The sequence below is a fragment of the Oncorhynchus gorbuscha genome, linkage group LG20 (assembly GCF_021184085.1).
Source record: "Oncorhynchus gorbuscha isolate QuinsamMale2020 ecotype Even-year linkage group LG20, OgorEven_v1.0, whole genome shotgun sequence".
In the NCBI taxonomy this organism is placed as follows: Eukaryota; Metazoa; Chordata; class Actinopteri; order Salmoniformes; family Salmonidae; genus Oncorhynchus; species Oncorhynchus gorbuscha.
In genome coordinates, this window is record NC_060192.1 from 21,318,300 (window position 1) to 21,462,478 (window position 144,179).

General features: G+C 42.9%; 2 protein-coding genes, 1 long non-coding RNA gene and 1 pseudogene across 5 annotated transcripts; 1 reads left to right on the forward strand and 3 right to left on the reverse strand.

The window, feature by feature from the left end:
- Window positions 1-1,184: 1,184 nt before the first annotated feature.
- Window positions 1,185-25,255, reverse strand: LOC124007001 (annotated as a pseudogene). Its single transcript, XR_006833856.1, has 15 exons — window positions 24,881-25,255; window positions 24,090-24,499; window positions 12,867-13,064; window positions 12,355-12,421; window positions 11,248-11,412; window positions 10,620-10,681; window positions 9,747-9,827; window positions 9,574-9,642; window positions 9,337-9,457; window positions 9,016-9,172; window positions 8,514-8,655; window positions 8,141-8,311; window positions 6,706-6,885; window positions 6,303-6,477; window positions 1,185-5,908 (listed from the first exon to the last, which is right to left on the reverse strand). The product of XR_006833856.1 is annotated as a dihydropyrimidinase-related protein 2-like (transcript).
- A 7,401-nt stretch (window positions 25,256-32,656) lies between these two features.
- On the reverse strand, window positions 32,657-45,888 carry LOC124007023 (BCL2/adenovirus E1B 19 kDa protein-interacting protein 3-like). 2 transcript variants are annotated; one of them, XR_006833858.1, is made up of 7 exons: window positions 45,646-45,888; window positions 37,760-38,006; window positions 36,371-36,458; window positions 35,732-35,835; window positions 35,355-35,504; window positions 34,027-34,630; window positions 32,657-33,892 (listed from the first exon to the last, which is right to left on the reverse strand). XR_006833858.1 is itself a non-coding variant. In XM_046317268.1 (6 exons), the coding sequence occupies exons 1-6, from the start codon at window positions 45,713-45,715 to the stop codon at window positions 34,582-34,584; spliced, it is 708 nt and encodes a 235-aa protein (XP_046173224.1). In that variant the 5' UTR covers window positions 45,716-45,888; the 3' UTR covers window positions 32,657-34,581. The 2 variants fall into 2 exon arrangements, 1 of the variants encoding a protein (XP_046173224.1); XM_046317268.1 differs by having other exon boundaries at window positions 32,657-34,630.
- A 390-nt stretch (window positions 45,889-46,278) lies between these two features.
- Window positions 46,279-66,289, reverse strand: LOC124006810 (serine/threonine-protein phosphatase 2A 55 kDa regulatory subunit B alpha isoform-like). Its single transcript, XM_046316975.1, has 10 exons — window positions 66,036-66,289; window positions 53,190-53,267; window positions 50,886-50,983; window positions 50,550-50,715; window positions 50,325-50,437; window positions 50,023-50,200; window positions 49,645-49,809; window positions 49,267-49,436; window positions 48,058-48,149; window positions 46,279-47,961 (listed from the first exon to the last, which is right to left on the reverse strand). Exons 1-10 carry the CDS (start codon window positions 66,040-66,042, stop codon window positions 47,682-47,684), a joined length of 1,347 nt encoding a protein of 448 aa, XP_046172931.1. The 5' UTR covers window positions 66,043-66,289; the 3' UTR covers window positions 46,279-47,681.
- Window positions 66,290-86,061: 19,772 nt separating this feature from the next.
- On the forward strand, window positions 86,062-87,248 carry LOC124006759. Its single transcript, XR_006833833.1, has 3 exons — window positions 86,062-86,296; window positions 86,397-86,479; window positions 86,772-87,248. It is a non-coding gene; the product is annotated as an uncharacterized LOC124006759 (long non-coding RNA).
- Window positions 87,249-144,179: the final 56,931 nt, after the last annotated feature.

The window sequence follows — 144,179 nt, forward strand, 5'->3', positions numbered from 1 at the left end:
TTGTCCTTGAGAGCCCGCTTCCTATCCCCTTGATGAACTGTAAAACTTGAATCCAATTTTAAACCTACCCACGCTGCGAAACGTATGCCTATTCCAAACCTTAAATTAAGACCAGAAAGCACATTTTTGTTCATGAATTTTCACAATACAGAGCCAATTTGGACTTTGTGGCTGTGGTAACTAGTGGAAACAAGACAGGTCGGTTGAGGGACGAGCCTCGCGTACTAGGAATGATGCCATTTGAAGTGAGACAATGCGCATTAGTTAATACTCACACAGTCCCGTGGTTTGGAAACCCTATGGAAAGGGTAAACTCCTAAATTATCCAGCAAAAATGCTAAATGAAATGATACGCTAAGACACAAAACAACACGATAGATATAGGCCTACAGTTTTCAACTGTGTCTATCTCTACTTAGCATCTATCACAGACAGTTTAGCTATTAATTGCTGACTGGCGCAAAGGTACCATTAAAACCTTTAATGCTAATCTCTGCTGGTGCAATACAGACCACCACAGGTGTCACAATAAACACATCAAAAAGGGTTTCTGTAAACATAAACATCATTTCAACACATTTCCTTTCCTTCAAAAATGGCTCCAACGTAATACTTTACCCTAGGTACACTTATTCTTGCCCCTCTATCTCTTTATTTCACTGCTGTCCAGAGATGTATGTTGCTGTCTCCGTTTACTCCTGTAAACAGACTAGGGGACATACTGCCATCTTGTGTCATGAGAGTGTACTTGCGCTCACAGGACTGAGCTGCCCGTTGTTCCTGTGAAGATTTCAAGAGTTGTACAGTAGCCTACAGTACATGAGCGGAATAAGTAGAGGCACCATTGAAGAGTATTGACAATTCAGTAATTGTTCTGTATGTAATTTAGAGTGGAATTGTTTGACTGATTTGTATGTCTAGCCTTAATATTCATATGTATCTATATTTCCTACTCAAAAAATTTTGATATTCTCAGTAACCTTAACACAGAGCACTAGGGCTAAACTTAAACACTGCCAAATCAAATGTTCCTATGAAACATGATCAGTGGCCATGTGATGTGACCATTAAACAAACTGATATTATCACAGGTGAGGAGAGGATGGAGGGAACCCATTCTACCTCCTAAGGTCAAAAGACAACATTCACTATCACACACACAAAATGCCAGAGTCTGAGCTTAGTTTTGTTTTATCCTTTAATTCTTTGAAATCATTGTTTTTACATCACCATCCATGGGATTTGACACTTTCCATAGAGAGCAAGCATCCTCAAAACCCCACAGCCATCAAGACAAACACCATCACACAGTTACTTTCACAATGGGAAGGGGTTAGGTGGAGGGGGGAGGACAGGGGTGCGGGTGGGATTTTAACAGCATTAGCAACCTCAAACCTAAAGCTCTTCTCTCAATCTGCGTTTCGCTTACATCACATATTAGCGTAGCATAGAAAAATATCCAAGCTGACAGAGCAAGAAGGAGGATTGTGTGTGTCTATGTGTATGCTTTCATGTGTGTGTGTGTGTGTGTGTGTATATGGAGGTGACACGATGGCGAGGCCGGCGTTGGCAGCTGGTTTATAATATCTGAGTCAATGCTTTAGGCATTGTGCTCCACCACAGCTGCAGACAGCGCTGGGTGCATGGTACCCACTGGGCACAAACATCTATTCCACGTTGGTTCAGGATCATTTTATTGAAATTACATAGAAACAATGTGGATTCAACCAGTGTGGGCCTAGAGGGTAGATATATGTGGCCTTGTAGAGGAGTTCTGGGTAATTGCTATCATGTGAAGCTTGTGGCGCCCTCTCAATGACACAATTCAGGGCCCACGAATCATGGGTCAGAAGAAGCATGTTGATCCCACCCAACTAGCCATAAGCTTATATACAAATGGTGACACACTGAAACTGGGTGAAGTCTGCAGCAACGGTTCATTTTAGAAAAGAAGGGTAGAGAAGAAAACAAGTGTGAGAGTGTGTGTATGTGTGTGTGTGTGAGAGAGAGAGGAGGGAGTTCTATAGTCTGCATGGCTTCCATACAGCTAGTCTGCCACGGGCACTATGTTATTCTAATAGCACCGGGTCTGGACGGGTTGCTATGGGTAACTTACGATCTGACAAGCGTTGCCATGACAAACAAAAAGTGAGGCCTGGAGGGCCTCATGGTCAAGGCAATGTGGCAACAATGGAAGAGCCAGAGAGAGAGGAAGAGCGGGGTGGAAACAAGCGAAGACATACTTTTAGTCTCAGGAGGACTCATGTACGTCTGGCTGCCAAAATGTATTTGTGCTTCGGCAGCCCCCTCTCCCCCCCCTCCCCCAAATCAGAGTGAAAAAAAAGTCCAGTCTATGGGAATAGAGGGATTAATAATTTTAACCCTGCGTCAACCTCTGTTTGAGAGATATGCATTCCAACACTAAGCAAGCAACTAGGAGACTCATGCTGAAAAGATGCCAATACACCGGATAGGGTTTTTCATTGGATCGAGAACAACCACTGGAGAATCAACGATTTTAAATATTGTTAGTGATCATAGTAAAAATAATAATGACAACAATAATCATGATAATAATAATCAAAATCATAATCATGATGACCATAATATCTCAATGAGAATGACAGAAGAAGAGAGGAGGTAAATGTAGACTAAAGAGATGGTTTGCTCAGCCATGTACTCTACACATGTGAGGACGAAGACTTGTCCAAGCCCTCATCTCACATGGGAGATTTGACAGTTTTGTTGGAGTATAAGCACAGGAGTGGCCTGAACGCTGCCACCTGAGTGATTGAACACGAACAAGCAGACAGCTCAACACCACCTTCCCTCTCATCCCTGTCTCATCTCATTCCCTGTAGACACTGAAGTGTCAACATTTCATTTCCCTGCTATGGATTCCATAAACACAGATACTGTTACTACCCTGAAAGAGACTACCTTTTAAGAGCTTCCTACGAGACCTTAACACGGCCATGAAAACCAAAGTTCCAATGTGCTGGAAGGACATACAGCCACCACTTGTTCCGTGAGTGCATGCGTGCAAGTGTGTGTCTGTGTGTGCATAACAGTGTGTGTGTCTGTGTGTGCATAACAGTGTGTGTGTCTGTGTGTGCATAACAGTGTGAGTGAGTGTTTTGCTCTGTATTAAGTCATGAAGAGGAAAAGGCGAAGACTGCAGAATGGCAACTTTTAGGCCAAGATCTCACCGACATGCGAGTGAAGGAAGAAAAACAGCTGGAGGACTGCTTTGCCTTAATGAAAACCAGACCGTGCAAAACGAGTGAGAGTGAAGGACCATTACTGTCACTCCAGGTCTGGGCCCAAAGGAGTGGTGCACTGAGACCTGTGTGTGTGTCTGTGTCTGTGTGTGTGTGTCTGTGTGTGTGTGTGTGTGTGTGTGTGTGTGTGTGTGTGTGTGTGTGTGTGTGTGTGTGTGTGTGTGTGTGTGTGTGTGTGTGTGTGTGTGTGTGTGTGTGTGTGTGTGTGTGTGTGTGTGTGTGTGTGTGTGTGTGTGTGTGTGTGTGTGTGTGTGTGTGTGTGTGTGCCCAGACCCTCACAACATAACACTGCATACTAGTTAGAAATACAATACTCCATGTCTACTTTCAAGCTCAAATGAATAGTGTTCAGCCTTAGGCCACTAAGTACAGAATGACACTAAATAGCAGAAACAAGTACGGTTAAAAACCCTAAAACATTAAAACATTTTCAACATATTAAGCATAGATTTTTTTTTACAGGAGCACTACCAGTGGAATACCAAAGAACAAAATCTGGCACCTTTGTATCGGTTAACACTGGCTATTTTACATTTTTATCTTACATCCTTCTCTTACCACAATAAGAATAATAACAAATCAAACTATCAGTACAAATTCTATGGGTTCAGGCACATAAAGAGTTAAAAGGGAAATGGAGTGAATGAATAGAAAAGACCGTGAGTCTTCTAAATGCACTGGTTGGTACTGGGACATTCTAGAACAGTGGGAGGATGCTATCTTACAAGCATTTCACTACACCCGCAATAACATCTGCTAAATATGTGTATGTGACCAATACATGTGATTACCTGCAACACTGTCAATTAAATGGTCTATGGATCTTAAAGATCCCATAACAGTGAGTGGTCACAATACCCTTCGAGCCAGGTATATGGGCAGTGGACACATACTGTACTACAGCGTAGCTGAGTACAAGGAGTGTGGCACCATCTTGCTAAGAGGCTGAATTGAATGAGGCGATGAGAAATTGGGCATTCCCTAGTATTCTCACTAACATCTTTCTTCCTTCCCTTCCACCCGGCTACACTCCTCCCAACATCCTAACTTTGAGTCACATCTCCTCTCATGGAAGTTCCATAATGGCCTCTCCCTGGGAGACAGCGTTCTATCCAACGCCCGCCAACTCCTTCTCCTACTATACTGGACTTTCCCCGCTTCACAAGCAGCTTTCAAATATGGGGCATGTTTTTTTTCCATTTCATCTATAATCTAACAAAGCTACGGGTGGGATGACATGAGGTGAGCACCAGTGACAAGTTCCTCCTAGGTTTTCAACACTACAGTGGTTTGACTTATACTAATCTCATGTATCATCGCGTAGCCTGGGGATGAGGACAGCTTACTACCAGCGTGCAGTGATTTTCAAACGATAACAATGGACGGTTTTACAGTCTCATAATCATTTTCCTTATAGCAACAAGTCAATAAATGGCGTTGATCATAGCCAGTGCTGAACTGATCTGAGGGCGAAGCTGTATAAACAGTAGAGAACAAAGACAAAGCAGAGACAGACAGTGAACATATCAATTGAGGAAGGCATATTAGCATCTCCATGTTCACTACACAATTTTAGCGCAACTAATCTAATGTGCCCATAGACGGGTTGGCCGACAACGTAACGAAAGTTATGCGCCCGCATCAATGTGGCCCGGAAGGCGTGCGTTGTTATGATTCTGAACGGACCAATAGCGAGCAACAATGACAGGAAGCTGCCATGTAGGGAATTGTAGGTGGCTCGTTTCAGCTCGTTGAATCTTGATATTGATACCATGTCTTGTTTCAAGGTGCTTTGACTGATGTCATGTCTATGCTAATATGGCTCAAATTCGCTAGCTAGCTAACCTTACAACTGGAACAATGTATTTTGAGAGACAAATGCTCATTGTGCAAACATATTTATATGTTTTCAATAAACATTTGGAGACTAAATAGAGTTTACATGTTGTCAATAGTTGAAGCCAACACTGTCTGTTTTGCCTAATAGTTGCACACACGTCGGTTTTGTTACTAAACAACCAACCCGTCTATTATCTGAAGGTAAAACACAAGTACAACATGCTGCCCTTGTGTCTCCATACTTCATTCACCATACATCCAAAATTAGAAAAGAGGGACGGAATCTATGCAAATGCAACAAGCACCGTCTTGACCTTCTGGCCGTGTTAAAACTGCTCAGTCTAGTCTCACTTCAGCCCTCTATTAGAACATGAAAATAAAAAACTAAACTGAATGATACATGGCAGGTAGAAAGTACAGTATAAAACACGAAATAATACAGTCCAAAGTGCTCATATTAGGAGTGTTGTTTTTCCATTTTTATGTGTCTCCTCTAGGGTGGGGCGTTTGGGGGTTGGGGGGGAAAGAGTCGGGGAAAGATGTAGGGAGCGTGAGAGGGGTTGAGAGATTGAGGAGGGGAGAATTGGTCAGGCACTGTAGCTAGAGGGTTTGCCTCCTGGTGGAATGGCCCCCTAGTCCCTGATGCCCCTCCCCTCAAGCTCTCATTTCCCCTGGTGGCCAATAGGAGTTGAGTTGTTAACCCAGGTTGGTGATGTTGGCCCTGCCACCGGGTGGCGCCACAATGCGCTGGGTGTTACGTCGAGGAAGGTTGTCATCAACTTGAGCACCTACAAATACAGAAGAGGAGGAGGATGTCAATATCACTGGATTTTCATTGTTATGAAAAAGTTTATCATCAAAGCTATAATAGTGCGCAACTATTATATGACACTGCTGGTCATCTATGAACGTTTGGACATCTTGAAGAACGATCTGGCCTTAATGGCAATGTACTCTTATAATCTCCACCCGGCACAGCCAGAAGAGGACTGGCTGCCCCTCAGAGCCTGGTTCCTCTCTAGGTTTCTTTCACCATGCTTGTACTGTTTGGGGTTTTAGGCTGGGTTTCTGTATAAGCACTTTGCTGACATCAAAATGGCTTCACAAAGATGTTTGATTGATTGAGAAATAATGACAGATACTGTATCTCTAATGAGATTGATCCACCCAAGTGTTCCTCACCAGATAGGCTGAACCCTGACTGGTGCAGGTTGCGGACAGGCTGAGCACCAGCTGCTGCCTGCTTGGCTGGAGAGGTCTTGGCAGAAGAGGCAGGAGTCATAGTTTTGGGTGTGAGTGACACCTCACAGACAGGCCCGTCATAGAGGCCTCGGGGAACTCCCCTCAGCTCAGCCAGCTGGAAAACCGGGAAGAGGCAGAATAAAGAGTCAAGATCAAACAACCTAAACCTACTGATAGTGGAATGCAACATCCAGCTTGTCAGCAAACAACGTAACATAATACAGGGTATCAACAAAGACTGTAACCCACTCCCCTAGTTACATCAGTAACACTCAAGCTGGTAATAAAAGACAGAAATGCACAACACAGCCCAGAATGACACAATTCCATAACAGTGCTGTACCCTGCTGCGAGCCCTTATCCTCTTGTAGACGTAGTCGGAGAAGGGCTTCCGGCCCACGAAGCGGCCGCACCCCTCAGTGGTGTGGAGGTTCCCCTCCTCCAGGACCAATTTACCCTGGCTGATCACCACCAGGGGCGCGCCACGCACCTCCACGCCCTCAAATATGTTATACTCCACATTCTGGAAGAGCGATAGGGGGAGAAAGGAGGAGAGGAAATATAGTATATCATTTTTTCAATCTGACCAATATTTCCATATATCAATCAGCCTCTTATGATTTGTGCGAGTTGATTGGCGTTCAGTACTAGTGTGGTACTAGTGTGGTACTAGTGTGGTACTAGTGTGGTACTAGTGTGGTACTAGTGTACCAGTGGAGCAGTTGTTTTATAGTGGGCCAATGTTCAAATCATTAACAGTTCCCTATGTGTTTTTCAATGGTTAGATAAATGGCAATTGAAAACCCTTCTGGAGAGAGCATCATTGATGTGCTGGTGAGATTTGAGTCTCTCCAGACAACAGACCATTGATTAAGTCAGGCAGCGAGGAGCAGAGTGTTACAAGGCAGTTTACAACAGGGTGTGTGCAGTGGAGCAGCAGTGTGACCAGTGTGACCAGTGTGACCAGTGTGACCTCCTAAAAGCTACTGGCTGACTAGGCAAACTGGTGGGCTTCACAGGGCTTAGAAACAGCATGAGGTCACACGGAGGCTGGACATCCCACCTCACACGGATGAACACACCACTCTCTCTGAATGACCAATTTTCCACATTTAAATTAGTCTATTTCCTGACCAAACAGAAAGAAATAAACCATAGAACATAGAGAGCTAGAGCAATTAGATATCAAAAACACATATGCATACAGACTGGCACATACAGACAGACACACACACAGGCACACACACACACACACACACAGGCACACACACACACACACACACACACACACACACACACACACACACACACACACACACACACACACACACACACACACACACACACACACACACACACACACACACACACACACACACACACACACACACACACACACACACACACACACACACACACAGTGTGACTTTCCTGCTAACAATCAGAAATGAGATGTTTCAGTACTCTGGCAGAGTTTGAGGATGACATCACTCCCCTGAGTCAACATAAGGCCCACGCCCTAGTGCTGGGGAACCCAACCAATCATACGTGGTCAGGAGTAAGATGACCATAAAAAGACCAATATGGAGAGTCGTTTCATAGAACTATTACAATTTAACCTATTATGTTCACTTCAATGTTTAAAGATGAACAATTTATTTTGGGGCATTTTCCCAAAGATCAATCTGTGGTAACATGTAATACCATATGGCTGGATATACAGTAGATTGTGCCTTTCTGACTGTACAGTATTTGTGCATAGTGTGTGACTGGCTGACCGAGTTGTGGCTCTTGGCTGAGATGATCTTGATGACATCTGGGTCCCAGAGGACCAGGTCGGCGTCAGAGCCCACAGCGATGCGGCCCTTACGGGGGTAAAGGTTGAAGATCTTAGCCGCGTTGGTGCTGGTGACCGCCACAAACTGGTTCTCATCCATTTTACCTGTCACCTGGATGGGCCAGGTGAAAACAGAGACCATGGCGGTTAACTTTGTGTTGTTAGGACATGTGAGTGTGTAAGGTAAAAATGTGTACAAATACAAATACACATACTGTACACTATATCTACATGTCAGTATGTTCCACTCTAAGTACCGTATGTGAGAATATGTGACTGTATTGTATAGTATATAGTATGTATTCATCTCTCACCACACACTTGTCCCAGATGAGGGACATTCTCTCCTCAGTGCCGTTGGTACCCTCAGGGATGAGGGTGAAGTCGTCTTTGCCCACGGCGCGCTGGGCAGTGCTGAAGGTGCAGTGGGCACTGCCAGTCACCTGCAGGTCCCCACTGGAGAGGAGGGCACAGTGAAAGAGATTAGGATGGGAGAGGAGACATTGAGGAGAGCAAAACAGACTGTGACACCTGGGGTCAGATTGGGATGATTGTCCTACTTGATATTGTTACCATGATAACACTTTACATCATGAATATGGGTATTTGTCCTGTCCAATCCAGTTTAGTTTTTATTGAACCTTTATTCAACCAGGCACGTCAACTAAGAACACATTGTTATTTACAATGACGGCTTGGCAAGAGGCAAAAGGCCTCGTCTGAGATTTTTTTAAACAATCAATGTAAGACGTAACGGACAACCCAGACAGAAGACACAGGCTTGGTAGTGTCAAGGAATTGAGTTAGTGCTCTCACCAGGAGAGCAGGGAGCTGAGATAGTCGGGCGTGGTCGGGTCTGGGCTGAGGGGCGGGGATGTGATGAAGGCTGCGGCCTTGGCCCAGTTCTTGCTCCAATAGTGTGAGCCATCTGTGCCCAGGCTGGCAGTGATTGGCTCCCCGTACACAACAGTGCCTCCAAGGCCAATCAGAAACATGATGTGATTACAGATTTAAATGATGTTATTGACGCAAACAATATGGTGCCTCTCCCTTCTTTTGGTTCACATGTGTGCATCTTCCCTTCATCTTTCTGTATGTTTGTATGCTAGCAAACATCCTAGTGTCTCAGTGTCTCACCCTTCTTCCTGGCCTGAGCGATGACATCAGCAGCACTCTTGCTCATCACCTTGGTGATGTAGAGGGGACAATTAGTCTGATTGGCTACTGTCACAGAGCGGTTGACAGCCTCCGCCTCCACCTGAAATAGACACCAGGGTTCAGAGGTCAAGGTGACCTTGCAAGGACACATTTGGGAAACAAAAAGGGAAGATAAAAACAGAAAGGGGTAGGAAGTAAAATGCTGATGCATCCTACCTCTTCAGGACGGCTCAAGACGTGTCCCTCAGGTCCAGTGATGCCCTGCTCCAGAATACGACGCTGCTCCTGAACGGAAAATAACAGGCATATTTTAAAATTGTCCGGTGTTAGGTGTAGTAAATGGGGTTTTATAGTCCAGTAAATGGTGTATTGTTAGCCCCAGGTCTTACCTCAGCCACGATGTCTCCGTTCTCAGCATGGACCTGAGCGATGGCACCCAGATCCCGGATCACACTGAACACCTCATAGACCTGCAGAAAAGAACCATGTCAGCATCATGAGACAACCACAGATGGATCAAAGAACAGACACACAGACAAACTTGGCATCTTGTCATGGTTTTGTAAAGTTAATTGAGCATATACTTATAATGCCAATTTCACACACACAGTATGTAAAACTCATACACTCACAGATGCATCAGTGGTAAAACCAGTTACTGATGTATGACTGATGTATGAGTCTAGTATGAGTCATCGTTTCCCAACAGCCAGAAATGAAATAAAGAGCTATCATCGTTTTCCTTGGGAGACCTGCACAAATTAGAGCATAATGCTCTGGCCTGGGCAGCCTCCATGCATTCCTCAGGCAGCTGCAAAGACCAACACAGGCTGTTTTCAAATGAGCCTCGCGTCCGAGATGAATCTGTTTTTACCAGAGACAGACACATGGACTGGTGCATTGTTTTGTCATCCTTTACACCCTCTGGGGACCCACACAGACATTTATTGCATCAGCCTCCCCATCCACCATCAACTCAGCCCTCAGCCAGAGCAGGCCATGGGAAGCTGCTGGATTTAAGCGCTAGAGTATATGATGTCATACAGTGTAATTTATTAAGCATTCAGTTTCATTTTGCCACATACCGTTTAATAGTATGGTTAATGAGGTGCGAAATCAATTGAATTCCTTTCATACTATATCCTTAAAGGTTATTATAACCGTTAATGATCTTTGTGATGGTAGCGATCGTTGTGTGTTTCCAGTGAAGCAAACAGGGAGCCAACGTCGAAAAAGCTAAAGTGTGATAAAGGAAGTCCTACCTGAGAGTCAGTAAGCTGGAAAACATCCTTATAAGCCAGATAGACAAGGAAAGAGTTGACACCTGAGGAAAGAGAGGGCGTGTCAGAGGAAGGTACAGGAAGTGGGAAAGAGTTGACACCTGAGGAAAGAGAGGGGGTGTCAGAGGAAGGTATAGGGAGTGGGAAAGAGTTGACACCTGAGGAAAGAGAGGCGTGTCAGAGGATGGTACAGGAAGTGGGAAAGAGTTGACACCTGAGGAATGAGAGGCGTGTCAGAGGAAGGTACAGGAAGTGGGAAAGAGTTGACACCGGAGGAAAGAGAGGGCGTGTCAGAGGAAGGTACAGGGAGTGGGAAAGAGTTGACACCTAAGAAAAGAGAGGGCGTGTCAGAGGAAGGTACAGGGAGTGGGAAAGAGTTGACACCGGAGGAAAGAGAGGGCATGTCAGAGGAAGGTACAGGAAGTGAGAAAGAGAAACAAAGAGAGACAAAGACACCAATAACGGTTGTAGAAGAAACAGACTGAAACTAGGCTGAACAAATGTACATGTTTAAACCAATCTTTGGGAAATGTAACAACCATACACAAAGAGAAAACACAACTAATCTTAACCTACTATAGGATGTCATATGTACTGGGTGTGGCAATACCGTGGTCCTTGACGAGGGCCTCCATCTCCTCCTGAACTCCCTTGTGCCACTCAGTGATGTCCACATGCAGGGAGTAGTCACAACAGGACTTGCTGTCCGCCCACTCACGCCACTGCTCAAAGGCTGACAGCAGGCTGGCCCCGGGTTCCGGGACCACGTGGTCAACTAGTGGACACAGACACATACAATTAGTTAGCGAATTGGTCCTAAAATATTCCTTTGTAATGTTAGGGGTGCTTTCAACTATAATTGATTTTATTTCACCTATATTTAACTAGGCAAGTCAGTTAAGAACAAATTCTTATTTTCAATGACGGCCTAGGAACAGTGGGTTAACTGCCTGTTCAGGGGCAAAATGACAGATTTGTACCTTGTTAGCTCGGGGATTTGAACTTGCAACCTTCCGGTTGCTAGTCCAACACTCTAACCACTAGGCTACCCTGCAGGCCCAAGCCTTGCCAAGTAGCTCAGATTAAACGGCTATATCTGGGTCTTGCGTCATTTTTTTGTTCTCCATCAGGATGTACTGTACAGCAACTGTAGGGCTGTGAGGTGTGTGAACCATTTTACATAGCTGGTTCTGTGGACTTTGCAGTGCTGTCAGCAGGAGCCCGCATTCTGCATGATAGGACAAAGCTATCTAACACTCCAGGAGTCTGTGTGACTGCTGAGGAGGGAAGGGGACCTGAACAGATGGCATGGTGCTGAGGCATCTAAACTCTAGGAATGCTTCAGACAGGCCACGCTATTGCTGAGCAATTATGAGGAGAGTGGAAAGACGACTTGCAAATGGTTTTGAATGTCTCCCTCATCTTCTTTTCACCGCACTCAGCAGCACCTGGTGGCCACGCAAGCCTAACACTCTGTAACGGATGGGTCTTTATGGGTTCAGGACTTGGCGCTGCCTATGTTTGTTCATCTAGATAACTCTCCCTTTGATTTGGCCATCTGATTTTGCGTTCAGTTTTCACCTGTTGCTTGGCCCTAGGACCATGTCCCTATTAGGATAGATCGAGCTCAGTTTGATTTTTTATCACTGCACCCTCCCAATGCTTCTCAAGAGAGGGAAAAGAGACCTGGAGGGTGTAGGTGGTAGTGTACACCTACTGAGGATCATGGTGGTGCCCCCTGCCAGGGCGGCATCTTGGGTGCCCTGGTAGAAGTCTCGGAGGACCTGAGCCCACTGAGGTCATGCTCCCGGTCGGGCAGTTTCTGGAATTTGACCGCTGGTCATTTATGAACATTTGAACATCTTGGTCATGTTCGTTATAATCTCCCCTGGCATAACTGGCCATGCTAGGTTTCTTCCTAGGTTTTGGGCTTTCGATGATCTTCACCCCACCGGGCACATTGTTTCAAGTTTTCTGTACAGCACTTTGAGAATTTGTCTGAAGCTATATAAATAAATTTCAGAGATTTGATGGGAGAGCCATAGAGGAGCTGGAGAGCTTCTCAAGAGAGGGAGAGGTAGTGAGAGAGAGACTGAGAGAGAGAGAGAGCATAACCAGCAAGCCGATGAGAGAGAGAGAGAGAGAGAGAGAGAACAGAAAGAGAGATAGATAGTTATAATACGAGTTATCATTATGACTGCACTTACTCTGTAAACTACTCGGTAAAACCGAACAACGACCATTGTTAGGTGTAATGAATAATAAAGATGGTTCAGAGATAGTTAACCTCTCGGAGGCAGAGCCAGTGAACCTCAGGAGGTGTCGTTGTGAAACTCACTTGATCTGGCCATCCTCCATGTAGATGTCAGCACAGAAGGACTGGTCATCGTTCACGATCTTCGCCCCTTTGATCAGGAGACGATCGCTCTAGAAGATAATCAAGATAATATAACTATTAGTTAGTAAACACATCCATTTCCTCTTCATTCTCACAGAATTGACACAGTGAAGTAAGTGTTCTTTCAGGAAAAGGCTTTAATGCCAGAACACCAGAATGTAACACACACGGAATGGCCTGAGACTTTGTGTGACCATTTAAAATGAGCTTATATAAGGGTGAGTATTGTATTTGGCACCACCGCAGTACAAGCCACTTTCTTTACAGGAAGCATCGGCTAGCACTGTGCTATTAACATATTACATCAAAATATAGGATCTTCATTTGTTTATCCTGTTGCAGGAGAACGTAGCGCATTTGAGGTTTAAAAAAAAGCTTCTGAAAGTTTGTGATTTCCACATTCACCTGCACAACACTTCATTTGTTTATCCTGTTGCAGGAGAACGTAGCGCATTTGAGGTTTAAAAAAAAGCTTCTGAAAGTTTGTGATTTCCACATTGAAATTTCAGACACGATATTCCCTTAAGAAATATGTATCACGACCCTATAAAAATGTCCATGAATTAGAATCTACATAATAATTCACATTTACTGTAACTGCAGGATAATGTTTTTCAAATGTAAGATCCTACATCTGTCACCCACACCATGGCCAAAAGATGCAGATGGCTACCTCTCTGACATATTGGGCAGTGTAACAACATGTGTCACTGTCACAGCATTATCTGACGTTCTGCCTTGTTTTGCTCTGTTGCGTCACACTTATATTAGGCTTTGTCCAAGTGAGTTCTGTGTTGATAAGGAACCACGTGTCCTCCCACAATGATCTAGGCTTTTGTTATAAGAGAGAGAGAGAGAGAGAGAGAGAGAGAGAGAGAGAGAGAGAGAGAGAGAGAGAGAGAGAGAGAGAGAGAGAGAGAGAGAGAGAGAGAGAGCGAGCAGAGCAGAGCTGTAAGAATTAATATTTTAGTTCAATGCACAGATATGAATCAGCACCAGATCTTGGGTGAAGCTCGTTCAACCATTACAGTGTGTGTGTGAAACAGAGTAAGGGACAGAAAGTATGTGTTTGGGAGAGAGAGATAGGAGAGAGGAAGCAGGAGTTAAATAGGAACAAAAGACAGATACACAGCAGGTTGTGGATCGGAGCTCAGCAGCAGCTTTTACAGAGTCTTAAAGAGAGACTGTGTGAGCAATGCTTCATGCACATCCTAATACAGGGACAAAGTGAATGCAGAAGCAGAACTACAGTGTGCTTATTACAGACAGCTGGATACAACATGTCCAGGAACAAAATCTGGAATATACATCTTCTAATGGATAATTTACTAGCTAGGCTGATACCAACATGGTTCCAAATTATTGTGAGGAGTGCACTGATGATACATTGGCAAGCAGCAAAGCCCGCCTGAGGACGCGCCCCTCCGGCATCCTCACTGGCTGACAGAATAATGGGCATAATAAGGGAGCAATCAGGATGCAGACCTGGTAATCAATCATCCACGCCTCTGTCTCCAGGCCACTTGTCTCTGTGTGAGACTTAGAGAGGGGGGGACCTGACCCCCCCCTGTGTTGCCCCAGTGGTGATGGGCTCTTCTCCAAAAGGGGAGTGGCACCATTCTGGTCATGAGCCCTTTAGCATCCTCCACAAACAAAGGCTGCTCTGTTTGAGTTTCAGCAGCTAGTGTGTTTCCCTGCTAGAAAACCCTGGCCCCAATCAGAACTGCTTTCCAAAGGGAAACAATACCTCGCCCCAAAATGTATTTGGGCTAAAGAATAGAAAACCCCTCTCTGTGACATTGACATCCTTTGGTATATTTTCCCCAATAAAGGTGGTTACTTGTTCCCTGCCAGCTAAAAAGCATTTTATAAAACACAGACACATACACAGAAACACGCTCTCTTTCAAACAAACCCCCAATGAATGTCTTGTTAGAGGTGACTATGTCAGGTCTTGGCACATGCATATAAGCAGTTGCCATTTTTGATGACTCATGTGACAGGAGTGATGAACCCAGTCTATTCTCACATCTATGTGGAGCAGAATGCTGTGCTGCAGGGCCTGGCGAGACTCCATCCTGTTTTGGCAACTATTCACTGAACAACTGAGTCATGTGTTTGACTGTCATTACATCATTTTCTGTCGTGCCATTAGACGTGTAAACTGGAAGTCTTTACTGAAATCCATTCATACACACTCTTACAAATATGTGTAAGACAGACATCATGATATAACAACAATACATTCAGTTTTAGATACTCATACTTGACCAAAAATGGCAAGGAAAGTTACAGGAAAAATGTGGTCCCAAGATAACAACAGTCAAGTGCTTTCAAATTCAATCTGCTGTGGAGTATTTCCATATATAAATGTGTATGTGTAACGGATGTGAAATAGCTAGCTAGTTAACGGTAGGGCGCGCTAAATAGCGTTTCAATCGGTGATGTCACTTGCTCTGAGACCTTGAAGTAGTAGTTCCCCTCCCCGCAGCTTTTGTGGAGCGATGGGTAACGATGCTTCGTGGGTGACTGTTGTTGATGTGTGCAGAGGGTCCCTGGTTCGCGCCCGGGTATGGGCGAGGGGACGGTCTAAAGTTAATACTGTTACATATGCCTATTCCATGTTTCTTCTTATTTCATCCTATTTAGCCGTTCATTGTGTTTAACCCTTGTAGGTTTAAGCCCTTAGATCGCAATATCTACTAAGCTAACATATGGAATTGTTTTAAGATGGTCATAAAATGTATTATTTAGCCATTCGATTCTGAATTGTAGGATCTCTGGAGGTATAAAAAAATATATATACAGTACCAGTCAAAAGTTTGGAAACACCTACTCATTCAAGGGTTTTTCTTTATTTTTACTATTTTTGACATTTTCGACAAATAGAGAAGATATCAAAACAATGAAATAACACGAATGGAATCATGAAGTAACCAAAAAAGTGTAACAAAATAAAAATATAGTTTCTATTTTAGATTCTTCAAAGTAGCCACCATTTGCCTTGATGACAGATTTGCACACGTTTGATATTCTCTCAACCAGTTTCACCTGGAATGCTTTTCCAACAGTCTCGAGGGATTTCCCACATATGCTGAGCACTTGTCGGCTGCTTTTCCTTCACTTTGCGGTCCAACTCATCCCAAACCATCTCAATTGGTTTGAGGTCGGGTGATTGTGGAGGCCAGGTCATCTGATGCAGCACCCCATCACTCTCCTTCTGGGTCAAATAGCCCGTACGCAGCCTGGAGGTGTGTTGGGTCATTGTCCTTTTTAAAAACAAATGATAGTCCCACTAAGCGCAAACCAGATGGGATGGCGTATTGCTGCAGAATGCTCTGGTAGCAATGCTGGTTAAGTGTGCCTTTAAATTCTAAATAAATCACTGACAGTGTCAGACGCAAAGCACCCCCACAGCATCATACCTCCTCCTTCATGCTTCACGGTGGGAACTACGCATGCAGAGATCTTCCGTTCACCTACTCTGCGTCTCACAAAGACATGGCGGTTGGAACCAAAAATCTCAACTATGAACTCATCAGACCAAAGGACAGATTTCCACCGGTCTAATGTCCATTGTTCATGTTTCTTGGTCCAAGCAAGTCTCTTATTATTATTGGTGTCCTTCAGTTGAGGTTTTTTGAAGAAATTCAACCATGAAGGCGATTCAGGCAGTATCCTCTGAACAGTTGAAGAGGCGTGATCTGTTACTTGAACTCTGTGAAGCATATATTTGGGTTGCAATCTGGGGTGCAGTTAACTCTAATGAACTTATCCTCTGCAGCAGAGGTAACTCTGGGTCTTCCTTTTCTGTGGAGGTCCTCATGAGAGCCAGTTTCATCATAGCGCTTCAAGGTTTTTGTGACTGCACATGGAAGAAAATGTCAAACATCTTGACATTTTCTGGATTTACTTACCTTCATGTCTTAAAGTAATGATGGACTGTCGTTTCTCTTTGCTTACTTGAGCTGTTCTTGCCATAATATGCACTTGGTATTTTACCAAATAGGGATATCTTCTGTATACCACCCCTACCTTGTCACAACACAACTGATTGGTTCAAACGTATTAAGGAAAGAAATTCCACAAATTAACTTTTAACAAGGCACACCTGTTAATTGAAATGCATTCCAGGTGAAAACCTCATGAAGCTGGTTGGGAGAATGCCAAGAGTGTGCAAAGCTGTCATCAAGGCAAAGGGTGGCTACTTTGAAGAATCTCAAATATAAAATATATTTTTATTCATTTAACACTGTTGGTTACTACATGATTCCATATGTGTTATTTCACAGTTTTGATGTCTTCACTACTACCATACTATATAGAAAATAGTCAAAATAAAGAAAAACCCTGGAATGAGTAGGTGTGTCAAAATGTTTCACTGGTGCTATATATTTGAAGATGCATTTGCAGGTCAGAGAAAGTCCCCATTTACTTGGCCTGTGACGGCCATCAGCATCATGCTGTGGGAGAGCATCTCTTTTTGATTTTACTGGACCTGAGCCAAACATGACAGTGACCTTCCCTGGATAAGAACAAGTTCCAGCCAAACACAAAAAGGATGTGGACAGGGTTTCAACAACAAAAAATGATCAACTCAACTTAGACAAATAATATGCCTATGGTTGTTGGTCAATGTTCATTAATCATCTCTGACCAACTAATACAACCCATACATCTTTGTCAACAAAAATACCTAAATAATAACTGATTCAATTGAGATTTAAGTGTAGAATCAAGTTTTCAAAATGTCCCTATGGTCAAAATTAGATCTGAACCAATAACAAGCCCAGCAGCAGACTAGAGCCTGGATTGGTTAGACTTACTGTATATCAGAGAGATAGACTGAGTGAGGTAGCATTGATCAGTCCTCTTTCCACAGTGTGTGGAAGATCAATCCTGTGTATCATGTGATAGAGGGTTTGGATTAAAACTATACTGATGCCTAAATAAAGCTGTATCAGCAAATTTGAACATTTAAACCATTAGGCAAAGATGTTAATCTACTGGGCCTGAGCAGCCTTCCTAGATCGAAGACTAATGCTGTCGAATTAGGTAACCAGGCAACAGCATGTGTTGTTCTCTCCCAGCGGAAAACTCCCAGGAAACATGTGCTACAGCTGGGGTGGAGAAGCATCAAGCATGCCGACTCATCTAAATCACAGCCACTGATCCAATAGTTTGTTTCCAGTGGAGGGGAGACCTGAACACCGCCCTCAGACCCCGTCAGCTCTGTCTCTTGGACCTGGAATTGCTGATGGGTGGCTGTCTGGTTTAAGACACGTAGACTATGACTGTTCCTGTACTCTCACCGCACAGACGCTCTGATTTAGAAGTATGGATTTTGTGGAGCCAACAATCTGACTAAAGAAGTACTGTGTAGCGGCCGCCGGATCCTCTTAAAGAAAAAGGAAACATTGCTTGTCAGGAAGCAATCCCAGGTTGCACTGGGGCACCATAAGGCTGAGGTATGCGTGCATCCCAGTTGCTTTCCTTCCCCTATCTTCCTGTGCCCAGCTGGTGAAGTGGACATAAATACATGCTACCTCACACTGGAGGGTTTATGAATGGGGATATCCTGGATTATATCTTCCAGCATATATGGCAGTTGGCCGGTGGCCCTTAGAACCAAGAGTGTGCTTTGTGTAATGTGTGAACATGGAATGCCCCGGGCCACAGTGCATTGTGGGATTACTGTAGGAAAATGGCGGGCTGGAGATGAGCAGTGCCAGGCTGGACTGTCTTTAGTAAGAGAGACTGATATAACAGGAAGAGACAGGGCCTTCTGGGTAAAAAGGCATCCACGGCGGCCTGCACTGACTCCTGAACTCTTGACCCCAGAGCCTGGGAACCACAAGAAGACCTCTCTCAGTAAAAGTATTCATGACATGTCAATCCTGCAATAAAGTCCATCATCTTTATACAGGAGCCCTTTCAGTCCTACTCTTGAATTAAAATACATCTAAAAATCTATTTATGTTTCCTTCTTTTTCAACTGTAAAGTTGAGTGTATCTGACTGTAAATTAAAATAATCTTATTCATGGAGGAATTGAACGAGTCATCTTTTGAAGGCAGTCCCAGGTGGTGATTTTAGGATGAGATTCATATTTTATGAGGCCCTGATGTGTGCTGTTCCCCAGTCTGCCTCTCTCTGCAGTCTGCAGCTGACCACTACAGCTGATGACGACAGCCTCATACTGCAGCCTGCCTGCTGTCCTTTGTTAGGCCTTTGACTTTCCAATCTCTGTGTGTGTGTGTGTGTGTGTGTGTGTGTGTGTGTGTGTGTGTGTGTGTGTGTGTGTGTGTGTGTGTGTGTGTGTGTGTGTGTGTGTGTGTGTGTGTGTGTGTGTGTGTGTGTGTGTGTGTGTGTGTGTGTGTGTGTGTGTGTGTGTGTGTGTGTGTATTAACTTGCAATACAGAAAGTAGCATCCATCCTTTGTGTGTATCTGTGTGTTTGGTTTTACAGCGAATTGTTTAGTACGTTAGATTTACCCTACTTTGTTCTTACTCTGTCTCGTTCCCTGGTCCAGAGTGTACATTCTATATCCGTTTAGAGTTAGTTTGATCACTGTTGGGGCTACTATGGCTCCTACTCCTCTGATTTAACACTTTAACAGTTAGGCTCATCTTGGAGTCTACTCCAGAACTGGATGAAGACAGAGCCCGGAGCAAGAAGATGAGAATGAATGAAAGAGCTTCTCTTTGACTGTGCACACAGCTGATATACAAAAGCAAACACATTCATACACATGGTCATCAATCTACCTTGAAACAGTTCATATGACAGTCAATTAGACCCAGTGACACGCCCTGGCCACTGGTCCTGGGACCGATGGCTATGTTATGGGTAAATTAATGAAATAAACAAGGACAGGGACGACCTGGATAAGCAGCAGATTGTTGGATTATAAGGGGATTGTGTGGTTCCATAATTGTGTGTGACTGAGGCTGTCTCTAAGACAGACAGACAACACACAGTGTGTTCACTGCTCCCTGCCACAGGGGTGTGGCACAGTAACACACACTGCGGCTGTGTGTGTGTGTGTGTGTGTGTGTGTGTGTGTGTGTGTGTGTGGACGTGTTTAATTATACTTGTAGGGACCAGGAGTCCCCACAAGAATAGTAAACAAACAACAATTTGACCAACTCGGGACATGTTGCTAGTCCCCACAATATCAAATGCTATTTTCTAGGGGGTTTGGGGTGAAAGTTAGAATGAATTATAATTCAATTTAGGATTGGTGTTAGTTTTATGGTTAGGGTTGGGAGCTAGGGTTAGGGTTAAGGTTAGGTTCTCGGGAAAAGGTTAGGGTAAGAGTACGGGTTAGGACTTAGGGAAAATAGGATTTTGAATGGGACTGAATTGTGTCCCCCCACAAGGTTAGTTATACAACACTGTGCGTGTGCATGTGTGAATAGATCATTAGTGAGTTAGGCCTGGCCTGTTCCCTTCACTGAGTAATGCAGTATCCACATAAGCAGGGTGTAGGATATGGCAGGGGTTTAGGGCAAACCTGCTCCAGTTGTGTCAGACTCAGCCAGCCTGACAGCTTGCTGGAGTAACCCACCAGGATGCCAGCCAAAGCCCCTTTCAACGTGTTTTCTTTGTCCACACCAAAGCTCATGCACACACAATGAGGAGAGGCACTCTACCCCCAAAAGCTTAGACTGTTAAATATCTTTCTTTAGGTCATATTTTCGATGAAAGGGTAGGTTTTATGACATGTGGGCCCACATCTCTTTTATACGGGTGTATTCAGGTATGGGTTCATTGCAGTGGGGTGGGGAACCATTGCAGTGGGGAACCATGAGGGTCAGTAGTTTATTGTGACCATGAGGAGTTCATAGACAGACCAGTATAGTTTAGTAGAGACGAAAACCTATTAATGATCCAGTTCAGTGTAATCAATATGGAAAGACAGTAGTCTATAGTTTTTGCCCCTTTCCCTTCATTACTGTGAAAGCTAAGAGACGAGGGAGGAAATTGGAGCTACTGCCGCCCCTCTCCCATTCTTCTTCTCTTTCCATTATCCTATAGGCCTACCGCCATTCTCTCTTCGCCATGATTTCTCCCGGCTCCCGGGAATAACCTGGGGGAAAAGACAAGGCTGCCTCACCTAAACCACACAAAATCCGTCAACAATAACGGCCTGCATTCCCTAACCCCGACTTTAAATAAAACATTTCACCGAATTAACCGAGTTTGCATTGTGCAGAAAAGCGAACCCGACATTGCAGCGGATGGGCGGTTGCGAGAAAACTATTGCATTTGCTCCACTCGTTGGCTTGCGGTGATAACCGGCCAGACACCGTTCCCTAACAAAGAACATCGGCGTGGAAATGTAATAACGCGCGACCGCGAAACCTCAGCAGTGCGCTTACTGCCTTTTATGCGTGAAAATGATTCGCGGACAACATTTCAAGGATAGTTTCACAATAGCCATGTGATATAGCTTATTCAAACGTGGACAGTCAACCACAGGCTTACATGTTGTCAAATAAAGACAATTGAAATAATTCCTTGAAATAGATGCTCTGAAGGATCACGTGTGTGGACCCGATTTTATTTATAGGCACCTTATTAAAGGCCTATAGCCAAGAGCTCGTGCAGAAATGATTTCACAGCTGATGCGAACAGGTCCTTCACCTCTGAGCTGTAGGTCCACCGGAGAGAGCATTCAACTACGGACCACATGCCTAATTTCACCAATGGTGAGTGGCGAATGTTGTAGGTTAATTAGTTACATGCACAATGTTCATTTCGTTCGATGGAATGAATACATATTTTCCTAACTCACTGTAATGCGGGGAATGTTCTTCTTGCCCTGATAGCCTTGCCCAGACATCTTCGCTGTTCTGTTCTTGCTGCACTTAGTGGACCGCTATCAATTGAATGGATGTTCAGAATACTGAGGCGCGCCGGGTGGATAAGGCCGGTGTGGAATCGGCAGGAAAAAAAATAGCAGCAAAGAGTGGGTACAATTCCAAAAGGAGTCGTGCGTCCTAAAGGGGGAGGCCACCGCTCGCAGAATCTCGGAAAAGAATCGCAGCTCCAGATCACGTCTTCTCTCCTGTTCTCCGCCGATGCACCAAACCTTGCCAGACCGACTCAGACACAGAGGGAGGGAGGGACATATACTCTGGACGAAGCCCAACGTGCATGCGCAGAACCCCGCCCTGATCCATTGAGAAGTCAGGCACTATGCCGTTTCCAGTACAGTAGTAGGCTCCAGCTAGCTACACCACTACTGCCTGTCCTGGATATAATTTCATGTCATCGTTGAAGAATCTGGCGTAAGAACGTCATCATAACCACACAAAAAGCATAGATCAAAAAATACGAGGAGATATACTGGGGTGGCAGGTATCCTAGTGGTTAGCGCGTTGGGTCAGTAACCCGAAAGGATGCTACATCGAATCCCCGAGCTGACAAAGTAAAAATATGTTGTTCTGCCCCTAAACAAGGCAGGTAACCCACTGTTCCTATGCCATCGACTTGCCTGGTTAAATATTTCAAAAATACTTCTAAGGTATATAAAACATTATATAAATGTATGGAAAAGTATCCGATTGTGAGAAATTAGTACATTAGACTACTCAAGAAATGGAATATAAATCAGAGGATATTTGCAGAGAGTATTATAGTAGTAGATGATCTGTCAGAGGTGTGTGCTTACGTACATTAGCTTTTTTCCCCCCACCGAGCTATAGCCTACACCCATTGCAGAGGGACCCTATGGAACATCAGTCTCGGCCAGCTCACAACAGGAACTACTCCCTCTGATGGCTACTCCACAGCATTAGCACAGGAAGTTATGGCCCATCACAGAGCCTGATGGGGAATGTAAGCAAACTTCACCTGATAATGTCCCGTCTGTTTAAAGGTGATTTGAAGGATCACTGTGTGCTATCCTTGCTCTGGATTTGCCTTCCCTATAGTCAATGATCCATACCTCAATAACATTAAATAGCCTATGAAACCTTATCCTCTAGGCCTGGTAGGTAATGGCTAAATAACCAAGTCATTTTATGCAACTGGCAGTTTATACAGCGTAGCCTAGTGGTTAGAGCGTTGGACTAGCAACCGGAAGGTTGCGAGTTCAAACCCCCGAGCTGACAAGGTACAAATCGTTCTGAACTGCCACTGTTCCTAGGCCGTCATTGAAAATAAGAATGTTCTTAACTGACTTGCCTGGTTAAATAAAGGTAAAATTAAAAAATGTTGCAACCCAGTATCCTACAAAATACCCGGAGAGGGTGCCGATACTGAAGGTACCAGATTTACGTGTGGACCAGGCGAAATGTGGCAGCTATACCATCCAATTTGTAAGTCGCTCTGGATAAGAGCGTCTGCTAAATGACTTAAATGTAAATGTAAATCTGCAGGGACCAGGTCTCGTTTGGAACTGGCGAAATGTATAAACTATACCAGTTGACCATGCGCGGCGCTGTTTCACCCATTTTGTAGACAGGCCCATTGTTCTGTCTTTCAATTATTAGGTTAAAATAATTCCCTGATCGATTGTAATTGATGATGGTAAAAATATAAATAATATAATATTTTGGTCGTTTTTACTCTGCTGTCTGAATATTTCTATTAGTCTAGAATTGATTTTAAAATGAGCAGTAAACATGTTGAGGCTTATTCACACTGGGAGATGTATTTTTGTAAGTGTATATTTTGTATCTGCAATTTGGTGTAATATAAATGTTTTATTAACCAGTTTTGTGTCAATTTTTCCTAATTTAGAATAATGGTTGTCACGTTTCGAAACGCAGTAATTCAAGAGGTCGGCATAATTAATTGCCCTGGCATTGATTGATTGAGTAAAGGCAATAGCTAAATGGTTTGGAAAGCGACTTGACATTTTTTGTAACGATTGGGAAGTTTCTAGAGATCCCAGTGAACTCCTTTCTGCATGACTGTGTCGATTTATTTCTGCTTTATCTGTGGGAGCCAGACAGACAGACATATATAGAAGAAAGAAAGAAATACATGTATTTTATTTAATTTCATCCAGGGTGACAAAGCACAAAAATCTGTAGCTCTTACCCTGTCATCCAGGTTCTGCAGAGCTGATTTTCCTCTGCTCTCCCGTATCTCGACCCTTGGCTGGGAGATGTCCGTCTGCCTGTCAATGACCTGTCCGTCACTCCTTCTACTGCCCCCCGGCAGTGACTGGAAATCCAACGTCTTGCTGTCGCCAGAACCTTCAACTGGACAGAACATGCCACAGAATTTCTGCCGTGGCATGGGGCTACCCGAGCCCATGTTCTTGAAGAAGGCAGGGACTTCCCCGGTAGTCGACATGATTGCACAGCGGGGTTGATGAGTTCTGATCCTTTGTAGCGCTGCTTGCGAATTGCGAACCCTAAGCTTGGACAGCCACCGCCTTGCTGGTTGATAGCGCAGGTGGTCGTCCCTGAACGGTATCAGCGATGGATGAAAATACTGTTTCTGTCCTCAGTGCGAAAGGGAAGAATATCATACATCATAATTTAATAGGAAATGTGCGACATTATTTTATCTGTAAAATCGAAAATAGCTAATTATTTGCTAATGCAAGTCCAAGTATTTTTTTAGCTCATCTCAAGCAATTACACAGAGATGCACCAAATGTTCACTATATCCTATCATTTTCTATACCCATACGATTTTGAGACCAAATGTAATCTCTTGCACTCACATAATTGCTTTCTCACGTAGATAGAAAATACTGTATAACACACAGCCTAAATGCAAAACATGAATAAATGATCCAATAACTTGCCCAGCCTAGTAACCTAATTCCCATCCCAATGCGCAATGAATGAATGAGGTTGAGATATGCTGAGAAGATTTACCTTTAAGATGCGAGCAAACTCCACAGTGTCTGGTAAATGGTGCTCAGATATAGCTGGAGGATATCAGAGCCGTCTGTCCGGAAGTAATGCCCAAAAATGAACAGTGCACTCACTAGCATAGGACAGACAATGCTTTCTTAATCAAATGTAGCTCATCTGTTGCCCCAATCGATTAAGAGTAGCCTACTACTTAGAGGGGTATGACGTCAATCAAAAGCCTCATACACTGGTCTGGTCTTAATGTGATTTGCACCGGAGAGGTAGTGAGAAAACTACGTCAATAAATGTAACTACTGGGTTAAATTGTGGCCAACTGAAAACTTCGAATCTTCAGAATGGGGTCAAAAGGCAGTCAGAGCACCTCTGACTTTTCCACGTCACACACCGCTCAACAATGAAGGGCGCTGTCCCTTCAGCACCATCCAATCCACATGTGTGACTGGGCAAGTCTTCTGCACTAGTGGCGCTGAGAGCTCTGGCAGCAGTTGTTCATGTTCTGAATTCTTCCTCGCTTGCTCACACGTGGAAAAAACATGACTCAACTATATTCTGAAAAGGAATTGCGTTTTAACTTTTATATATTTTCCTCAGTATCACAAGATCAGACTTTATTTTATGTTATCAGTGTCCACTGATATTTCTTATATAAATGAATGCAGATTGTATAGGCCTATGTTCAGTTACATGATGATCATAAGTTCTCATGGGCATTTATGCATACTTGTACATTTGATGACATTAAATGGTATTTTTTCGATTACATAACATGTTATATACATGGTTTCTTGTAACAGCATTAAGACAAAAGCTAGATCAGGCAGTATCACACATGATAATAGCGTTCAGCAGAGTCAGAACACAGTTTGCCCATCTTGGAAGGACACAAGGCCATTTTGTTCTCCTGTCAAGACAGACAGAGCCAAGGCCTAGTTTCCATAACAACATAGTACAAACTGGCCTGGCTGCTCTCCAGGGGGGACATCGGGGCCCGTGTCTAGGTGAGCATTAGGGTTGTCTAGGAAAGGGCAGAATGGAAGAGAGGAGTGGATGATTGGATGTCAAAGAGGAGTTTCTATGTCCAAATGCAAACAATAAAAGTATGTCCACACAACCACACCCAACAATCAAGAGTAGTGAGTAGTGAGAAGCCTGTCACTGTGGTGGCCTTTCATACTTACGTACAACACTCTGTAATAAAGAGGGAAGAGGGAGGGACTTGGATAATAAGAGAGAAAAGTGGGCAGTTTGACAAAAAACTGAAGGGGCCCCATGTCTGACCTCTGGGTATTCCACCAGCATATGTTTGGTATGGTCCTGGCATTACGAAAACAGATGGTGTTCAAGGAGTCATAAAATCCATATTTTATACACTGTCGCTTCTGTTACACTGCCACAGATAACACATATCTAAACATCCCCCAATGGATAGAGAATGTGTTTCTGTGTCTGGATTAACAGGTAGTGCACAGCAATGATCACTGTTTTCTGTGGTAACAGACACACACACACACACAAATAAACATCATGTTGCTCTCCATTCCTCCTCCTACCCCATCCCATCTCCTCCTCCTACACAATCCCCATATGGAACCTCAGAACACCTGCTTCCAGCCAATCCAGAGGCGGCAAGTTCCCCAGCTCCTCCCATTGCAGCTTGTGGTGTTACCATGGGTTACAGGGTGGTGGCCAGCTCTGTGTGTCGTTTTCTAGAGAAACACAACACTTCATATCTCAACAGGCTTTTACTGATATTATCTAAAGAAAAAATGGAGATGGAGGTGGATGTACATATAACGAACAAAAATATAAATGCATAATGCTACAATTTCAAGATTTCACTGAGTTACAGTTCATATAAGGAAATCAGTCAATTTAAATGAATTAGGCCCTAATCAAATGAATTAGGCCCTAATCTATAGATTTCACATGACTGGGCAGGGGCGCAGCCATGGGTTGGCCTGGGAGAGCATGGGCCCACCCACTGGGAGCCAGTTCCAGCAAATCAGAGTTTTTTCCCACAAAAGGTCTTTATTACAGACATAAATACTCCTCAGTTTCTTCAGCTGTCCAGGTGGCTGGTCTCGAATGATCCCGTAGGTGAAAAAGCCGGATGTCTGGCGTGGTTACACGTGGTCTACGGTTTTTAGTTCGGTTGGACGTACTGCAAAAGTCTCTAAAATGATATTGGAGGCAGCTTATGGTAGATAAATTAACATTCAACTCTCTGGCAACAGCTCTGGTGGAGATTCCTGCAGTCAGCATACCAATTGCACGGTCCTTCAAAACTTGAGACATCTGTGCCATTGTGTTGTGTGACAAAACTGCACATTTTAGAGTGGCCTTTTATTGTCCCCAGCACAAGGTGCACCTGTGAAATTATCATGCTGTTTAATCTGCTTCTTGATATGTCAAACCTGACAGGAGGATGGATTATATTTGCAAATGAGAAACAGGGACATAACCTCATTTGTGCACAACTGTCACGCCCTGACCTTAGAGATCCTTTTAATTCTCTATTTTGGTTAGGTCAGGGTGTGACTAGGGTGGGCAATCTAGTTTTCATATTTCTTTGTTTGGCCTGGTATGGTTCCCAATCAGAGGCAGCTGTCTATCGTTGTCTCTGATTGGGGATCATACTTAGGCAGCCTTTTTCCCACCTTAGTTTGTGGGGTCTTGATTTTGTATAGTTGCTGTGTAGCTTGCAGATCTTTACATTCGCTTTGTATTTTGTTGTTTTTCGGTGTTCATTTTAATAAAAGTAAGATGTTCGCCTACAACGCTGCACCTTGGTCTCCTCATTCTAACGAACGTAACAACAACATTTGAGAGAAATAACCTTTTTGTGAGTTCGGAAAATTTTGGGGATCTTTTATTTCAGCTCATGAAACATGGGACCAACACTTTACATGTTGTGATTATATTTTTGTTCAGTGTATTATGAAGGTGGAATGATGTCTAGGCATGCCATCCCACTTGTACGCATATATCATTACAAATGAAGTAGAACTGAATTCTAGGATAATTCCTATTTGTATCCCCCCCTTCATTGATTACCATTAATTACTGTTCTGCCTCATGTTCCACTTGTTCGAGAAGAATTGGAGTGAGGGTGAATTTTTCTTGGATGCTGCTCAACAGCCACTGACTCAGCTGATTCAGGAAGCCGTACTGACTGTTTATCCGAGTCAACCACTTCGCCACATGCCGGGCTCAGTATCAAAAGGTTCAGTGCAATTGTGTTAAGATCAAGTTACACTTCACTTTAGAGTCTGACTCTCAGTATCTGTGTCATGTGTATTGTCAGAGTGTACGAGTATTGCATAACTTCACCATATTGACACACATATCAGTAATTTCTGCTGAACATGAACTTCATATAGGCTACAAACATACAGAGACACACAGGTCCCCAGCCTTCCCGAACACACAAAGCAGAGCCTCGCCTCATACTCATTTTCACCACTAGAGGACAGTATTCTTCATTAGGCACTGAACCAGAAAATACACTGAGTACACCAAAAATGAGGAATTCTTGATTACCAGTCACGGTTGGTGCCGTTGAAGATGATGGAAGATGATAAAAAATTGGCATGTCCTTATTTCTATTACAGCATATTGGATGACTGTCATTCATGTTCCATTCAACCAAATCAATCTAACATCAATAGGTTTAGGCTACTACATGATACTTTAATTTTCCCTATACGCATCATGAGGTTGCTACAAACTAACCTAATTAATGAAAGGTTACAACGTAGATGCACAAGTCGAGAGAAATTTGAGTAATCAAGGTGACAGACATTGACACGTTCAATATTGTCTTGCACGCTCTTGCATGTGTCTAGCTGAATTAGGGTGTAATCTTTACTCCAACAGTTACAAACGAGAGTTTCTATTGGACAATATCAGGTATGTTTATTCCTGTTTCATTCCATTTGCTTCCATTTAAGAATTGTTTTTCAACAGAATCGACGGAATGAATACACCCCAGATCACATGCAAACACAGTTCAATTTCCTAGCAGCCACATAAAAAAAGCTGATCCTTTGATCATTGTATTCCTTCTCGCATCTACGCGCTCACCTTCACTCACCTTTTCCCTTCGCTTGTGGACAACACATCAGCTTTCTGTGACCAGTCAAAAAAAACTTTCCAAGCCAAACCTTCATATCATAACTGCTAACCGCTACACACAGCCTACATCGTTGTCACCGTGTTAATATCATAGTGAACATAGCTACTAGAATTATAGCGTGTTAGTAAACCCACTACAATCATGCAGTACCGCAAGCAGTTCAGCAGTTACACCGGCAGGCCCGATGACAATAAATTTAAATAACAAAAGTTTATCTTGACTTGAAAGTGTTCCAATGTTGGATAGACATAGCCAGCTACCTAACATACAAGCCCTCTCTGTTTGACCCTGGTTTTTGAGTTGGCTAAACTAGCTAGCTGCATTCACTAGCTACGTAAGTGAAAGTGAAAGTGAAAAAGAATACAACAAAATATCTCTCTCTCTCTTGCTTCTCCTTTATTTGGGAAGAAATTCATTTGTTCAAAGCTGTTCAACAACTGCTTTTCTCTTTGGTCAACTTCTCACCATATTTTATACACTGCAGTGCTAGCTAGCTGTACCTTATGCTTTCAGTGCTAGATTCATTCTCTGATCCTTTGATTGGGTGGACTACATGACAGTTCATGCTGCAAGAGCTCTGATAGGTTGGAGGATGTCCTCTGGAAGTTGTCATAACTATTGTGTAAGTCTATGGAAGGGTGTGAGAACCATGAGCCTCCTAGGTTTTATATTGAAGTCCATGTACGCAGAGGAGGACAGAAACTAGCTGTCTTCTGGCTACACCATGGTGCTACCCTATAGAATTCTGTTGAGGATACTGTAGACCTTCATTACAAAACAATGTGTTTTAATAAATTATTTGGTGACGTGAATATGTTTAGTATAGTTTATATAAGATTGATAACTTTTTAAGTGTTTCCCAATTTTTATTTTTATGAAATTCACTGAAGAGAATGGTCCACCCCTTCCTCCTCTGAGGAGCCTCCACTGCTTCATACACATGGGAAACTGTTGAGCATGAAAAACCCAACAGTGTTGCAGTTCATGACACTCAAACCGCTGTGCCTGGCACCTACTACCATAACCTGTTCAAAGGCACTTAAATCTTTTGTATTACCCATTCACCCTCTGAATGGCACACATACACATTCCACATACAAAATCCAGCTGCAACATCGAGAGCATGGTTGCATCACTGCCTGGTACGGCAATTGCTAGGCCTCCGACCGCAAGGCACTACAGAGGGTAGTGCGTATGGCCCAGCACATCACTGGGGCTTAGCTGCCTTCCATTCAGGACCTTTACACCAGATGGGGTCAGAGGAAGGCCCTAAAAATGTTCAAAGACCCCAGCCACTCTCTATTACCTCATGGGAAGCGGTACCGGAGTGCCAATTCTAGGACAAAAAGGCTTCTCAACAGTTTTTACCCCCAAGCCATAAGACTCACGAACAGGTAATCAAATGGCTACCCGGACTATTTGCTTTGTGTTCCCCCCCAACCTCTATTTTTACGCTGCTGCTACTCTCTGTCCATCATATATGCATAGTCACTTTAAACATATCTACATGTACATACTACCTCAATCAACCTGACTAACCGGTGTCTGTACGTAGGCTCGCTACTTTTATAGCCTCGCTACTTTTATAGCCTCGCTACTGTCTTTTTACTGTTGTTTTATTTCTTTACCTACCTATTGTTTACCTAATACCTTTTTTTTGCACTATTGGTTAGAGCCTGTAAGTAAGCATTTCACTGTAAGGTGATTTGATTTGATGTCTCAATTGTCTCAAGGCGTCAAAATCCTTCTTTAACCTGTCTCCTCCCTTTCATCTGCACTGATTGAAGGGGATTTATCAGGTTACATGAATAAGGGATCTTAGCTTTCACCTGGTCAGTCTACTGGGCGGCAGGTAGCCTAGTGGTTAGAGCGTTGGGCCAGTAACAGGAAGGTTGCTGGATCGAATCCCTGAGCTGACAAGGTAAAAAATGTTGTTCTGCCCCTGAGAAAGGCAGTTAATCCACTGTTCCCCAGGAGCTGAAGACGTGGATGTCGATTAAGGCAGCCCTCCGCACCTCTCTGATTCCGAGGGGTTGGGTTAAATGCGGAATACACAGTTCAGTTGAATACATTCAGTTGGACAACTGACTTTCTATGTCATAGAAAGAGCAGGTGTTGTTCACCAGTGGTTGGTGAGACCTCTACAGTATATCTGTGCTGTGCCTACAGAAAGCCAGAGGCCACTAAAAGGGGTTTCACTGATTGATAATTTGAACCTAATCAGTTTAGTAACAGGATGTGTGTGCGTGCGAAAGAGAGAGGTGGGTGGTTACTTTCCAGTTGAGGAGCTTAAAAAGAGATCCAAAATCATGTTAGAAGCAACAACACAGTGTTGTCAGTGTTGACTCCATGCACTTACATAAAGACAGTGATATGAGAAACAACAAGAGAGGGACAATGTCCAGGAAGAGAAAGAGGTTCCAGTCAGCAGAACCAGGCCTGTGGCCTCCCTAGGGACATTCAGGGAGAGACATTGCAGGTGTGCACTCTGCTAAACATTTGGTGTTGTGTATGCCTGACCAGTTCCAAATGAAGGCTCTGGAATATGACAACTGACTGAGTGTTATAGGCTGAGGTATGAGGACTGGCTAGCAGCCATATCACCCTGCCTCTACCTGTTGGCTTTTATCTGAAGCAAAGCAGGAATGGGCTCTGGCTGGTACCTGGGTAGGAGCTGAAATGGGTGTCTCTCCAATGCATTCAACCAAATTTCCTTCTGACCACAATAGATGTTTAGGAAAATACCAAAACCATGACAATAGTGAGATGATGCATTTAAATTTGTGTGTGTTTCTAAACTGAACAAAAAATATAAACGCTACAACTGTTGATCCAATGTTTCATGAGCTGAAATAAAAGATCCCAAACATTTTCCATATGCACACAATGCTTATTTCTCTCAAATGCTGTGCACAAATTGGTTTACATCCCTGTTAGTGAACATTTCTCCTTTGCCAAGATAATCCATTCACCTGACAGGTGTGGCATATCAACAAGTTGATTAAACAGCATGATCATTACACAGGTTCACCTTGTGCTGGGGACAATAAAAGACCACTCAAAAAGGTGCAGTTTTGTCACACAACACCACAATGCCAAAGATGTCTCAAGTTTTGTGGGAGCATGCAATTGGCATGCTGACTGCAGGAATTGCAGGAAATGAACCACAGATCATTGAGTGGTTAATTTCTCTACCATAAGCCACCTCCTACATAATTGTAGAGAATTTGGCAGTATGTCCAACCGGCCTCACAACCGCAGACCACATGTAACCACGCCAGCCTAGGACCTCCACATCCAGCTGTTTCACCTGCAGGATTGTATGAGACCAGCCACCTGATGAAACTGAGGAGTATTTCTGTCTGAAATAAAGCCCTTTTGTGGGAAAAAAACGAATTCTGATTGGTTGGGCCTGGCTCCCAAGTTGGTGGGCCTATGCCCTTCCAGACTCACCCATGGCCACACCCCTGCAGCTTCATGTGAAATCCATTGATTAGGGCCCATTAAATTGATTTCAATTGACAGATTTTCTTATATGAACTGTAACTCTGTAAAATCATTGAAATTGTCGCATGTTGCGTTTATATTTTTTGTTCAGTGTCGTTGATCAATCACAAAAGAATCCGTAGCAACAATTTAGCTTGATTCAGGGAATTTTATTGACAAATTATTTTTTACATTTTCCAATGTGGGGAAAAAACATGAAATTAAATCAAAAGGATGTGTGTGATAATAACTATTGCTACCATAGCAGTCTGAGGGGAACCATTTCTACACATTCCTTTTCCTTCTCACTTTGGGCCTTGCAAGGTGTCTTTCTAACATAATCTTCATTAAATCCCTGGAGTTCCATCTCATCATAGCTACACCTCATGCTCTGTCTGTTCAGACTCTAATGTCACAACAATACAGACAATAAAACTCATTGAGAAAAAAAAACACTCTAAAAACATGCCATGGACTAGCCTCTCAATGTCACAGGCAGACAGTGAGACCAAAAGAACCACAATGGAGGCTTGGGAACAGAGGTGAGGCACGTGGTTACTCAGAACAGTTGAGTTTCAAGGTGGACCTCAGTTCCTTTTGGCAGTTGTGTCGAGGGAGATAGAAATAAGATACTGTATGCAAGAGGTTGATCTCAGCAAGGTCCAATGGTGGAGTTCGTACAAACAGCACATTGTGTCAACTTTGAAATACTGCTGTCCATCTTGGAGCACTGTGACATAAGCATGCTCTGACTGTCACGGCGACCTAAGTTTGGACATGGGGTTGTGCCTCTCAAACAATTCTGCATCTGGACTCCATTCCAGCTCCTGCTATCAGTGTGGTGAAACATCAGGGTTTATCTCTCTCCAGCTGTACTAACGACCCACATGAGCTTGTTCTTAAGTGTATGCATGCATGTTGTACAGGTGTGTACGGTGGGATGTTGACCTGTCACAGTTGTGCAGGCATATCAGAGGTCTGCCCAGTGAACCAGACCTAAATAACTAGGCTCATGATATGTTGTAGAGAACTCAAAACAGACGAACAAGAGAATGACACGCAACAGAACAAACACACCACCCCAGTGTGGCTACCCAACTTCCACCCACAAAACAACTGTGTCAGTTTACATTTAATAGGAGGAATATATCCAGCATTTTCCAGTCATTCATGTCAGTTTTGAAAATGGTTTAAAATGCATTTGAAATGACGGACATTTTTATAATGATTAACAACTGGATCCATGTGTAATATGATATTTTCCATCAAGGTGTAGATATATTCCTGATACCATAGGTCTTGTAGACATCTCATCTGGCAGGCCAAGCAGATTCCCTCCAGTGCACAGCGTCAGGTGGTTGTGGGTTTGAGATGGCCACTATGGTAACACCCTTCATAATCAAAACCCAGGCTTCATTATCAATACACCACTGGTGGTAAAATACATTTATAGGAAATTACCATAACTATAGTCAAATGTGTTTCTACTCATGAACAAAATGATTACTTTCAAAGGCATGCTCACATCTTCAGGTTAGCTTCTTTCTTTCTGAATTTGGTTGGACCTGTTCAGGGTTTGAGTGTTTCACCCAACCACCGTTGTAGGTGGCACGATCTTGGGCTACTTCTATCTTCAAAATCTGTAGGGCAGACAGCTCTCTCTCTCGTACAACCAGGCAATTACAGAGTGCTGGAGCTCGTGTGTAGAAGAGTTAGGTTTGGTTTTACGCTTTGCCGCTTCGCAAAATACCCACCCAAACAGGAGCAAAGGGGAATATGACCTTACTCTGGAAGCAGTCAGAAAATGACTGATAGAAAGGGGGGCAGGGGGTAAAATAAGAGAAAGGGCAACGCATCTGTCCTGAGAACAGCACATCTCAGGTCTGCGCAGGATACAGGAAGAGGAAATGCTTTGACAGGTGGGAAAAAGCACAGAGAGAGAGAGAGAGAGAGAGAGAGAAAGAGGGGTAAGGGAGAAAAGGAAAGTTTGAGGAGAGACGGGCATTCTTTGCAAAACAGCAACATTTCCCCCCCCCAAAAAAATTACAGCCATTCCTCAGGCACTTCTTCAGTTTCCCGCTCAGAAAGAGCTTGTAGGGGGCGTGGTCAACCTCTTCCCAATGTACACCCTGAAGGGGGAGAGAGGGAGAGGGCAGTTACACCCCGAGTCATTAACTAGTAGGTTGATAAGTGACAGGTGGAGTGTGTCCCTGTCATGTAATGTATGCTGTCATAAAGTGTGTGTTAAGGGTGTGGTGCAGGTGTATATCCATGTCAGCAGCAGCTGTTTTACCAGCCAGACATATACATGGTTGGAGCATTGCAGCTTCCCTCTGTCTGCTGCCGCCACACACCCTCTGCTGGTCTATACAGAAAACTGCATGGAAGTGTGTGTGTGTGTGTGATCAGGTATGAGTCAGAGTTCATAATAGATTGTTTCAGAATTTTCTGTACCTGCAGTTCTGTTCTATGGGTATCCGATTTCCAGTAAACAAAACAGTCCTCTCAATTTTCCTAACCACATTCTATATTGGATCGGATTGGAGTTTTCTAATTTTATGTTAACTGTAACAAAAGAAAATGAAAAGCTGTTCATGGGATTAAATTTGGGAACTGCTGTGTTTGTCTACATTCATCTATGAATAGAGTGTTTACTTGGCCAGTTAAACGGCTACATAATGGAAAATGTTATTCTGCAGGCAGACCCATTGATTGGGTTGAAACAAACATTCCATAAATGTCATCACTCGGCTTTTTCACTACCATAAAAAAAAAGAGTGGCATCACATTTATCACAGAAATGATTGCCTAGCTGAGGTTGATGGCCAAATAGTGCCCTATGTTTTCTCTTACCCCAGCCCCAGAACCAGGATGTGTGACAGCAACAGCGAGGGGATGAACACTTTGAGGAACTCTGAAGAGAAGACGCCTCCTTTCTTCATCGCCCTTGTATTTCTCATGCTGAGTGTATCTGAATGCCGGGGGTGGCGGAAATGGAACTCCCTACAGGCAACAACACATTAGAGTTACCATATAGTAACGTCAACATCATCATCAAGTTTACCATTCACTCTTCAACGAAAAACAAAAGTTGTCCATAACAGTATAATTCATCATGTCAAAATGTTCAGTCTAAGTAGTATAATGCAAACACACTAGGATTTACCAAGGAGACCAGATACACTAAGACTTGTATGTTTTAGGAGCAATGGGCTGTGTACATCACTCACTTAGGGGGAATGTTCTCGGGCCGACTGGACCAGTCTGCTACCCAGTCGGAGTCCTTCATGAGGATATCCATGTCCCTCTCCTTCTCCAGGGCATCCTCCTCTGACTGCACAGGAACACACGCAGAGCATTAGGACACTGATTTAAGTCAAATCAACAAGCCCATCCAACTCATCCTAGGTTGAGCCACTAAGACTATATGGCTGATCACCCATACAATACAGACCTTACAATAAACCCTGTGTGTGAGGCTGCCATGGTTACAGGCACATAGAGTCAAGTCTCCATTCATCAACAGACAAGAGTGTGGCTTTTCCATGTCATCCACTGACAGTGTGTGTGTGTGTGTGTGTGTGTGTGTGTGTGTGTGTGTGTGTGTGTGTGTGTGTGTGTGTGTGTGTGTGTGTGTGTGTGTGTGTGTGTGTGTGTGTAACTGCAATGGAACCTGAAGCTGTGGCTACTGCCATGCCCATGGAGTCAAAACCCACCGGGTCGGGGTTTCATGCCGCCATCACCATAGTAACAAATGCTATGGTTGTCATTCACATGGATACAGAGAGTGAGGGAAGCAGCAGGTTATATTGCCATGGAAACAGACAAGTGACGTAGGCAGCTCAGGCAGACTGAGCAATAACTCTTACTTGGCTGTCTCTCCTGCTGCTCACGTCCACATCAAATATGATCTGTCCATCATGATCATCCTCCTGGGGACTATGAGGCCGGGGAGGACTGTGGGGAGGATCAAACAACAAAATAACAAACTGTTACAGCCAATCACTGCACTCCAAGTCTTTTCTCCCCTGGTGAAAGAGAATGTAGGCAGTAATCAGGTTGAAGTTTTGGGGCATGTTCAAACTCCCAATATATTACCAGAGAGATTGTATCTCTAATGGCCAAATGTGCATGCAGATCTTGCCTCTATTTCGGGTCTCACTTTGCCTCTCAGCCTGCAACCTCAAAGTGGATGGATGAGTCTGGATGAGTCTGTCTATCTGTGAGCTTCTGCAGTAAGCTGTTGTAGAAACACACCTGGTAAACATTGTCAGGTGACTCATTGACAGCTGACTGACTCCGGGTGATCAGATAAGCCTGGGTTTATGGCAGGCAGCCTCATGGGTCAGAAATGGAAAGCACACAGTGTGAGTGGATTTCAGTTTGGTGGGGAACATCACCTTGTGCACACACAGCTGATGAGGATGTTGTTTCCTGTTGTAAATCGATTGTATTTACATCGCCATCACAGCACACTTCATACGACATGAATTCAGATATTAAATCACATTAATTTTGGGCTAGTACGTGACCTCACCAGGGAAATCGAAAGATTGTTAACCCTTCTGCTGTGTTCCGGTCGAATTGGACCGATTTACAAGTTCTCTCTGAGGAATGTAGTTCATTTAATCTGATTGTCATAAGGTTCCATGACTTTGTCCACATGGGGCATCTGAACACACAAAATACATTTGGATGACTTTCATAACTTTTTGTTTCAATAATATATAGAACTTTTCTTGCAGCTCTGGAATATAAAAGCTTTCTTGAGGCCTTGCTCACAATTCATTCTGTGGCAGCACAATGACCAAACGATATACTGTATGTGAGGTTCTTGATCATATCTTGGATCATGACACTGGTGAGGAGAGAGTCCTTGTTCAACTTTGACACAAAGTAGTCTGTGATAAATAGCACAATATGTTTCATTTGAGTATTTGTTATTGTTAAAATAATCCATACATGATGCTTTTTTTAACTCAAAAACGAGTTGTATGAGCTCAGGTCAACGAGGCCTACAGGCCATAAATAGCAAATAAAAGTTCAAAACTTGTAATGTTCACAAGAACTTAAGTTGATAAAAAGATCTAACACAACATTAGGTGATAATATATGTATTATTATGTATTTATTAATTTTGGACCGGGAACACAGAATGAATTAACATGAAAGGACCTCAACAGGGGGGGGGGGGGGGGGGGGGGGGTGATCTACCTAGTTTTCCAAGGCCAAGATTCTAACTGTACTCTGCCCCCTACCTGTCACAGGAAGAGTTGCTGCGGCTGGACTCATGCTGAGCGTCCAGTAGAATCCTCTCCATGTCTCCATTATGGATGGAGGATGAGGAGGGCACGTGCTCCAGTCCCCCCACCATGGACTCCACCTCCTCCTCCACCTGAGGCAGGGGGAGCAGCTCCAGAGCCTGGCCTACGGCGGAGGCAGACTGGGACAACCTCGCTGCAGTTGTGACCGCAGCTCTGTTCATCTCCAACTCCACCCAGGACCCTGAGGACAAGCACACATGGTACACATGGTGCACATGGTACACATGGTACACATGGTACACATGGTACACATGGTACACATGGTACACATGACATTGGTTCCATTCCGAAGTAAGGGGAGAATAAGCAAATGTATCCCCATTGAGCTCTAGAGAGCAACTTTGGTTTGTTTTTGTATCTCATTGTTGATGTTATTACTATGGTTTCTGTTAGAGCAGACCTTGGGACATTGTGCCTGTATGCTAAACAAAAAATTAGAAGAAAAACATTGATGTTTTTTTTCTGATAAAAAAAAAAAAAAAAAAAAACATTCAAAAGACAATGTAGACAAGGGAAGATGAAGGGGATAAAGATCAAACAACATTTTATTTGTCACGTTTTATAAACAACAGGTGAAAATGCTGCCTTTACTAACAGTGAAATGCTTACTGTCCCTTCCCAACAAGGTAGAGAGAAAAATAGGATGCCAAGCAGTTGCCATACCAAGCGGTGAGGCAGCCAATCAAGATGCTCTCAATTGTGCAGCTATAAAACTTTGAAGATCTGATGGCCCATGCCAAATATTTTCAGTCTCCTGAAGGGGAAGAGGTGTTGTCGTAACTTCTTTACTATTGTGTCGGTGTGTTTGGACCATGATAATTCCTTAGGGATGTGGACACAGAGGCACTTGAAGCACTCGACCTGCTCCACTACAGTTCTGTCGATGTGGATGGGGGTGTGCTCGGCCCTCCGTTCCCTGTAGCCCACAATCAGCTCCTTTGTCTTGCTGACATTCAGGTAGAGGTTTTTGTCCTGGCACCACACCACCTCACTGACCTCCTCCCTATTGGCTGACTCATTGTCATCGGTGATCAGCATACCACCGTCGTGTTGTCAGCAAACTTAATGATGGTGTTGGGGTCGTGCACGGCCACTCAGTTGTGGGTAAACAGGGAGTACAGGAGGAAACTACACACACACACCCGAGTTGAGGGTCAGTGTGGGGGGTGTGTTGTTGCCTACTCTCACCACCTGGGGGCGGCTGTCAGGAAGTCCAGGATCCAGTTGCCAAGAGAGGTTTTTAGTCCCAAGGTTCTGAGCTTGGAGGGCACTGTGTTGAACGCTGAGCTAGACAGACAGAAAGTCTGGCAGAAACACACAACCAAGGAAGTTTAACTCTCCCTAAGCCGGTCTTGTGTCTATTAACTGCATGGTGAAAGGGCAGTAAATACCTCTGTGTGATGACAGTTTTTACAGTCCCTGCTGTGATATACAAGCCAGCTGATCATGCTCTTACATGAGCACAGGGACTGGCTACAGGGGAGAGTGCCAATAACAGCTAGGATACAAACTCTTCAGAGTAACACTGACACGAGTTTTGATTTGGCAATTTGAAATACATAAAGAAGCCACATCAGGCAACCAATACATGTACCACAATTGCTGAAGATTATACACACAAGTCAAAGACTTGTTTTGATCGTGATCCTCTATTGCAGAGGTTCCCAAACTTTTGCACCCGGGCCCCCCCTTCCAGCATTGGGGAACATCCCTCGCCCCCCCCTGAGCGTGCGCACGCCACATCTATTTCTATGGGCACAGACACTATTCATGACACAAACTGGTTTTGCAGGTTTAAAGCTTATTTCCTGCAATTCTACACATTTTGCAGAGAAAATGTTGCAGTTTTAAAGATTTTCTTGCAATTCTATACATTTTGACATGTCTAATGTGTATTCATGTAATATTTGGATAACTCAAACATTATAACAAAAATCTATGGGCAAAAAAACATTAGCTGACATGAGCTAGTTGATTTGGACATTTCTGACAAGTTATAAATATCTCTCTAAGGTCTGCATCTGACTAACATGACAAGAGGAACTGATGATGCAATACCCCATTTTAAAATTGCACCTTGTGCATCTACTATTACAACTTTCAAGAGTATGTTGAAAGCCGGACTGAGAGAATTCCAAGAGTGTACAAAGCTTGTAACGGCGTTCTTCGTTTGTCGAAAGAAAGTCGGACGCAGCGTGGTGGTTACTCATGTCTTTAATGAAGGAAGAGCGATACATGAAATAACTATACAAATGCAAAACAACAAACGGAACGTGAAACCTAACTACAGCCTATCTGGTGAAACAACACAGAGACAGAAACATTCACCCACGAAATACAAAGCGAAACTGAGGGGAAACCCAGTACTGAGAGAAAGCCCAGTACTGAGAGGAATCCCAGTACTGAGATGAAGCCCAGTACTGAGATGAAGCTCAGGCAGGTAGTAGGCTCCGGTAGATCTTAGCTGGCTGGCGGATCTGGAAGATTCTGGTTGACTAGCAGATCTGGAAGAGACTGGTTGACTGGCAGATCTGGAAGAGACTGGTTGACTGGCAGATCTGGAAGAGACTGGTTGACTGGCAGATCTGGAAGAGACTGGTTGACTGGCAGATCTGGAAGAGACTGGTTGACTGGCAGATCTGGAAGAATCTGGTTGACTGGCAGATCTAGAAGATCATGGCTGACTGGCGGATCTAGCTGCTCTATGCAGACTGACAGCTCCTTGCAGAATGACAGCTCTGGCAGCTCCATGCAGGCTGACAGCTCCTTGCAGACTGGCAGCTCTTTGCAGACTGACAGCTCTTTGCAGACTGACAGCTCTGGCTGCTTCAAACAGACTGACAGCTTTGACTGCTCCATGCAGACTGACAGCTCCTTGCAGACTGGCAGCTCCTTGTAGACTGGCAGCTCCTTGCAGACTGGCAGCTCCTTGCAGACTGGCAGCTCTGGCTGCGTCATGCAGACTGACAGCTCTGACTGCTCCATGCAGGCTGACAGCACCCTGCAGACTGGCAGCTCTTTGCAGACTGACAGCTCTTTGCAGACTGGCAGCTCAGGCTGCTCCGAACAGGCAGGAGGCTCCGGCAGCGCTGTAGAGGAGGAAGTCTCTGATAGCGCTGAACAGGCGGGAGACTCCGGTAGCGCAGGAGAGGAGAAAGGCTCCGACAGCGCTGAACAGGTGGGAGACTCCGACAGCGCAGGATGGAAGGAAGACTCTGGCTGTGCTGAATAGGCGAGGCGCACAGAAGGCCTGGTGCGTGGTGCTGGAACTGGTGCTACAGGATCGAGGACACGCACAGGAAGCCTGGTGCGGGGAGCTGCTACCGGAGGACTGGTGTTTGGAGGTGGTTCTGGATAGACCGGACCGTGCAAGCGCACTGGAGCTCTTGAGCACCGAGCCTGCCCAAGCTTACCTGGCTCGATGCCCACTCTAGCCCGGCCAATATGAAGGACTGGTATGAACCGCACTGGGCTCTGCACCCGCACTGGAAACACTGTGCGCTCCATAGCATAACACGGTGTCTGCCCGGTCTCTCTAGCCCACCGGTAAGCACAGGGAGTTTGCGCAGGTCTCCTACCTGGCATAGCCATACTCCCTTTTAGCCCCCCTCCAATAATTGTTTTGGGCTGCTTTTCGGGCTTCCATCCGCATCGCCGTGCTGCCTCCTCATACCAGCGCCTCTCCGCTTTAGCCGCCTCTAGTTCTTCCTTGGGACGGCGATATTCTCCCGGTTGCGCCCAGGGTCCTTTTCCGTCTAATTCCTCCTCCCATGTCCAATTCTCCAAGTGGTGCAGCCTCTCCCACTGCAACTGCTCTTCATGATTAACAGGGAGAGTAGGCTCAGGTCTGACTCCTGACTCAGCCACTCTCTCTCTGAGCCCTCCCCCAATAAATATTTGGGGGTTACTTTCGGTTTTCGCTCGGAGCCGCCGTGTTTTTCTTTTCGACTCCATTCGCTTATAGCCCTCTTCGCACTGCTCCAGCGAATCCCAGGCGGGCTCCTGCACTCTCTCTGGGTCGGCTGCCCACCTGCCGATTTCTTCCCACGTTGTATACTCCATGCCTCTGCTGTCCATAACGTCCTTCCTTCGCTGTTCAAGCTGTCGCTGCCTGTTAACACGCTGCTCGGTCCGTGTGTGGTGGGTGATTCTGTAACGGCGTTCTTCGTTTGTCGAAAGAAAGTCGGACCGAAATGCAGCGTGGTGGTTACTCATGTCTTTAATGAAGGAAGAGCGATACATGAAATAACTATACAAATGCAAAACAACAAACGGAACGTGAAACCTAATTACAGCCTATCTGGTGAAACACAGAGAAAGGAACAATCACCCACGAAATACAAAGCGAAACCAGGCTACCTAAATACGGTTCCCAATCAGAGACAACGAGAATCACCTGACTCTGATTGAGAACCGCCTCAGGCAGCCAAACCCATACAACACCCCTACTCAGCCGCAATCCCAATAATACAAAAACCCCAATACGAAATACAACAACATAAACCCATGTCACACCCTGGCCTGACCAAATAATTAAAGAAAACACAAAATACTAAGACCAAGGCGTGACAAAGCTGTCAAAATCAAAGGGTGGCTAATTTAATTTGTTTAAGACATTGATTACTACATGATACTATGTGTTATGTCATAGTTTTGATGTCTTTCCTTGTATTCTATAATGTAGATAATAGTACAAATAAAGAAAAACTCTGGAATGAGTAGGTGTGTTCAAACTTTGGCGGGAAACCACTGCTATATTGGTAGGCAAGTGGCCCGAGGGGCAAGAGACATCCACATACTGTCACTGGAAAGACATCCAGTATCTCAATTGAATTCAAATGGCTTTATTGGCATGGGAAACATATGTGTACATTGCCAACGCAAGTGAAATAGATAACAAACAAAAGTGAAATAAACAATAAAAAATGAACAGTAAATATTACACACAAAAGTTTAAAAGGAATAGACATATCAAATCTCTCTCTCATTTTCCATCACACATCCTGCCAGACATGAGGAAGCTAGAGCTCACAAGCAGGGCACATGATCTCATAGCCGAGAGAGTAAACAATCTGGTCATGTGACAGTTAGCCTAGCCGATTTAGCCTCTCAGTCAGTATCACTGGGTTGTCACTAGTTACCACAGCCACAAAGTCATAAACTCTATCTATTTCTACAATTTCTCTTCTTAAAATGTTATTATAAACCTAACCTGAAAACAAAAAATGATCTAGACATATGATCTAGACATTTTTTTAAAACTTTGTGGCTATGGTAACTAGCGCAAACAGTTTTCGCTGGCCAGGCATTGGATGATAGCAGTCCCCATCCCCCTGAACCCAAGCACGACTCAGCACCCAGGTTAATCCCAAGGATGACACAGTGGCGTGAGCCGAGCCACTATCTACAGCTATTGTCTATGCTCCATCGCCTAAACAAGGTTACCATGGCGCTGGTAGTGAGCCGAACGTTCTGGCTGCTGCTCTCTCTGTCGTGTAGCCATTATCAGCTGTTGTAGGAGGTCACAGAGAAGCCCAGGAAGCCTAGTGTTATGACCTGACCACCATTCACAACCCCTTGTCAAGCTGGCTTGAACCCCACAGGAACAAAGCCCACCAAAACCCCATGAAGCTCCTGGAGACATGGCTTACTTGGTGTGGGGGATCCATGAAGCAGCATAAAAACTTGGAAGACACCCTGAAAATATTCAAACAAATGAGGTAGAGAAATATAGATCCTGGTTCGTTCTAACCATAAAATATATAGCCTAAACAATGGCGCCAAAGACTCACAAAAGAAGAGTAAAGCCAACTGAATTTCTAGTGTGTGGATGGGAGTGAGATGGGCAATTCCATGGTAACAGAGTGATGCTGAGACTGATTTGTCACCTTAAAATGTGTCAAACAAAAACCAATGATTGCAAAGGTAAACAAACCACACAACCCTATGCACAAGGACTACTTGTAACAAACTACTCTTTACAAAAACACATTTACTTGAACAACAGTGCAGATGCAGAGACAGGTACCAAAGTTTTTTATCCGACAATGTCACTTCAGTGGACAGGAAGCTTTACTCAATTCTGAGAATTACACAGCAAAAATGAGTGTCCACTTATTTATAGGCAGAGTGAGTAAGCTGTCTCTGGCAATAATAAACCTGTTCCCCCTCTGACCCTCAGAGAAGCTAGCACGTAACTGACACGAGATGTACTCTCAAACTTCAGAATGAAAAGCTTCTGATCCCCAGCCTCACCACCCCCACTTTCGTACTCCACCCCTCCTGGCTCTGGTGTGTCCTGTAAAACGTTCTCCACTGTGTCCATAAATAAATCAGCGCGCCAAGTCAACGAGCCCCCCTGGTTCAGGGCTTGGTAATGCTCCACCGCATCCAAACCCAGACCCATAAAGGCAGGTTAACACACAGCTGACTGTGTGATTACTCCAGAGGCATGGTATGTGTGACACTCTGATAAACACGTCCCTCAGTCCATTCCAGTCTGATAACATAGTCCATCAATATGTGCTAACAGGACAAATCCATATAGACACACTCATAACGACAAACACAGTTGAGTAGAAGACTCTGACAAAGGAAGATCACAATGCAATGTTAAGATTAAATTGTGTTACATGTATGTTTGGGGCTGATATAGTGAATACATCTGTAATAAAGCATATGGTATATGACATAGATCATTATAGACTGATCATATTGTATTATTATGTTCCATTAGGTATCAGGCTGTATACAAATTGACCAGACTCTCGAGTGCAGCAATCCCACATTGACAGGTGTGTTGAGGTAGGTGTAGCAGACACTCTTTGCTGGTCTACATGTAAATTCACACTGGCAGATTAACTGGTCATGGCTAGAAGGGATGCAGCTAATGTCAAATTGACGTCAAAAGTCGCATGTTTCGAGTCGCGTCGGGGAGATTTTTTATCATTTAAAACTAACCCTAACCCCTTTCCTAATTAACCTAACCTGCTACGAAAAGTCACTTCTATCTGACATTAGCTGTATCCCATCTAGTCAAAACCAGATTAAATAGCCCATTAGGCTATGTGTATTGATTACATCGACGACAAGTAACGTTAACTATTACACAATGCAAAATTAGCTGATTATGCAAAAAGAAGTAATATAGAAGTAGATTTCGTTAGGTTTTCGGAATGTTTTTTTCTCAGCCCTTGGGAATATGAACTATTACAATATTTTTAAATTCCGAACATTTGGCCAAACCCAATATTTGATTTTTCAGACTTCTTTCTTCTTGTTGCATAGAGATTTATAGAAGCCTCTAGTGGCCAGAATTCTATTTTAGCATGGGCAGCGCCATTGAGGGCATCCGCCATTTGAAAGTAGTCATAGTTGTCCACCACTGGGTGGAGGTTCCTGTGGGTTGTAAGCCTCAATGGCGCTGCCCATGAGGTCATAGAAACTATAACGGCGTAGATAGAAAAGAGTCCTCCATTTATCTCTATGTCTTATTGCCATGAAAATCACCCCGCCTATTCAGCACCACGTGCATCAACGATTGGTTTACTGATGGTCAATCATACAGTTTACACCGCCTCTTAAAATCCTATTGGTCCATGATAATGTCAATACAGAAATAGCACACCGTTCACGATGTTAGCCCTCCAACAACCCTTTTCCATGTCTACATAGAAAATCAACCCAAAGCTTAGATTGGTTTATCTCTCAAAACTAGATAGTAAAGTATCAACATACACAGTTTTAAATGATCTGACAAGTTTTCTAATAAACAATTAGAATGACAATGATATATAACCAAGCATTTCGAAGACACCTACCATTTAGTCCGTTGTTCTCTGATACAGCAGCAGCTTCGGACATCTTGCCTGTGTGCATGGTGGCTTGCATAAGACTGTCAATGGAACACGTGCACTTCCTCCACACATTCGGACGTGCGCGCAATCGCGTACCAAAACTGACCCGGGTCCCCTTTAATTTATTGTAGAGTAGACGCACAGTCACAGTATTTGTGTTTTGTTAGCTGATTTGGAACCAGTAGGAACAGCAATATCCTTGGAACTCTGTGATGACGTCAGATAAGCCAGTTGTTGATAACGAAGGCAGTAGAGCAGGGTAGACAAACATTATGTAACTGCTGGAAATGGTTCACCACCTTGTGAGAAAATATCGGGGGAAAAAATTATCAAACGGGCGTTCACTACTTTCACAATTACTGGCATCTGTATATTTCTGAGAACAGAAAGACCTTTTTAATTGGAGAATGTGCACATGTGCATGTACCCAAGGTGCACAAAAACAAGTCCTTGTATAAGAATGTCATGTACCTGGGGAATAGCCGTATTCATATTTCCATGTGGGGGGTTATCAACAGAGGGATGTCATCCTCAGACTATGGCAGGAATACAGTCTATTCTGAAGCAGAATGTAATGACCAGAGCGAGACACATTAGTAAAAAAAAAAGGTATTTACTTTATTCCTGTCATTGTAGATTTACAACAGTTGGATTGTATTTGTAATTGTCAAACATCATGATTTCAACCTTCAAATCTCATTGGTGTAGACACAGGCTTGACGAGCAAGATCATGGTAATGGGTACTCAGATTCAGGATTTGCCTTGAACCTAGCCACTGTTATGGTGGCAGTTCTTCATGAAATGCCGGCTTAAAACGCTACACACATCTATAACGTTTCAATATGTCATTTGCGTTATACTAATAGAGTACAATGATACAGATCACGTATGATACCTATAGCACTTTTGACAACAGAAAACCGTCAACAGGAAAAAAAAAAAAAACAAGACACAGCAAGAACTCTGGTTCCCAGACTCAGTCAATCCTCTCCCAAGCCAAGTCCACTCACAGCAATAGCAAGGAGTCCTCACTGGGCCAGACAGACTGGTTATGCATCTAGTAGTGTGTGCAGAAAGGACCAGTCACACTACATACATACATACATACATACATACATACATACATACATACATACATACATACATACATACATACATACATACATACATACATACATACATACATACATACATACATACATACATACATACATACATACATGCTCTCAGTACATGTTTTAAAGTGTTCCTCTGAGGTGCAGCAGTCCACCAACAGCAGCAACAGCTTTGAGACAGCTAGGCTCTTTAATAAGTGTGAGTTTGATTCCTATTGGGTTTGTGTATGCATGAATTGTTTGTGTGTGCACAAGTGAAGAAATGTGATATGATGAAGGCCGAAACATTAATCTTTTAACCTTGCTTAAATAAAACAAATCATTTAACGGTGAGCAAGCATTGCGCCTTTTCCTTTCCAATTATGAAGACGAAACAAAAATAAAAACTCCAGTTCTTGCAATTGAATTAAAAACAAAAAACAAACAGCTTGGCAGTTGACTAATAAAAAAACCATGACTATGGCACCAGACAATGAGAGGAGTTGAACAGGTTTGGGATGGTTCTAGGTGTTTTGATTTTTCTAACCATCAGCAAAAAAAAAAAAAAAAAGTGTGCTTGTCAGACATACATATAAAATGGTGCTCTTTACCCATGTTGCCCTGGGGCTGGGCTGGGTGGGGCGATACTGGGCGGGCGGCGCACAGATTGACACAACATCACCGAAACAATAACAAGTTGAGCGACGCGTCACTGTGCCACAGAGGCTGATGGTGGGCAAGAATGAGGTTTCAGTTCTCCACACCTGGAAACATGGCATAGTCTGTTTTGTCCAATGACAGGTTTTGTTGTTGTTGACTGCGATGTTGTTGTCACTCAATCACTGTCCTGGACTAAAATTAGAGGCTGAAGGTAGTGGATGTCATGTCTGCCTTCACGGGCACATCTAGTTCACTTTGTCCTGAAATATGTAGAGGTTGTTGGTGGTTGCCACCGCGATGATGTTGTCCTGGGGGTGCCAGGCAGTGTGGAGGATTTTCTTGTTGAAGTCCAGGCTGTCTACACTGATCTCGTCCTTCTTCCGCTTCCCGCCGGCACACACCTTGCGGGGCTTCAGGACCTGCCGTGGCTTACTGCTCTCCCGGGACGCCTCCAGGGTCACGTCCCGCCGCTGGCCCCGGTCAAACATCCGGAAGAAGTTGTTGTATGAGCCTGTCATCACCACACTGTAGAGGGAAATGAGGGAGAGGATTAAAAGAAATGAAGAACCTAGGGCTTGTTATTGTCATTTATGAATACAATGAGAACTTGGCAATGCTAACCTGTCGTTTCCATTCCAGCAGCACTCAAACTTGTCAAAGATGCAGTCGTTCTCATAGAGCGAGCACAGCTTACTCCTGAGGTACTCGTGAACCTGCCATGGAGGGAGACAGACAGGTCAAAGGTCTTCAACATAGAGTCACATACCCGAACCTCAGCTCAGAGTTCACAACAGGGGTCAACTCTGGGTATTTAGGAGGGTCATTTGAATTCAAATGATTGAAATGGCTTACAACACCATTAAATAAGTTCAAAGTAAAACTCATGGTTTGGGTTCTAATTTTTTCAAGGTGCAATAGTGCAGCAGTCCGGCAAGAACATAATCTTAGAGAACCCTCTAGTGGACATTGTCTGAAACGGCATAAAGGAAATGAGGTGGGTCAGTCCTTGATAAAAACCTACACTCTGATAAAAATAAATAAATAATTATTCTACCATATATAATAATATATCGGGTGTCAACCCACTCTGCCCAGAGTGGGTGAAAACACACTTTGGTGATAAAATTTCACTTCCTTATGTTATAAAATGCATTTTTACCAAGACAAATATGATTATTCATGTTCTGAATTGTTCAGTGGGGTCTCGCTCTAACATTTCATTAACAGTGTATATCCATAGTTGGATTTTGTAACCTAATACATCTGATAAAAAGCACAGAGCTCTGCTGACAGAGCGGTGCAGATTTCTTGAAGCAACTTGAGGATTTGACATGTTTCAGTGCTTCGTTGACATTTCACAGAGATAAGCTTGTTTTTGTGAGAAATCTTCACATTAATATGAAAAGTGTATACTAACATATGAAAATGCTACATGTCACGTCTCAAAATCAATATCCATATTACCTCAATATTGTTTTACGTCATGCGGATTTGAGAACAAAGATGAGTTCAATGTGAGCCTGTCTGGTAGCTTAATTCTTGCACAGCATCCTGCCTAGCTGACGCGATGCAGTGCAATTTTCCTTATTTTTGACTGGGTTATTATAGAGGGGTGAGGTTTGGACCATTGGTTTTCTTAGAGAATTATCTACACAATTAACATATTTTACCCACTGGTCAAAATATGTGTTTTTTATTGACACTATAACATGCCATTTAGCAGACAGATTTATTCAAAGCGACTTACAGTCATGCATGCACACAAACTACCAAGTCTGTTGACTTTCCCCAACCTCAAAACCCCACACACACTCCCTCTACCAGTCTCACCTGGAACGTCTCCACAGGCCTGGTCTCCATGTTCAGGTCCCAGATCTTGACAGACAGGTAGTCTCTGGTCATCATGTAGCGTCCGTTGTGGCTGAACTTGACATCCGAGATGGATGAAATGATCTCAGAGAAGAAGGAGCGGTTACTGGGGTCCTCTGGCTCCTCGAACACTGGAGGGGGAGATGAGGTAACATTAATTTATAAACTGCTATTAGCGTAAAGTGCATGTTGCTGTGCTAGCTAGCCTTTTTCAAGATATTCCCACATCTGTCCTTAGCAGCGATGTGAATTCATTCAAGCCATTGGTCAAATGTGTAAGCCCCTAATATAGAGGTTGATGCTGAAGCCTCTAAGTGACTGGTGATCATAGGTACTCACGTTTGGAGTGCTTGTCACATAGCGCTGATGCCCTCATGTCACAGAGGCGGATGGAGCCCTTACTGCTGCTGTAGACAAAGGTGTTGCACTGGTTAGGATGGAACTCAGCTGCTGTGATCACCTCTGTCAGCTCCTCCATGTTGACTGGCTTTATATCCACAATGTCTTGGAGGGGCTAGAGTCAAGGGGGACTAACAACTACTGAGAAGGTATTCGGGATAAACTGGTGGCACACACACACACACACACACACACACACACACACACACACACACACACACACACACACACACACACACACACACACACACACACACACACACACACACACACACACACACACACACACACACATAATTAACAGCTGGTTGAGGATACTAAAGCTGCGGTCAGTGATCTCCTGGTGCCAGAGGTTGATGCGCAGGTCGTCTGCGGATAGATATGTCTCATGGTCACTGTTAATTGAGATGGAGTTGATGTGGTAGGTGTGGGCGTTGGCAAACACCCTTCGAGGGCTCGCCTCCACCATAAGGTCCATAGGTCTAAACACGGGCACCTGCAAGGGCACGGAGGGAAGAGTTAGCGGGTGAGGGTCTATGAGTTTGGGCAACACCCACACAGTGACAAGTGCCTCTCTATACTATAGCCCCGGGCATGTAATCAGCTAGCTACGCAGGTACCCGAAGTGCAGTGACAGTGTTGGGATCGATGCAGCGTCCATCCTCCTCTTTCAGGTTGTAACCCTCCAGTCGCTTGTCTCGTTCACTGATCTTCCACAACTTTATAGTTTTGTCTGCCAATCAGAACAGACCAGTAGATAAATATATTTAACAGCCAAACAAAGCTCGTACAAAAGTTCACCAGAGAGTGAACTGGCTGTTTGTAGGTGAAGGTAACTGACTAACCATTAGTGGACAACAGGAACTGAGCTGCGTTCTTCTGGGGCAGCCAGCGGATTTTATTGATCTTCTCCTCAATCTCCAAACTTTTCAAGTAGTCAAACTCGGGCTCATGGCTCTGGAAAGTGCTGTAAACGTTGTACTCACTGCGGCACTGTGGCTGACTCTTATTCTGTTAGGAGGAGGAAAAGAGGATATGGAGTAAGGGATGGAGAAAGGCAGAGGAAAGGCTGGAAAATGTTAGCTTTTGTTTTCATCATCACCTCCTTTTCATTCAAATGTAACTAGAATTAATAATGCAGATTTTGAATTCAAACTAAACTTCCAGACAGGCAGCCATACCTCCATTTCCTGCTGAAAGATGACGACCCTGCCGCCCTTGTCTCCTGTGGCTAGCAGCTCTCCTGAGTGGTTGAACTCCACAGTAGATATGATGTCGGCTGAACAACATCAGGAAAACAAGAAATTAGGCCACTATCATTTTCTATCCAACACTTAAGGAATTTCAGGTCATTGTATCCATGCAAGGGCAGGTAGCATGTCAGCATTACAGGCATTGGATTAGTTAGGGAGTCTGTCTGATGTCTAGGAGCTAGAGTCTTAGGCCTGGATGAGTTGAGGCAGGACATAGTATTCTACTGAGGATGTGAACGCATCCAAAGCATACACACAATGATCGGTAACCTAGTTTCTACAGGCCGCAGCACACATTACACCAACAGCAGTATGGAGGCTTTTTAGACAGAGGCTGACACACACGCTTTGTTGCCTATTGGAGCAGAAAGACAATGCCGAGAAAGATTGCAGCAGGAGGCCATTGTCTGGGCTGAACACCCTGGGGCCGAGGGTATGTGGGTGAGTGTTTGTATCGCGTGTAAGGATGGGGAGGCTGAATGCCACGTTGTCAATACACTGACTGACACCCCCCCATTTACCACACATACATATGCCTAGTGCCAGTCTAACACACACACTAAATCCTTAAGAGATTGACCTACGACCATGAGCAGTGCACACAGTGAATCAGTTCACCTTCTGTGCAGGTTTAGACTGATCTAGGATCCAGACCTACCACTTCAGCCCAGAGGCGGACCCCCTGGCAGCAGAGTGTGACACCCACACTGCTCAAATCACAGACAAATGCACCTTTATTAGCCCAATAATGTTGTTGGCAGAACACTGGCTCAGTAGGAATGGTAGACTATAGACTTACGGACACCTGGTAATCTGCTGCTCTTCAGCAGCCAACCAGAAATATGTTTCATTCTACAAATCAGGTCTCTCTCTAGGATTGGGTGGTGGTGATGTAGCCCTGAGGTTGGGTACGGGGGAGGTCGAGCATTTAGCATTTTTCAAAAATCCATAACTGCGATTTTCTAAAACCTAGAGTCTTCTATTATATCAAACACTGTAGCCAACACCGTAGTAGAGTGTTTGATCCTAACTTAAATTAAGTTGGTCTCAATGACACATTTTTCTAGGTTAAATTTAGGGGTAGTCGAAATACAAGTAGGGCTGTGACATACCAGTACTGCAATATTTTTTTTTCGTGGCAAAAATGAAAAAAACATATGGCTATATCAAGAGGTCAGATCAAGAACGGATTATTATAGGCCTACTAATCTAACAGCCTGACATGACTTTCTCTGAAGAGCGATATTAGTGTAACAGCTCTCTGCCGTGTCTGTTTTCTACCACGTAGCAACACACACTGAACTACCACAACACGCACTTCCTTGCTAGTCAATGCGCTTCCTCCTACTATGGTTGCGGGGATCAAAGCATGTGCCGGCAAAAAACTAGTTTACTAAATGCTGTAGCTCACTACATTCGTCATAATGCTGCCTTACCAAAGGTGATAAGCACATAACTACAAAATAGTGGTTGACTAACACATACAATGTTGGAAAATGTTTATTGCTAAAAGTTTGTCCATTTTCACTACCATTTTCCTCACACATCATTGGTGTCAACGGGGACGAAGTAGAGGGCTGCCATCCAGCATGGGGGAGGAAAATAATACTATGACAACGGGGGGTGGGCCCAAGGAAGGCCAGAGCAGAGTTAAGAGTTTATTTCTCCTCGCCAAAGTACTCTGATTGGCTCAGTTCCAACTTCAGACTGTTGTCAAAAAACAAAAATGTGCCAAGTCGAAGCCTATTATTTGCGTATTTTTCGTAATAGGACCTCAAATTCCAGCCATGGTACGAGAAACGTGTGCAGGTTGGCAGATCTGAGGATTTGCAGGAGATGATAGAATTGCTTGGCAACTCGGCATACAGTGCACCTTTGCTGGATGTTCAGACAAACTGTCAGCATGAGAGGCCACAGGACAAAAGCAAACAAGAGAAAGCAGCAAGCAAGCCACTGTCAGAAATCAACTTCGCAGCCACTCTTGCACATAGTGTTAGACTGTTTGCAAGGATAGCAGTGTGATATTTAGGAAGATTAGGAGACATGGGTGACAACAAGGGAATGCAAGATAAGTGGATGAGCGTGTCTCATTGACTAGGATTTATCCAGCACAATAGTTTACAATAAATTACTATGATTATCAACTACTAGGACTCCATGATGATTCTGCAACAAGTACTGCTATTGGTCATAGCAACAGTGGTACTGTACAATGCGAGTAAGGGCTCTTACCTTCGGCCACGTCATCATCAATGGCACCCTTCACCTGTGAGAAGCACCACTGCACATCATTGCTCCCACCTCCAGTTCCTGAAATGGCAGAATGACAGTTACGGAGCAAGATATCGCATGACGGTTTACGTTACAAATCTGACAGGAAGAGGAGTTTAGAAGAGAGGGGGGAGCCTGTATCCTGACCATTGCAGTGAGACAATGTGTAGACAGTCTCAGAAGGTCATTATGTCTCTTGGTCTGATCTTGTGCAATAAGCCAATTTGTCTTTAATAACATACTTCATGGACAGACAATACAGTAGAAATTAACAGCAATGGCCTAGGACTGTACTTCCACAGCCTATTGACAATACAACTCGCAGGCACTGAGGCACAGCTCAAGAACAACAGCAGTTAATGTCAAAAGGTCCAACAACATACACTAGGTCAAAGCAGGGGGAATACTACAGTACGATATTTCTATAATACAGCGCATTTGGAAAATATTCAAACCCCTTGACCTTTTTCCAATTGTTACATTAGCCTTAAATCTTTCCCCCCCTCAATCTACACACAATACCCCATAATGACAAAGCAAAAACTGTTTTTTTTTGTTTTTTTAGAAATGTATGTATGTATGTATATGTGTATGTATGTATGTATGTATGTATGTATAAAAAAACAGTAATACCTTATTTAAATAACTATTCAGACCCTTTGCTATGAGCTTCGAAATTGAGCTCTGGTGCATCCTGTTTCCATTGATCATCCTTGAGATGTTTCTACAACTTGATTGAAGTCCACCTGTGGTAAATTCAATTGATTGGACAGGATTTGGAAAGGCACACATCTGCCTAAGGTCCCAGTTGGCAGTGCATGTCAGAGCAAAAACCAAGCCACGAGGTCGAAGGAATTGTCCGTAGAGCTCCGAGACAGGATTGTGTCGAGGCACAGATCTGGGGAAAGGTACCAAAAAACTTCTGCAGCATAGAAGGTCCCCAAGAACACAGTGGCCTCCATTATTCTCAAATGGAAGAAGTTTGGAACCACCAACTCTTCCTAGAGCTGGCTGCTCGGACAAACTGAGCAATCGGGGGAGAAGTGGCCAGACGGAAGCCACTCCTCAGTAACAGATAGATTTGCCAATAGGCACCTAAAAAAACTCAAGACCATGAGAAACCAGATTCTCTGGTCTGATGAAATCAAGATTGAACTCTTTGGGCTGCCAAGGGTCACATTGAGAGGAAACCTGGCACCATCCCTACAGTGAAGCATGGTGGTGGCAGAATAACGCTGCGGGGATGTTTTTCAGCAGCAGGGACTGGGAGACTAGTAATGATCGAGGGAAAGATGAACGGAGCAAAAGTACTGAGAGATCCTCGATGAAAACCTGCTCCATAGTGCTCAGTACTTTAGACTGGGGTGAAGGTTTACCTTACAACAGGACAACAACCCTAAGCACACAGCCAAGACAATGCAGGAGTGACTTCGGGACAAGTCTCTGAATGTCCTTGAGTGGCCCAGTCAGAGCCAGGACTTGAACCCGATTTAACATCTCCGGAGAGACCTGAAAATAGCTGTGCAGCGACCCACCCCATCCAACCTGACAGAGCTTGAGAAGATCTGCAGAGAAGAATGGGAGTAACCCAAACAGTGCCAAGCTTGTAGTGTCATACCCAAGAAGACTCGATGCTGTAATTGCTGCCAAAGGTGTTTCAACAAAGTACTGAGTAAAGGGTCTGAATACTTATGTAAATGTGATATTGCAGTTAGTATTTAGTTGTAATATTTTTTTCTTTCTTCGAAAAACCTGTTTTTGTCATTATGGGGTATTGTGTGTAGATTGATGAAAATCCATTTTAGAATACTGCTGTAACGTAACAAAATGTGGAAAAAGTCAAGGGTCTGAATACTTTCCGAATGCACTGTAGATCAGAAATATAAAACTTTCCCCAAAAAGACATGTGCACAGCCAGCCTCAAATTTGTCAATATCAAAATCTCTCTCTCTTGCTGGGTTAATACAGGTACAGTATAACTAGTCCTGACAGGTACTTGATTGAAAACTGGCATTACACAATGAAACAGGTTGAGTTGTACATTTCCACACATTTATTTCATTGCACAATGAAACTGGTGAGATTTGTCCATACAAATATACGTTTGGGGTGTAGATTGGTTGGGTGTGTGATAACTGCAGGAGCGGTTATGACAATGAGGTTCTCAATGCAGAGGCGGAAGCCTAATGTCCCATCGATAAAAGGCAATGGGACTGGTTTATTTTCTGAAATTAGGTTGTCATCTGCCTCTGCAGAAAATTGTGATACAAGCACCATAGAGCCATTTGGCAATAAGTAATAACTTATTCCATCTAGGGCTGGGCGAGATGGCCTAGAAATCATATCTAGATTATTCCAAATTTATGGGCAAAAAGAAAAAAATAAGCTTTGTTGTACAATTAAAAAGGTCAAATACACTGCATTTCAAAACAGTCAGCAATAATCTAATGAATTGAGCTTGTGAAATTAGGGTAAATAAACTTTTTTGCAGTAAGGACTGATCTGGCACTCATGTCTATCCATGAAAATGACATTTTTGTTACAAATTTATCCAGAACCATGCATTATGCATTTTCACTAATAATTACTAACCTCTTGTAGCACGCATTATAGAAAATCAACACAGGTTTCAAACAACTTCAAGCACAATCCCACATGCTAGTGAATAGCCAGATAATGTTTTTTCAAGTTGCCAACTACTTGCTATTTGAAAAAAAGAACACACCCTTCTGTCCATCTGAAAAGGATGTTAGCCTTTCCACTTTGTTCCAATTTTGAAATCAAATAGCTTACTTTATTTTGAAGAATGAGAACAAGTTGATAATTCCTTATAAAATAGAGTTGGGTGCTCATTGCATTTATAAAACAGACTAGACAGTATAAATCTTTGGCTAAAATGATGCTAGCGCTACATGGTAACACAATGCAACACGCAATCAATTGAGCATTCATTTTACAGAATCAATGTTCAATGATCCTACTAAAACAGGAGTGTCTAAGAGAGCAAATTGCATAGTTGGAACATAAAAAAGGTATCGTAGAAAGGTCAACTTCCTCTAATTCAGTAAAATAATTTATCAGTGTGCTTTGATGTTAATATGACTGATTCTGTTGGACCAAACCTCAAAAGCAAATAGCGAGTTAGTAGAAATCTCTCAACTTCGTTGGTGTGAGTGGCAGGGGCTTGGTGTCTGTGTGTGTAAACAGAGAGGAAGAGGCAAAGCGAGAGGTTTCACTATTGCCAAAATCTGTCCAAAATAAGCCCAATGCGTTAATTTTGGACCTAAGCTTGTCGCCAGCCTTCGGGACGACGACGCCGATTGTTAGGGCGTGGACATGAGTATCTCGTCATTATATTCAGATCTCCGGTGTAAATGGGAAGGTGCACACAGCACAGATGGAGCGAAGGAGATGAGACCAAAAAGACAACAAGAGGACATAATCGCTCATAAAAACAAAAAATACAAAACCTTTATTCTTGTGATACAGGTAGTTTGAATATTGCGCAAAACATGAACCCGAATGAATTCAATATAAATCGACCAGTCCTAATTCCATCATTAGAGAGGCATTGCAAAGGCATATTTAGCTGGCTAACTTACAATACATGCTGGAAGGCAGACAGGCCTATATTTAGAGCGCTGCCTACTTTGTCACACTGAATAGGGAAGTTGATTGAATGGGCTGCTGCACAGTCACTATGGGGAGTACCTTCTAGAGTGCCCAGTTAAATTGTGCATAAGAGGATTGATTTACAGTGGGGCAAAAAAGTATTTAGTCAGCCACCAATTGTGCAAGTTCTCCAACTTAAAAATATGAGAGAGGCCTGTAATTTTAATCATAGGTACACTTCAACGATGACAGACAACATGAGAAAAAAAAAATTATCCAGAAAATCACATTGTAGGATTTTTAATGAATTTATTTGCAAATTATGGTGGAAAATAAGTATTTGGTCAATAACAAGTTTCTCAATACTTTGTTATATACCCTTTGTTGGCAATGACAGAAGTCAAACGTTTTCTGTAAGTCTTCACAAGGTTCACACACACTGTTGCTGGTATTTTGGCCCATTCCACCATGCAGATCTCCTCTAGAGCAGTGATGTTTTGGGGCTGTTGCTTGGCAACACAGACTTTCAAATCCCTCCAAAGATTTTCTATGGGGTTGAGATCTGGAGACTGGCTAGGCCACTCCAGGACCTTGAAATGCTTCTTACGAATCCACTCCTTTGTTGCCCGGGAGGTGTGTCATGCTGAAAGACCCAGCCACGTTTCATCTTCAATGCCCTTGCAGATGGAAGGAGGTTTTCACTCAAAATCTTGGCCCCAATACATGGCCCCATTCATTCTTTCCTTTACACGGATCAGTCGTCCTGGTCACTTTGCAGAAAAACAGCCCCAAAGCATGATGTTTCCACCCCATGCTTCACAGTAGGTATGGTGTTCTTTGGATGCAACTCAGCATTCTTTGTCCTCCATACACGACGAGTTGAGTTTTTACCAAAAAGTTATATTTTGGTTTCATCTGACCATATGACATTCTCCCAATCTTCTTCTGGATCATCCAAATGCTCTCTAGCAAACTTCAGATGGGCCTGGACATGTACTGGCTTAAGCAGGGGGACACGTCTGGCACTGCAGGATTTGAGTCCCTGGCGTCGTAGTGTGTTACTGATGGTAGACTTTGTTACTTTGGCCCCAGCTCTCTGCAGGTCATTCAATAGGTCCCCCAAGATCGAGGGAGATTATCAGTGGTCTTGTATGTCTTCCATTTCCTAATAATTGCTCCCAGTTGATTTCTTCAAACCAAGCTGCTTACCTATTGCAGATTCAGGTCTTCCCAGCCTGGTGCAGGTCTACAATTTTGTTTCTGGTGTCCTTTGACAGCTCTTTGGTCTTGGCCATAGTAGAGTTTGGAGTGTGACTGTTTGAGGTTGTGAACAGGTGTCTTTTAGGCTGATAACAAGTTCAAACAGGTGCCATTACTACAGGTAACGAGTGGAGGATAGGGGAGCCTCTTAAAGGAAGTTACAGGTCTGTGAGAGCCAGACATCTTGCTTGTTTGTAGGTGACCAAGTACTTATTATCCACCATAATTTGCAAATAAATTCATTAAAAATCCAACAATGTGATTTTCTGGATTTCCCCCCCTCATTTTGTCTGTCATAGTTGAAGTGTACCTATGATGAAAATTACAGGCCTCTCATCTTTTTAAGTGGGAGAACTTGCACAATTGGTGGCTGACAATACTTTTTTGCCCCACTGTATTTATTTCTAAAATGGTTAAACTAGAGAGAAATATGTGACTGCAAAAATGTGTGAATTTGCTTAATTTACCATCCTAAATGAAAACGGAATTATATTGGCATATCTAATTAATGTACGTTGCTCTACTTTCCATGATGTGGACTGTACGTATTACTACATCACACACACGTGGATGCTTTGACCAAATCGAATTACACATCCTTTTTACCTCAGATTGGTGACGATGACAAGATCAGCTGCTTGAAACAGATCAACATATTTTGTTTTGTACTATTGATTTTGTAATAGGCGCTGGGCCACCAACCAATACACTGATTTGACAGTCAAACTACGACTTAAAAGCAGACAACCGTTGTCACGGTTGATATCCTAAGACGGGTCGTGATTTGTTGAGGTTAACAGAAAAAGTGATTGGTTCCGTTTTCCGTGATGGCAGGCTCCCAAAAATCAACATCTGCCATTTCATAATATAGAAATGAGCCTTCTACAAGTTCTCATCTAACCAACCATATATAGGTTATTCCAAGTTTCCATGCGGCCTAGCTCTCTTCTAGAAATTGTCCATCAACCAGTGATGTACTCAGTATTCCCAGATTGTTTTTTTACCGTGTTGATTTTAACAGGATGCGCAACTTCATCTCGCACAACTTAATTTAACATGATAATTGATGAGCGATTGAAAAAAAAGTGTTGTGGTGAGCTTTCTGTTTTGGTGAACCTGTATCATTCCAAAACGTAGCCAACTGTGTTCTGCAGGTTGTCATCAAACCAGTGAGGTAAAAATATTTTGAGTTGGTTCTTGAGTTGTGGTAGTTTCAACAACGCATGGCTGAAACATTGTTGCATTTAAACTTTAGACCACCGGTTAGTCTGATGATATACAGTTGAAGTCGGAAGTTCAAACACCTTAGCCAAATACATTTAAACTCGGGTTCACAATTCCTGACATTTAATCCTCGTTAAAAAAAAAAAAAAAAAAAAAAAATCAGCTTTGCCAGGCTTTGGCCTGGCAGCAAGCAAACCAACATTCCATAAGGCAACAACATCTGAACGCAGGAAGCTGGTGGTCGAGGAGGTGCGAAGACAGGAGGAGACTGCAAGAAGTGCAAAGGCTGTCTCTCTTGCTAAACAAGGGCAATGGACGCGGTGGGAAGGCCTGGAGAGGAGAAAGATCAACTGGAGTGAGCTTTGGCAAATGGAGGCAAGCAACATCAGCTTCATCATAAGAGCTGTTTATGATGTGCTTCCATCACCAAAAAATCTACATCAATGGTATGGCGAGGACTCGACCTGCCCCCTCTGCCCAGCTCCAGCGACTCTCAGGCATATAATGACAGGTTGCAAGACCAGCCTCTCACAAGGCCGCTACACCTGGAGGCACAATCAGGTCCTCAAGAGCCTGGCTGCAGCACTTGAGACCAAGAGGAGTGCAACCAATTCATTACCTCCAAAAACAAGCAATCCCGTCAAAACAACAACATTCATCCGGGAGGGACAGAAAAGGCCCAAGTATCTTCCTACAAAGCCAGAAACTGGACACCTAGCTATGGCCCGGGACTGGAAGATGCTTGTCGATATTGGCCAGCAACTCATTTTTCCACCTGAGATTGCTTCTACCAACCTTAGGCCAGACATGGTACTCTGGTCCCCTTCACGAAAGGCTGTGTACATCATAGAGCTCACAGTCCCGTGGGAAAACTCTGTTGAAGAGGCCTACGAACGTAAGAAACTGCGTTACACAGAGTTGGCAGCAGACGCAACTCAGCGTGGCTGGAATGCAAAAGTCTGGCCAGTTGAAGTGGGATGCAGAGGATTCGTGGCTTCTTCCATCATCAGGTTGCTGAAAGAACTTGGAATCCATGGACAGGCTCTGCGGCAGACCGTCAGAGCAGTTTCTCAAGCAGCTGAAAGAGGTAGCCAGTGGATCTGGATCAAACGGAAGGACCCTTGCTGGGCTATAACTTCATGACCCCTCACCCCCACCTGAGAACTCAATTCAGATCCCTCCAACTTGAGGAGGGCATATGAGGTATGCGGTCAGCTGTATGGCTGGCTCAGAGAAGAGGACGCCCCTGCCTTGCACAGTCCTGTGGGACATCTTAATTGGGCATGGGACACAAGCTAAGGCTTGATCACCCTTTAGCTGGCCACCTTTGATGAGGGTGTTTAGTGATTAAAGGCCGAAACACCCACTGATTCGAAGGCACACTACTGAGGATGTGTCCCAAAAATTGACATCTTACCCCAGTCTAAGAAATAAACCTCCCATGCCACTCTGTCAACATCACGGCAAATCTCATGCGAGTGCATTCCATCTATTGGCACAATGGACAGTTTTTAACATCTCGTCCCGTGTTTTATGATTCTGAAGTCGGAAGTTCAAACACCTTAGCCAAATACATTTAAACTCGGGTTCACAATTCCTGACATTTAATCCTCGTTAAAAAAAAATAATAAAAAAAAATCAGGTTTTAGGTCAGTTAGGATTACTACTTTATTTTAAGAATGTGAAATATCAGAATAATAGTGGAGAGAATGATTTATTTCAGCTTTTATACATTTCATCAAATTCCAAGTGGGTAGGAAGTTTACACACTCAATTATTATTTGGTAGCATTGCCATTAAATTGTTTAACTTGGGTCAAACATTTCGGGTAGCCTTCCACAAATTTCCCACAATAAGTTGGGTGAATTTTGGCACAATCCTCCTGACAGAGCTGGTGTAACTGAGTCAGATTTGTAGGGCTCCTTGCACACCCACACCTTTTCAATTCTGCCCACAAATTTTCTGTGATTGAGGTCAGGGCTTTGTGATGGCCACTCCAATAGCTTGACATTGTTGTCCTTAACTACTTGACGCACCTACCCCATTAGTGGGATCATTTTCATCAACATCCGCTGAATATTTAATTTTCATGAAATCACAAGTGCAATATAGCAAAACACACCATAGCTTGTTGTTAATCCAGCTTCTCGGCGAAAGATATCCAAGTGTTTATGTAAGCACATCTCTCTCAGTAGACAAAATATTACAAACATCTAGCAGCCAAGTAGATTGGTCACGAATTTCAGAAAAGCAATAAATTAAATCGCTCACCTTTGATGATCTTCGGAAGTTTGCGCTCACGAGACTCCCAGTTACACAGATGTTCATTTCGTTCCATAAAGATTATTTTTATATCCAAAATACCTCAATTTGTTTGGCGCGTTATGTTCAGAAATCCACAGGCTCGAGCGGTCAAATAGTATCCGTAAAGTGCGTAGAAAGATGTCTTTTTAAAATTTTATATAATCAATCCTCAGGTTGTTTTTACAATATATAATCGATAATATGTCAACTGGAATGTATCTTCTTCCATAGGAGAGGGAGAGAAAATGGCTGTTCCGCATGAAAAACTCTGCTGGCACCCAGCCATCAACTGACGCGATGGGTTCTTTCTCGCTCATTTTTCTAAATAAAAGCCTGAAACTATGCCTAAAGACTGTTCACAGCTTGAGGAAGCCATAAGAAAAGGAATCTGGTTGATATCCCTTTAAATGGAGGCAAGGCATCCAATGGAACAGAGAGCTTTCAGGAAAAACAGCACTTCCCCTTTGATTTTCCTCAGGTTTTCGCCTGTAATATCAGTTCTGTTATACTCACAGACAATATTTTGACCGTTTTGGAAACTAGAGTGTTTTCTATACGAATCTGACAATTATATGCATATTCTAGTTTCTGGGCCTGGGAAATAGGCAGTTTCAAATGGGTACGGTTTTTAGCCAAAAACTAAAATACTACCCCCTACACTCAAGAAGTTAAGCCATTTTGCCACAACTTTGGAAGTATGCTTTGGGTCATTGTCCATTTGGAAGACCCATTTGCAACCAAGCTTTAACTTCCTGACTAATGTCTTTAGATGCTTCAATATATCCACACAATTTCCCCCTCCCTCATGATACCATCTATTTAGTGAAGTGCACCAGTCCCTCCTGCAGCAAAGCATCCCCACAACATGATGCTGCCACCCCCGTGCCTCACGGTTGGGATGGTGTCCTTCGGCTTGCAAGCATCCCCCTTTTTCCTCGAAACAGAACGATTGTCATTATAGCCAAACAGTTCTATTTTTGTTTCATTAGACCAGAGGACATTTCTCCAAAAAGTATGATCTTAGTCCCTATGTTTAGTTGCAAACCGTAGTCTGCCTTTTTTTAATGGCGGTTTTGGAGCAGTGGCTTCTTCCTTGTGCAGCGGCCTTTCAGGTTATGTCGATATAGGACTCGTTTTACTGTATAGACACTTTTGTACCCGTTTCCTCCAGCATCTTCACAAGGTCCGTTGCTGTTGTTCTGGGATTGATTTGCACCGAAGTACATTCATCTCAAGGACACAGATCGCGTCACCTTCCTGAGCGGTATGACGGCTACGTGGTCCCATGGTGTTTATACTTGTGTACTATTGTTTGTAAAGATGAACATGATACTTTCAGGCGTTTGGAAATTGCTCCAAGGATGTACCGGACTTATGGAGTTCTACAAAAAAAATTCTGAGGCCTTGGCTGATTTCTTTAGATTTTCCCATGATTTCAAGCAAAAAGGCACAGTTTGAAGGTAGGCCTGAAGTGCATCCACAGGTACACCTCCAATTGACTCAAATCAAGTTAATTAGCCCAAAGCCATGAAATCATTTTCTGGAATTTTCCAAGCTGTTTTAAGTCACAGTCAACTAGGTGTATGTAAACTTCTGACCCACTGGAATTGTGATACAGTGAATCATAAGTGAAATAATCTGTCTGTAAACAATTGTTGGAAAAATGACTTGTCATGCACAAAGTAGATGTCCTAACAGACTTGCCAAAACTACCCCCTACTTTTTTGAATATTCTGTTAAAAATCACGCAACATTTCAGCATCCTGCTACTCGTGCCAGGAATATAGTATATGCATATGATTAGTATGTGTGGATAGAAAACACTAAAACTGGTTAAATCACGGCTGTGACTATAATAGAGCCTGCGTTTCATCGAAAAGCAGAAGAAAATCTAATCACTGAAAACTGGAAAATATATCAACGCGCCACTTGCATGTATTGTTGAATGGAAACCAAATTACATGGGGCTTAGATTGCAATTCCTACAGCTTCCACACGATGTCACCAGTCTTGTCAATTGCATGGGCTTTGTTTCTTGGTCAAACGAGTAAGAGAGAGCCCATTTCTTCCGGTCTCCGACAGGATGTTTTGGATGAGAAATATCCGTACATGATTTGAAGACGTGGAGCTATTGAATACACATCGCCCCGTGATCAATTTGATAGATTATTAACATTTACTAATACATAAAGTTGGATTACAAAAGTATTTTGAAGTGTTGTGAAAGTTTATCGTCGTCATTTTTTTAAAATAAAAAAGTTGTTGCGTTATAAAACGGTCTTTTTTCCTGGATCACACAATCTTCATAGATCGATAGTTAGGGTATATATGGGCCGATTTAATCGAAAAAAAGACCCAATAGTGATGTTTATGGGACATCTAGGAGTGCCAACAAAGAAGATCGTCAAAGGTAATGAATGTTTTAGATTTTATTTCTGCATTTTGTGTAGCACCGGCTATGCTAATTATTTTGTTTACGTCCCCTTCTGGTATTTTGGGGTGTTGCATGCTATCAGATAATAGCTTCTCACCGAAAAGCATTTTAGCTTCTCGCCGAAAAGCATTTTAAGAATCTGACTTGTTGGCTAGATTCACAACGAGTGTAGCTTTAATTCAGTACCCTGCATGTGTGTTTTAATGAACGTTTGAGTTTTAACGAGTGCTATTAGCATTTAGCGTAGTGCATTTGCATTTCCAGATGTCTGGATGGGGCGCATCCACAAGAAATTTGTGGAGTGGTTCAAAAACTATTTTTAATGACTCTGGACATGAAGTAGTTGTGCTTTTGTATTGTTATGACTTCATGGGGCCTACTAGAGTGAATGGGCTGCTTATTCTTTAACATTATATGAAGCTGTGTGTGACTTCTGCAGCCTGTCTATCAGTCGTGTCTATGCGTTTGACCAAAATTAGCTCTCCTTCAGTGCCAGAGTGCACAGGTATTAAGGTCAGTTCTTTCAGCACCCTTAGTCTGTCACCTTTGATGTAACATAGTTGTCCTTTTGGTGATAGTGTTATAGTGGTGTTGGCTATCATGAGTTGTGTAAACAGTGCATTATTCTATGCTGTGTGTCACATTGTGTCTATGCCGGTTCGGTCTTTGTGTGTGCGGCAGCCCGAAGCACGGCCAGGCCTTTTAGATTAATTCAAAAATTATTGCTCCTCCTTCAATAGAACTAGAATGGTCCAACTACAGTAGATATGTAGGGCACATTAAGTGAAGCTATTTTTTTGTCCCTCTGATGGCCTAGGCCCTATAGTCACAGTTCACCACTGCAGAAATCACCAAAATGGGTTTGCCCAGCCTACACTGAATCTCATGCATAATTTAAGTCATAGCTAGATGCATTCTGCATTAGATTGACTTCAGCCAGGTCTTTATCATCACACCTAGCAATCCACCTGAGGGAAATGGCAGTTATATTGTGTTGATAATCTTCATTTGCAAGCACACGTAAATATTAAATCAAATCCCACATCCAGTTGAATTACATCCAGCTGTAAAACTCAACTGTGACTCATGACTTAATCCCATGATGGCGGTGGGGCATTAAAGGTGGACATCGTACAGGTATGTGCAAGGTGCTGTTCAGAAGAAGCCAGTCCTCATCCACTAATCTTTCACATCATGACTCCCGCTCAACTCGCCAGTCAGTCTGCGGCGACTGGCGAACCTGCTAAATGTGTTAAGATAGCCTTCCATTGCAAGACATCATATAGAAATGGTGGTTCGAGAACGTGAACTAACCAGTAGCTTTGCTATCCCACAATGCAGGACAGAGGAAACTCACAAATGCCACCGGTGTCTCAAAGTTTAGGTTAGCTTGCTGCGCACAGGCCTAGCAAGCTACCAGTAGCTAGTTAGCTAACGTGATAGTACTATAACATTATGGATAATTTAGCAAGCTAGCTAGCTTGACTAACAATTGGTCGCATGGCTAACTCACCTCATCTTAGACAGTTAACTAGATTATATACCATAGCCAAAATATTAACGGGAAGTATAGTCTTTGGTATAACTGTGGCTCGCAACAGTATAATACTAACAGTTAGCTTGAAATGACAGCGATGCATATTAGCTAGTTATTATGTGCGAGAGGAACGTGGAGCTAGGACCCCAGTGATGATGATTGGTTCAGGGCCAGTGATATGTCATGAGTTACCTTACTTACGTTAGTTAGCTTTAGCAGTTAGTTAAGTTAGCTAGACTTGCAGTTACGTCTAAACACAGTATTGTTTATATATAACGTCATTACCGCCAGTATATTTCCTAGCTAACGTTATCAGCTAGCTAGAGATATATACATATTTATATTGCAATGCTATATTTAGACTTCTCTAGCTAGCTACAGTTCCGTTATTACCACCGGTAGCTAGCTAGGTGTCTTATCAGTTAGCTACCATTACCTGCCATGGCGAGTGGGATTCTAGCCGCGCGCTCGATTCCCGGGCTTGTATGGACTCGTGCAAGCGGTATTTCTCAAATGATGGCGCTATATAGTGGGACAGACGTTGCGGGCCACCCTCCTGCTTGACTTTCTTTCCTCCCTCTCCCGGCTTGTTCAATCACTCGCGCACCCTCCCGGACAAGTCCTTCCAACACCAGCCATTCGCAAACAGTTCAAAATGGCGCTACCGCGTCTGGTCTTTTTCCACTATGGTCCATGCTATCTGGGATCCTTGGGACGTCCCAACTCTGACGTTACTCTTCTTCTTCTTTGTACAGGGCTTTCGGGAAGACTAGACGCTATGTTTCGTATTGCTGCCGTTCACAGTTTGGAAAGTGCATAGCACATTTGTTCACGAGAAAAGGAAATTGCACCGCCATCTAACCCGATACACCACTATCCTCACCACCCCCTCCCACTACTTTGGCCCAAACATAACCTACTCCAGGCCATAGGGCTGGTAGGCTGCAACCCCTTCTCTCAAACCCCCCTGTAGTTATTCTGCACTAAAATCTCTGATAACCAAAAACTTCTCTGCGGCTGCTACAACCTGGAAACTTCAACCTGTCTCACTAGCACAGGACATTTCTGATCCCCAGCAACATGACCACCCACAAAATTGAAACACTCCTCTTTCTCAACTGAAACTTATAACACATTATTTTGTTCCATGACCTCCTCCACACTTCTCACACCTCAGAATCTACCTCCTACATACTGCTGCAACATAATAATAATGTATTATTATTTATTATTTATTTCTATAGCGCTTTTCATGGAATCTCAAACTGCTTGAAGAGCAAAAAAAAACAAACAAGCAATATATCATGAAAGGTCAGCCCAGTAGAGGCCAATAATTTGAAAGCTGCATCCTCTGCAGATGGAGAGGATCAGCTCATGGCTTGAACAGAGAGAGCTGGTCAGCGGATGGTAGACAATGGTGATGATGTTGTTGAGGGCAAGACTGGGAACCAGACTAAGTCTTATAGCCACTGGACTTCTCCTCTTCCTCTCTGAAGACTCCCCACACCAGTCATCATCATTATGAACCCTCTGCCTTAGCACTGCTGTATTTCTGTATCTCCCATTCCTATCACGCTTCAGACGACTCCTCAAATTATGTTCTCAAAAGATCTTGAATTGGCAGCCAGGTGAAACAAAGACGATGGTACTGTGTCCAGATGCATTGTTCAAACAAAAGCTAGCTAGCCAAGCCAAAAAGTGTTAACCTGTCAGTCAATCTGAAAATCTGTGGCTCAAAAAACGCCAGACATATGCAATAAAAACGTGATGTTATCAAACACAAAAGAGCTGATTTAAAAAACAACAATTAAAAAGTAAAAAAACAAAACATGTACATATTTACAGGAGCTCTGTGCTAAGGCTGCTACTAGAGCGCCATGGTGACTATAACGTGACCATAAACATGTTATCAGGCTACTGCTTTCGTCCTGAGTCTTGAAACGAGCAGCTGAGCAGCAGACACACAAAACATCTAAACAAGTCCATCTAACGTAACACTATTGAAGTTGTAAATGTTCTAGGGTCTTCTTCTTGTGAATTTCCCGGCGGATTAGACACTTTTCGTGTATCGCTGCCTTTCTCAGTTGGGGATGTGCATTCAACATTGTAACAAAACAAAACATTTAAGGGAAAGGGGAAATGGGAAAAACTTAAGTTGCACCACCATCTAAACCTGCACCTAAACACTATCCCCCAAAACCCACCAACCCATCCCATTACTTGACCCTAAACGATCCTACACCAGGCCATAGGCTGGTCGATAGAACCCTTTTTCTCAAAACTTCCTGTAGATCTTCTGCACTAAAATCTCTCACACTCAAATCTTTCCCTCCCGATGCAACTACCACATCTATAGTCTGTGATTTCCGCTCCATCAGTGCACTGTGTTGATCACCGTGGCTATAAAGGCAAGAAATCCAACCGTGCTAAAACAGCCTCTCTGGGTCTCACTCTTCAGGCCTACTCAATGAGGGGCTCCCAATCAACTCACTCACCCTTTGGCTATCTTTTATACTCTTCACCGCCTCACCACTCTGGCAATTTCAACCTGTCTCTCTCTCACAGGGCACTTCGGATCCCAGCTACATGGTCCACAGTTGACACACAGTGCTTTCTTTATTCCACCTGTACACTCTCTCTGACTATGCCCTCCTGCAAATTGCTCCCATCGTGGGATCTCCCTTTCACATACTGCTGCAACATGTCCGAATCCTTGGCACCTAAAGCACCGAAGCAGGTTCGGAACATAGGCCCTCATAGAATAGCAAATATAACCTAACCTGACCATATCAGAAGAAACTCTGTGTCAAAGCTCAAGACAGACATAGCATTTGTAAACCACTCAACACAGAATAGCCGAATGTGCGCACTTCATTTGAAATCGTTTGGAGAATATCCTTTCTATTTTATTAAAGCTATGTTCAACTGTATTCTTCATACTATAAAATAAGAATAAATAATGCCACAGAATTCTAAGCACATCTTGTCTGCTAAATTAACTAATATAGCCCACAGCCATATGCCATAGCCATATCAGGGCCTAACATAAGGACAAGTCAGAGTATGCTATTCTGTTATTCTGAAAAAGACTGTCTAAAATAAATAATGGATTTATTTTGATGGTGTAGGCTATATTAATTGACTTATTATACTTTTTAAAAATGTAGATGTTCCAAAGGTCTGCATCAGTGGCTTATAGGCTATGCATGGAAGCCAGGAGATGCTAAACATGTTTATGTTAATTAACTGTCAATTACCATGAGACCGGCAGTTATTTGCTTGACAAAATGTCATAACCGCCACAGCCCTACTCCTACTGGTCCAAAATCATCTCTGTTAGAAATCTCAGGGCATACATTGGAAGTCTCCCCTACACCCGCCACTGCAGGTAGGCCCACTTCAACCTGGACTGACTCAACCTCAGAGCGCTCACCACTGCTGCCGGACTTCCGTTCTCAAGGGAACACGAACACCTATTAGCCATGTGACTTGGTTTGTAATCCTTGTTAAGTATCTTGCTAGCTGGATCGAATTCTCCGTTAGCTAGCCAGAGAAATGTTGAGCAACATTAGCCAACTTAACTGATCAAATAACTGAGTTTATGCGGTGAAAATTAGCTGGCTAATAAAGTCAGACAGCTAACGTTACAACATCAGATGAGCTAACGCTAGTAACCTAACCAATTCTCTATAGTATTAACTGGTATATAACTCCTTGATGTTACCTCAAAGTTATAATGTGTTAGTTGCTCACTGGACCCTGGCAATCTGTGTGAAATGTTAACTAGCTAACAAACTATCTGTGAACTAATGTTTTCCCTCTACAGTATGTGGTTAATTTTCTGAATGAGAGAATTAGGTGAAAATGCTACATTGCTTGTTAAACAAGTGTATTCAGAGATCAAGTGTAGGTGGAGCTGGGCCTGGCTTTAACTGGATGCCACTATATCGGTGAAAGGAACACCACACACTTTCCCTCTTTTTCACTACAGTGGATAAATAGGGTGTACTCTCTGCCTGAAAAATATCAATTATCCCAACAAAGAGTATCATGCTCTGCTGGTACATTGTAGAACAGATGTCCACAGGCAGAAAGTGTACAATGTAATAATGTGCAGTGTAGCCCGAAGATATTGCCTTTGTTTTATTGAACTTAATAATAATAATAATAATATATGCCATTTAGCAGACGCTTACACCTGTGTGTGAGTGAGGGGGTATTATTACATTGTTTACTCAGTGAATGTTATTTTTGCACAGATGTAGCCTTGTTCACTTGATCGATGTCTACTATAGTGGCCTCTATAATAGAGCAAAAAATAGAATGCCTGTTTGTTTCATTCCATTCTACTTTAAGAAGTTTTTTCCCACGTGCAATATTTAGGTGTGTGTGGTCACAAGCGGTCTATTATAAATGTTGTCATGGCTAACTGCAATATTAATGTATTGAGTGTCATTTCCAGTAAAGTCTAGGCAACAAATAACATTGGATTGCTTTCTTTAATTTATTTAGCTATAATAATAATAATAATATATGCCATTTAGCAGACGCTTTTATCCAAAGCGACTTACAGTCATGTGTGTGTTATGCAGGTGAATGAGGACCCAACAGCGACTTGGCGAAAACAGAGTATTTAATCCAGAAAAGTTACTTAACAAACAAAAGGCATAATACTACTCGTAATGACGAGAACAGACAGGAGACTTGATCAAGAACTGCAGGTTGCCTCGGGAAGGCACTTGAACGTAGCAGACTCAGACACCTGCTCACCACGCAGCATCTGAGGGAAACACGACACGACAGGGCAATACATAGACACAGCACGGTGAACAATAGATAAGGATCCGACAGGACAGGAACGGAAAACAAGGGAAGAAATAGGGACTCTAATCAGGGGAAAAGATAAGGAACAGGTGTGGGAAGACTAAATGATGATTAGGGGAATAGGAACAGCTGGGAGCAGGAACGGAACGATAGAGAGAGGAGAGAGAGGGAGGGGGAGAGAGAGGGATAGAAAAAGGGAACGAACCTAATAAGACCAGCAGGGGGAAACGAACAGAAGGAAAAGCAAAATGACAAGATGATATAAGACAAAACATGACAGTACCCCCCCACTCACCGAGCGCCTCCTGGCGCTCTCGAGGAGGAACACTGGCGGCAACGGAGGAAATCATAGATCAAACGGTCCAGCACGTCCCGAGAAAGAACCCAACTCCTCTCCTCAGGACCGTAACGAAAAACGATAAAAAGGGAAACTAGGGTACTACTCTAAAAAAAAAAAGAGAACTAGGGACAGACTGAGACACAGCAAGGGCAGGAACAAGAACAGGAGAGATGCGATGGCAGGGAACAGACAGACCCAGCAAGACCAGGAGCAGAAGCAGAAAAAAAATTACCAGACTTCTTCTGCGCGCAGTCTGAACACGCAGCCACGAAACGGCGCGTGTCACGCTCCTGAGTAGGCCACCAAAACCGCTGGCGAATAGAAGCAAGCGTACCCCGAACGCCGGGATGGCCAGCTAACTTGGCAGAGTGAGCCCACTGAAGAACAGCCAGACGAGTAGAAACAGGAACGAAAAGAAGGTTACTAGGACAAGCGCGCGGCGACGCAGTGTGCGTGAGTGCTTGCTTAACCTGTCTCTCAATTCCCCAGACAGTCAACCCGACAACACGCCCAACAGGAAGGATCCCCTCGGGATCGGTAGAAGCCACAGAAGAACTAAAGAGAGGGGATAAAGCATGAGGCTTGGTGTTCTTAGTACCCGGGCAATAAGAAATAACGAATTCGAAACGAGCGAAAAACAACGCCCAACGAACATGACGCGCATTCAGTCGTTTGGCAGAACGGATGTACTCAAGGTTCTTTTGGTCAGTCCAAACGACAAAAGGAACGGTCGCCCCCTCCAACCACTGTCGCCATTTGCCTAGGGCTAAACGGATGGCGAGCAGTTCGCGGTTAGCCACATCATAGTTACGTTCCGACGGTGACAGGCGATGAGAAAAATACGCACAAGGGTGGACCCCATCGTCAGTATCGGAGCGCTGGGACAGAATGGCTCCCACGCCCACCCCCGACGCGTCAACCTCAACAATAAACGGTTTAGTGACGTCAGGTGCAACAAGGATAGGAGCGGATGCAAAACGCTTCTTGAAGAGAACAGGACAACAATCATACGACCGGTGAGGAGGAAGGGAGTTGGTTCTGGACCGACTGAAGACCGTGCGCAGACCATGATACTCCTCCGGCACTCCTGTCAAATCACCAGGTTCCTCCTGAGAAGAGGGGACAGAACAAACAGGAGAAATAGCAGACATTAAACACTTCACATGACAAGAAACGTTCCAGGAAAGGATAGAATTACTAGACCAATCAAAAGAAGGATTATGACACACTAGCCAGGGATGACCCAAAACAACAGGTGTAAAAGGTGAACAAAAAATCAAAAAAGAAATGGTCTCACTATGGTTACCAGATACAGTGAGGGTTAAAGGTAGTGTTTCACATAATATACTGGGGAGAGGACTACCATCCAAGGCAAACATGACCGTGGGCTCCCCTAACTGTCTGAGAGGAATGTCATGTTCCCGCGCCCAGGCTTTGTCCATAAAACAGCCCTCTGCCCCAGAGTCTATTAATGCACTGCAGGAAGCTGCCGATCCGGTCCAGCGTAGATGGACCGGTAAAGTAGTACATGTACTTGACGGAGAGGACCGTCTAGTAGCGCTTATCAGTCGCCCTCCGCTTACTGATGAGCTCTGGCCTTTAACTGGACATGAAATGACAAAATGACCAGCGGAACCGCAATAGAGACAGAGGCGGTTGGTGATTCTCCGTTCCCTCTCCTTAGTCGAGATGCGAATACCCCCAGCTGCATGGGCTCAACACCTGAGTCAGTGGGGAAAGACGGTAGTGTCGGAGAGAGGGGAGACACAGTTAACGCGAGCTCTCTTCTATGAGCTCGGTGACGAAGATCTACCCGTCGTTCAATGCGAATAGCGAGTTCAATCAAAGAATCCACGCTGGATGGAACCTCCCGAGAGAGAATCTCATCCTTAACCTTAGCGTGGAGTCCCTCCAGAAAACGAGCGAGCAACGCCTGCTCGTTCCAGTTACTGGAGGCAGCAAGAGTGCGAAACTCTATAGAGTAATCCGTTATGGATCGATTACCTTGACATAGGGAAGACAGGGACCAGGAAGCTTCTTTCCCAAAAACTGAGCGATCAAAAACCCTTATCATCTCCTCTTTAAAGTTCAGATAATTGTTAGTACACTCAGCGCTTGCCTCCCAGATAGCTGTGCCCCACTGCCGAGCCCGACCAGTAAGGAGTGATATGACGTAGGCAATCCGAGCTCTCTCTCTTGAGTATGTGTTGGGTTGGAGAGAGAACACGATATCACACTGGGTGAGAAAGGAGCGGCATTCAGTGGGCTGCCCAGAATAACATGGTGGGTTATTAACCCTAGGTTCCGGAGGCTCGGAAGAACCGGAAGTAGCTGGTGACACGAGACGAAGACTCTGATACTGTCCTGAGAGGTCGGAGACCTGAGCGGCCAGGGTCTCCACGGCATGCCGAGCAGCAGACAATTCCTGCTCGTGTCTGCCGAGCATCGCTCCCTGGAACTCGAGAGTAGAGTAGAGAGAATCCATAGTCGCTGGGTCCATTCTTGGTCGGATCCTTCTGTTATGCAGGTGAATGAGGACCCAACAGCGACTTGGCGAAAACAGAGTATTTAATCCAGAAAAGTTACTTAACAAACAAAAGGCATAATACTACTCGTAATGACGAGAACAGACAGGAGACTTGATCAAGAACTGCAGGTTGCCTCGGGAAGGCACTTGAACGTAGCAGACTCAGACACCTGCTCACCACGCAGCATCTGAGGGAAACACGACACGACAGGGCAATACATAGACACAGCACGGTGAACAATAGATAAGGATCCGACAGGACAGGAACGGAAAACAAGGGAAGAAATAGGGACTCTAATCAGGGGAAAAGTTAAGGAACAGGTGTGGGAAGACTAAATGATGATTAGGGGAATAGGAACAGCTGGGAGCAGGAACGGAACGATAGAGAGAGGAGAGAGAGGGAGGGGGAGAGAGAGGGATAGAAAAAGGGAACGAACCTAATAAGACCAGCAGGGGGAAACGAACAGAAGGAAAAGCAAAATGACAAGATGATATAAGACAAAACATGACAGTGTGCATACATTCTACGTATGGGTGGTCCCGGGGATCGAACCCACTACCCTGGCGTTACAAGCGCCATGCTCTACCAACTGAGCTGTGAGTTAGGTTTACATTAACCACTTCATTTTACACACAGAGACTGATCATGTAGATCATATTCTTTATTGTTTAATTAGTAAAAACCTGCATTTCCCCTTAGCAGGGATTTTTTTAAATGTTCACCTTTTTGGGCCCTCACCAGTTTGCATCCGTGCATATTCATCATCTCCAGCACCACCACAACATCAACATGTGAAAATGGCACCTTTCTATGTTTGAGGAAAAAAACAAGAGGAAGTGTTTCCTGTGACATCGGTGTGCATCGTGTGATTTTAACCAATTATGAGTAGGCATTGACTACTAATTGGTTGATTATGTCATTGGAAATGCTTCTATCTTTTTTTACTACAAAACATAGAAACACTCCATTTTCACATATGTTGATGTTGGGTGGTGCTGGAGATGATGAATATGAAGTTGAGCAATTTAGAAATGTCCCTTTAAAGGGTTCAAATCAAATCAAATCAAATGTATTTATATAGCCCTTCGTACATCAGCTGATATCTCAAAGTGCTGTACAGAAACCCAGCCTAAAACCCCAAACAGCAAGCAATGCAGGTGTAGAAGCACGGTGGCTAGGAAAAACTCCCTAGAAAGGCCAAAACCTAGGAAGAAACCTAGAGAGGAACCAGGCTATGTGGGGTGGCCAGTCCTCTTCTGGCTGTGCCGGGTGGAGATAACAGAACATGGCCAAGATGTTCAAATGTTCATAAATGACCAGCATGGTCGAATAATAACAATGGTTAGGTAAGCGTTATGCTTAAAGTTAGAGTTTAGGGTAGGGATGTCCCAAGGTTTTCTGATAGCACTAATGTAACGTCGGGAGAGTGATGGGTGTGGAGTCAGGCGCAGAGAGCAGAAGTTTCACGGGAAAAATTGCTTTAATGTCCTCAGTAAACAGGAACAGGTACAACAATGGGTGAAGCCAAAACACAGGCGCAACACAACCCAAAGACCACTGTTACATAAACCGGACAGCGAAAACCCAAAATCAACAATATACCACCTAGGTACGATAACAACAAGCCCGCACAACCACAAGCAGGCTAAACGAACTTAAATAATACCCACCCCAAAACCCCAACCAGGAACAGGTGAAAACAATTAGACAAAAACAAACAAAAATGAAAAGGGGATTAGTGGCAGCTAGTAGACCGGCGACGACGACCGCCGAGCGCCACCCGAACAGGAAGGGGAGCCACCTTCGGTGATATTCGTGACAACTAACCCTTCCACCATAGCCACAAAGTCAGATTCTACAGTACCAAAATCATATTCCAAAACCAGAAAGTCAAAATTGGCTACACGAAATGAAAGTATGGATAACTGCAGACATGGAGTGTCAAATCACATTTGATTTTATTTGACCTGTTGGAGTGTGTCTGAAAGTGGGCGTTGCAAAAGAAGTGGGTGGATCAACGTCGATGGGTGTAACATCAGCGCTTCAATATTGGTTAGACCGGCCACAGCCAGGTGCACCACGAGTCAGCTTACTGTTTACATAGCAGGTTAAGAGAACTAATGTTAGATTATACTAGATTAGAGTTTAGTTGTCACATGTACAGGGTTGGAGATGTAATTACAAGGTACAATGAAATTCTTGAGCTCCAAGATCCAACAATGCAGGACAAAGCCAAATAAACAATTTAGTGTTGGTCCCATGTATCATGAGCTGAAATAAACGATCCAGAAATGTTCTATATGCACAAAATGCTTATTTATTTAAAACGCTAAAATTAGTTTACATCCCTATTAGTGAGCATTTCTCATTTGCCAAGATAATCCACCCACCAGACAGGTGTGGCATTTCAAGAAGCTGTTTAAACAGCATGATCATTACACAGGTGCATCTTATGCTGGGGACAATAAAAGGCCACTCTAAAATGCAGTTTTGTCACACAACAACACAATGCCACAGATGTCTCAAGTTTTGAGGGTGCAATTGGCATGGTGACTTCAGGAATGTCCACCAAAACTGTTGCCAGAGAATTGAATGTTAATTTCTCTACCATAAGCAACCTCCTACGTTGTTTTAGAGAATTTGGCAGTACGTCCAACAGGGCACAGAACTGCAGACCATGTTTATAGTGTCGTGTGGGCAAGCGGTTTGCTGAAGTTAACGATATCAACAGAGTGCCCCATGGTGTCGGTGGTGTTATGGTTTGGGCAGGAATATACTACGGACAACGAACACAATTGCATTTTATCGAATGGCAATTTGAATGCACAAAAATACAGTGACAAGATCCAGAGGCCCATTGGGAGGCCCATTTCTCTTTAAGGTATCTGTGACAGATGCATATCTGTATTCCCAGTCATGTGAAATCAATAAATTAGAGCCTAATCAATTTACTTCAAATGACTGATTTCCTCATATGAACTGTATCTCAATAAAATCTTAGAAATTGTTGCATGTTGTGTTTTTTTTGTTTTGTTCAGTATATAATAAAAATAGATAATAACAATACAAATAATAATACATACATACTGTACACTACTGTGGACACCTGCTCATCGAACATCTCATTCCAAAATCATGGGCATTAATATGTAGTTGGTACCCCCTTTACTGCTATAACAGCCTCCACCCTTCTGAGAAGGCTTTCCACTAGATGTTGGGTTATTGCTGCTGTGAATTGCTTCCATTCTCCCACAAGAGCCTTAGTGAGGTCATGCACTTCCACAACAATCTCGACAAACCGTTCTGTATGGACCTCGCTTTATCCACAGGGGCATTGTCATGTTGAAACAGGAAAGTGCCTTCCCCAAACAGTTGTCACAAAGTTGGAAGCACAGAATCGTCTAGAATGTCATTGTATGCTGTAGCGTTAAGATTCCCCTTTAATGGAGCTAATGGGATTTGCCCTAATCATTGAAAAACAGCCCCAGATCATGTTTCCTCCTCCACCAAACTTTACAGTTGGCACTATGTATTGGGGCAGGTTGCGTTCTCCTGGCATTTGTCAAACCCATATTCCTCTGTCGGACTGCCAGATGGTGAAACGTGATTCATCACTCCAGGGAACACGTTTCCACTGCTTCAGAGTCCAATGACAGCGAGCTTTACACCACTCCAGCCAACGCTTGGGATTGCGCATTGTGTTCTTAGGCTTGTGTGTGGCTGCTCGGCCATGGAAACACATTTCATGAAGCTCCCGACGAACAGTTCTTGTGCTGATGTTGCTTCGAGAGGCAGCCGTCACGCACCACGCCGTCAGAGTGCCTACCTCCTCCGGGTAGGCCGTCAGCCTACTACTGTTGTGTGGTCAGCGAACTTGATGATGGACTTGGAACTGTGAGAGGCCACGCAGTCATGGGGAAGACAAGGAGTACAGGAGGGAACTGAGGATGCACCTGTGTTGAGAATCAGTGTCGATGAGGTAATGTTTCCTACCTTCACCACCTGGGGGCGGCCCATCTGGAAGTCCAGGACACAGTTGCATAGGGAGGAGTTCAGTCCCAGGGCTGTGAGCTTTGTGCTGAGCTTAGAGGGCACTAAGGTATTAATGGCTAAGATGTTGTTGATGAACAGTATCTTCACATATGCATTCCTTTTGTCCAGGTGGGTGAGGGCAGTGTGCAGTGCAATGGTGATTGCTTCGTCTGTGAATCTGTCAGGGCTGTAGGCGAATTGTATAGGGTTTAGTGTATCGGGAGGGAGGAGGTGATGTGGGCTTTGACCAGGGCTGGGTAGGTTACTTTCTAAATGTAATCCATTACAGTTAATAGTTACCTGTCCAAAATTGTAATCAGTAACGTAACTTTTGGATTACTCAAACTCAGTAACGTAATCTGATTACATTCTGTTAATCTTAGATTACTTTCCCCTTAAAAGAAGACAAAAATGCATGTTACCAATATAACGACATCTATTGCAAATCAATGTAAAAGTTTACATAGCTGGCCATATATGGATGTTACATTTTACTTTATGGGTTGGTTATGTAGGCTACTTCTAACCTATTGGTTTATACTACATATAATAATACAATAATAATACAACTTTTTCTAACCTAATGATTTATACTACATATAATAATACAATTACATTATATCTGTCAGAATTCCAGTCATTCCAATGAATCTTATGCTCCTTTATCTTCAAGAATAAGACTTGGAAATATGGAAGTATAGATTAGCCAAATTGTTTTACCTGAGCATGACCCCAAAACTAAGGATTTATTAGCCATTATGTTTATGATTTTGTTGTCTTAGAGGACTGATTGGGCTCATTGATTCGAGTTGAAAAATAAATGCTGCGATTATGAAAAATGGAATGCCATATTCTGCATTTGCTATAGCCCTATTGTTGACCTTTTTGTTGGTGACACTTTGATATCTTCATAATATGCAGCTGTTTAAAGGGCGAATCCACAGATGAAACAATAACAAAACAGACACCCCACATCTGGTTTGGTAAAAGCTGAGGGAAGGGCCTGGAGAAATGTAACCACTCTCAGATTAATAGACAGAGCTATGGATGCAAGGACTGACCATCCATTATATAACAATTATTGTTTTAACCATGTTACATTTACAATGTTTACAAACATTGGAGTAAAACAAGCTTATATTTTGGGTTCTCGTGGAGTATGACAGTTGAACTAAACTCATGGCATTTATTTTTTTGTAAGATATATTCTTCAAGAATCAATGTATATACATGTATATACATATATATACATAATTTCTAAGACCAAAAATGGATGTAGCAACTACAGATTGCACCTTTAAGTCTATCAAAAGTTTGAGCATGTATCCATTAGGCCTATGGATTTTTTTTATCAGCATGAATTATATTGAGCAATAAAAGTCCCACTTTTATTCCGTAGGTTGGGATCCGCACTGTAAAGCTGTTGCAAGAGTGCATTTTCCACTGGCTGTCCACCGATTTCCAAAACAATGATTGATAGGCAGCTTAAACTTCTTGAATTCAACCATTAATGGGTTCAAATACACATTTAGATTTGAAAACAGCCATCCACAACAACCACAATCTGTAAGGCGATAGTAGCTAAATGAGAGAACAGCAGTGTGATTCACATCAATGCGCTATGTAGATATCACTGCTGTCATCCTTACCTCCAAGCGGTTATTCAAGTTGAATGATCTTTGGATGCCGACAGCAGTCACACCATCGGAAGAAATAGATTGGACTGTAGCCTAGAAAAGCCTATTCCTGCTCTTTTCTCGCGATCAATCAAACACATTTGGTGTGTCATCATAGTGGTCTTTGATTTGTGGTCAGACTCGCTCAGGTGGAACAAATTTAAACTTGCACCTTTTTTCAATGTTGATTTGAATGTCATTGAGAAAACAGAGAAGTGTTAAATATTATTTTTCCTTTCCGAATGTAAAAGTAATCCTTGAAGTAATCATCTACTTTTTCAAAAGTATTTGTAATTCAATTACAATATTTTTGAGGGTAACGTAACGGATTACAGTTAACGCTATTTTGTAATCCCTTATATGTTAAGGATTACATGTCATCCGTTACGCCTCAACCCTGTCTTTGACTAGTCTCTCGAAGCACTTCATGATGATGGAAGTGAGTGCTACGGGTCGGTAGTCATTCAGTTCAGTCACTTTCCCTTCTGGGGCACCTGGATGATAGGTGGACATCTTGAAGCAGGAGGGGGGTAGCGGCCTGACCTCGAGAGCAATTGAAAATGTCAGAAAACACAACAGCCAGCTGGTCTGCAAATGCTCTGAGGGAGCGGCTAGGGATGCCATCTGGGCCTGTAGCCTTGCGAGGGTTAACACGTTTGAATGATTTACAGATGTTTTCAGTGGAGACCGTAAGTACGTAACCCTCATCCTCATGGGTTCTCCTCGTCTGCTCAGAGTCATTATTGTGCTCGAAGCATGAGAATAACGTTTTTTTAGGTCATCTGGTAGGGCGGCGTTCGTGTCCTACCAGATGACCTGGCTTTCTTTTTGTAATCCGTGATCGTTAGGAGCTCCTGCCACGCCTCGTGTCTGACCCACTGAACTGCTCCTCCATATTGTCTCTATACATGTTTTGCCATCTTGATGAATCTGCATAGGTCATATTTGTTTGTTTAACCATACTATTGTCCCCGGTCACCTTGCCATGTCTATAAGCAGCATCTCTCTACTTCTACAAGGCTGTCATCCATCCACGGTTTTTGATTCGGGAATGTTTTGATAGACGTTAATCGGTATCACATCATCTATGCATTTTTTTATGAATCTGTTGACTGAGTCGCTGTATTCGTTGATGTTATCCCCAGAGGCGACCCGGAATGTAGCAGGTGAAGAGAATGAACTTAGCAGGTTAGGATAATTAACGTGGCAGGTTAGGAGAATGAGGTTAAGGTTAGGAAAAGGGTTAGGTTTCGTCTTAGCTAAAATGGGTAGCAGGTTAGGATAATTAACATGGCAAGTTAGGATAAGAAGTTTAAGGTTAGGAAAAGGGTTAGCTGAAATGCTACAGTTGTCAAAAATCGAGTCGTATTGCAGCCCAATCAGCCACGCAAAACAGTCTTGTGTGGCAACAAATCTTCCCAATTATCTGATTCTCTTTCCATACACCCACTTCCCTTGTACCTCCCGCTTCTGTTGACACGCCCACTTTCAGACACACTCCATGTATGTATTTAAACATGACCCCCACCCAAAAAAAACATTGGTCTCAATTTAAGGTTAGGTTTACGCATAAAGTTAACAATGTGTTTAGGGTTAAGGCTAGGTTTAAAATACAATTTTAAGAAGAGAAATTGTGGAAATGTGCGGGATTTATGACCTTGTGGCTATAGAAGCTAGTAACTACAGGGTGGAAGTGGTGAGGCGAGAGGTTTTACCTTGCCCAAAATCTGTCCATGAAAATAAGCCCACGAAGTGAGGAATTTGAGAGAGCGTGCATTTGTGTCAACAAAATTGCGAATTTGCTAGATCGAATAGAAGTGTCATAGTGGTTAGGTTGTTACGAATGCACTGATATAAGTGGATGCATGTGGCATTTCGGCAACTTCGAAAAAGAGTTGCCATGGACGAAAAAGAGTTGCCATGGCATGGGGTGGGGATTCCAATGAGTTGGGAGCAATCAGCCAATGAAGAACAAGAAAATGGACCACTTTAAAAGGGAGATAGCCTCAATGGCACTGCCCATGCTGTCACAGATGCTATAATGGCACTGATATACAAAGATGGGTCCTATATCTATCTCTATGCCCTCTCAGTGGCTGGAATGGTCCCACCTTATCTTGCCTCCTCCAGTGTGCCTTCCATCTTTCAGGACATGTATTTTCATTGTTAGAGTGGTCACTTGACTGTCTTGTCACTATAATTGATCATCTTTAGTGACAACCCGTCTGGTCCCACATGACTTCTTCTTCTTCAGTGGGGTTTTTCTGCGGTTGGCATCCAATGTCATTGCTGCATTGGATGCAGTGGGCCACAGACAGTGAGGAACTACCGTAAAACTTCAATTAATAGGCCAGGCATTTATTTGCTTCAATCCCTGAACACAGCAGCCAGGCGTCTTATTTCCTTAATGCACACAGTTTATGCTCCAAATGTTGAAAAGACTACCACACTATTTATTGTGACCAGTATAAACATTATAATAACAAATCCATCGCAGATCAGACTTGCAAAGACTGGGCTGCCTATCATACACCCTTGATTTCGCACTTCAGAGCTGTATCCATCTGACAGGAAACAGTCCACCTTTATCAATGGTTCATTTTCTTCCCCTAATGTGTTAAACTGTGGAATACCGCAGGGCAGCTGCCTTGGGCCACTTATTTATTTAATATATACCAACGACCTTCCATATGCCTTGGTTGAAACTCAATCTACTATATTTGCAGATGATACTACAATTTATGCAGCAAGACAATCGGTTCAACAGGTACAGCAGGTTTTACAAGGAGATTTGTAGAATATCAGGAAGTGGGTTTGACAAAACAACCTTGTTTTAAACACCAAGAAAACCAAAGTCACGTTGGTCTATTCAACTAGGAAAAGGCCAAAACAGCATGGGATACAATTAAGTATGGGAGGAGAACAAATTGGAGAAGTGGCAGAAACCAAACTATTGGGAGTGCAGCTAGATAACTGCTTATCATGGTCGTCTCAAATAATAATCTATGTAAAAAAAATATATATATTAAAACAACATGCATAATCAGAAGGATAGCTAAATATTTACCAGGAAAGATTATTCAGCAAATAACACAAGCATTAATTGAGAGTCAGGTGAACTACTGTTCGGTGGTCTGGGGAAATGCATCATCAAGTGAAGTTAGGAGGCTGCAGAATGCACAGAATAAAGCAGCAAGGATTGTTTTAAGGTGGAGATATGGTTCTTCTGTTGCATTCATGCGCAGTGTTCATGGTTGGTCATCAATCGACAAGGTGATTGAAAAAAACATGCTTATTTTATTTTAATAATATACATAATTTAAAATGGCCAAGTTGGTAAATACTAGGAATAGATTGTCCACCATTTATGCGTTATCCAGACAGAAAAGAGAAATAGGCAAAAGAACATTTCGATTTAGAACAATACAGAAATTGAATAAATTAATTGAGCAAACTAGAAACTTTTCAATGTATAAATGTAAACATTATTTTAAAACAATTTAAATATAGTATATAGAAATGTTGTGGGACTATAGTAGATGAAGAATCAATATTTTTTAGATTGAGTATTTATTGGGTTATTATGTTAGTATATTATGTATGTTTGTAATAGTGTGTTATATGTGAAAGTCTGTTTGTATTATAAATTGTATTTTAGCGTTTAAGGACGCTTGGAAGATTAGTCCAAATTAGGGATGAAAAGAGATCCAAATCAAATCAAATCAAATCCATGGTAACCTCGTAAATAATGAATTTAGACCCAGCATTCATTTGAAACAGACCGTTGAGGTATAATAAGAACTGGAGTGTCCAAGATATCCGCCCGCTGTTTTAAAAGTAATCTACTGATATTCACATATGCCAATTCATGGACTGTCTATATCCGGTTTGAATCTGGTTTATGTTGACCAACATCACATATGCGCTAGCACATACTGCACACAGGGAGCACCAAAAACATGGCAGACATTGGTTGAATATAAAATGTTAATATCTTTGGCTGTGTGTGATGATTTTAATTTGATTTTTTTAAAAATAATTCAATGCATGTTTTGTGCACAAAGGTGATGACTAAAGTGTCTTATTAGGAATTTTCAAATCAGACTTATTTGTATGGCATTGTAAGGAAATTGTCTTTCTGTGCCGGGTGTCAGTTCAACTGCAGTACGGAAGAAGAACTGTAGGAGCAGTCGAAACTGTGCTTCTGCCCTACGTGTCTCTATTCCACGGTTCCTGTTGACCTTTGCCTCTGCCTTGTTCATTGACACTTCAACATCCACCATAGCCACGGGAAGTAGGGTGCTGAAGAAAACCCTGATAAATACCAATGAAAAAAATGTTCAAATTAAATATTTTTTCTTCTTCACCAAATTAGTGCACTAGTCCTTTATTCCTGTATGAGTGGAGAAAAATACTTGTCAGCAGAGCTGGGAGAAAAGTGTACTGATGGTGTTCTGAGTGATGGTTTACGACACTTGTGGTGTATGTGCAGCAATGGCGGATTAACATTAAAACTCGTTATCTATGATTGATGGTGCTGGTTGTCCTTGCTCACTGTAACTAACAAAGTAATACATGGTACCAGGAGTGGAAGTTGTGTTTTTTTCCTGTGAATGTTGGAGTTTATGGAAGTGCAATGGATGTAATCAAGCCACCAGAGGCTTTGAGCCTGGATGGGAATGTGGATGCGAATTGGAAAACATTTCGGCAGCGGTTGTTGCTGTATATGTCTGCCATTGGAGTTACAAAGGAGTCGGGTGAATGTAAAGTTGCTCTCTGACTATAGCGGGAACACAGGCAATCGATATATTCAACACCTTCACGTTTTTAAATGAGGATAAAGACCAGTTTGCGGAGTTACTGGATCAGTTTGATGCATATTTGAGATTAAATTACACGTCTGTGCTTTTTGTAGACCTAACCTCATCTCTGCTTCGAGATCAGATTGTGTGGTATAAATTATTCCAGAGTTAGATTGCCACAGGAAAGTGAGTTACAGTGAGCTGGCACAATTGCCTGTTAAAACCTTTAGCTCCACACCTGCAAACACTGCTATGGAGGAGGAAAATGCATCAATGGATTTTTTAGATTAGGACACAAGGGGGCGCTATGAGCAAAGGAGCCACAAACAATATGACTTTGATCAAAGGATTCACAAACAATATGATTGTGACAGGTGGGGCACCGCACCAGGCACCAGACCAGGAAGTGTCCTGCCTTTGGGAAATGTTACTACAAGTGCAAGTGAGAAAATAATTTTTGAAAAATGTGTTTTACAAAGGACAAGTATGGGAGACAAAATGTTCACACCATTGAAATGGAGAATTAACAAAGTGATTTGTTTGTGGGCACTTTGGAATGCGTGGAGGATGGGCAAGAACCATCACAGGTCCTTACTGTAGTTAGTGACCATTGGGTTGTACAATGGTACAATTTTGACCTTAAAGCTGGATACAGGAGCTAAAGCCAACCTAATCAATATGAGGAATTGTCATGAGTTAAAGCACAAACCAGTCGTCATGCAAAAGGCTGTGGCTCTCAAAGCGTACAATGCCCAAGAAATTGAGACTAAAGGTTTGTGTCGGTTAACTGTAAAGGGGAAAACAAGAAGCCACACACGCATGTTTGTGATTGTACCAGAGGGGCATGATTCTCTTTTTGGGGATACAGCATGTGAGTCGTTGGGACTGGTTAAGCGAGTGTACACCATTAATGACTGACTGGCTGCACAGTGTTCAACGGGTTACAAGTAATCAAAATGGTGAGGTGCTCAAAGATATTTCGATCTGTTCACAGGATATGAGGCATTACCTCTCCTTCACTCGATTACCCTCACAGAGAATGCCAAGCCAGTGATTCATGCACTGTGCAGCTTTCCGGTGCCACTACGGAAGGATCTAAAGGAGGAGTTGGGAGGAATGGTGAAACTCCATGTGCTCGTGAAAACAGAGGAGACTGGGTCAATTCCATAGTGTGTGTCCGGAAAAGGAATGGAGATCTTAAAGTCTGTATGGACCCCAAGGACCTTAATAAATGTATCAAAAGGGAGCAGTTTCAGTTTCCTAAGAGGGAGGAGATAGTGTGCAAAATGGCTGGCGCACATTATTTCTCCAAGTTGGATGCTTCAAATGGATTGTGGCAGGTGAGGTCCGATGCAGCCAGCACCAAACTGTGTACTGTCAATACCCTCTTTGGAAGATATACCTTTAAGAGGTTACCTTTTGGCATAAGCTGCCCCACGAGCTCTTTCACAAGGCCATGGAAAGTGTCATTGAGGGGTTAGAGAGGGAGTTTCTGTGTATGTGGATGATTTTTTGTTCTGAATGTCCATTATTCAGGAACACAATGAGCGGATGGAAAAGACTACAGAGGGTACAGAAGCATGGTTTGAAGCTAAATCATATAGGAAAGGCATTCAGCGGGTTTTGGGTATGGTCAATTATAAGTTTGTACCAAATCTGTCAGCTAGAACAGTGAAATTAAGGACACTCCTTCAGGACAAGACTGAGTTCTCGTGGAACAGAGAACATGAAAGAGAGTGGAACAATATAAAGAACATTTTGGCTGAAGCCAGTGCTACATTTTTTTCAAACCTGAGAGGCCTACTAAGGTGTCCACGGACTCATCCAAAGATGGCATTAGAGCAGTGCTGCTTCGGGAGCATCAAGGTGTGTGGAAGCCTGTGGCTTATGCAGCCCCTTCTTTGACCGATGCTGAGAAGCGTTATGCTCAAATAGAAAAGGAGTGCCCAGGGTTGGTCGTTGGTCGTGACAAGTTTCACTGTTACATTTGTCACAGAAGGTGATTCTAGAAACAGACCCATAAACCCCTTATTCCAATCTCTCTAAATCTGAATGACATGCCTCTTCATCTTCAAAGGATGATGATGAAGTTGTAACGCTATGATTTTGTTCTAACCTATGTGCCTGTGTCAACTTTAGTGGTAGCTGATGCCCTCTCAAGGGCTCCACCAGCAGTGGCCCAAATCAGCCTCAGACAGGAGTCTATGGAGGAGGAGGAGGTTGCCCTGCATGTGGATATGGTCATGGAGTCACTTCCTGTTTCTGAGCAGCAACTTAGAAAAATAGCTGAAGAGACCACAACGGATTCCATTCTTTGCAAGGTGATTCATAATCTGGAAAATGGCTGGCAAAAAGGCTCATGTAAGCAGTACTTCCCACTAAGCGCAGAGCTGTCAATGGTGTGCTGTTGAAGAACAATAGAATGGTGATACCGACTTCAATGCAACAGGAGATGTTACAGAGAGTACATGAAGGACATCTGGGGGCTGAGAAATGTAAGAGAAGGGCTAGAGTGTCCCTTTAATGGTCAAATATAAATGCTGACATTGAGCAAATGGTGGGAAATTGTGACACATGTCTCAAATGTCATTATAGACAGCCCAAGGAGCCCATGGTTATGGGAGAGGTACCCGCCTCATCCTGGGAGAAGGTTGGAGTCGACTTGTTTCACTGCAATGGTAAGGACTATTTGTTGACTATCGACTACTTGTCAAATTTCCCTGAAATTGCACTCTTGTCCAGCACAACAGCAAAGACGGTCATTTTGCACTTGAAATGTTTTGTTAGGCATGGGATTCCCCTAGTGGTGGCTTCTGATAATGCATGTCAGTTTGAGATGTTTGCAGAGCATTATGAGTTCAGACATATAACCTCTACTCCGCTGTATCCTCCGCTGTGCAAATCTTGAAGAGACTTATAAAAGGCAGCACACAGTGGGACTGATCCATACTTGGCTTTCTTGTCTTACAGAGCAGCTCCCTTGGAATGTGGCCAGTCACCTGCAGAACTCTTAATGGCCGCAATAGAGAAAACCTTTTGAGAACGCAGGAGACGTTTGAGGATGCTCAGGACACCAGCATACTGCCACTGGGAACACAGAAAAAAAGAAACGAGAACAAGTGGGGATGTGACTAGGAGTAGGACAGAAGCTTCGGACACAGTGCCTCAGACCCTGCGCAGGTCTGAGAGGGCCAGCAGGCCTCCAGAAAGATTGAATATTCAGTGGTGATGATTAATGAACAAAAGACTGGCTCATTGAGTTGTTGTGGTTTGTTCTGATATGTTCACGATTGACTATTTGGAAACAGAGATGAATCGATATTTGTGAATTGACATTGCTTGTTGATGAAATGTGTACGTTTTGTATAAAAACAATATATATACACTACCGTTCAAAAGTTTGAGGTCTCTTAGAATTGTCCTTGTTTTTGAAAGAAAATACAAATTGATCAGAAATACAGTGTAGACATTGTTAATGTTGTAAATGACTATTGTACCTGGCCATTTTGAGCCTGTAATCGAACACACAAATTCCGATGCTCCAGATACTCAACTAGTCTAAAGAAGGCCAATTTGATTGCTTCTTTAATCAGAACAACAGTTTTCAGCTGTGCTAAGATAATTGCAAAAGGGTTTTCTAATGATCAATTAGTCTTTTTGAAATGATAAACTTGGATTAGCTAACACAACGTGCCGTTGGAACACAGGAGTGATGCTTGTTTAATGGGCCTTTGTACGCCTATGTAGATATTCCATACAAAATCAGCCAATTCCACCTACAACGGTCATTTACAACATTAACAATGTCTACACTGTATTTCTGATCAATTTGATGTTATTTTAATGGACAAAAAATGTGCTTTTCTTTCAAAAACATGGAAAATTCTAAGTGACCCCAAACTTTTGAACAGTAGTGTGTATATATGTAAAAAAAAAAAAAGAAATTAAAAAAAGGAAGATAATTGATGGGGTTCTGAGTGATGGTTTTACAACACTCTTTTACGACACCTGTGGTGTATGTGTAGCAATGGTGGAATAACATTCAAACTCGTTAACTATGATTGATGGAGCTGGTTGTCCTTGCTCACTGTAACTAACAAAGTAATACACTAGGCCTTTATTCCTGTATGAGCGGAGAAAAATACTTGTCAGCAGAGCTGGGAGGAAAGTACCCGAAAACATCTTCCCACCTCCCCACTGCTAAGGGCCCGTTTGGCCAGTACATCAACTGCCTTGATCCCCTCCAGTCCCACATGGACTGGGATCCAAGTAAATCTTATCTGTATACCCATCTGTCTCACCCTGCCATGGGTTTGTAGTACTTCATACAGCGCAGGTCTTGTCTACTACGTGAGCCAGAGGACTGCAGACTCATCAATACTCTCCCACATGATATTATCATAACCTGCCAGGTACTGGAAGAAAGGAAAGTGGCTGCAGCTACTCCAGATGTGGAGGTATGCCTCACTTCTCACCAATTCTGAAATGAAATATTGTTTTGCAGGTCAGAAGTGTCCGCATAGCCTTTTCCCTCTTAGAATCACTGTGGTGGAGGTAGCTTGACGTTCGATGGGCCTAGGTTTGACTTTCGCATCCAGCTACTGTTCATAACTCTGAAGGATGCCAGCATGCAGAAATGTCAGATCCAATGATGTGTATAAACCCTGGAAACCATGTGTTTGATGTCATACCATTCGCTCCGTTCCAGCCATTAGTATGAGCCGACCCTCCCCTCCGCCACTGATGTCATACCATTCGCTCCGTTCCAGCCATTAGTATGAGCCGACCCTCCCCTCCGCCACTGATGTCATACCATTCGCTCCGTTCCAGCCATTAGTATGAGCCGACCCTCCCCTCCGCCACTGATGTCATACCATTCGCTCCGTTCCAGCCATTAGTATGAGCCGACCCTCCCCTCCGCCACTGATGTCATACCATTCGCTCCGTTCCAGCCATTAGTATGAGCCGACCCTCCCCTCCGCCACTGATGTCATACCATTCGCTCCGTTCCAGCCATTAGTATGAGCCGACCCTCCCCTCCGCCACTGATGTCAACATTAGTTCTTGCCAATATATACTCGATTACAGACACCTTGATGCAGAGTCAACATAAAAGAAATCATAAAATAAAAAATATCAAAACATTTTACTCACTGGAATAAAATGGGGCCACTGTGCCTATTGGCTATGGCTCTATAATTGGGTGATGGCCTGTGCTGGGGCGCATTCATTTTGTTATAGGCTGCTGTACATAAACAAGTGCACCGGGTTAGTAGAGCTGCATGTGTTTTGTAACCGGGCGGCCTCCCAGGCGTGAGTCCATACACACACGCACAAATCATTTTGTTTTGGCCACATTCTTCGCTAGCTGTAATGTGCCTCTGACTGGAGGTAGGACTACTTAATTCCATTTTGTAGAGTGTGCTGACACATTATGTAGTGCTCCCAGCACTGACCTCCCACTAGCCAGCAATCAAAAGGTAGGTATAGTTCTCCCACCTGCTGGCTGTGGTATGTAGGCTAGGCATTCTGACAACCTTTCATCTCATTGTCAGAAGTCACAACCCGTATGTGCCTGTGTTTATGTGTTTTCCCCCTCACAGTCCCCGCCGTTCCATGAGTTGCTGTTTAATCCATTTTCTAAAGGTCATTTTGCTGTTTGCTTGAGTAACTGGAGATGGAAGGGAGTTCCATGCGTTCATGGCTCTGTATAATACTGTGCGTTGCTGTCAATTCGTTTTGTACTTGTGGACCCCTGGTGACATGTCTTGTGGGGTATGTAATGGGTCTCTGAGCTGAATGTTATTTGATTATGCAGACAATTTTCATCACAGTATTATTTCTCATAACTAGAAGAGAAACAGTTAATCTCTCATCAACCCTCAACCAGGAAGTACTGGCATGCATGTTGTTGATGTTAGTTCTGTGTGTGTAGTTAAGGGCAACCACATGCTACTCTGTTTTGAGCCAGATGCAGCTTTGCCACTGTAGGGCTTTCTTTGCTGCACTTGACCATATTACCAGACAGTAATCAAGATGGGACAAGACCAGAGCCTGAACAACTAGTACAGTTGATTTGTGTCAAAAACGCAGAATATATTTGAATAACAAATCCCTCCCCATCTTCTCTGTGTGTGCGTGCTTGTGTGTGTGTGTGTGTGAGAGAGAGAGATTACGTGAAAAGGCATTGAATAAGAGTGTGTATGTGGGAGGAATGAGTAAAAATAGGAGAGATTTGGTGAGAAGGAGACAGACAAAGGGAAGGTGCTGATGGAGCCACTGTGTGGGAGCATGGAGGGTGACCTCTGCTCTGAGTCCTGCCTTCAGGTTAGAGGGAGAAAGAGTATTGCCGCTACAGTAATACAAAGAAAAGGCTGAACAATTGAACCGTTTAAGGCTAATTGCAGATTTATTAAGTAGGTGGCTTGTATTGTATGAGGAAAAACAGCAATGTACAGCAAATATTCCATAAAATATGTGAATTACAATTATTCCCTGTTTAGTTTGTTGCAACAATATGTTTCTGTTGCACAATATGTCTACAGGCATTGAAACTTGATCCATGATGACAGCTATCGAACACAAGCAGAGACATTAAATAGGGTTATTATTTGAAATGATTGCCAACTTTTTAAGTTATATTTTGGTGCAGCAGGTGGCACTGTTGTCCCACTGTACTGATGCCACATCTCAGAGAGAATAGCTCAGAAACAAACAGAGAATACTGAAGATAGTAGATGGCAGTCCTCCTCCACGACACCCTTCGCCCCCACCAAACTAAAGACACCTCAGGGACTGCAGCACGGAAGGGGGATGGACTGACACTGACAGGAGAGAGGAAAGAAGGAAACTAATGTTATGCTAGAGAGGGCAGTCTTGCCCAACCATACCGGATAGGGAAAAAGAATGAGAGAAATGAATGAAGCTGGGCTGGAGGGGTGAAGGGGATGAGGAGAGATGGGGAAGTTGGGTTTGGGGGTGTGTCAGAGAGGACATGAGGCACTGGGGCCAAGCGTGGGAACAACAGAGATTGAGGAAGAGGAGAGCAATTGGGGAAGAGAGCTGGAGAGGATGCAACATAGTGAGGCTAGTTGCGGGAGGGAATGTTGGTCTGGCACCCATGTGATCTCTTGGACAGCTTCCCTAGTCGACAGGCTTTCGATGACAGCCTTTCAATTACATTATGAGAGCCACCCGGTGGTGTGGTAGCTAATGGTGTTGTTATCCCTGCCGCTTGACTCTAACAACAGTTTAGCCAAGTATCCAACTTTGTTATTTATCAAAAGCAGCTCAGTCGATGTGAAGATACATTGCATAAGTCCCTTACTACTTTCCCTTCCACACCCATTGTACAGGAATAACATTAGTTTTACCCATTTTTTAGGCTCTAGTTTACTTAGGCCATATACTTCCATACATTTTTTAAACGGCTTCCGGGCTACCTTCAAATGAGTCTTGTGAGGCTCGTGGGCATCATGTATGTGTTCGTGAGAGTCTCATCTTTCCACAGAGGGGTCATATTAAGTGTGTAGCCCAAACTGTCTGGCCTCTACAGACAGAAGTTGGTAGATCTGCGGTACCAACTTAAGACTAGTCCCGTGACGCTTGTGGGGGTCGTAGGGCAAAACAGAGAGTCGTGAGAGTAAAGATTTTCCATAATAGTTTTGTAGACCAAACCGTTTGGACGGTAAAGACGTTTTCGGGAGAAGACGGATTTTCGGGATGTCTCATGGCCTGACAACACCGCTGTCGATATGACACTCTTCACTGCAGATATGGAAGGCCGACATCGGTAGATACGGATGATTGAGACGCAGCCCATGCCTTAGATTTTTATGGGGGATTTTTTTATTATGCTCGTTTGATTTCCGTGGGGGCATGGACATCGACTCTAGAGGTCATAATACAGAAATGAAGACGAAGAGGAGCCAGAAAACAAAGGGATAAAAGCAATCAGAATTTGTTGTGCTTCTGTTTATTTATTTTACTCATATGTATTACCCCTGGCACCCATTCAATCCAAGAATGAGATTTATTGGCAGTATTGTTGCTAAATTAAGTCACAATTAACCAAATGACCCCCTTACCATGCCATTTTTCAGTCTATTTATGTATGAAGGCAATAATCAAATTTGATCATAGCACTCACCCTGGCGGATCGTCCAATGCAAAATATAATAATGGAAAGCCAATGAAGTGTAGGAGATGCCCGTATTGTCTCTACAGCAGTCATATTAAAGAGAGCCCTTCTTCAGCATACTGTGGTACATTTGAAAATGGGCCCAGGACATTCACATACAGTATATGGTTTAATGGTTTATTTCAAGTAAAACTAAAAAAAGGAAAGCAAGAACAGTATGCCTATAGTAGCTGCTTTTCCATTCCCCTGTGTTTCCATAGTAATCTCATCATTCTATTTGTTGTTGGCCCAATTCCGTTGAATGTCAAAAAGGGATTACTTAAACATGAAAACAAGATGAAAGAACGCTACTAAACACATACAGGAGTGATGGAGAGAGTCTCTTCCTTCCTAGTGTGTAGTCTTTCAGCCCTCATTTCTTTTCACTAAGTGCTGTGAGTAAGGACCATTACCCAGGCTAGAGGATAATCACCTCCCCAGAGTGGTGACCCGTTTATGGCATTGGACGGGGGTTAATGAAAACAGCCCACCCAGATGTACAGAACAGCATGCACAACACAATAGGCATTCTGGAAACAACCCACTTTAGATGTACTGACCATAGAAATAAATGGTACAGACACAACGCACACAACACACATTCTAGAACAGGCAGCTAACCTTGTAGTCTCAAGAGCATATGAAGAGTTCAAACAGTTCACCGACATGTAGTAGATCACACAACACATCATCAGCAGTTTACTGTTAACACAGAAGCACTCTTTGTGTTCTCTCTTTACTCTTGCCTATGTACACATACTGTAAGAAGGTAAGATGAAGACATGACTGAAAAAAACATATTTTTTTTCGAAAGGGTCTATATACAGTGTACCCAAATGGGCATCTCGGTCACATAAACACGGGCATGATCACATAAACATGCAGGAAATGCTAATAGAGCTTTTCCTTTGAGGATCTTTTCCCATAGTAAATCGTGATTAGAGTAATAGGCTAGTTGACTGTCAGGATCTAGGGGGTTACAGAGAATATTCTGTGGAGCGGATTTGTGGGATTAGGATCATGTATTTTTGGCTCTATAAAGTCTACGGGATTAGGGCACTGTCTATGACATGCATCTCCAGTCCTTTCTGAGGCTTAGACATACCTCACCATTCAATGCTGTGAATCAGCTACAGTATATAGCTTATTTCTTCATCATCTATTCTACATTTATTTCAGTGTCCAAACCTATGAGTGAGGGAGCAGCTGTCTATTGGTGTGACACAAATGAAGAGTTATATATGCATGTTTCAGCCATCTCCGAGCCCACTCTGTATCTGTCATTTGTTGAATGTTGGCCTAAGGACACCAGACAGAGAAAGAACAGGCCTTGATGGTTTCGTCCTCTGAGGGTCTTTCAGCAAATAACATCCTACCCCAGCTGCTTGTTTCTCAGGCAGCGATGTGAGAGTGTATGGCGGAGGCCCATTACATAGTAACCCCCTGCTCTGTATGCCGTTATAGGCTTTCCGGTAGAGATCCCATAAAGTCACTGATCCAATGTTGAAGTGGCATCATAAGCTCTGTGCTTATTCATTTGATCTCATTGACTGCAACATACCCAGAGTGTTACCCTAAAGAACGCTGGTACAGATCATTCAAGTTGGACATTATGGTTTTAATGGTGTTTCACTTAAAACAAGATAAGGCAAATCACGTAAAAGAGGATAGCCAGTTTAGCCACATGCTACAAAATAATGTGCAACACTGGTAGAGATTCAGCACACTATTTGACTAGACTATTCCTAATAGCTTCAAATGAATCTACAGTAGTTGTATATTTTATGCAGTTAATTTTATTTTTGCAGTTAATGTTGTTCAGTAGATATTGCAGATGTACTGCTTGTTTTCCCCACTCAAAACTACATTTATTATAAACTGCATAATTTGTGTAAATTGAACATTGTGCTGCACATTTGTTAAATTATACAGTCGCAAGGGGCTCTTGAATTACAGATGCAGAAACTAGACTGATTACTGAAGATTTGTGTCTTGCCTTCTGGACATACATTTGAAGGCGCACAAAGTGTGTGTGTGTGTTACGTGCGGTAAACAAACATACACAATGCAGTGACCGTGGCTTCCTTATACTGTAGATATCAGAAATCAAGGCTTCTTCACAAAAGCTAATAGAAAAACCCCCAGGATGAGAAAAGGCTCAGAGCAGAGAAGGTCAGGTCCTGTGAGGGAAAATGGTGGCATTTCCCAATCTCAATTTGAGTAGAGAGAGCGATAGCAGACTTATCACTGAGAGAGGACGTCTACCTCTGCTTCCAGGTCAAGAGGATGGCTAAGACCTGAACACTGGGTCTGAAATCCACCTCAGAATGAGTGTTACACACACACACCTAATTATGGTGCAGTTCATATAAGATTGTCAGGGACATCATCATATTGAGAGGGGCTGCCAACCGATTCAGTGGGTGAGATTGGGATGGAGAATAGAATGGAAACCCTTTGTAGACTATGAGATACTGTCAGTGTGGTAAAAAAAACAAAAATCCATCACGAAGACACATTTGGCAGGTTGCCCCACCTAACCTCATTAACACTATAGAGCCAATCGGGTGGCACACATGCCAGCACATAAATAGCACTTGCAAAGATACTCAGCTTTTCTAACCGAGAGAGAAAATCACAATTACAACCAGATCTTCACAAGCCACAGAACTGTCTTTTCTCACAGTTTGATTTGAACACTGTGATCTTCGCATTGTAATCTCTGTGCTCCCTTTATTGTAGTCGATGTCGACTGATCTGTGTTTTGACGCATGACTAAATCCAGCACATCACTGACTGTCTTAGCCATTATGCACATCATACAGTTGATACGAGGTGTCATTGGTAAAGCAAGACAGGGTTGAAGAACATCCCCTCTGTGCTCATATTAGTAACCATCATCTCCCATCCAACATAAAGAGATGTCTCTTCTTTAATATGGCTCATCGCCTTGCATCAAATATGACATGCTATTAGATGAGACATCAAGACTGCATCATGTCATCCTTTATACGTTTTCAGTGGCGGGAATTGGATTTGTTTCATCTATTCCATGCTATCATAGACATATAGGCTATTTAGACAAACACAATGGAATTGTATTTTTCCACAGCATGCACAATCAGAGATGTTATTTTCCATCAGAGGTTTTAATTCTTTATCAGTCATAAGGGAACTATTAAGCAGGCAGAGCGTAGAATTGTTTCCATTGTGTACAGTATGTTCTGTGTTTGGACAAGAAGTAATTTCCCTGTCTGCCAGTTGCCATGGCACTGAGAAGAAAATATCTTACATTTTGGGAGTGAGGGTCTGGTTCTTTTTATACTTTTTGCTCTTAGCCAAACCACTCCGATCCAGATTAAGTGAAAGTGAAAATCTCTAGGCCTAATGATGAGGGCGCAGGGTGCACAATTCAATGTCCACATTAATTCACAGCACCCTCAAGACTTTCTGTTATATTATGACCACTGTTTCAGTCAACCCATGATGCGAACCAGCCCCTACTCTCCTACTCTTTTTCTTTGTCTGAAAAAGCTTTTTAGACTGAATAACTAGCCTCTCCTTGACTCTGAGCCTTTGGACAACTTGTAAAGGACTTGCCGTACTAATCCTAATGGCAAGCAATCCCCTCTTGTATCCTTTCATATGAGAATGAAACATTGTTAATACAGTAGAGATGTCTTTCTGCCATGTTGTGGCACTTCCTAAAAACCATGTTGGAGTCTACTCATTAGGGGTATAGTACATGCTGCTTTGAGAAGCAACCTTCAGGGTGTCTAAATAATATTGTAGTCGCCTACAGTTTTCATGGCATCTTTGTTTTGAATTATTGTTATAGGCTCCAATACTCCATACTGGACAGTACTGGCTTACTTTCACCCCTGGTCATCATCATGGAGAAGGATTTCACTGAGCAGGAATAAGTGACATCTTGCTAAAGCATGCTGGGAGCTGTCAGGCCTAAGGGTGTGTAACGAACAGTAGTTGGAGGCCCCTCCCATCAATACTTTACTCTACATGAAGCAACAGGCATTAAAAAGCCTACACTCCTAAGACTCCTAATTCTATAACAGTCCCAACATACTGTAGCAATCAGAGCATCCCACATACTCCCTTATACTGCATGTAATGCAAATACAAAATTATGAATGGCTCCGTTTGTTAATATAAATTGCAATACATCTACAAACAAGCTATAACTTTTATTTCCAGGGAGCTGTATTTCTGTTGACTTTGTAAGAGTAGAGAAGGCGAGGAAGTGACAGGGGCATTGACTGTGAGAGGAAGAGTTTTGGCCCCCCTCTGAGGAGGAGTTTATGAAAGGGGAGCTAGCAAATGGCTGTTGACAGGGCAGGAGGTATTCATCAAAGAAACAAGCTGTGAGAGCACTGAGACCAGAGTTAGGGCTGGAATGAATCTCATTGAAACAAATCTAATCTAAGTTCAGCCACAGAAGCCATTTATAACCCTATAACATCACAACATGCATCTGCAGAGAGGAGAGAGAAAGAGAGAGAGGGGGGGGGAGCAGAGGAGGGAATGTCCTCCCCTCATGACCAACTGATCAATCATTTTCCTCATGCAGTAGTTACTCATTTTCGTAGTACAGCCCAATTTACCATACCGTGTATTTTATGAATAAATGAATAAATGCATACATACATAGGCATTGCCATTTGAGCGTACAATTTCATAGAGTAACACAGTACACGTTGAAGCATTCGAAGAAGAAAACACAGTCGTTTTCACTAGACTGTCATGCCTTCAATTCATGAGTGCCTGTGGGTCAGTGGATATCCATCTATCTCCAAAACTCTACAGACCTGACGGGTAACCTGTTTTAACCAGACACTCATATTCCCTTTAACTCTTTGACTGCAGACAAGGCGTTTCCGGGGATGTCCTGGCTAATACAAAGCAGTTTAGAGGCAGGCTCTGCCTATTATGCTGCTCTTCACTATTGTCTTCTGACTGCTGTTCAATACACATTTATCTCTGATGATAGAGAGGGAAAACAATAAATAACAGATGTTGTGTGTGATTCATCACCTTAAACCTAATTTTATTGGCTGTTGCCGTCATAGTCACTGGAGTAATAGTAAACAAACATAGAAGGAGTGACCAGAAACTCACACTAAACCCACTGGATTTCAAGAAAACAAGGGAGCAGCAGCTTGATGAAAGATATTCTTTTATGAGTTCTAAGAGTCAAGCAAGCAATATTTCATTCAAGGGATTTGAAGGAAAATTGATAGAAAATCTCTTCTAGTATATCTCTTTTGAAAGCAGAGAAATTGGACAATGTGAATGGAGTTTTGGGCGAACTCAGGAAAATTGGCAATCATTTAAGTTTCACATTTTATTAGCCGTATGTCGTATTTAAAGACATCCTCCATAAACGTTTGAACTTTTACTGTTTACAAGCGATATCCCAAGTATAAATACAGTAAATAAAAAATACAACGTTGTATCATCACAAACACCAGATAGGTGCAGTGGCGTGTTGTTTTCCAGGGTCAACCTTACCAGTACAGCACCCCTGGAGCAATTTTAGGTTAAGTGCCTTGCTCAAGGGCACATCGATTTTTCACCTTCCCGGCTCGGGTATTCGAAAGCAGCAAGCTTTTGGTTACTGGCTCAACACTCTAACAACTAGTCCACCTGCACACACACAAAACGGTAAAAAATTACATTTGGAGCAAAAGAGTTTTAAAAAACTACAAAAAACTGCAAACTTCAAGAAGTAGGTCATTCAATGAGTTGGTCTGATGGGATTTTTCGTGATGTCATCAGCCTGCTCCCTTGCTTGAGGAACAATAGAGGAGCAATAGAGAATGAAAGACTTACCTGGACCACCTATTGAGAATATATATGCCTTTCGTTAAGTAAATCAGGTGTTAAATTAGGTAAAACGTAGACCGGAGTGCCACTAATGTGAGTGCTGGCCCTGAATGGTTCTCAGTGGACTTCAGAGGCTCTGACAGTGTACCTCAGGCAGCTCCATGAGGTTTCCCAGCCAAACACAGCGCTCTCTCCTCACCACGCTCCCTGAGTAATCCATGATCAAAGGTCCCAGGGAAATGGGGATGGATTCTCCGCTCTAACAACCAGACTTTTTCTGATATGGGAAAATTGAAGCCATTTCCTTTATCTTCATTCTGCAGGTTAGCTCTCAGTGGTTTGGAGAGATAGACCTTGCCACGATAGTGCAGCCTGGCACAATGCAGAACACACAGGCAGATATGACTGAACGCTTCTCAGTGCGTTTGATGTCTGTTTTCACCCCCTGCATTAATGTTCCCCCGTGAACAACACAATTGATGATAGGCAAAATGTGAAACAGCAGTCCAGTGCTCAAAACGTCCCAATGAGACCAACAGGATGTGATCTCAAGCAATTATTTCACCAGAATTTGAATTGAATGTCTGATTGATGGAGTGTTGTTCTCCAAATAACATTTGAAATACGATCATCAACATTTTTGTCACTTTAATCAATGAAGGAGACTGATAGCTTTATTGTGTATGGGGGACTTTGAGTACAGGGACTGTGAGTTACTATTTGCTCCTGACATTTCATAGCATAATTACGATTCCTCTCATAACAGTTTCTGCCCATGTTTATAGTGGTTTAATTTCACTCCCATTGCTTTATTATACTGTCACAGTGTTGAAGAGGAATATCAATTCTGCTCTCCCCTTTTTAGTTCATATTTATGTTACTATGTTCCATCTCCTCCCTATCTGTGCTTGGTGATCCGTGCCTCTGGTGGTGACAGCAGAGTGAGATGGGAGACTAGCGGCCTGATTTTCAGTGCTGTGAAAAAGCATTTACCCACTTTCTAATTCTCTCTACTTTTGCATATTTTTGATACTGAATGTTATCAGATCTTCAACCAAAACCTAATATTAGATGAAGATAACCTGAGTGAACAAATAACACAACAATGACACATTTATTTCATAAAACAAAGTTGTGCAACACACAATGCCCCTGTTTGAAAACATAATTGCTCTACTACACTCAATAACTGGTTGTGCCATTTTTAGCTGCAATGACTTCAAACCAAACGCTCCCTGTAGTTATTGATCAGTCTCTCACGTTGCTGTGGAGGAAATTTGGCCCACTCTTCAATACAGAACTGCTTTAATTCTGCGACATTTGTGGGTTTTCAAGCATGAACTGCTAGTTTCAAGGGAGGGAGGGAGGGGGAGGGAGGGAGGGAGGGGGAGGGAGGGAGGGGGAGGGAGGGGGAGGGAGGGAGGGAGAGGGGAAGGGAGGGAGGGAGTGTGGGAGGGGGAGGGTGTGCTCTCCCTCTTTCTCTTGTAGTCCACGATCAGCTCCTTGGTCTTACTTGCGTCATGTGGGAACACTCAACAAACTCCCTCCCTCCCTCCCTCCCTCCCTCCCTCCCTCCTCCCTCCCTCCCTCCCTCCTCCCTCCCTCCCCCCCCCCCCCCAGATGGTCATTGGCCTTTTTCACAGGGGGAGGGAGGGAGGGAGGGGGAGGGAGGGACGGGGGGAGGGAGGGAGGGAGGGGGGGGAGGGAGGGAGGGGGAGGAGGGAGGGGGAGGGAGGGAGGGAGGGAGGGAGGGAGGGGGGAGGGAGGGAGGGAGGGAGGGAGGGAGGGAGGGGGGAGGGAGGGGGGAGGGAGGGAGGGGGAGGAGGAGGGAGGGAGGGGGGAGGAGGGAGGGAGAGGGGAAGGGAGGGAGGGAGTGTGGGAGGGGAGGGTGTGCTCTCCCCTCTTTCTCTTGTAGTCCACGATCAGCTCCTTGGTCTTACTTGCGTCATGTGGGAACACTCAACAAACTCTCTCTTTTCCTCTCCCCCCAGATGGTCATTGGCCTTTTTCAGGGGGAGGGAGAGAGGGAGGGGGAGGGAGGGAGGGGGAGGGAGGGAGGAGGGAGGGAGGGGGGAGGGAGGGAGGGAGGGAGGGGGGAGTGAGGGAGGGGGAGGGAGGGAGGGAGGGAGGGGGAGGGAGGGAGGGAGGGAGGGAGGGGGAGGGAGGGAGGGAGGGGGGGGGAGGGAGGGGGAGGGGAGGGAGGGGGGGGAGGGAGGGGAGGGGAAGGGAGGGAGGGAGGGAGGGGAGGGTGCTCTCCCCTCTTTCTCTTGTAGGAGCTCCTTGGGAGGGGGATGGGGAGGGGGAGGGAGGGAGGGGGGAGGGAGGGGGAGGGAGGGAGGGGGGGGAGGGAGGGAGGGGGGGAGGGGGGGGAGGGAGGGAGGGGGGGGGAGGGAGGGAGGGAGGGAGGGAGGGGGGGGGAGGGAGGGGGGGAGGGGGGAGGGGGAGGAGGGAGGGGGGGAGGGGGAGGGAGGGAGGGAGGGGGAGAGAGAAAGAGAGAGTTTGTTGAGTGTTCCCACATGACGCAAGTAAGACCAAGGAGCTGATCGTGGACTACAAGAGAAAGAGGGGAGAGCACACCCCCATCCACATCGACGGGTCTGTCGTGGAGCGGATCGAGTGCTTCCAAGTTCCTTGGCGTCTACATCACTAAGGAATTAACATGGTCCACACACACCTGCATATTCACGAAGAGAGCACAAGGTCCAGAGGTTCTAGGTCCAGAGTTGAGTTTGAGGCCCATAGACTGTTCACTCTGCTACCATCTGCCAAACTGTATTGGACCATCAGCTGTTGGACCAACAGACACCGAGACAGCTTCTACCCCTAAGCCATTAGACTGCAAAATAGCCAGACTGCTAAATAGTTCAATAAATGGTAACCAGGACTATCTGCACTGACCCTATGCACTCTTACAATACCATATACAGTGGGGAGAAGTATTTGATACACTGCCGATTTTGCAGGTTTTCCCTACTTTCAAAGCATGTAGAGGTCTGTAATTTTTATCGTAGGTACACTTCAACTGTGAGAGACGGAATCTAAAACAAAAATCCAGAAAATCACATTGTATGATTTTTAAGTAAATCATTTGCATTTTATTGCATGACATAAGTATTTGATACATCAGAAAAGCAGAACTTAATATTTGGTTACAGAAACATTTGTTTGCAATTACAGAGATCATACGTTTCCTGTAGTTCTTGACCAGGTTTACACACACTGCAGCAGGGATTTTGGCCCACTCCTACATACAAACCTCCAGATCCTTCAGGTTTTGGGGCTGTCGCTGGGCAATACGGACTTTCAGCTCCCTCCAAAGATTTTCTATTGGGTTCAGGTCTGGAGACTGGCTAGGCCACTCCAGGACCTTGAGATGCTTAGTTGCCCTGGCTGTGTGTTTCGGGTCGTTGTCATGCTGGAAGTGTCATGTTTTGTCATTTATTATCATGTCTTGTCCCTGTGCTCCCCATTCTATTCGTTTCCCTCTGCTGGTCTTATTAGGTTCTTTCCCTCTTTCTATCCCTCTCTCTCCCCCTCCCTCTCTCACTCTCTCGCTCTCTCTTCTCTCTATCGTTCCGTTCCTGCTCCCAGCTGTTCCTATTCCCCTAATCAATCATTTAGTCTTCCCACACCTGTTCCCGATCCTTTCCCCTGATTAGAGTCCCTATTTCTTCCTTTGTGTTCCGTTCCTGTCCTGTCGGTTCCTTGTCTAGAATTCACCGTGCTGTGTTTGGTGTATCGCCCTGTCGTGTCGTGTTTTCCTCAGATGCTGCGTGGTGAGCAGGTGTCTGAGTCTGTTTGGTTCAAGTGCCTTCCCGAGGCAACCTGCTGTTCACCTGCTGTTCAAGATCGAGTCTCCAGTTTGTCCTCGTCATTTCGAGTGAAAGTTGTGTTTTTTTGATTGTATTTACTTTACTGGATTAAAGACTCTGTTTTCGCCAAGTCGCTTTTGGGTCCTCTTTCACCAGCATGACAGGAAGACCCAGCCACGACCCATCTTCAATGCTTTTACTGAGGGAGGAGGTTGTTGGCCAAGATCTAGCGATACATAGCCCCATCCATCCTCCCCTCAATATGGTGCAGTTGTCCTGTCCCCTTTGCAGAAAAGAATCCCCAAAGAATGATGTTTCCACCTCCATGCTTCACGGTTGGGATGGTGTTCTTGGGTTTGTACTCATCCTTCTTCTTCCTCCAAACACGGCGAGTGGAGTTTAGACCAAAAAGCTCTATTTTTGTCTCATCAGACCACATGACCTTCTCCCATTCCTCCTCTGGATCATCCAGATGGTCATTGGCAAACTTCAGACGGGCCTGGACATGCGCTGGCTTGAGCAGGGGGACCTTGTGTGCGCTGCAGGATTTTAATCCATGACGGCGTAGTGTGTTACTAATGGTTTTCTTTGAGACTGTGGTTTCAGCTCTCTTCAGGTCATTGACCAGGTCCTGCCGTGTAGTTCTGGGCTGATCCCTCACCTTCCTCATGATCATTGATGCCCCACAAGGTGAGATCTTGCATGGATCCCCAGACCAAGGGTGATTGACCGTCATCTTGAACTTCTTCCATTTACTAATAATTGCGCCAACAGTTGTTGCCTTCTCACTAAGCTGCTTGCCTATTGTCCTGTAGCCCATCCCAGCCTTGTGCAGGTCTACAAGTTTATCCCTGATGTCCTCACACAGCTCTCTGGTCTTGGCCACTGTGGAGAGGTTGGAGTCTTGTTTGATTGAATGTGTGGACAGTCACACAAAAACCTCAAATAAATGACCCACACACACACCAAACAAAAAGGGGCACAGGAAGTGATACAGCCCAGGAGAGACTTTAGCTCAAACTAACTCAGAAGAACCAGAAGAAGTCATCGTGTGCTCTGGCAAAACCTAGGCTCCGCCATGCATCCGGAATACATTCACTTCCTGTGGGCAGCCACTAAGAAACACCAAACAGGGGGTTTAAATATACGCAGCTCAAGTCACATGACCAGGCAATTAATAAGCAATATAAAAAGCTTGTTAGGTTAAACATGCAAATGAGTCACACTTATGACACACACACTGTATATGACATACAAACACACTTTTCCACTCGTCATATGGTGCTGCTACTCTGTTCTTTATCTAATCTGTTTTATCACTCTTTCTTCAACCATATGACTAGAAAACTAGAGACAGAGGAAGTGTGGGGGACAGAGAGAGATCAGAGGATGGAAACTAGGCGGATGTCCAGATGCCCAGACTGACTGATTCATGCTCTGGAGCCTCCAAAACACAGAGAGGGTGATTGGCAGACACATCTGAGGTGTCGGGGAGAAACTATGAGGACAGAAAGAAACAACCCAGGAAACAACCAGGATGGAGTCAAACAAATCTACAAGGCAAACAGAGTCAATAATACATCAGTCAGCCAGCTTATGTTTTGTGGTTCTAGGAAACATGAAAATAAAGAAGACACAGACTCAAGAAACACGCCTAAAGGCTGCCTGGATAACAGTAAACCTTTCAAAAACAGTACCTTTCCGTTTGTCCCTCCCATTAAAGAGGAAAAATAATGCAACGAAGTGAAGACCCCCACCCCTCAAAAAAGGCAAAACGATGCAAGTTAAATCCATTTGAATTCAATCACTTTTTGACAGCATTCCTGTTGATTTTAACAAAACTTTACACACATTTTTCCCATGGAAGTGTCACGCCTTGGTCTTAGTATTTTGTGTTTTCTTTAATTATTTGTTCAGGCCAGGGTGTGACATGGGGTTATTGTATTTTCGTGTTGGGGTTTGTAGTATTTGGGATCGCGGCTGAGTAGGGGTGTTGTATAGGCTTGGCTGCCTGAGGCGGTTCTCAATCAGAGTCAGGTGATTCTCGTTTTCTCTGATTGGGAACCGTATTTGGTTAGCCGGGGTTTCACTGTGTATTTCGTGGGTGATTGTTCCTGTCTCTGTGTAGTTTCACCAGATAGGCTGTAATAAGATTCACGTTCCGTTTGTTGTTTTGTATTTTGTAATAGTTATTTCATGCGTCGCTTTTTCCAATAAAGTCACGAGTAACCACCACGCTGCATTTCGGTCCGACTATCTTTCGATAAAAACGAAGAACGCCGTTACAGGAAGAAGTGGTCAGAAAGTGATTTTTGGACCTGAATGCCAAAATATTCAGAAGATTAAGGTTGACCCATTTTGCATACCCCACCATACCATGAGACATTCTTGTCTTCATCACTGGAAAAGATAAACGGTTGAGTTTGATATCATTTAAAAGCTTGATGAACAATGTTGCAAACCATTTGATTATTTCTTTAAAAAAGATGTCATTTTTAAACCATTAACGACAATTATCAAAGAATTCATAACCCCGATTTGTTATTCCCCTACTGTATGTTGTAGCTTAGACCTTGATTTACATCATCTAAGGCTTTTGTGTTGTGCCTGCCATTGGTTGACACACTACATGCTCTTGAATACATGGTGGGTGTAATTTCAATCGTAGAAATATAATCCATAGAATGGGCCTATCCCTTCAGACCACTACAATTTAGCTGGTACGTCATTGACATTTCAATTGAATTGACATTTTAACTTCTGATTGCTACCACAAAGATGTTAGCCGGTCATTTCTATGATTTCAACACGTTTCCTATGGAGGATTGACTGTATAATTTGAAACAACAGATATTCCCCTTCAAGTCAACATTCTCTGATGTGTGGACCTCTAACCATCTTGTGGTACCATTTTAAAGTTTACATTTCAACGTATTAACATTTTAGGACATTTATCAGCCAGAACACCTATCCTGTGTTCAAGAGCATGTTGTGTTTCGACAGATGGCGGGCAAAACACAAAAACCTTAGATGTAAAATAGGATCTAAGCTACAACACTGGCGAACATGAAAAACATTGGAGTTTACACATTTTTTAATAATTGATGTTAAAGGTGAAAGAAAAGGACATAATTTCCCCCTCATAATTTATAAAATAGCTTGACAACTCTGCATGTAAGCTCTTAAATGATATCAATCTCAAACGTTTTCTTTTCCAGACATGGATGTCTCATGGTATGGTGGGGTATGCAAAATGAGTTAACTTTGAACACCTTTATCTCTTGAATGTTTTGACATTCAGGTCCATAAAGGCACTTTCTGAGCATTTCTACAATGGGCAAATATATATGGAATATATATATATATATGGCTTCGTTCAAATCGAAAGGGGTGCTGACAAAAATTGAGTGAATATTATGGATATGAATCATTTAGGTACATATACAGTGGGGCAAAAAAGTATTTAGTCAGCCACCAATTGTGCAAGTTATCCCACTTAAAAAGATGAGAGAGGCCTGTAATTTTCATCATAGGTACACTTCAACTATGACAGGCAAAATGAGAAAAAAAAATCCAGAAAATCACATTGTAGGATTTTTAATGAATTCCATCTCTTACTTTTTGAAAATCTTCCTCTGATTTATCATCCAAAGGGTCCCAGCTATAACATGTAGTCTTGTTTTGTTAGATAAAATCCTTCTTTATATCCCAAAAAGTCAGTTTAGTTGGCGTCATCGATTTGAGTAATCCACTCATTCAACATGCAGAGAAAGGAATCTGAAAATCTATCCGTAAAATTTGTTTCAACAATTAAAATTAAGTTTCTATTAACTCCTCAGATACCCTATAATGTAATCAAACTATAATATTTCTTATCGGAAAGAAGTATGCTCAATAGGAAACCAATTTTAGCAGGTGCTTCCTATCTTCATGGCGCACGCAAACACACATTTCCAAGACTGTGACCCTGTACTAAAACTGATATTTCTTATTCGTTTTTGAAGTTACACACCTGAAACCTTGAACATATACTGCTGACACCCTGTGGAAGCAATAGGAATAGCATCCAGAGAGCTAATTCTCAGATTGATCTTGTACTTGCCATTCTAAGAGGATGGTCTCTCTCAACAACAAACATTCTGGTTGGTTTATCTTTGGATTTTCTCCTACCATACGTATTGTGTTATATTATCCTACATTATTTTAACATTTCTAAACACTTCAAAGTGTTTTCTTTCCAATGGTACCAATTATATGCATATCCTGGCTTCAGGGCCTGAGCAACATGGAGATTACATTGGGCACGTCATTCTGGCAGAAATTGAGAAAGAATAAGTTAAGGTAACTTTGAACTAGTATTTTGTTATTTGATGATGGCTCCATATACCACAGTATATTTTCTCCCAAAAAAATCAAAGTCTGTATAAAAAGGTGTCACATATTAAACAAAACATGTCGGTTTGAATAGTGTTGTTCTCATCTCAGTGTAAAAGTTCATTAGCAGCCTTTCTGTAAATATCACAGTGGAAATCTACTTAAGTACAGTAGGTGGTAGCCCATTCAGCAGCTTGTTAACAGCTCAGCGACACACTGTGAACTCCAGACTAATAGGCTATATTAGAGCTGACACATAGATATGTGTGGTTACATAAAACTAGCTGGAAAACACACAAAAAAACAAGTAACTATTTTGACCATAACCAACACTGTCTATGTTCATCTAAGTAGAAGAACATGGGCAGTGAAATGCAGCTGTGGTAAGGGCAGTTTCAACACTTAGGAGTGAAATTTGCTGTCTGGAAATTGACAGCTGGACAGTGAAAAGTCTTACTTTATTAGAGCGCTACCTTACTGAGATATACAACTCAGAAACATTGACACGTGGATAAAAACCAGACCAATGAAATAAGAATTGTGTTGGACCACTACTTTGTGCCAATCAAGAGGTTTAAATGTGCAGTACAGCCATTCAACAAAATGGACCTTGGTAGCCTGCCAACTGCACAATAACCTTTATTCAAGTGCTAATACATGCAGGATTGAAAGCCATCCTTGCTAATCAGTGCAACTGCCAGGGCAGTATCATAAAAGCCTGTTCCCATAACTACTGCTCAGATAAATAAAAGTAATGATGAACAGTCTCTCTCTCTCTCTCTCTCTCTCTCTCTCTCTCTCTCTCTCTCTCTCTCTCTCTCTCTCTCTCTCTCTCTCTCTCTCCTCGATCTCACAACTACGACCCTGAATGAGATTTTACCTGGTAAATCAATACATTATTTAGTACCAGGAACACCTGATGAAATTAAACAGGAGCAGAATGGCACTCCAGAGCATGTCTTTGTGGCCTGCTGCGTAGGAGGAAACCAATCAGCAGGAGAAAATCCTACTCCCACACTGAGCAGTGCAAATGTAAATGGGTGGTTGAAAACCAACACTGTACTGCCAGAGCATTGACACACAATTGCACACAGAAAGGTTCACTGAAACAAAGAAACAAACAGGCAAGTATTTGAAATACATTCATTAAGATGCTGTTATAGGGCCTAACACACTGTAAGACTTGTCATAAGCTTGTATTACTCCCTTACAATGTCTAGTTTAATCTCACAATGATCCCGATTAGATCGTTTTCATGAAATCTACTTGATTGTGGTGGAATATTGCTGGTTGTCTAATGTCATACAGAGCACATTAGAGTGGTGTTTCTAGCACTATGATAGTCGCATGTTGATGTTTATTGTTGTGACTTTTGTCCTGGAGGCAGAACTGAGCGATTTCCCAATAGCAGTGGTAGGAAAAGTACCCACAGGTCAAAGAAAAAGTATAGATACCTTAATAGAAAGTTACTCAAGTGAAAGTGAAAGTCAGACAATAAAATACTACTTGAGGAAAAGTCTAAAAGTATTTGGTTTAAAAATATACTTAAGTATCAAAAGTAAATGTAATTGCTAAAATGTACTTAAGTATCAAAAGTCTGAGTCTATTGAGTCTATTGCCTCTGATAATATTTACAAAAAATGTGTTTGTATTAAGTGAGTCCGTCAACCCAGAGACAGTAGGGATGACCAAGGGTTCTCTTGATAAATGTGTGAATTTGGCAATTTTCCTGTCCTGCTAAGCATTTAAAAAGTAACGAGTACTTTTGGCTGTCAGGGAAAATGTAAAGTAAAAAGTAAAGTACAATATTTTCTTTAGGAATGTAGTGAACTAAAAGGAATAGTAATAGTAAATAGTAAAGTACAGATACCTCAAAAAACTACTTCATTAAGTAGTACTTTAAAGTATGTTTATTTAAGTACAAAAAACCAGTGCCCAGCTACAAGCTACAAAGGGTTAGGTTTAAAATCAGATTTTATGACTTTGTGGCTGTGCCAGCTAGTGACCACTCTGCAGAGCTGCCTGCAGAACAAGATTCATGACGAAAAATGCTAACCTCACAAAGCCATGAATCACAGAGTAGCCCTGAACCAGCTTCTGCAATAAAATCCCTAATCCTGATTCACTTGCATAGATTACAAATCTGGTAGAAGCCACAATGGAGATCACACACATTACAGCCATGGTCGGATTTGAGATCTCATCAAGCGTCACAGCTGACCATGACAATTACCAGGGTAACACTCCTTCCTCTACGGACCGCGGTGGATACAGAAGAAAAGGAATTGATAACCCAATATGCCACAGCCAAATAATGTGATAGCTCTTGGTTTAGTAAAGCAAGATTTATTGCACCATAGAAACATAATGCTGTTCCCTGGCAGAGTCCTGATGTCACTGTATTTCATTTAAGTGGCTGCTCTGCACACAGTTATATTGGCCATTTGTAAGTTAAATGGAACATGGTTTTGATTTTGATAAGAATGCGAGATGAATTTGTTTCTTATTCATTACCTGTCACAACACAACTATGTGGAGAAGGCTTTGTACGCCTATACAGTGACACGCACAGACATGCACAGACTCAGTAAGGCAGGCTTGCATGAACGCCTGTATGCATGGATGGCGGCTCACATTGCAACACAAATGCACCAGTGAAATGCACACGCAAAGCTCATTAGCATGGGGGGGGGGGCTACATATAGTGTCTATGCTGCTCCACCAGACTGACAGAGAAGATGAAGGAGCAGGCAGTATGATGCTGACAGACACACAGCCTCTCTGTGACCTGGCCTGTGTTTGGTGTTAATCAGGGCCAGTCCAAGACATCCAGTGCCTCCCTGCTGTGCTTGGAAAGAGAGGATGAGGAAACAGTTCACAGAGGGAGCAGAAGATAAGATGACAGGCTGGCGGGCAGAAGAAAGAGATAAGAATCGAGCCAGCTTTGCAGTGTAAAAATGAATAATCATGAACACAAGAGATTAGCGTACTGAAGAAAAGCAACCATCTGAATTATGCCCCTCAAGAATAATAACATCCACATTACGTCAATACATCCACTGTTGTGAGCTTTTTTATAACATTACCTAATATTACCTGTGTAAAATGTAGTCCTGAACATTGATGATGATCTATGACATGTTAAGGAATGGGGGAAGCCTCTATTGGAGCGGACGTAACAACCTATAACATTCATGAGAGTTGAGGTCACGTCAACTGCCAACATGAATATCACCACACTGACCCTGACAGCCAGTCACACTGTCTCTTTTATCATTTTTAGATGATTTAAAAGTGTCTACTCTAAGCCACTCTAACATTTTGTCCTGAGATTGATCTCTAAGTTGCCTGGCTTGGTATTCCTCATATTGCATTTCATGGGATATGAAATGATAAACTAGGCTGGGAGGATAGAACTGATTTCTTATCTCTGCTCAGATGGTTATCTCACTCTGCCCACCTGATTCTGTAGAGCTACTTTATTGATTTTGCCTTGTAGGCATGCTAGGTCTGCTGTATGGGTACCATACTGATGCAAATGTTCATACATCTTGTCAGAAGCCAGATGAACTGGAAGCTTTCAAGTGTATGCGATAAGCCTGCAAGTGAGAGAGAAGGGGGTGTAGTGAATAGGATCAGGTCAGGATGTAATCTAAGGTCCGGATGACATAATATTGATTATGTGGATGTGCTGAGCTGAGTTTTACATGGGTGTTTTTCTGGGCTCTGTTGCTCCCCTTCTTACAGCAAATATCAGGTAATAAAACAGAATAGAATGTTATTAACGTTTCAGTAGGCACTGTAGTTGCCGAGCATAGCACATTGTCTTCTGCATTGCTCAAGGAAAAGTAAGCGGTGCAAATTTGACCACATCAGTGGGAGAAGAGTAAACAATATAATTTTATGCATCGTGTGCATCAAATATGACAGCCCACAATCCATACCAGCACATTTAGACAATTCCACAATCTGAATGCATTGAATTGTTCAGGGAGCCATAGTGAAACAAATGACACGGCAACATTAGTCATCACCAACAGTGGAGGACATTTTGTAGTAATCCCTTGAATTACATGTTATTTGAAGAACTTCCTAGCAGTGGCAAAGAGCATTTTTTCCCACTTGGTAAACTCGAATCAGACAGTTTCCATTATTTCACGTAAATTTCACATTGTTGTATTTCAATTTTTGTCTGTCTCAAAATGCTTCCATAATTCCGATTAGTGATGGAGCGACTCACATCCAAACACAAAAGCCAGTTTCTCTCTTGGCCTTTTGAGGTTCAGGCCAGGCAAGAGCTCAGTTAATTAGAAATGAACAAAGAAAAGGAAGTGAACAGAGTGATGTGTTTAATAACCCAGCAGAGTGAAGAGGATCGAGGGAAAACACTCCAGACAGACAAGAGTATGTGACAGAAGACTGAGGAAATTATTCAGCATTAAGGTCGAGATGAAAAGGTATGGTAACACATGGTAATGGCCATCAAACCAGTCCAATATAAAGCGTTGGAGGGCTAGAGCGCTGTCACAGTGCATTGAGTGGTTAAATCCAGGACCATGGACAGATCCGTGAAGGGTCATCAGTAATCTTAGCTTTAGCTCAGTGTTGAATCACTTTGCTCTTACTTTCAGCACCATGGACAGAGTTCATTCTGTTCCGATTCTGTTCCCTCAGAGGTGGGAGATGTGAGGAAATCTGCTTGACAGATACTGTAGCCGCTGTGGTTCTACATACAGTGTGGAGACATAGTTTATATCATTGCATTATAGAATAGTTTTCTTTCAGATTCACCTCTTTTCATCCTTCCTGATATGAGCAGACAAGCTGGTTCACAGAAACTGCAGCTCAAATGTCAAATCAGGTACTTTTTCTTCTCGGTATAATGGAAACATTATTTAGGGCTTCAAGGGAATTAAATGTCAAAGTGACTGTTAAAGTGCACTCTGATCTTCCAAATCTCATCAAATAGTTAGTACAGCACACCTCCACTCCAACCAATCCACAGTGCTAGAAAAGATTGTTGAGGCCATACAGAGCTTCAGTGTTTTATACTTTTTATAAACACTTAGCTGTTTGTATGTTTTATATTTCTAAGACACATACATTTTATACCTTTAAATAACATGTTTTAATTGTCCAGGAAGTTGTGGTTTCTGGGGCAAAAATATAACTTTTTTATATTTGACATTTTTGTTTTTTCTTCTTTAAAAAAAAATCCTGCAAAAAATGTAAAGAGTAACAACAAAATCAATACAATTAAATAATCAATAAAGTTGCCATCCAGTACATAGAGAATAATATACAAAGTAAGTATACAGAGTTGTGATATTGTATTTTAAACAATATATTATTAGGTTATCAGGACTTCATTTTTAGTGAATGATATCCATTTCTCCCAGTTACTTTCTCCCAGTTTCAAATACAGGTTTTTGGAGTCTTGAGGCAAATGTCAATTTAAAGTATTTTTTGGATTCTACTTTTCCATTGTTCACATTTTGGGACTTCTACTTTATACCAGTTACCTATTATAGCTTTTTTAATTGCAGCAATGATAACTGTGTGATATGTCCATCACATTCGCTGGAATATTACCAAGATACATTACAGGCCAAGTTCTAGGGTCTTCATATTCTTATACATCTCTTAACACTGAAAATACATTATCCCAACACAATGACATCTTCTGACATTCCCCCAAAACATGGGTGTTGTTGGCAGCTACATGGCCATACAGCCGCCAGCATGGCTTTTGCATATCTAGCTGTTGACTTTTGATTCTTGCAATGATAAAAAAAAACAGGTCGTATATTTCCAACAAAATCTTCTCCATGTTCTTTTGAGTTTGTAGAAGTATGCTGAGTACTGCATATATTGTCCCAGTCTTCCTCTGAGAAGTTTATATTCAGTTCCTTTAATATTTTGCTTTGATATAAAGAGTTCAGTCTTATCTAGAGGCTATCAGGCCAGGACAGAGCGAAGATAAAACATTCCATAAATGTTTTTTCATAGATACCTGGTTACATTTTGGATCAAATGCAAACCATTTCAACTTTCTGATTTCCTTTTCCAGGTCTAGTGTAAATGATGATATAGTGTTAAGTATTCCTGTTAACATCCCTAATGTGTCCCTGCTACAGACTGGATTGGGCAACCTTGAACGTTGGCCTCAACATCTTTCCATATAGCACTGTATTGTGAGTCACACCAACACACCAGTGGGCTACATTATGCAGCTAAGTAGTATTCCCTAAGATTAGGTAGTAACCCCCCCCCCCACACCCTTTGTCTTTAGGGAGCTGTAGAGTCTAATATCTAATCCTTGGTTTCCTGCCATTCCAAATGAACTGTGATATTAACTTGTCCCACAGATTGAATTGAGGTCCTCAACTTGTAGAGACTGGAATAGGTAAAGCAATCTGGGGTAAATATTAATTTTAACTGTCTCTATTCTAGAGCTGAATTCTAAGTGAGAAGGGACCATCTCTCTATATCTTTAAGAATATGTAGGATAATTGGTTTATCATGTGTTATATATAGCTCCAATCAAATCAAAAATATATTGGTCAAATACACATGGTTAGCAGATGTTATTGAGAGTGCAGCGAAATGCTTGTGCTTCTAGTTCCCGACAGCGCAGCAATATCTAACATGTAATCTAACAATTCCACAACAACTACCTAAAACAGACAAATCTAAGAAAAGGAATGGAATAAGAATATATACATATCAATATATGGATGAGTAATGACAGAGCGACAAAGGCAAGATGCAATAGATGGTATAAAATACAGTATACAGTGCCTTGCGAAAGTATTCGGCCCCCTTGAACTTTGTGACCTTTTGCCACATTTCAGGCTTCAAACATAAAGATATAAAACTGTATTTTTTTGTGAAGAATCAACAACAAGTGGGACACAATCATGAAGTGGAACGACATTTATTGGATATTTCAAACTTTTTTAACAAATCAAAAACTGAAAAATTGGGTGTGCAAAATTATTCAGTCCCCTTAAGTTAATACTTTGTAGTGCCACCTTTTGCTGCGATTACAGCTGTAAGTCACTTGGGGTATGTCTCTGTCAGTTTTGCACAGCGAGAGACTGAATTTTTTTCCCATTCCTCCTTGCAAAACAGCTCGAGCTCAGTGAGGTTGGATGGAGAGCATTTGTGAACAGCAGTTTTCAGTTCTTTCCACAGATTCTTGATTGAATTTGATTGATTTTTTTATTTTTGAACCATTCCATTGTAGATTTTGCTTTATGTTTTGGATCATTGTCTTGTTGGAAGACAAATCTCCGTCCCAGTCTCAGGTCTTTTGCAGACTCCATCAGGTTTTCTTCCAGAATGGTCCTGTATTTGGCTCCATCCATCTTCCCATCAATTTTAACCATCTTCCCTGTCCCTGCTGAAGAAAAGCAGGCCCAAACCATGATGCTGCCACCACCATGTTTGACAGTGGGGATGGTGTATTCAGGGTGATGAGCTGTGTTGCTTTTACGCCAAACATAACGTTTTACATTGTTGCCAAAAAGTTCAATTTTGGTTTCATCTGACCAGAGCACCTTCTTCGACATGTTTGGTGTGTCTCCCAGGTGGCTTGTGGCAAACTTTAAACAACACTTTTTATGGATATCTTTAAGAAATGGCTTTCTTCTTGCCACTCTTCCATAAAGGCCAGATTTGTGCAATATACGACTGATTGTTGTCCTATGGACAGAGTGTCCCACCTCAGCTGTAGATCTCTGCAGTTCATCCAGAGTGATCATGGGCCTCTTGGCTGCATCTCTGATCAGTCTTCTCCTTGTATGAGCTGAAAGTTTAGAGGGACGGCCAGGTCTTGGTAGATTTGCATTGGTCTGATACTCCTTCCATTTCACTATTATCGCTTGCACAGTGCTCCTTGGGATGTTTAAAGCTTGGGAAATCTTTTTGTATCCAAATCCGGCTTTAAACCTCTTCTCAACAGTATCTCGGACCTGCCTGGTGTGTTCCTTGTTCTTCATGATGCTCTCTGCGCTTTTAACGGACCTCTGAGACTATCACAGTGCAGGTGCATTTATAGGGAGACTTGATTACACACAGGTGGATTGTATTTATCATCATTAGTCATTTAGGTCAACATTGGATCATTCAGAGATCCTCACTGAACTTCTGGAAAGAGTTTGCTGCACTGAAAGTAAAGGGGCTGATTTTTTCAGTTTTTGATTTGTTAAAAAAGTTTTAAATATCCAATAAATGTTGTTCCACTTCATGATTGTGTCCCACTTGTTGATTCTTCACAAAAAAATACAGTTTTATATCTTTATGTTTGAAGCCTGAAAGGTGGCAAAAGGTCTTAAAGTTCAAGGGGACGGAATACTTTCGCAAGGCACTGTATACTGTGCATATGAGATGAGTAATGCAACATATGTAAACATTATTAAAGTGGCATTATTAAAGTGACTTGTGATCCATTTATTAGACTGGCCAATGATTTCAAGTCTGTATGTAGGCAGCAGCCTCTCTGTGTTAGTGATGGCTGTTTAACAGTCTGATGGCCCTGAGATAGAAGCTGTTTTTCAGTCGCTCGATCCCAGCTTTGATGCACCAGTACTGACCTCGTCTTCTGGATGGTAGCGGGGTGAACAGGCAATGGCTCGGGTGGTTGTTGTCCTTGATGTTCTTTTTGGCCTCCCTGTGACATCGGGTGCTGTATGTGTCCTGGAGGGCAGGTAGTTTCCCCCCGATGATGCATTGTGCAGACTGCACCACCTTCTGGAGAGCCTTGTGGTTGTGGGTGGTGCAGTTGCAGTACCAGGCGTTGAAGCAGCCCGACAGGATGCTCTCAATTGTGCATCTCTAAAAGTTTGTGAGGGTTTTCGGTGACAAGTCAAATTTCTTCAGCCTTCTGAGGTTGAAGCGGTGCTGTTGTTCACCACACCGTCTGTGTGGGTGGACCCTTTCAGTTTGTCCGTGATGTGTACGCTGAGGAACTTTAAACTTTCCACCTTCTCTACTGCTGTCCCATAGATGTGGATAGGGGGGTGCTCCCTCTGTTGTTTCCCGAAGTCCACGATCATCTCCTTTGTTTGGTTGATGTTGAGTGAGAGGTTAGTTAACATCCATTGTTAGGTTTTCCCCTAGATATTTAACCTTTTTGGAATTCCAAAACAAATGTATATTTTATTTCCTGCGATGGGGTGTAATTAAAGCATTTAATTTGTGTCTTGTATACATTAACTTTGTATCCTGGAAAATAACCATATTCTTCCAGAATGTGAATTAATTTTGGGAAGAAAGTGTTAGGGTAAGTCATGTAAAATAGCAAATCATCAGCAAACAAGGCAGTGTTATTCTCTTTTCCTCTAATACAAATTTATTTTAATTCATAATTTTGCATTATCGCTTGGGAAAGGCGCTTCATATACAAGGCAAATAAAGCAGGTGAGATGCAACATCCCTGCTGTGTGCTGCGCTTTATTTGTCAGATGGCCGTTCACTTTAATTCTAGCTGTAGGTTAATGTTAAATGGTTTTAAAACATTGGATTGTGTCTTTTTTGTGCAAAATCTCTCTAAAATTTGATATAAATAAGTCCATTAACACTATCAAAAGCCTTTTCTGCATCTAAGATGACTAATAGCGCTTCTGAATTGTTTTCCTTAATCAGGTTAATGATATGTAGAGATCTTATGATGTTATCTTTGGGTTTGACAGCCTCTAATAAACCCGGCTTGGTCCAAATCATTTAGACATGGCATAAAGTCTCTAGGTAATATTTGAGGTGTATAGTTTATAGCAGTGGGGGCTCCTCAGTTGGAGGAAAGATAGGACCATCCTCATAAGTGAATTTCATAAAAATAAAAATAGCAAAAAGCTTAAAAAGTTATCCTTTTTAGATAAAACTCTACTAAACATATGGACAATTAAGGTCTACAGTAGCCTCAACAGCACTATGTAAGGTAGCGCCATTGTGTAGCCAGAGGGCAGCTAGTTTCCGTCCTCTTCTGGGTACATTGACTTAAATACAAAATCTAGGAGTCTCATTGTTCTCACCCCTTCCATAGACTTACACAGTAATTATGACAACTTCCAGAGAACATCCTCCAACCTATCAGAACTCTTGCAGCATCAAATCAAATCAAATGTATTTATTTAGCCCTTCCTATATCAGCTGATATCTCAAAGTGCTGTACAGAAACCCAGCCTAAAACCCCAAACAACAAGCAATGGAGGTGTAGAAGCACGGTGGCTAGGAAAAACTCCCTAGAAAGGCCCAAACTTAGGAAGAAACCTAGAGAGGAACCAGGCTATGAGGGGTGGCCAGTCCTCTTCTGTCTGTGCCGGGTGGAGATTATAACAGAACATGGCCAAGATGTTCAAATGTTCATAAATGACCAGCATGGTCAAATAATAATAATCACAGTAGTTGTCGAGGGTGCAGCAAGTCAGCACCTCAGGAGTAAATGTCAGTTGGCTTTTCATAGCTGATCATTAAGAGTATCTCTACCACTCCTGCTGTCTCTAGAGAGTTGAAAACAGCAGGTCTGAGACAGGTAGCACGTCCGGTAAACAAGTCAGGAATCCATAGCCGCAGGCAGAACAGTTGAAACTGGAGCAGCAGCACGGCCAGGTGGACTGGGGACAGCAAGGAGTCATCATGCCAGGTAGTCCTGAGGCATGGTCCTAGGGCTCAAGCCCTCTGAGAAAAAGAGAGAGAATTAGAGAGAGCATACTTAAATTCACACAGGATACCGGATAAGACAGGAGAAGTACTCCAGATATAACAAACTGACCCTAGCCCCCCGACTACGTAAAAGGGTGAAACGGAGCGGTCTTCTGGTCAGACTCCGGAGACGGGCACATCGTACACCACTCCTTAGCATTCTTCTCGCCAATGTCCAGTCTCTTGACAACAAGGTTGATGAAATCCGAGCAAGGGTAGCATTCCAGAGGGACATCAGAGACTGTAACGTTCTTTGCTTCACGGAAACATGGCTCACTGGAGAGACGCTATCGGAGTCGGTGCAGCCAACTGGTTTCTCCACGCATCGCGCAGACAGAAACAAACATCTTTCTGGTAAGAAGAGGGCCGGGGGCGTATGCTTCATGGTTAATGTGACGTGGTGTGATCATAACAACATACAGGTACTCAAGTCCTTCTGTTCACCTGATTTAGAATTCCTCACAATCAAATGTCGACCGCATTATCTACCAAGGGAATTCTCTTCGATTATAATCACAGCCGTATATATTCCCCCCCAAGCAGACACATCGATGGCTCTGAACGAACTTTATTTGACTCTTTGCAAACTGGAATCCATTTATCCGGAGGCTGCATTCATTGTAGCTGGGGATTTTAACAAGGCTAATCTGAAAACAAGACTCCCTAAATTTTATCAGCATATCGATTGCACAACGAGGGCTGGAAAAACCTTGGATCACTGCTATTCTAACTTCCGCGATGGATATAAGGCCCTGCCCCGCCCTCCTTTCGGAAAAGCTGACCACGACTCCATTTTGTTGATCCCTGCCTACAGACAGAAACTAAAACAAGAAGCTCACGCGCTGAGGTCTGTTCAACGCTGGTCCGACCAATCTGATTCCACACTCCAAGACTGCTTCCATCACGTGGACTGGGATATGTTTCGTATTGCATCAGACAACAACATTGACGAATACGCTGATTCGCTGAGCGAGTTCATTAGAACGTGCGATGAAGATGTCGTTCCCATAGCAACGATTAAAACATTTCCAAACCAGAAACTGTGGATTGATGGCAGCATTCGCGTGAAACTGAAAGCCCGAACCACTGCTTTTAATCAGGGCAAGGTGACCGGAAACATGACCGAATACAAACAGTGTAACTATTCCCTCCGCAAGGCAATCAAACAAGCTAAGCGTCAGTATAGAGACAAAGTAGAATCTCAATTCAACGGCTCAGAAACAAGAGGTATGTGGCACGGTCTACAGTCAATCACAGATTACAAAAAGAAAACCAGTCCCATCACGGACCAGGATGTCTTGCTCCCAGGCAGACGAAATAACTTTTTTGCCCGGTTTGAGGACAATACAGTGCCACTGACATGGCCTGCAACGAAAACATGCAGACTGTCCTTCACTGCAGCCGAGGTGAGTAAAACATTTAAACGTGTTAACCCTCGCATGGCTGCAGGCCCAGACGCATCCGCAGCCGCGCCCTCAGAGCATGCGCAGACCAGCTGGCCGGTGTGTTTACGGACATATTCAATCAATCCCTATACCAGTCTGCTGTTCCCACATGCTTCAAGAGGGCCACCATTGTTCCTGTTCCCAAGAAAGCTAAGGTAACTGAGCTAAACGACTACCGCCCCGTAGCACTCACTTCCGTCATCATGAAGTGCTTTGAGAGACTATTCAAGGACCATATCACCTCCACCCTACCTGACACCCTAGACCCACTCCAATTTGCTTACCGCCCAAATAGGTCCACAGACGATGCAATCTCAACCACACTGCACACTGCCCTAACCCATCTGGACAAGAGGAATACCTATGTGAGAATGCTGTTCATCGACTACAGCTCGTCATTCAACACCATAGTACCCTCCAAGCTCGTCATTAAGCTCGAGACCCTGGGTCTCGACCCCGCCCTGTGCAACTGGGTACTGGACTTCCTGACGGGCCGCCCCCAGGTGGTGAGGGTAGGCAACAACATCTCCACCCCGCTGATCCTCAACACTGGGGCCCCACAAGGGTGCGTTCTGAGCCCTCTCCTGTACTCCCTGTTCACCCATGACTGCGTGGCCACGCACGCCTCCAACTCAATCATCAAGTTTGCGGATGACACAACAGTGGTAGGCTTGATTACCAACAACGACGAGACGGCCTACAGGGAGGAGGTGAGGGCCCTCGGAGTGTGGTGTCAGGAAAATAACCTCACACTCAACGTCAACAAAACAAAGGAGATGATTGTGGACTTCAGGAAACAGCAGAGGGAACACCCCCCTATCCACATTGATGGAACAGTAGTGGAGAGGGTAGTAAGTTTTAAGTTCCTTGGCGTACACATCACTGACAAACTGAATTGGTCCACCCACACAGACAGCATCGTGAAGAAGGCACAGCAGCGCCTCTTCAACCTCAGGAGGCTGAAGAAATTTGGCTTGTCACCAAAAGCACTCACAAACTTCTACAGATGCACAATCGAGAACATCCTGTCGGGCTGTATCACCTCCTGGTACGGCAACTGCTCCGCCCACAACCGTAAGGCTCTCCAGAGGGTAGTGAGGTCTGCACAACGCATCACCGGGGGCAAACTACCTTCCCTCCAGGACACCTACACCACCCAATGTCACAGGAAGGCCATAAAGATCATCAAGGACAACAACCACACGAGCCACTGCCTGTTCACCCCGCTATCATCCAGAAGGCGAGGTCAGTACAGGTGCATCAAAGCTGGGACCGAGAGACTGAAAAACAGCTTCTATCTCAAGGTCATCAGACTGTTAAACAGCCACCACTAACATTGACTGGCTGCTGCCAACACACTGACTCAACTCCTGCCACTTTAATAATGGGAATTGATGGAAAATTATGTAAAATATATCACTAGCCACTTTAAACAATGCTACCTAATATAATGTTTACATACCCTGCATTATTCACCTCATATGTATATTTATATACTGTACTCTATATCATCTACTGCATCTTTATGTAATACATGTATCACTAGCCACTTTAACTATGCCACTTTGTTTACATACTCATCTCATATGTATATACTGCACTCAATACCATCTACTGTATCTTGCCTATGCCGCTCTGTACCATCACTCATTCATATATCTTTATGTACATATTCTTTATCCCCTTACACTTGTGTCTATAAGGTAGTAGTTTTGGAATTGTTAGCTAGATTACTTGTTGGTTATTACTGCATTGTCGGAACTAGAAGCACAAGCATTTCGCAACACTCGCATTAACATCTGCTAACCATGTGTATGTGACAAATAAAATTTGATTGGATTTGATTTGATTTGACACAAACTACTGCAGCATAAATACTGGAGGCTGAGACAGGATGGGACAGGAGACACTGTGGCCCCATCCGATGATACCCCCGGACAGGGCCAAACAGGAATGATATAACCCCACCCACTTTGCCAAAGCACAGCCCCCACATCACTAGAAGGATATCTTCAACCACAAACTTACCATCCTGAGACAAGGCTGAGTATAGCCCACAAAGATCTCCACCACGGCACAACCCAAGCCGGGATGCCAACCCAGACAGGAAGATCACATCAGTGACTCAACCCTCCTAGCGATGGCATGAAAGAGCACCAGTAAGCCAGTGACTCAGCGCCTGTAATAGGGTTAGAGGCAGAGAATCCCAGTGGAAAGAGGGGAACCGGCAAGGCAGAGACAGCAAGGGCGGTTCGTTGCTCCAGAGCCTTTCGGTTCACCTTCACACTCCTGGGCCAGACTACACTCAATCATATGACCCACTGAAGAGACGAGTCTTCAGTAAAGACTTAAAGGCTGAGACCGAGTCTACGTCTCTCACATGGGTAGGCAGACAATTCCATATAAATGGAGCTCTATAGGAGAAAGCCCTGCCTCCAGGGCTTAGAAAATCTAGGCTGTTTGCTTAGAAATTCTAGGGACAATTAGGAGGCCTGCGTCTTGTGACCGTAGAGTACGTGTAGGTATGTACAGCAGGACCAAATCAGAGAGATAGGTAGGAGCAAGCCCATGTAATGCTTTGTAGGTTAGCAGTAAAATCTTGAAATCAGCCCTTGCCTTGACAGGATGCCAGTGTAGGGAGACAAGCACTGGAGTAATATGATCAAATCTTTGGGTTCTAGTCAGGATTCTAGCAGCCGTATTTAGCACTAACTGAAGGTTATTTAGTGCTTTATCCGGGTAGTCGGAAAGTAGAGCATTGCAGTAGTCTAACCCAGAAGTGACAAAAGCATGGATTAATTTTTCTGCATAATCTTTGAACAGAAAGTTTCTGATTTTTGCAATGTTACGTAGATGGAAAAAAGCTGTCCTTGAAACAGTCTTGATATGTTCGTCAAAAGAGAGATCAGGGTCCAGAGTAATGCCGAGGTCCTTCACAGTTTTATTTGAGACGCCCGTACAACCATTAAGATGAATTGTCAGATTCAACAGAAGATCTCTTTGTTTATTGGGACCTAGAACAATTATCTATGTTTTGTCCGAGTTTAAAAGTAGAAAGAAACATGAACTGACATGTTGTTCACCCAATCAATGGATCAGAGAATGAATCTAGCACTGAAAGCATACGTTTTTAACAAATAAATTTATTTATAAATGAAGGAGAAGCAAGAGTAATAGAAAGAGACAGAAAGAGAGATAATTTTAGATGTATTTATCACTTAGCTAGCGTGTATTCATTCCGCCGATTGCATTGATTTTTTTTTAAACGGAAGTAAATGGAACGAAACAGGGATAAACATACCTGAATTTGTCCAATTGAAAATCTAATTTTCAACGGTTGGAGTAGTGATTACACGATAGATTAGCTAGATGCAAGCAAGAGTGTGTAAGGCGGTATTGAATGTGTCAATGTCTGTCAGGATTACCTCCTTTTTTCAATTTTCACCTAAAATGACATACCAAAATCTAACTGCCTGTAGCTAAAGCCCTGAAGCAAGGATATGCATATTATTGGTACCATTTGAAAGGAAATGTGAAAGGAATGTAGTAGACTATAACACAATAGATCTTTATTTTGTATTTTTTTCTACCATCATCTTTGAAATGCAAGAGAAAGGCCATAATGTATTATTCCAGCCCAGGTGCAATTTAGATTTTGGCCACTAGATGGCATCAGTGTATGTGCAAAGTTTTAGACTGATCCAATGAACTATTGCATTTCTGTTCAAAATGTTGTATCAAGACTGCCTAAATGTGCCTAATTTGTTTATTAATAACTTTTCATGTTCAAAATTGTGAACTGTCCTCAAACAATAACATGGTATTATTTCACTGTAATAGATACTGTAAATTGGACAGTGCAGTTAGATTAACAAGAATTTAAGCGTTCTGCCAATATCTGATATGTCTATGTCCTGGGAAATTTTTGTGTAACTTACAACCTCATGCTAACCGCATTAGCCTTCGTTAGCTCAACCATACCGTGGAAGGGACGCCAATTGGGAAGAAATTAATTTCTCAAATTTCTCTTGACCTATGCACTGTAAACTTTCATTCATAGGCTAGGTTGTAGCAACCTCATGATGGGTATCATGCTGTAGCCTAAACCTATCGATGTTACATTGAGTTGGGTGAATGGAATATGAATGACAGTCATCCAATATGCTGTAATAGAAATAAAGCCATGCTAATCAAATAAAATATTGTCCTACCTCATCTGAAACATCCCCCACCGCCACTGGTTTATAGTCATAATTCAAAATCGAGATTGGCCTAAGATTACTGATATGGGGTGGCAGTGTAGCCTAGTGGTTAGAGTGTTGGACTAGTAACCTGAAGGTTGCAAGTTCAAACCCCCAAGCTGACAAGGTACGAATCTGTCATTTTGCCCCTGACCAGGCAGTTAACCCACTGTTCCTAGGCCGTCATTGAAAATAAGAATTTGTTCTTAACTGACTTGCCTAGTTAAATAATGTTTTAAAAAATGTCCTTTGTCTTTACCCTCTTTTGTTATGACAGTTATGATGGCTTCCTTCCATGAGGGAGGGGCTTCACCCTCGATAAGTGTCCAAGTAAATGAGGATTAAAGTAAAGGAATTAGATCTTCCCTGAAGGTCTTATGCTTCCCTGGAGCCAGTGTGTTACATCACCTGGGAGCTGCACACTGTTGTCGTGCATGCCGGTACTAACAACATCCGGCTGCTTCAATTGGGAGAGTTGAGACAGGATGTTGAATACCTGAGGGGCAGGCTAATGGCTACCGTCAAAGGGATTATCTGTCATGCCCTATTCTTACACAGGGTCGTGGAGTTGATCATCTCCCCCAACTATTTTCAGTGAACTCTTGGATGAAGTCAACACTCTACCCCAAAAGAGCATTTGATTTTTATTGACAATTTGGATTTATTTTGGAAATCCTCAGTCCTCGGTTTATCCGGCCCTTTTTTTTCTCAATTTTTGCCAAAATGACATACCCAAATCTAACTGTCTGTAGCTCAGGACCTGAAGCAAGGATATGCATATTCTTGATATCATTTGAAAGGAACCATTCTGAAGTTTGTGGAAATGTTAAATTAATGTAGGAGAATATAACACATTAGATCTGCTAAAAGATAATACAAAGAAAAAAACATGCATTTAAAAAAATTGTACCAAGAGAAATGCCGTAATGTATTATTCCAGCCCAGGCACAATTTAGATGTTGGCCACTAGATGGCAGTAGTGTAGTGTAAGTTTTAGACTGATTCAGGATCAAGACTGCCCAAATGTGCCAAATTGGTTTATTAATATATAACTGTATTCCTGCGTCTGTCTCCCGAATCATTCATACCAACGCGACAACTGTCACAATTTATAGCTGTTTGATGCATGGAACTAGGAAGCACTGTATTGAATGACGTGTGTTGTCATTTGTGTAAATAGGGCGCTACATTTTGTCATTGTTAAATAGAATTTTATGGGAAAGCTGTCCATTCCTGGTGCTTTTCTCCTCACAAATGTTTTAACAGTGTCTAATATTTATTTTTGGGTGATCTCCATTTTCAGTCATTCTTTTTTGTCTGCTGATAATTTCTTCAGGTTTTTTGAGATTAAAATGTCTGTAGGATTAGTCTCACTGTTGTCTAATTCTGATTTATATCGATTTTCATCGAAGATTTTATCGCGTTGTTGTTTCTAATTAACACATTTACTGTATATCTTTGTCTTTAAAAATGTTGGTTTGGCATGTATTAGTTTTGTGAGGGCTGCGAGATGTTTACCAGGCTTATTTTCCATTGAGTTGAACCTGTAATTGTAACCTGTAATTGTTGGCTCTCCTCAAAAGTAAAATATCAGGAATTGTGTTTTCTTCTTTACCTTGTAAATGTTTTATGGGCTTTTTCTAAAATAGTTATTTATTTTTCATTAATGTCAATTTCTAACTCAGATTTAACTCTAGCAGAGTATGAGATTATCATTCCTGTCACGTTCTGACCATAGTTATTTTGTGTTTTCTTTGTTTTAGTGTTGGTCAGGACGTGAGCTGAGTGGGCATTCTATGTTGTGTGTCTAGTTTTCCCATTTCTATGTTTGGCCTGATATGGTTCTCAATCAGAGGCAGGTGTTAGTCATTGTCTCTGATTGTGGGAACCATATTTAGGTAGCCTGTTTTGTGTTGGGTATTGTGAGTGGTTGTCTTCTGTCTTTGTGTCTATGCACCAGATAGGACTGTGTTGGTTTTTCCACATTTGTTGTTTTGTAGTGTTCACGTTTATGGTCTTCTTTAAACATGTTGAACTCTAACCACGCGCACTTTGGTCCGATCCTTCGTCCACAGAAGAAAGCCGTTACAATTCCCTTAATGCATTCCTTCAAAGCATCCCAAATTAATTAAAGGTTTGGCTTTTCTCTGTCCTCTATGTCTACATTTGTAATAGTTATTTTAAAAAATGTATTTAATACTTTTCAGGTCTTGCAGTTGTGATTGGTTCATTCTCTATATTATTTTGCAAAACTTTTTTCTCTTGTTTAATTAAGCATGATACCAGAGAATGATCCAATATCAATGTCATGGATTTTTGGACACAGTAAATTGTTAAGTGAGTAAGTTTTCTTGAGTAGCTTTTTGTCCTTTGACAAAAAATACGTAGTCTTCTAGTTGGGTATAGCAATTTCCAGGTATCCTGTAAATTATTTGTAGAGATTACATTTTTCACCCTCTTTGAGGTTCCTTTTTTATTGCTGTCAATCTTATTGAATTTAGGATGCCTGCTAAAATAAGTCCTGTCTGGATTTGATCTAAAATGGCTTAAATTAAACATCAGATTTGCCCCCAGTGGGATATATACTAAACAGAAATATAAACGTAACTATTTCAAACATTTTTACAGACTTACAGTTCATAGACTCAAATCAGTCAACTGAATAAAATTAATTATGCCCTAGTTTATGGATTTCACATGGGTGGGCAGGGACGCAGCCATGGGTGGGCAGGGACGCAGCCATGGGTGGGCAGGGACGCAGCCATGGGAGGGCCTAGAACCACTCACTTGGGAGCCAAGCCCAGCTAATCAGAATTTGTTTTTCCCAACAAAATGGCTTTATTACAGACAAGATTCTTCAGCATGCCAATTGCACACTATCTCAACTTGAGACATCTGTGGTATTGGGTTGTCACACAATGTACATTTTAGAGTGGCCTTTTATTGTCCCCAGCAAAAGGTGCACCTGTGTAATGATCATGCTGTTAAATCGGCTTCTTTATATGCCACACCTGTTAGGTGGATAAATTATTTTGGCAAAGGAGAAATACTCATTAACAGGGATGCAAAAAAAAAAAAGTGAGATTAATATGCCAACAAATCTGGGATCTTTTATTTCAGCTCAACTACACCATCATTTACAATTGGATGTTCTGGTGCTGCTCTAGGCAATTTAAAATATGTATTGGGACTTTCTTACTGAGGAATGTAACAGTTTTTCTTGAATATCTGTATATTGTATTTGGTTTTACATTGTGTATGATTTTGTCTTAGGAATGGTCTTTCCCGGGCTCCCTTTTGAAACACTCTGGTTTCAATGGTAACTCACTGGTTTAAAGGTCAAATAAAAATAAATACAAAAACATAGGGAACTTCATTTGGCACTGTTTTCATACCTTGGCCAAGACACAGCTTTAAACTTCATTGTGCTTCTGATGTTATTTATGGTCATTTATCATTAGACTGTCCACGGAGCAGTGCTGCAGATTCACGTTACCTTCATTTGGATTTTATTAGAGGTCATTCTTGTTCCTCCACTCAAAGATATTCAGTGTGGACAGTGAAAGGGCCAAACAAATCACATTTATCTCTAACTCATCTAAATTTATGGGGAGAGCTGGGAAAGTTGATCACGTTTATTAAGTCTACCTCACTTGATGTGTAGAGTCCCACATGGTCTACTACAGGGATGGGTGGCGTGAGGCTGAGTGGATGTGAAATGTAGGCACAAGCTGTGGGCGATATCCACTTCCTCTGTCTCCATTCGAGATGACAAGGAGACAAGAAGGCCTTCTGCACATTAGCCTGTCACTAATTCAAGATGGCAGCTGGAGTCAGAGGGCATTGTGTGATAATGTGTGTGAGGGGTACAGCAGTGTTACTATAACAAAACATCTGTTGGCATCATCTGTTTGGGGGGTATATATGATATGTGCTCTTGGTAGTTGGTGTCAAGTCAGCACTTATACCTCCTGGTATCCATTAATTTGATGTCCAAAAAAATGTTGCTTTATTTTCTACAGTTTTAATCATATCCTATATGCTTAGACCTCGGATCTTTATTGAAGCGTTTTAGCTAGATTGTGTTAAGCTTTCACAAAGGGACAGTGGGGAAGTTTACAGTACATATGTCAGACTATTAGTATATCTGTCCTCTTGTTTTCAACATCCACTCTGTCTCTCAGCTCACTTCACTCTAATGTTCCACTTCCACACTGTTTCTTCAGCCTTTTCTCTGACTGTTTCAAATGACTTGAATAGCTCTGATTCGCTAACCTCGGGTTCCCCCTCATCCACAACCGTTTAGCAAGGCTTTGAAAAAGGCCTGTGATTTTAGGACCCTGTCAATAATTTAAGTGTAGAGAGATAATGGCTTGACTGTTCTCATCCACAGAGACCCACTGTGGGGAATAGAAAAGAGCAAAAGCTCTCTGAGTGACAAGGCTTTGATAGATCCTGTCAGTGCAAAAGTGCTTTAACATGCGTCGTCAGATTGCGTGACTGGCCCAACATCACTAAGCTCCAACTGGTAAAACTCTCCAATCAGACTGGATCAAACATGGAGTGATCCTGCTACCTTTCAATCTCTTGGAGTAACCTGGCTCAGTGAAGAGCTCAGTCCTGTTCTAGTCTGGAGTGGGCTCAGTGAAGGGCTCAGTCCTGTTCTAGTCTGGAGTGGGCTCAGTGAAGTGTTCTGTCCTGTTCTAGTCTGGAGTGGGCTCAGTGACGGTCTCAGTCCTGTTCTAGTCAAATGAGCTCTAGCTGCTCTGAGAGGTGAAAGGCTGTGCATGCTCTCTAAATCACTCACGTCCTGTCATTAATCAGATCCAGGATCCAGGACAGAGTAGCTGCAGCCTAACGCACGGCCGCTGACAGCTAATCAACTTGTCATTCATATCACATGTCACATCAGGCTAGAGTTCTCTGGGCTCCTTAGCCATTTATTATTGTGTTATGGACTGATTTGTCTTCTGCTCCGAAAATTGAATCTCCGCCATGTTAGATCTCTATCATTTCTGGTAATTCGTAAAATGGGGCAATATCCAATAATGAAAGAGAAACGACTAATCTAATGAAAGATATTACATTTGTCCTAATAGAATGGGCCAAGGAGATACAGTAGATCCGGGGTTCTTAAACCTTTTCAGCCTGTGACCCAAATGAGAAATTCAGTGTTTTTCTGAGAACCACCTTGAGGGCAAAACATTTTAGTGGCCCCCCTCTTGACAGCTGAGAGAAAAAGTTTTAAAGTTAATTCCCTGCCATTCTACACATTTTGCCATGGGGCAAAGTCCCATACTTTAAGAAAGGCTACAGTAGATAGAGAGAAGTTTCAGAGTTGACAGTATTTTGGGAAATATATTTGAAGTCCTTAGGGTGTGTGTACAGGAAGCAAATACACCAGGCTCCTGTATCAATCAACAGACACAGGAATACAGGCTCTCTGTTGTAATAGGTACATATTTCAAATAACAATTCAAGATGCTTGTTTCTTCTGTGGTTTTCTTATCTGATGATAATAACATCACATGTTTTGTTCCCCTCTCTCTGTATGCAATCCAATGCAATGGCTCCCTACAATGGCTGTCTTGACTAAATGTGGGTGCGTTCCTCTGCTCAGGCGTTGCTGATGCCTGTCAAATCTTACAACGCCTTGATAGGGATTTTACGTATCAGCTAACCACATATGTTATAGAAATCTGTCAGTCGATGACACAGTCAATGACGTGGCATTCAACCATTGGTTTATGCACGCAACTTCTGAGCAGGGGAATGTGAACAAATATACAGACGGGTAACTGCAACGGGCCACCACGAGCCAGAAAAGCTTCAATGAACCTTGACATAGATTCTACAAGTGTCTGGATCTCTATTGGAGGGATGAGACACCATTCTTCCACAATAAATTCCATAATTTGGTGTTTGTTGATGGTGGTGGAAAACACAATGTCAGGAGCAGTCTTAGGTTGCGGGCGGTGCAGTTGCCGTACCAGGCGGTGCAGTTGCCGTACCAGGCGATGATAGAGCCCAATAGGATGCTCTCAATTGTGCCTCCGTAAAAGTTTGTAAGTGTCTTAGGGGCCAAGCCAAATTTCTTTAGCCTCCTGAGGTTGAAGAGGTGCTGTTGCACCTTCTTCACAAGATTGTCTGTGTGGGTGAACTATTTCAGATTGCCAGTGAAGTGTATATTGAGGAACTTGAAGCTTTCCACCTTCTCCACTGTGGACCTGTTGATGTGGATAGAGGCGTGCTCCCTTTGCTGTTTCCTGAAGTCCACAATCAGCTCCTTCGCTTTGTTGACGTTGAGGGAGAGGTTATTTTCCTTGCACCTCTCCTCCCGGGCCCTCACCTCCTCCCTGTAGGCTGTCTCGTCATTGTTGATAATCAGGCCTACTACTGTTGTGTCGTCTGCAAAGTTGATGATTGAGTTGGAGTGTGTCTAGGGTGTCAGGTAAGGTAGAGGTGATATGATCCTTAAAAGCCTAGGTGTCCCGCTAGCGGTTTCCGGTGAAACTGGAGGGCGCGCAATTAAAATAAATAATCATAAAACTTAGGAATATTAAACATTTAGATACATACAAGTGTCTTATATCGGTTGAAACCTTCAATTTGTGTTAATCTAACTGCACTCTCCGAATTACAGTAGCTATTACAGCGAAAGCATGCCATGCGATTGTTTGAGGACGGCGCTCCATTTCAAAATATTTTTTAACCAGGGCCTAGCCTGATGAAGTTAACTTGCCTCTCAAAGCACTTCATGATGACAGAAGTGAATGCTATGGTGAGATAGTAATTGAGTTACCTTTGCTTTCTTAGGTAAAAGAACAATGGTGGACATCTTGAAGCATGTGGGGACAGCAGACTGGGATAGGGAGAGCTTGAATATGTCCGTAAATACTTCCACCAGCTGGTTTCGTACGCTCTGAGGACACGGCTAGGGATGTCGTCTGGGCTGGCAGCCTTGCGAGTGTTAATATGCTTAAATGTCTTACTCATTGGGAGGCTGGGGAGGCGTCGGTGGCGCTATGTCATCCCCAAAGAGGGTGAAGAAGTTGTTAAGCTTGTCTCGGAGCAAGCCGTCAGTGTTCGCGAAGTAGCTGGTTTTCCCTTTGTAATCCCTGATTTCCTCTAGCCCTGCCACGTGTCTGAGCCATGGATTACGACTCCACTTTGTCTCTGTTCTGACGTTTTGCCCGTTGGATTGCCTTACGGAAGGGAATAACTACACTGTTTGTATTCTACTATATTCCCAGTCACATTGCCATGCTTAAATGCGGTGGTTCGCTCTTTCAGTTTTGTGCAAATGCTGTCATCTATTCACGGTTTCTAGTTTGGTAGGTTTTAATAGTCACAGTGGGAGCAACATCCCCTATACACTTACTGATGAACTCTGTCACTGTGTCCATGTATACGTCAATGTTATTCTCAGAAGCTACCCGGAACATATCCCAGTCCGCGTGATCAAAACAATCTTAAAGCGTGGATTCCAACTGGTCAGACCAGTGTTGAATAGACCTCAGCACAGGTACTTCCTGTTTGAGTCTCTGCCTATAGGAAGGGAGGAGAAAAATCGAGTCATGATCTGATTTGCCGAAGGGAGGGCCATGGGAGGGCTTTGCAGGCATCACGGAAGGGGGAGTAGAAGTGGTCGAGTGTTTTTACAGCGCGAGTACTACAGTCAATGTGTTGATAGAACTTCAGTAGCGTTTTCCTTAAATTTTAATTGTTAAAATCCCCAGCTACAATAAATGTTGCCTCAGGATATGTGGTTTCCAGTTTGCACAAAGTCCAGTGTAGTTCCTTGAGGGCCGTCATGGTATCGGCTTGAGGGGGAATATACACGACAGTGACTATAACCAAAGAGAATTCTCTTGGGAGGTAATATAGACAGAATTTGATTGTGAGGTATTCTAGGTCAGGTGAGCAAAAGAACTTCAGTTTCTGTACGTTATCACATTCACACCATGAGTAGTTAATCATGAAACATACAACACAGTCTTTCTTCTTCCCAGAGAGTTCTTTATTCCTGTCTGCGCGATATATTGAAAACCTAGCTGGCTATATGGACGGGGTCAGTATATCCGGAGAGAGCCATGATTCTGTGAAATAGAGTATGTTAAAGTTCCTGATGTCTCTCTGGAAGGAGCTCCTCGCCCTGAGCTCGTCTACTTTATTGTCCCGAAACTGAACATTAGCGAATAATATACTCAGAAGCGGTGGATGATGTGGTCGACTCCTGAGTCGCACTATATAGCCTTGTTGATTTGATGATGCTTAAATGTTTAAGTTGAAATGGTGCAGGAATAGCGGAGGCAGTGCTCTTATTGTCTTTGTGCTGACTTGCGGTAACTCTGTGGTTCTAAATCAGTAGCTGTTTGGTAAACTGTTGAAAACATTACCTTGCTTGGCCATGCTGCAGCTCATATAACTGTGTGTTACATGCAATATTTGCTTTGTGGACTTTACCAGACAGATGTTGCACTCTGGTATTGTTTATTCCGCCACAGTGTGACTGTTGTCTTTTTGTTGCCACAGCCTTATTGTATATCACGGTGGCATATAAACTAATGGGTTATAGAGTAAACAATGCAAATATCACAACATAGGTTGTGATATGGCTCTTTTAATGGCTTGGCTTCTCCATTTTACCCATGTACTACTACTGGTGTAGGAGCACCTGTTTTCAATATACTGTACTTTGTATCCCTGTTTCCATTATTTTGGCAGTTACCTGTATAGCTCACTGTCGAAGATGACAACTACTTAGAATATGCCACACTACTCTTGTAGAAAATCCAAGTAAACAACTGTGAGAGCACCATGATGACAATATATTTTAAGCATGGCAGAGTGTAGGCCTACAATGTATACATACCTGAAGAGACTCAGAATTAGATTTCAGTTCCATGGATGTGCTTATACATTTTCATGAGAGGGGGGATATGACAGAGACGGAGGAGAGAGAGAGGAATGGGGTGGTCTCTGTAGGATAGACCCTCTCCCTCTGTCTCCATAGTGAAGAATAGAGGAGCAAAGCAGAGTGGAGGGAGGGAGGCCACATTCTTAACAGTGTTGTGCTGACTCAGCTGAACTCTCCCTATGAGAAGCTGATGAGGAGGAATGGCCTTGTGGAGGAGCCGGCCGTGTGCATCCATAGCTGTCATCATCGTCTCAATACAGGACTGCTGAGTCTGCAGCCCAGGCCCCCTGCATGGATGGGAAATGACCTGTCTGCATGAGACTGACACCCTCTCTGTCTTCACGTGTTCCTCTAACACCTCCAGCACTATAAACTACAACGACCCCTTGACCTTCAATACACCATAGTTATAGTATAGTATGTGAAAACCTTTTTCTCAGACTGCTTCATTGTGCAAGAAATCAAAAACCTGTTGTTGTGATGCATGGTGCTTTCAGGAGCACAGCAGGAACATGCCCATGGAAGCTTCCAGTTCCATCTGCTGTGGTCTGCCAAGCTGGCTGGGACCTCAATACTGGAGAGGGGCGTGAGTTGTGTGTGAGCTGATGGGGTTTTGGCTATTGGCCTATCTGATATACGGCGGGGATTTTTGGCAAGAGCACAGACTGAAATGTAATGTCCTACATCATGTGGGAGTGTGTGATCCACTGTGGGAAAACAATTTGGGGTTTGCTAATCGCTCACACCTGCCTCTTTTGTGTTCTCATATGCCAAAATCCAATGAGTAAACACACATGAGAATTTATGTGTCCAGAAAAGGGGAAACATTTTATATTTGCAAATGCTCTCATAGCAGTTTGTGGACTGAATCCATATTTATAAACGACAGGCGACATTCTTTGCCTTCAGTAGCCTGTGCAGTAAATTTAATTCTGGCAAGCAGCTCTCCCTGACAGAATGCTGAATAAGTGAAAGGATCTGTATTTTAGAGAAATGCATGACCGGCAAGTTAGGGCAAAAACACCCATGGCACTTGACAGACAGATGACTCGATGCACAATAAAAACATGTAAATTAAAGCTGGATTTGATTTCTTGTTCACGACAGAAGAAATTCACCATTGTTTCCATTCCTGTGCAGAGTTTGACAGTATTGTGCTATCCTAAGTGATGTTCTTCAATTAAGCAATAATGCCTGACGGGGTGTGGTATATGGCAAATATACCACGGCTAAGGGCTGTCCTTAATCACGACTCAACACGGAGTGCCTGGATACAGCCCCTAGCCGTGGTATATTGGCCACATGGTAAAGCTCCGCCTTGTCTCAGCTCACTGGTCACAATAACAACACCCACCTGTAGCACACGCTCCAGCAGGTATATTTCACTGGTCATCCCCAAAGCCAACACCTCCTTTGGCCACCTTTCCTTCCAGTTCTCTGTTGCTAGTGACTGGAACGAATTGCAAAAAATCATTGAAGCTGGAGACTTACATTTCCCTCACTAACTTTAAACATCCAATATCTGAGCAGCTAACCGATTGCTGCAGCTGTACATAGTCCATCTGTAAATAGCCCACCCAATCTACGTACCTCGTCCCCATATTGTTTTTATTTACTTTGCTGTTCTTTTGCACACCAGTATCACTATTTACACACCATCTGCTCATCTATCACTCCAATGTTAATCTGCTAAATTGTAATTACTTTGCTACTATGGCCTATTTAGTGCCTTTCATGCCATTTGCACACACTGTATATTTTTTCTATTGTGTTATTGACTGTATGCTTGTTTATTCCATGTGTAACTCTGTGTTGGTGTTTTTGTCACATTGCTTTGCTTTATCTTGGCCAGGTTGCAGTTGTAAATGAGAACTTGTTCTCAACTAGCTTGCCTGGTTAAATAAAGATAGAATAAAAATATACCACAAACCCCCAGGTGCCTTACTGCTAATATAAACTGGTTAGCAATGTAATTAGAGTAAAAATAAGTAAAAATAAATGTTTTGTCATACCCGTGGTACACTGTCTGATATACCACGGCTGTCAGCCAATCAGCATTCAGGGCTCAAACCACCCAGTTAATAATTCATTATTGATAACAACTGTGCTATTATTATTGTCTTTAACTTTACCTTTATTTAACTAGGCAAGTCAGTTAAGAACACATTCTTATTTACAATGACGGCCTACCAAAAGGCAAAAGACCTCCTGTGGAGACGGGGGCTGGGTTTTAAAAAATTAAAAATTAAAACATACAAATATAGGACAAAACACACATCACGACAAGAGACAACTCAACACTACATAAAGAGAGACCTATAAGACAACAACATAGCAGGTAGCAATACATGACAACACAGTATGGTAGCAATACAACATGACAACAACATGGTAGCAAAACAACATGGTAGTAGCACAAAACATGGTACAAACATTATTGGGCACAGACAACAGCACAAAGGGAAAGAAGGTCGAGACAACAATAGAGCACGCAAAGCAGCCACAACTGTCAATAAGAGTGTCCACGATTGAGTCTTTGAATGAAAAGATTGAGATAAACCTGTCCAGATTGAGTGTTTGTTACAGCTCGTTCCAGTCGCTAGCTGCAGCAAACTGAAAAGAGGAGCATCCTAGGGATGTGTGTGCTTTGGGGACCTTTAACAGAATGTGACTGGCAGAACGGGTGTTGTATGTGAAGGATGAGGGCTGCAGTAGATATCTCAGATAGGGGGGAGTGAGGCCTAAAAGGGTTTTGTAAATAAGCATCAACCAGTGGGTCTTGTGACGGGTATACAGAGATCACCAGTTTACAGAGGAGTATAGAGTGCAGCGATGTGTCCTATAAGGAGCAATGGTGGCAAATCTGATGGCCGAATTGTAAAGAACATCTAGCCGCTCGAGAGCACCCTTATCTGCTGATCTATAAATAATGTCTCCTTAATCATCTGAATCAGGGTTAGTTTGGCAGCTGGAGGGAAAGAGGAGCGATTAGGATACAGGAAACCAAGTCTAGATTTAACTTTAGTGTGCAGCTTTGATATGTGCTGAGAGAAGGACAGTGTACTGTCTAGCCATACTCCCAAGTACTTGTATTAGGTGACTACCTCAAGCTCTATACCATCAGAGGTAGTAATCACACCTGTGGGGAGAGGGGCATTCTTCTTACCAAACCACATTACCTTTGTTTTGGAGGTGTTCAGAACAAGCTTACGGGTAGAGAAAGCTTGTTGGACTCAAAGAAAGCTTTGTTATAGAGCATTTAACACAAAATCCGGGAGGGGCCAGCTGAGTATAAGACTGTATAATCTGCATATAAATGGATGAGAGAGCTTCCTACTGCCTGAACTATGGTTTGATTTAAATTGAGAAGAGCGTGGGGCCTAGGATTGAACCTTGGCGTACTCCCTTGGTGACAGGCAGTGGCTGAGCAGATTTTCTGACTTTATACACTGCACTCTTTGAGAGACGTAGTTAGCAAACCAGGCCAAAGACCCCTCAGAGACACCTATACTCCTTAGCCGGCCCACAAGAATGGAATGGTCTACCATATCAAAAGCTTTGGCCAAGTCAATAAAAACAGCAGCACAACATTGCTTAGAATCAAGGGCAATGGAGAAATAATTGAGGACACATATGTAACCAGTGCGGAAACCAGATTGCATACTAGAGAGAATACTACAGACATCAAGAAAGCCAGTCAGTTGATTATTGACAACTTTTTCCAACCCTTTTGATAAACCGGGCAAAATAGAAATAGGCCTATGACAGTTCGGATCAGCTTGATCTCCCCCTTTAAATAAAGGACATATTAGCATATGTTTCATCAGAGAAACTAGGCACCGCATTCATTAAGGCTTATTTGAATAGAAATAAGAACAAGTAAGAATATTTGTCAAAAAAATATACATGTTTTGATATATGCTATATTTCTCTATTGCCCCTGAGCCACCCCAGAACAAATATTTTCTGAGACTCAGAGACAGTCTGCAGTGTTCTGCCACTGTGACTCTATTGATCTGTCAGATCTCAGAGAAGAGGCTCTGTATCCTCAAGAGTTTTGTTCTAATCTCACAAAAAAACGATTGGTAAATATAACAACACACCGTTTTTTTTTTTTTTGCAAATACAACCTTGCAGCGGTGAAATTGATTGGCAGAGATAGCGTCAACAAGCAAGCCAAATCAAAAACCTTCCTGCCAGCCCAGGACGCCCACACAACTTGAGAGTTGTGTTGTTTGTCGAAGAACAAAGCGTCGGTGTACAAAAGCCCGGGGAGGATACAGCTTATAGTCCGACAACAGTTTATATTTTCTTTAAGCGGCTAATAGTACATGTCTGTTAATCGGTAGATGCGGGGATGGAGAGTAATCAGGGTGCTGATAGGACTGTCACATTTCACAGAGCTTACATGTGAAAGTGCAGTCAGTTACTCACAGCTCAACATTAAATCATCACTGTCAGTTGCAAATCAAAATGTCCTTGGATATAATGAACGATGGGATACGTCTTCAACATTAGTAAGACAAGGATACCATAACTAGGGCAGAGTTTTCCTGACCACATGACCTGACCAGAAGAAAACCCCTGGTCCTACTCTTCACCAATAGTGGACCACTCTGCTCCCCCCACCAGTGTACTGTAGCAGACAGACAGAAACACAGACACACAATGAAACAACATCCGTTACCATGCTTATCATAAACAAGGGCTGTTGTGCTAATATATTCAAGCCACAGAGGAAAAACAAATAGACTCGATTATTTAGAGAGTTCTGTATGTGGGAGGAGCAATAGAGAAATGTAGTCAGTTAATTTACCTAGCTAATTACAATACAAAACATTAGGTCAATCTAAACAGGGCGCACATGCTTTTTGAGTGGCATTAAAATGCAGCTCTCTGTTTTACTGTGGGTGGACTGGAAGGCAATACAGAAAGAGTACAGTGTCATGTAGAAATATGTGTCAGGACCTTCGGGTTGAGAATCTGTGACTAACACACTCCACGAACACCTGTTCTCTTTCCTCTTCTCTTCTTCTCAGGAAGACTTAAAGATAAAGAAAATCCCGCAGGCCACTTTCATCTCAACGGATAAAACAAACAAAGTGTTCCAAATGACAAACGCAAGGATGGTGATGACTCAGCTTGTGTTTCTTGTAACAGTCCCTAGCAGCCCCAGGGACTAGGAGGAGGCACTACAGGAGATAGCATTGCAGCGGTCTCATGCAACCCTGCACCTATAAACTGTGTGTCAAACTGATAGCACATAGATTACAAAGAGACTATATAAAAAAACATTTTGGCGTATTGTGAAGAATGAGTCAGTGTCACATTTCTCAGAATATGAATAAACTTATAGCAGCATTGGGCACAGAGTGCAAAGCATCAGACTGTAAGTTCTCCTTGGCCCGAAGTAGCTAAATAGAAAGTGCACTCACTGGTACTGCAGTCATTGTTATATTCTGTAACTTCATTTACATTCTTTTGAGCCACTTTTTCTCCCTGCTCTTTCACCTGGTGCAACCTTGTGTCAAACTAAACACAAACAATAACAAAACAATCCGCTTTGCTTCACATCCCAGGAGAGTAAATGGTGATTAGCCAGTCAGGATGCACACTTGAACTGCAGGAAAAACATTTTGCAGTAGATGTACGAGAAAACACCAAACTGACAAGTCTTGTAACCAAGTCCCAGTAAAGCAGGAGACACCCGCCAGTTGTCACCCGTTTCCATTAGTGTTTTATCTGAGGTTGGGAGTTGCTTGTTGCTTGTTGTTTGGGACCAGCTGCAGGGTATTTAATGTTGCTGCTCAGCGAGGAGCCGATGAAGGCCGGGGAGATGAATGAAGGTGAGGGATTGGATATGCTGAGAGATTGATATATTTCACTTGGGCATGGCCGGCGTGAGCTGTTTCATTTATTTATAACCATTGCGTAAATGTTACACTAAATATCTGATAAGACTGCACACGTGCAATGGACGTCAACACAGCTTGATAGCAAGTACCACTTCCTCACGATTTGGCCCATACCTGGTGCAAACTCAGGACCTCTGTCTCACAGGCACACATGACCTTACTCCCTGAAGCACCTTAGCCAATTGCGCCACCTCAAAAGCTGGCTAATGAGACGACGCAAGCGGGACACTTCAGGCTGGGGAGTTTCACACATCCCCCTGTGCTACACACAAACATATTGCGATTTATAAACTTGGTGTATGCCACACACACATTTCCAGTTATGAATCAGACCTAGCGTATAACTGTGTGCGCGTGAACATCATTTACCTTTAATGGTGACAATAACACCCTTATTTGCTGTATTCTTTGGAAGTATTGGAATTAGGTAAAGACAGTATCTAAAGGAAATAGCAATTGCCTAATGTCTTTGGAGATGTTGAAAGAATATTTCCTTTTGCAGTGACATTTGCTGTATCTGACCATTTCTGAAAGAGAGAAACAATGGCAAATTGTTGTGAACCTGTAAACAGATCATTTGAATTCAATACTGTTTTGCATTTACATAAACCTAAATATGCTGCACAGCCCGCAAATTCTGAAACATTGTCTACTAGAAAAACAAGAAAGAAAACTACAGTAGACCTACTTACAGTGGTAGCCTACACACTTGCAAAAAATCTGTACACCTGTTCAATTCTACTGTATGTTATAAATCGTGCTCCCTTTATGATGCACAGAGCAAAAACTATAGAAATTATAACAGCCTATCTAATTGGCCAAATTAATTGAGAGATGAACATGGTCATTTGTTGGATGGCTAATAAGGGGAATATGAACTGATCATGGCCAGAAAAGGTGAGCAATGGTAATGATATATGTATTATGTTTATATATTAAATATTGTCTACTCGAGAAATTTGACATTACACTATTCAGACGTATCGTACAAACATCAAGGGAAGAGGTGAACCGTATGTTCTATAGTTCAACTGCGCTTCGGATTGGATCGCATAGAGAATAAAAGGCTAGTAGGCATTCTTGAAATAGCTTACAGTTGAAGTTGGAAGTTTACATACACAATAGCCAATTACATATTTTTTTCACAATTCCTCACATTTAATCCTAGTAAAGATGCCCTGTCTTAAGTCAGCTAGGATCACCACTTTATTTTAAGAATGTGAAATGTCAGAAAAATAGTAGAGAATTATTTATTTCAGCTTTTATTTCTTTCATCACATTCCCAGTGGATCAGAAGTTTACATACACTCAATTAGTATTTGGTAGCATTGCCATTAAATAGTTTAACTTGGGTCAAACGTTTCGGGTAGCCTTCCACAAGCTTCCCACAATAAGTTGGGTGAATTTTGGCCCATTCCTCCTGACAGAGCTGCTGTAACTGAGTCAGGTTTGTAGGCCTCTATGTTCGCAAACAATTTTTATGTTCTGCCCACAAATTCTCTATAGGATTGAGGTCAGGGCTTTGTGATGGCCACTCCAATAGCTTGACTTTGTTGTCGTTAAAGCCATTTTTCTGCAACTTTGGAAGTATGCTTGGGGTCATTGTACATTTGGAAGACCCATTTGCGACCAAGCTTCAACTTCCTGACTGATGTCTTGGGATGTTGCTTCAATATATCCACATAATTTTCCTGCCTCATGATGCCATCTATTTTGTGAAGTGCACCAGTTCCTCCTGCAGCAAAGCACCCACACTACACGATGCTGCCACCCCCGTGCTTCACTGTTGGGATGATGTTCTTCGGCTTGCAATCCTCCCCCTTTGTCCTCCAAACATAACGATGGTCATAATGGCCTTGCAGTTCAATTTTTGTTTCATCAGACCAGAGGACATTTCTCCAAAAAGTACGATCTTTGTTCCCATGTGCAGTTGCAAACCGTAGTCGGACTTTTTTTATGGCAGTTTTGACGCAGTGGCTTCTTCCTTGCTGAGCGGCCTTTCAGGTTATGTCGGTATAGGACTCGTTTTACTGTGGATATAGATACTTTTGTACCCATTTCCTCCAGCATCTTCACAAGGTCCTTTGCTGTTGTTCTGGGATTGATTTGCACTTTTCGCGCCAAAGTACGTTCATCTCTAGGAGACAGAACGTGTCTCCTTCCTGAGCGGTATGACGGCTGTGGGGTCACATGGTGTTTAAACTTACATACCATTGTTTGTACAGATGAACGTGGTACCTTATTTCCCTCACCTACTTTAAAGATCAGCTATCTGAGCAGCTAACCAATCGCTGCAGCTGTACATAGTCCATCTGTAAGTCGTCCAACCAATCTACCTCATCCCCATACTGTTTTTATTTTATTTACTTTTGCACACCAGTATCTCTACTTGCACATCATCATCTGCTCATTTATCACTCCAGTGTTAATCTGCTAAATCATAATTATTCACTCCTATGGCCTATTTATTGCCTACCTCCTCATGCCTTTTGCACACACTGTATATAGACTTTCTTTTGTTTCTACTTTGTCATTGACTTGTTTATTGTGTTATTGGCTTGTTTATTGTTTACTCCATGTGTAACTCTGTGTTGTTGTCTGTGTCACACCGCTTTGCTTTATCTTGGCCAGGTCGCAGTTGTAAATGAGAACTTGTTCTCAACTAGCCTACCTGGTTAAATAAAGGTGAAATCAAATTTGGAAATTGCTCCCAAGGATGAACCAGACTTGTGGAGGTCTACAATTTTTTTCCAGATTTTTTTTGTATTTCTTTTGATTTTCCCATGATGTCAAGCAAAGAGGCACGGAGGTTGAAGGTAGGCCTTGAAATAAATCCACAGGTGCACCTTCCAATTGACTCAAATTATATCAATTAGCCTATCAGAAGCTTCTAAAGCCAAACATATTTTTCTGGAATTTTCAAAGCTGTTTAAAGGCACAATCAACTTAGTGTATGTAAACTTTTGACCCAATGGAATTGTGATACAGTGAATTATAAGTGAAATAATCTGACTGTAAACAATTGTTGGAAAAATGACTTGTGTCATGCACAAAGTAGATGTCCTAACCGACTTGCCAAAACTATAGTTTGTTAAAACTTGTTATGGCTGGGGCAGTATTGAGTAGCTTGGATGAATAAGGTGCCCAGAGTAAACAGTCTGCTACTCGGGCCTAGTTGCTAATATGTGCACATTATTAGTAGATTTGGATAGGAAACACCCTGAAGTTTCTAAAACTGTTTGAATGATGTCTGTGAGTATAACAGAACTCACATTGCCTATTGAAAACACATTGCCTATGGGGTCAAATTGCACTTCCTAAGACTTCCACTAGATGTCAACAGCCTTTAGAACCTTGTTTGATGCTTCTACTGTGAAGTGGGGGTGAATGAGAGGGGGATGAGTCAGAGGTCTGCCAGAGAGGCATGAGCTGACCCCGCGCGTTCACATGATAGTTAGCTTGCATTCCATTGCAATTCTCCGGTTGGAACACTATTGAAGATTTATGTTAAAAACATCCTAAAGATTGATCCTATACTTCATTTGACATGTTTCTACGGACTGTAACGGAACTTTTTGACTTTTCATCTGCACCTAGTGATCGCTTGTCATAAATTTGAAACATTTATTGTGGAACTGGGATTCCTGGGAGTGCATTCTGATGAAGATCATCAGAGGTAAGTGAATATTTATAATGCTATTTCTGACTTCTTTTGACTACACAACATGGTGGATATCTGTTTGGGTTGTTTTGGTCTCTGAGTGCTGTACTCAGATTATTACATGGTTTGCTTTTTCGGAAAAGCTTTTTTAAAATCTGACACAGAGGTTGCATTAAGGATAAGTTTATCTAAAGTTCCACGCATAACACTTGTATCTTTTATCCATGTTTGTCATGAGTATTTCTGTAAATGGATGTGGCTCTCTGCAAAATCACCGGATGTTTTGGAACTACTGAACATAACGCGCCAAAGTATACTGAGATTTATGGATATAAATATGAACTTTATCGAACAAAACATCATCTGATGAAGATCATCAAAGGTTAGTGATTCATTTATCTCTATTTCTGATTTTTGTGACTCCTCTCTTTGGCTGGAAAAATGGCTGTGTTTTTCAGTGACTAGGCACTCACCTAATATAATCATTTGGTGTGCATTCATCGTAAAGCGTTTTTCTCCTCAAAAGGCATGAGGAGGTAGGCGAATACTTACAATTTTGCAGATTAACACTGGAGTGATAAATTATCAGATGGTCATGTACAGGTAGAGATATTGGTGTGCAAAAGAGCAGAAAAGTAAATAAATAAAAACAGAATGGGGATGAGGTAGGTACAATTGGGTGGGCTATTTACCGATAGACTATGTACAGCTGCAGCGATCGGTTAGCTGCTCAGATAGCCGATGTATGAAATTGGTGAGGGAGATAAAAGTCTCCAACTTCAGCGATTTTTGCAATTCGTTCCAGTCACAGGCAGCAGAGAACTGGAACGAAAGGCGGCCAAATGAGGTGTTGGCTTTAGGGAAGATCAGTGAGATACACCTGCTGGAGCGCGTGCTACGGGTGGGTGTTGCCATCGGGACCAGTGAACTGAGATAAGGGGGAGATTTACCTAGCATGGACTTGTAGATGACCTGGAGCCAGTGGGTCTGGCGACGAATATGTAGCGAGGGCCAGCCGACTAGAGCATACAGGTCGCAGTGGTGGGTGGTATAAGGTGCTTTAGTAACAAAACGGATGGCACTGTGATAAACTGCATCCAGTTTGCAGAGTAGAGTGTTGGAAGCTATTTTGTAGATGACATCGCCGAAGTCAAGGATCGGTAGAATAGTCAGTTTGACAAGGGTAAGTTTGGCGGCGTGAGTGAAGGAGGCTTTGTTGCGGAATAGAAAGCAGACTCTAGATTTGATTTTAGATTGGAGATGTTTGATATGAGTCTGGAAGGAGAGTTTACAGTCTAGCCAGACACCTAGGTAGTTATAGATGTCCACATATTCTAGGTCGGAACCATCCAGGGTGGTGATGCTAGTCGAGCGTGCGGGTGCAGGCAGCGAATGGTTGGAAAGCATGCATTTGGTTTTACTAGCGTTTAAGAGCAGTTGGAGGCCACGGAAGGAGTGTTGTATGGCATTGAAGCTCGTTTGGGGGTTAAATAGCACAGTGTCCAAGGATGTGTCCAAACTAACACATACAATGACTGAAAAGTGCATATTAATCTTACATGAAGTTGACTTGGGATTTTATGAAACAAGTGGGTGGAATTTATGAGAACTTTGGTTGGAATGATAACATCACATTTGGCAATATGTGTGTGTTCACAGTGCCCCGCGACAACAGCGGACCATTTAGAGAGACAAGAATGTGCAAAATGCTGCATTTGCCCTCAGAGTCCTCCCCCCTCAGCGGGAACCACTAATTCTAACACTTGCACGCACAAAATAATGAATCAATTAATGCTCCCAATTGCGCATGAGACAGCTCATTCATTCACACCTTGCTTTTCCTTTCTGCTCCATTTCAGCTGCCGGGCCGGGCTGTCTGCAGAGAGAGAGAGTTGTTAGTGGCTCATAATACTAGTGAGTGGGAGTCCTTTGGCTGAGCATCCCACATTGTTCAAGGCTGCAGGGGTGTGTGCATCCACGAGTCATTCATGCTTGTGAGTGTGGTCCACATGCGTGTGTACAGTATGCATGCTTGTGTGTTTTTTTTGTGTGTGGAGATAAAGCGTTGTGTTGTTGGGAGGATGCAGTGGAGAAGAAGACTGGAGGAACAGATGGCGTTCAATTCTCAGGATTTATTTCTTGAGAGTTCAGTCTTTATGGCTCGTATACTGACTTAATTATGAGACAGAGGGGAGAATAAAACCCCGGAAGAGGGATTTAAAAAGGGAAGAAATTCTTCATTACGCGCACAAGGTGCCAGCAGCACTGATAAAAATGACTTTTGCACTCCCCCTAAGACCCCTTTAACGTTGACAAACAGAACTCTGAGATCTATGACAATGGCATGATTAATCACAAAGGCAACAGATTAGATTTTTTTCTCTATTTGATATATTTTACTAGGCAAGTCAGTTAAGACCAAATTCTTATTTTCAATGACAGCCTAGGAACAGTGGGTTAACTGCCTTGTTCAGGGGTAGAATGACAGCTTTTTACCTTGGGAATTTGATCTTGCAACCTTTTGGTTTCTAGTCCAACACTCTAACCACTAGGCTACCTGCCACCCCGTATAAAGTGCTGGTTGATTTCATACCTCTTGTTGTATGATTTTTTTTGCAGCAATGTTGAGCTCCTGTAGAAAGACAATACAAACTTGTATCGGCTCTTTCCAGACACAGATTAAGCCTTGTTCAGGACTATAAAGCAGTCCAAGACTAAGCTTAATCTGTGTCTGAGAAACAGACCCCTGGTGTTTACTGTAATATACCCACCTCATTAATGTTTCGTCAGTTTTTTACAACCTCTATGTATATTCGGCCAATATTACACAAAAGTCTTTAAGTCTCCCTGTGGAACATATTCAAGACAGCCATGTCTATCATAGACTAGAGTGAAGCTAGGCATTTGTAAAAGGGTGGAACTGTTGTACTGTCTTGCATGCATCCTCTTGGTCTGTTTGGTTCCCAGGTGTGCCTCGTTGTAATTAAGGGCGTGCCCAAGGTAGAAATGTTTGTTGGTTGCGTTCATTCATTCAAGGTGTGGCATTGGCTACGGGAATAGATAGTTTAAATCCACCACGTTACACGCTTCCTGAAAGGACAAACCTACACAGGTTGTTCTATTTCTTGTTGATGAAGTGAGGACTGGAGAATGTGGTGTAAAGAATGCCAAGCCAGCCTGTGCAGATGATTCCCCATGGGCAGGGCCGTGCCTTGCAGCAGGAGGATAATGGGGAAATAAACAAAAGATGGCCTCACCAGCAGGTCTATCCTCTATCACTACTCAT

What these genes read in the sequence shown, in the direction of transcription:
- LOC124007023 (XM_046317268.1), bottom strand. Translation starts at nt 45,715, where the DNA reads ATGCAAGCCACCATGCACACAGGCAAGATGTCCGAAGCTGCTGCTGTA. An exon ending in GCAGCAGGAGAGACAGCCAA is followed by an intron (nt 35,836 to 36,370) that starts GTAAGAGTTATT and finishes GTTCCTGTGCAG; the next exon opens with TCAGAGGAGGATGCCCTGGA. An exon ending in ATCCTGGTTCTGGGGCTGGG is followed by an intron (nt 34,631 to 35,354) that starts GTAAGAGAAAAC and finishes CTCCCCCTTCAG; the next exon opens with GGTGTACATTGGGAAGAGGT.
- LOC124006810 (XM_046316975.1), bottom strand. An exon ending in ATGTGACAAGCACTCCAAAC is followed by an intron (nt 49,437 to 49,644) that starts GTGAGTACCTAT and finishes CTCCCCCTCCAG; the next exon opens with TGTTCGAGGAGCCAGAGGAC. An exon ending in GGCCTGTGGAGACGTTCCAG is followed by an intron (nt 48,150 to 49,266) that starts GTGAGACTGGTA and finishes CCTCCATGGCAG; the next exon opens with GTTCACGAGTACCTCAGGAG.